Source organism: Copadichromis virginalis, linkage group LG7 (genome assembly GCF_057382275.1).
Source record: "Copadichromis virginalis isolate Kocher_CV1m ecotype Utaka linkage group LG7, C_Virginalis_male_GT1.1, whole genome shotgun sequence".
In the NCBI taxonomy this organism is placed as follows: domain Eukaryota; kingdom Metazoa; phylum Chordata; class Actinopteri; order Cichliformes; family Cichlidae; genus Copadichromis; species Copadichromis virginalis.
Window position 1 is genome coordinate 45,560,591 of NC_140624.1, and position 105,239 is coordinate 45,665,829.

Sequence of the window (105,239 nt, forward strand, 5' to 3'; positions counted from 1 at the left end):
TAAGGTCTGGTGAAGTCTCCTCTTTCACCTACTGGCAATGGCAGCCATCATCCACGTCGTGATGAAAAGGAGAGAGTGCAAGGGTAATTAAATACCAGCGGGGGCCGCGGGGCAAACCTAATAACTCTCTGTAACAAGCCAATAAGAGACTTATTGCTTAAGGGCTTGCACAACCCAAAGCACGTTAATAGTGAAGATGATCACTTACCGCACATAAACATTCAGATGGGTTGTTGTTCCTGAGAGAAAATTGACCTTGTCGAAGATATCTGCAGCAGCGAAGGGACAAAGTACAAAAGGCCTTTTATGCTTCTGTTTATTTGCCACAGTGCTCACGTTGACTCGAGTCAAGCTCCTCATGTTAACTCAAAAATGCTTTTCTGTGCTCAGAAGAATTCATTCTTATTGCAGCAGGTCGCCATCTGCTGGCATTAGAATGCTTTTACAGCCATGTTCTGTTTTTTTTTTTTGTATCCTGCATATAGCATATAACACTCATTGTATTTGTGCATTTGGAGCAATGCACTGATGTTTAAAGAAAAAGTGCAATTATTGTCAGTACTGTTAGTGTTATTTCTCACTGAATTGGGTGGGGAGCATTTTAATATGGCACTGTCAATATAAAAAGTCCATTCCTTAAATTTTATGCCAAACCAATTCACAACCGGCCTTGTTTATTGCTCTCATACCCATCCCTAGTGCCCATTAGTCCTTTCCCCCGTCACCTAATATGCACAAACACAACCAAAAAGCAAGGAAACAAAAGAAAAAACATTCTTTTGTTTTCAGTTTTGATATTGCAGGTACTAGACATTTCAAATGTCAAGTAGGACATAGATTTATTCTAATTTTGTATTTTTCCATATTTTCAGGTTTTGTACATAGTTTAATTTCAGTATTGGCCAGAGTCAATTTTGCCATTTCACTTTATTAATTCATTTGTAATATTCTTCAATTCAGTTCAATTCAATTCAATTTTATATAACAGCAATCACCGGAAATGTTATTTATATTGTAAGGTAAAGAGCCTACACCGAGTATATCAGATGGACAGCTTAGGTTGAGCAGTTTGGAGAGAAAGTCATGAGGCAAGGTTAAGATGGTCTGGTCTTGTTTTATGTCAGCTAATTAAGACGCATTTTTACTCTTTTTAGTTTAGGTTGACTTCACTGTAATAACTTTGGAAGTTAACCCCTTTTGTTTGTTTGTTTTTTAAGCATTATTCCGCACGACAGAACGGTAACAAAATGTCCCTCCAATGTTCAGGCTGCAGTGTTTTAGTATTGAAAAAAATACAACATTTGGCATAAAGAGCCAGAAAGTCATATAAACGTCATGACGAATGGAAGAGAGGAAATTTACAATATGTTCAGCTTCCAGGGGTGACATGAAGCTGTATATCTTTCACGAGCAAAATAACAGCTGTGAGGATTTGGGACTCACAGAGTTAAAAACATGGAGGGAGCGGAGAGCGTCTGCCACAGCTGCCGTCACGTTCCTACGGCAACGCGCTGAAGCTTCCTCCCGGAGGATCATGGGAAGCAATTCTGGCTACTGAAGCGGAGGGAGTTTCGAAATATTTCGTGATTATATACGGTATAAATTCCAAATAGGTAAGTTATAATAAAATTCTCAGCATCGCTTAGTCTGAAGATAACCAGTGAATATAGCCAATGTACTTCAAATACTCAGGTTAGGCTTCTTAGGGACTTTGTCTCTGCGCACTAAACAGAACCAGCTAGGCTGCTAACGCTATTCTTTTCATGTTAATCATACCGTTACCTACAGTAATGTTTCTTCCCCGTCTTTGTTGTTGTTGCTGTTGGTTTTAAGCAAAGTTAATTTTAGCTCACAATATAATGAATACATTTGCAGTGAGCACGTTATTTATCGTATCGTATCTCAGGGAGATTTACGACTACGTCTGGAAAAATACACTGTCTGTGTTGCCGTTACAGTTTCCTGAATGCACAGTCACAAGGAAGCACTGATGCTGTCTTTCAAACATGGAGCTGAAGTTGGAAGTTGTTCTGTCATCCAGCATCAAACGGAAGAAACCATGGCCGCGCTTCTGCTGGCTCGGGCAGGTGAGGGGAATTCATTTTTACGAAAATACATTTCTATAGACATACAAAATATGATTACAAGCAGGTGTCATGGCTCTTCAGGAGAAGGAATCTGTGTTTCTGTTGGATGACAAGAGGATCAGTGAAATTAACATGGTGTCTGGTCGTACCAAGAAGAGAACTCCTAAACTCCATCCTTTGCTCAACAATGTTGTGACAATGGCTTCATCGCAAAACGGTGAGCTTAGTATGTCAACTCGAAGCAAAGTAATGTATTTAGCTCTGAATATTGGCTAAGAAATTTATCTTGTTCTTGGTTTTTGTTCCAGGTATGTGGCTTTGTGGTCTTTTGGTCTCTGGAGAAGTGTTTCTGTGGAACCGGGATAAAGATTTGCTGAAGACTGCTGCAGGAGTCCCAGAAATAGTTCAGATAATTACTTCTTTTCAGGGTATGTGTGTATTTTATAAAGACACCTAGAGGCAAAATAGTTTGATTTGTGTAGTATTTGAAAGTTTTCAATAAATTGAATAAATCAGTTGTGGGACCTTTATATGCATCACTTTAAATATCTTGTCTATACTGAACAAAGTATTGTTTTAACTTTGGCATATTTCCTTTTAATTTATCATTGCACTGCATGAATATCTTAGTTTTACTTATCCTAACTGTTCTAATTCAATTCAATTCAATTTTATTTATATGGCGCCAAATCACAACAAAAGTCGCCTATGAGCGAGCACTTTGGCGACAGTGGGAAGGAAAAACTCCCTTTTAACAGGAAGAAACCTCCGGCAGAACCAGGCTCAGGGAGGGGCGGCCATCTGCTGCGACCGGTTGGGGTGAGAGAAGGAAGACAGGATAAAAGACATGCTGTGGAAGAGAGACAGAGGTTAATAACAGATATGATTCAATGCAGAGAGGTCTGTTAATACATAGTGAGTGAGAAAGGTGACTGGAAAGGAAAAACTCAATGCATCATGGGAATCCCCCGGCAGCCTACGTCAATTGCAGCATAACTAAGGGAGGATTCAGGGTCACCTGGTCCAGCCCTAACTATCTGTTTTAGCAAAAAGGAAAGTTTTAAGCCTAATCTTAAAAGTAGAGCTAGTGCCTGTCTCCCGAATCCAAACTGGAAGCTGGTTCCACAGAAGAGGGGCCTGAAAACTGAAGGCTCTCCCTCCCATTCTACTTTTAAATACTCTAGGAACAACAAGTAGGCCTGCAGAGCGAGAGCGAAGTGCTCTAATAGGGTGATATGGTACTACAAGGTCATTAAGATAAGATGGGGCCTGATTATTTAAGACCTTGTATGTGAGGAGCAGGATTTTGAATTCAATTCTGGATTTAACAGGAAGCCAATGAAGGGAAGCCAAAACAGGAGAGATATGCTCTCTCTGTCCCTGTCAGTACTCTTGCTGCAGCATTTTGGATTAGCTGAAGGCTTTTCAGTGAGTTTTTTGGACATCCTGATAATAATGAATTACAGTAGTCCAGCCTGGAAGTAATAAATGCATGAACTAGTTTTTCAGCGTCACTCTGAGACAGGATATTTCTAACTTTAATGTTTAATGTAAACAGAATTGGTCCTAGCACTGAACCCTGTGGAACTCCATAATTAACCTCAGTGTGTGAAGAGGACTCTCCATTTACATGCACAAATTGGAGTCTATTAGATAGATATGATACAAACCACTGCAGTGCAGTACCTGTAATACCTACAGCATGTTCTAATCGCTCTAATAGGATATTATGGTCAACAGTATCGAATGCTGCACTAAGGTCTAGCAGGACAAGCACAGAGATGAGTCCACTGTCAGAGGCCATAAGAAGATCATTTGTAACCTTCACTAAAGCTGTTTCTGTTCTAGGCACCTAACTTATTTTAATTAATTATTCTATTTGTATAGATTATACACACACACACACACACACACACACACACACACACACACACACACACACACACACACACACACACACACACACACACTCACACACACACACACACACATATGTAGTGAACATCTGTAACAAAATTATCCGATCCGATATTTTCACAGGGAATTCCTCAAGGCTGTCCCTCCAGGTTTCCTGTGATGGGACACGTGTGCTATTGGTGGCCATAACTGGGCAAGTTTTCCTGTGGGAATGTATAGACGTGAAGGATTTGACAGGATTGCGAGATGGTCCAGTCAAAGGACACTGGGCTCTGATAAAGTCCCTAGAAGACACCATCCTGCCTTCTTCCCAAGACAAAGAAGCATCCCAGCACACAATTTTTGTCAAGACCGAGGTCTGGTTTCTAAACAGAATCCATATTTGTGCCATATTTAAATCAACAAAAGCATTTTAAAGACCTTCTCATCATTTCTTATTGTCTAGAGATCTTATATGTTTTTTTGTCATCCAAACTACCTCAGGTTATGGGTGATAGCTGCTTATCTGCCTTTGTTTTCACATCTGGGAAGAAGCTTGTTATCACTTGCCTTAAGATTAAATGGAAAGAAGGTCACATGAAATCAGGGTGAGTGAACACATTGCTGTAACAGTAAGACTCTCCTTGAGTAAATATAATTCGAAACATTTACATAGTAAATTTAAATAGTAAACATATAGAACTAAAAGGACTATTTTTTTCTTTTTAGTTTTGTGGGATACAGGATACAGTGGGCCACTAAGACATATCCCATGTCTCGTCTCACTCCACCATGCCAACCAGTCAAGTCCAGAGGGGCTTTGGTGCCAGCCTTCTCACCAGACGGCCGACTGTTAGCCATTGTTCTGAACCAGAGGAAACCTAAGGTGAGCATGTAGCTTCTTTCTTTTTTCACATCTACATTTTTTAGGTCCATTGATCAGTAGAAACATAAATCAAAACGTGTGTTGCCTGTTGGAATTTAGGCTACACAGGTCCTCTTTGTGAGCATGCAGAATTTTGTCTCGATATCAAGTGGCCTCGGAGGATGTGGAAGTAAGAAAATGGAGATCCCCTCCAAATACATAAGGTCAGTGTGTACAAGTAAAAATGATTTGCACTGTGCGACAGTCATCCAGTTAAATTTGCGAGAAAACTTCTATTTAACAGTCACTGCTAGATTGTACAGTATTTACAAGAAATAAACAGCATTGCATGATCCTTTCCCAGCATCCCAGGAAGAGAAATCAACTATATATATACAAATGTGTCAAAATTGCCAAGAAGTGCAATCACGACTGCCACTACTACTAAATGGTGTGATGTATCACACAAGGCTCTCTGTGGTTGAAAGTATTTTGGGATCTCTGTTGGAATGATTCTTATCTCATCCCTGAGTCTGCTCCCATGTGAGGTTTTCTCATGTTAAAATAGCATTATTTGTCATCTCTAAGTGTTTATGAAACGGGAGTTTATTTATAACATTATGTAGCCTTCACCATAATATGTAAAGTCACTTGTTAGGGATGATTTGGTCCTATATATGTAAAAATTAGCTGAAACTAATTGCATTTCTTCTCTTTCAGGTCCTATTGGGTGGGCAGTGTCAGCTGGTCCCCTGGAGGCCTTTTCTTCGCATGTGTTTTGAAGCGAGGCTCTCTTCTTATGCTGGCTCGCCTTGGGGGTCTGCTCACTTTAACAAGCTCTGGTTGCAATGTCGACTTTGGACCCGCACACTTCCTACCCCTGCACCCTCTCGTCACTTACCGGTATACTTTATTTAAAGGCTGTCGTGCTTGTCACTTACTACTCCATTTGAAAAGTTGTTGATTGGTTTGAGCATATGTTCCCTTTCTTTATTTTGTTCTAATTTCTGTGCTGATCTTATGTTTCTCTATGAAGTCCACCCATGTCTACAAGGAATGGGGAAGCCTCTTTGTCCAGCTCCAGTTTGTCTGTGCGGGACGTGATGAGACAGCGGTATTCTGTGACCTGGCATCCACGACTGTTGTATCTCATTGTGTCTGATGGTTACATGGCCACAGTGATGAGGGTGTTAGACAGGCCTTCTCCTGCCCTGTTACTAAAAACACTTCTGAAGGACACAAGAAAAGATCTTGAGAAGACCAGCCGAATGCTGGATGAATCACAGGTAATTAGCCCAGGACTTTTAGAAAATCATTAGTACTCTAAGCATTACAATTTACGTATATTTGTTATTTCTAGAGTCATGTAAAGGCATGGTTGGACTCGGTATCCTGCTTGAATCTGGACCTCAGCCTGGATGTATTTAGTCCCACTAGTACATGTCGACCCAAGACCACAGGCTCTTTCATTTCAGCAGCCACAAATGGATCCACTTTGCCTCAATTTCTGCTGGACCAGCAGACACTGGGTGGCACAAAGGAGCTTCTTGAAAACATACAAGTCAGTCACATATTATTAGAGAGAAATTTCTTGTTTTAGTCTGGGTAACACTGATTTATAATGTGTCCTGACTGTTTTAATCTGCTGTTTGTGTGTGTGGCTTCCTAGGCCGTCTTTGAAGATGACTCTGATCTAGATGGACTTCCTGCCGGTTCTCATGTGGAGGATGGTGGTCGTTTGGAGTTTGCATCAATGTTTGACACGATCCATGCCCTAGAGACACACGCTGACACCTCATTTGTTACTGGCCAAGATTATGAAACTGATTCTGTTGAACTGGAGAGGGAGACTCTTCTTCACCGTAAACTTGGGAAGATCCAGAGTAGATTGTTGACTGCGTGGGCCTTTGGCATCTCTCTTGGAAATGCAGTGGAACACAGAGCTCCTCTGCTGAGGCACACCCTGCACTTTTTGGTTCGATTTGCTGCTTTACTCCATTTGGTACCCAACTCTGTCATCCATACAGGAAGAATGAATACCTCGCCATTTACTTGGCTCTCACAGCTCATCAAGACCCTTATTTCTTTCCTTTCCTGGGATACTGTTCACTCAAATGGGCCCAACTGCTTAGGGCTGATGGTGGAGTTTACGAAACAGATAATATGCCTTATTCTAAACCCTCATCCTGACTCCAAACACATGAGCCAATGCCTGGTATCATCTGAAAGTCTATCCAGAGTCATGCTTATATTGCAGCTTATCTCTGATTCTCTTGACCACACTTACTGCTTGCAGCAAGAATCTGACTGGCCCTCTATTGAGAAGCAATCTGCTTCACATCCACCACAGCTCTCCTCTTCAGATATATATCATGTGCCTCAGTTACAGGATGAGAAAGAGGAGAAATCAATATTTGTACCTCAAGCTCAACCTGCTCCTCAGCGACCGTCCAGCAGGTTGGAACAGACTTTTTCTCTACATAAGTAGTTATAAGCAAAGCTTAGCTTTAGCCACTAAATTTCATGTCGTCCACTGAATATAAGGCTTTATCAAAGTCTTACAGAATTTGATTTTGTTGTTTTTTGTTTGGGGCAGATTGTTGGGAGTGTGGCAGCTGGTGTACAGGGTCACCCAGCAGTATAAAGAAGAACTAAAAAGATTTAAAGGCTATGATGGCTGGGATGAGGAAGATCAGCATTTGTCTGTCATCATGTCCCAGATTCAGACAGCACTGCAGGGTATTGGAGAAAGACTAGAAGAGGGCCCCGCACTGCTGAGTTATCCAGGTATGGAGCAGGATGGATAACTACAGTATTTTTTCAAACGTAACTCTGATGCCAGATACAGAAAGTGAAAAACCCAAAAGTTGTTTTTTTTTGTTTTTTTACCAAATATTACCAAATATAACAGTTACGCTTTATGTATTAAAAGACAAAATAAGCACACAGAAATAGTGCATCTTGTGTGGGTGTTGTTTAACTAAAAGTTTGTCCTTTGTTGCACTAGGTGAACATCTTTTCCTGTGTGGCTTATACCCGGAAAGTGCCGATGTGTGGCGGTTACAGATTTGTCAAGAGAGTGACAAAAGTAAGAACAAGTATATTTCAGGTTTTACATTAGGGCACCAGACTGCATAGTCGCAGTCAGTTTAAAATAGTCATTATATGCCTCTCTTGTTAGGTTGTGATCGTAGTGTCTTTCAGCAGACACGGCTTTGTCTGGCTCTCCTGTATAGTCTGCTATCACAGTACCAACTAAAAGAAGCCCAGCAGCTGGGGGACCACATGTCTCAGCTGATACTGTACAGGGCTCGACAGGAGAAGGACAGCGTGACCTCCAAAACCTCATCTTTGAGTAAGTTTCGAGAATCAAGATGTTAAGTAATTAAAGCCATTGTTGGAAACTTTCTAATAAATCCTTTGCAGTTAGGCTTGTTTGTTTTTAACAGGGATAGTGTTCATTATTTAACAATGGAAATGTGATATTTGGAGGCAAAAGATCAGTTCACTACATTAGATGCAAGCAATTACAACAGATGGTTTTAAACAACAGATGACCCAGAAGAGACATTATTTGATAAACAGACCAAAGGAAATTGAGGAAAAACAAGGCAGGAACTATATGTGATAGCAGGTCTTATTACATTTAACAAAGTTTTAGGGCAGTAGTGTACTTTTTTGTTCTTGATGTGATCTATCACACAGTTACTGCAGATTATTCTGCTGCATGCAGTACATCATTTTATATTACCTCACGCTTTAAAGCATGCAGGGTGCACATAAAAAGAGTCATTAGCATGAAATACTTTGATTCGACATTCACATACATCTCTCTGTCTACAAGACCAGGCTTTAAAAGCTGCTTTAAAGCAGAGTTTACTGTCTGCTTTTATGTCTCATAGATAGGCAGTAGGTTACAGTCTCTCAGAATAACTTTAAAAAGCACAATTTGACCACAGTGGAAATCAAATGTGTTTATATGAGTTCTATATGAAAACCAGCTGCCAGCTGGAGAAGTAGAAGGGTGGCAAGACAGGAAAATTGAACACATTTTCAGACTGTTTCTCTATAAAGACATTGATAGTGTTACTGTACACATGAAGTGTCATGAAAACTTTATTTTCATACAATTCTGAGGGGAGTATTAATGTCAGATAATAGTGGGAAAACTGACTTCATCTGACTATCTGACATATAGTTTAGACAAACCATAATTCTAATTTACTGGTTATATGCAGAAATCAAGTAACCAAATCACTGTAAATAGAAGATGTTATTTATTATCTCTGCCTTTACACCCTTCAGTAGATTCTCTTCCTTGCCCATGGCTCCCGATGGACCTTCACAATGACGCTGCCTTTGCGGTGGTTCAGACACTGGGGAGATTCATGGCCTCTTACTTCACCAACCAGCCGCTCTTCGTCCTGCCCGCTCACAATGTCGTAGTTCTGCCTCCACTACATCTACCTCATGGTGTGTTGACAACTTACTCATCAGTTAAAAATTTATTAGGATTTATTCATAGCATGTATTGTTGTATCATGTAATATGTCTTTCCTCAGCCCCTAGTGTTGAGCGTGTGGTGTCGTTGTGCCAAGAGGAGGTGGCTCGTGCAGTTCGACAGCAGCATCTTTCGGAAGTATGGACAGTGGACTATGCTCAGGACCTGCTCCTGATAGGGGGTCTACTTCCTGAGTCTGTTTGGTTAGCTTATCATCTGGGGGACTGGAAAACAGCAGTGTCTCTGAGCCTGGCGTACACCAGTTACTGCACCAACCATTTTGACTTCACTCGGTCAGTTTGAAAACGTATAACAAACAGGCTGATGTTTTTAGAATATCGTATATTAAACTGCATAAACAGAAGAGGGTGGATGGATGGACTTCAATATTTGTGAATTTTTTTTCCCCTGTGACATGTTTTATGACAGGCTCAGGAGGAGAGAGCTCCACCTGCCAGCAGTTTTAGAACCAGAAAGCATTTTTCAGGCGGAGTTGGAGTCTTTTCTGGGCAACAAGACTGCCTCCCAAGATTGCATTGATAAAGATGCTGACAAGAGCTTATCAGGTTAGTGAGACCTGACTTCTGTGAGGTGATCCCAGTGCACATGAAACCTTTTAACCTTGCTGTCTGTGCTATTGTTTTGTCTTTGCGTGGTTGTCTTTTAAGATCCTTTGGAAGGAGAAGACTGGGACTTGTTACAGATCTCCATACAGGAGATTCTGAAAGCTTCAGTCATTGCAGGACTGAATGTTTTATCTTCACCCTTGTCTACCTTGCTGGACAAAGCCAAAGACCTGTGTTCTTCCCTACCTACCTTGGTGCCCAGTGGACTGTATCTTCCCTCCCCACCTCTGTACTGTCCACAGCCTTCTCCCAACACACAGGTGCATTAATAGAAGATCAGTGTTTACATATGGTACATTCACAGGATAATTGTCTGCTAAATGTTGTGCGTGTGTCTCATGATTAGGATCAAATAGGGACAGAGGGGCAGTTTGCAGAAATCACATGTCGACACAAAGTCTCTATGGATCTTCAAAGATTAGTGTTGCTCCTAAGATCTGGCCGGTGTTGCCGTTCTGCTGCTCAGTGGTACATCAGCTCTCTGCGCCGTGCCAGACACCTGCTACACAAGGTATTTCTTCGCTTAAGGAAGGGCTTAAAAAAGAAGTGGGATATTCTAGTTTGAATGAATGATTTAGATTAATTAAAAAAACAACAACTAAATTTCTTGTTTACAATTTTGTATTACGAGTGTGTTCTAAAAGACACATGAAAATGCTTTTTGTCTCACTGCCTACCCTTTTCTTTTTTTAATAGATCTTCATTGGTCCGCTATGCATATGGACAAAATAATGTGGTCGATCATGTCCTGTGGAATAGGTGGTGGTAAACATTTTTCTGTCTTTAATCAGATCAAGAAGAAGTATTCTCATCGATCCGCTGCTGAGGAGGAAAAGGCTTTCCCGGATGGATTGATGAAGTTCATCACTCGTAGTGGTTTTTTCAGAAGGGGGCCGAATAATGATGGTCACCTGGACTCTGACATCATTCAGACTATTAGTAAGATGCTGCTTACTGTAAATTGTGGATATAATTGGTGATGATCTAGTTTCAGGTTACTTGTATTAACCATATTTCTGCTATGAAGTTGTTTTCAGGGAGCTGTGTGCTCTATGCTGGATGCTTCATGTCAGAGACCAGCTCTCAATATGTTGCAGGAGGTATCAGGCTGCCAGAGAGCATGTTACAGATGAAAAGGTACACTTTTTTTGAGTGTGAATGTGCAATTTATTCTCTATTCTTTAGCCACTGATGCCTTCTAAATGCTCTGGTATATTTATGCTCCTCAGTTTTCTGGAGATTCTGAAGTGAATTCTGCCTGTGTTGATGCTCTCCTTTGGGCCTGTCGACTTCTGCCTTTCTCACGCTTCCTTAGTGCTGATGAAATTCTTCAAGACATACTGCTCAGCCTCATGTCTGAACTACCTCCTGTGTCTCTGGTGACAATCCCTTGTCTAATTATACATGGTATCTTATGATGAAAGACACTCTAGTGACTACATTTTTCATTCTTTGGTTTGTCTTCTTTTTTCTTAGGTTGCAGACACACTTGTAAAAGCCTTCCCAGAGGAGAAAGAGTCTGTCAGAGTCCCTTTGAGAGAAAAGTATAACTCGCTGTTGGAGAGGCTGAGGCAGTGCAATGTGCTTGGTACAGACCCCACTTTTTGTTTGCAAGTTGCTTTGAAGTGCTGTGCAACACTTAAAGAAATTAATAGCTTTTGGCTTTAATCCTTCTTTTAGCATTTTAAATGCATAGAAGGCAGTGAAAGCCTTCATCTTATATTTTAAAAGGCCAGATGTGATGCCTATATAATAATTTATTATGGTCTTTAAAACAAGTCATAATAGTAGTGTTTGAGCTTTGATTTCTGTTGAAAACACGTGATAACTGGATGCTGATTCTCTGTGTAATATCTGATTCCTAGATGGGAAAAAAGAAGAAGGCAACGAGCTCATGGTGATTCTCATTCAAGACAAACACAGGCAAAGGAGGAAACATCTGGCACGACTAGAAAGGCACTTGGCTCCCCCTGTGCTCAATCTGTGGGAGAAAGAGGATGAAGAGGAGGATGATCAGGAACATGGGATGGCCATGTTAGGGCAGCTGTCATTGGGTACAAGTCTGAGTACCAGCACCATAACTGACTGTGGTTTCCCATCAATGCGAATTGATGGAGACACAACAGATGATACATCTGGGGCAGTCTCTCCTGAACAGTATTCTAGAGCTATGACCGGGTAGGCAGTGTGAAATACTATCACTGTCATTATTCTGTGGTGTTGTGTGTCTTATTTGTATCTTATTTTGCGTTATGTGATTGTTTCAGAGTCAAAAGAAAGGAGAAAGAAAGAGAAAATGAAAAGAAGACTGCTGTTAAGATTGAAAGCGTAATTCAAGAGGAGAGTAACCAAGGCAGTGCCAAGAAAATAAGGGAGCCCTCCCCACCAGTGGTTGGGACCTGGGAGTTTGAGCTGGAGGATGAGGAGTACTTGAGTTTCCTGGAGCTCTTCCTCAGCTACGTGCTAGAGAAGGATAGTACCGATGGTGGGGACTCGAGCAGTGAACTACCTTTGTTTAAGGGCTACTGCTCTGAGCTGAGGAAGAAGGAGTTGCATTCTCTCACCTTTGACGTGCTCACCACCATACATCGTCGTCAAAGAGATGGGCTCAATCCAGCAAGAAAACACCCAGGCCATGATCCACCTGTATTCAGAGCTGGTTATTGCTACAGACCTGTAAAACATGGCACAACACCTGAACTGCAAACTTCCTCTGTCTGGAATGAAACCCCCATAACCAGGTCTAACCCTTCTGCCAGTTCTCATCCTGGACTGAGAATAGGGCGGCAAAAAGGTTTGTTTGGCCTCCGACAGCAAAGCAGTGTGCCTTTAGACCAAAGAGTGATGGGAGGGCTGTCTGGTAGTGAAAGTAGGCCTATTCAAAATGCTTCAACCACTGCACAGCCATCAGATAACATATTTAGTCCTTCAGTGTCTGTGGAAGCTGTAACTGAATTGCAGCAGGGCTTGGATACTCAATTGGAATCTAAGTTTCCAGAACTGGGCAGGCTGCTGGAGTGGATGGTTCGCTGGGCTGACAAAAGGGCGCTAATGGGGCATCATGGTAGAGTAAAGAAAGATAAAGCAGGAAAAGTTGGACGAACAGCAGATGAAGGTGTAGTGATTCGTGTCAAAGCCTCAGCACCTGCCATCCTTACTTCCCTCAGTTTGCTGGAGCGCAGGTACACCGCTCAACTTGGGATGGACTGCTTTAGCGCCCACTTCCGAGTCCCAGAAATGGAATGGACAGTAGCCCCTGTGCTGCAGTCTGAGGTGGAAAGTAAGCTAGAAAGAGAGAGCAGTGTTGACACAGGCTACCCCGGATCAGCTAACACTCCTGTCACTGGTCTAGATCACAATCTACAGCAAGGAGAACTATCCATGTGAGTGCCCAATATTTTATTTACAGTCATAAATTTCTATATTAAACAAACTGGACTGACACACATTCAGAGGATGTCTTTATCGAGCCAGTCTGTACTTGCCAGTCAGTTTATTTTGGATTATAGGTGGCCAAATGAAATCTACTCTTTTATAGATAAGTCTTGATCAGTTTATAAAACTGGGTTGTGTTTAGTTAGTGCCTCCTGTCCTACTTTTTCCTACATGTTGCTGTTCTGTTGGTCCTCTGTGCCATTTAGCTGCCTCTCCAATGAGTCGTTCTTATTTTCTTCCTTGCAGTGGTTCTCATATAGATGAACCAGAAGAGCTGAAGAGTCACCAGAGTCCTCTCCCTGCTGTCCAGAATCAGCTGACTTTTGATGCGCCACACAGACCGTCAAGTCCAATACAGCCATCTCTCGATGACTTAGATGTTACACCTGAAAAAGACTGTATGACGCTATGTTATACTGCAACATGAAGGCTGCCATAACACAGTTTTTTGTTAGTTTGTTTTTTAAAGAGAAAATACTAATGGATTTATATTATATTTCTAGGCAAACACAGTGACAGTGAGGGCTTGGATGTGTTGTCTTCTGGTTCCAGTGGAAAAAGCTGCACACCCAACATGGTTAGTATCCTCTGTTAACATTCCCAGTATTCATCTCTATCATCGTGACTGTCAAAGACAATATGATTGTTGTTTTTTTCGTTTTCAGAGTTTAAAGCTTGCAGACCTAGACTGCTCAGAAAAAACTGACAATATATCCAGTTCCACCTCTGTGTAAGTTATTATACCTATATATAATGGTGACACTGTTTTCTCAGAGGAGAACATTTAATTTGTTCAGTAATGCATGTTTCTCAGACATTTCTAAAATTTAAAAAAAATCTCTGCAAATCTAAGCATGCAAAATTATTGGTGAAATTTCCTGTACAGTCATGCTGGAAGCGTACAAGAACCTCCACACCCAGAGCCTCCTGCACCTTCCATTATACAGTCTGAGGCTACAGTCCAGGCAGAAACTTCTGATTCAGCTGGCATGCCACCCCCCAAACCATCTGTAGCTCCTTCAAACTTTCATCCACAAAGCTCCACAGCTAGTGGAGCCACTGCATATTCTCCAAACTCCAATCAGCCATCAACCACCCACATTCCACCAATGAGAGAACGTCTGGGTGAAGACTTATTCAGGCTGGTTCAGGTAAAAATGGGACCAACCAAAAGGGAAGGATTGGATTCAAAAGATTAACGCTGAACTGAGCGTATTTGTCCTTTCATTGCAGCATATCAACTACATGAGTCTGAGAGAGGTTTTGGGAGTTACATTTGCCAACCTACAACTTGCCCAGCAGAGTGCTTCTTTGACCCACCCAGACATGAACTCCTCAGACCCTAATGTGCCATCATCTTCCACTACCAGGTTCGTTCCTGAGCCAAGCACCTTACCCAATCAAGCTACCGTCTCTGTGCCACATCCAGTACAGACATATTCAGGATCCAAGAATACCCAGTTCATTCACACCCATACATGCCGACCTCCAGACCAGCCTGCCAATCAACAGACACAGACAAAAGCTCTGCTGTCTAGTACAACCAGTGTAAATTTTCAGGTAAGATAAGATAAGATAAACCAATATATTTATTTATCCTAAAAACAGAGAAATTCCTTAATTTTAGAAAAATGTTAACAGATTGCTTTTCTGTGTGAATAATGCTTGCAACACAGTGAAACCAAGTTTGAAATAAGTCCTTGTTTCTTCAGGAAATGCAGCCACTGTCCGTCCAGGCGAACTCGGCAGACGTTCAGCTGTTTGAGAGCAGGAAGTTAATCCCCTCCTCCGAGGGCCTTCTCACCACTACAGACACTGTTCACAGCACTCCTGTGTTGCAGCCTTGTAATGGTAGCAGCCAAAATGACTCTGTTCCACAGGTTTTGGGCCTGAAGTTACCCCAGCAGAATGCCCCGCAGTGTTATCCGGCCCAAAACCCCCAAGCATTGCACACTTTAAATCCTGCAACCTCAAAATTTGATCAGAAAAAGTTTAAGCACAGTGACCAAACCACCTTAAAGAAAGCAGACAGGTCTTCAGTTCCAAAAAGACAGCTGAATTTTAATCCTCCACACAATCCTACTCCCAGAAACTCTCAAAATCAGATTTGGCCATCGGAGCAGTCCAGAGGTCAAGAGTTCTCCCTACTCCTTCCCGCTTTTCCAGCTCACACACCTGCAGCACTGCAGGGCCTTCGCCTTCTGCACGTACAGTCTGTTTCTCAAAGCAACATCACCTTCCCCAGATTGCCTTCTTCTCCCAGACATCCTCCTTTGATTGCAGCTCCAATTAGAGAAGCACCTGCGATCAAGCTTCTGCATATTAAATCTGAACCAAAAATGGTAAGCAGTGCTTCCCAAACGTCCTGATTTTCACATTTGGTACCGCTGTATCTTGTGTTATAGCTTATTGATGGATGCCTGTCCCACAGGAGTTACCCTTGGCCACTGCTTCAACCCATGTAACTCGTCTCTTTTCCATGGAGGATTTGACTAACTTAGTGAAGAGAAACCCGAATGCTGAAGAGGCTCGGCTGCAGATACTTAGAGTAGACCCATCTGCTGAAACAACTAGAAGAGACCCCACTTCTTCCACCTCTATCTCCAACAACAGGCAAACACATAATAGTTCTATATTAAGTGGTTTCCCCCCTTTTTGGTCACTATTTTACTTATATATCATTTTGTGTCATTTCTAGGCTGAAGAGGAGAGAGGGGAAGGCGAGAAAAACTGAGGTCACATTCAGACCAAATGACTCCATCATTCCTACACATGAGGTAGAATGATATTAATTCCAAAAAGTTTTTTGTGCTTAATAGATATTAAGTTACAACACACTCATCATATGTTTGCTTCATTATTATGTTTTTACGTATGTTTATATATTTAGCCAGCTGAACTTCCTGTGAGTGAAGAGCCTGCAGCTGCCAAAGAGATTATCCCCGAACAGGATATTCCCATTCTTCCTGGTTGGTCTTAAATGCACAACACTTGATATTTACAGCGACATTGCATGCTTACTGTATGTTAGTAGGTTTTGGCACTGTTGAGTTTCCAGTTTCAGAGTATTAAAGCACCACTGTAGATGCCAGGAGCCACAAAATGTATGCTTTCTTTTTGAAATCGCGGAGAAGTAATACTGTTTTAAAAATCTCTTCTGAACTAGCAATAATTATTCAGACTCTTTAAAACTTTCCTCAGAAATAAGAACAAGGAGATAAGGACATTCTTGATGAGACAATATCATATATTATGTCCCATTTGCAGTTCTATTGATCTGCTTCTTGTTAACTCCTAGAATCTTTTGACTCTTCACTGACTGGTCAGAGATTATTGGACAGAGTTATGTCCACTTCAGCTGAGCTCCATGCCTTTGCTTCCGCATGTAAACGGCCCCCAGAGTGCCATGATGCTTCCACCAACACAGATCCAGGTGAGTTAAAGTTAAAGTGTTGATGCAATGGTTTTACATGGTTGTAAAGTTACTACACAGCTTACATTTATTTGTAGTTGAATGAAATTTCTTTAACAGCCTGACTGTTTTTATTCATAAGAAATAATTAGCATAAACAGTTAAAGAAAAACTTGAATTATAGCTAAAAATCTTAGCATTTATTCTTCTTCTTTCAGGTTATACTCCCAAGCTTGTGGATAAAGCTGTATCTGTCCAGGCTGGCAGCCCTAAATGTAAGTCTCTTTGAATTTGCAGGGTCAGTGATAACAGTCTGATTATTTATTTATTATATGATACAACTGAGAATATCTGTGGGTGTGTATGTTTGTGTTCTCCACCTAGCACAAAATTCTGGGGATTTCCGGGTGTGCAGTGAAGTCACTATTCAGAACACCAAGGAGCCAAGACAGGAGGAAGAGAAAGTTATGGTAAGATCCTTGGAATACATGCTGGATTCACCAAATAAAGGAGCATTACAATTTTTAGCTACAGTAAATTGTGCTTTTGGATTGTACAGCTATATTTGAATACAACAGTATATTGTTTAACCTGCTGTTTTATGTCAAAATAGCTGCTGTGAAAAAAGGGTCTGTTATTACCTGGATGCACTGAATATATTTAGCATAGATGCTCTTTTAACGCCTGTAAATAAAAGTATGCAGGTCTTTTCATGCAGTAACTATAATGTATTAAGTTCATATGATTTATGCACACTTTTACCCCTTTTATTATATTTCATCAGGAGGTTGCTTAAAGTATCTTTTTTGTTTGTTTGTTTGTTTTTTCAGGATGTGGGCAGCCGCCAGTTCATAAGTGTCTTAGATATAGAGGAAAGGAGGCACCGTCAGGATCTTCCATTCATCCACCCTTCTTCACCTACATCTGCTCAGCTTCATGTTCTTGCAACCTCTGTTATCAGGGGTGATGATGTCGGTGCCGTTCCGCAACCGTCATTCACAATTCCAGAGAATCTCCTGAAACCCACGACTCAACCAGGTCTTTATAAGTTTTATAGAGTTCCGTCTACTGAAAATTGTTGTGCCGCTGTTAAAGCACACCACTGCTATTCTTCCAAATATCTTTGTATACTTTAGATATTCCCGAGGAGTCCCCTTCAGTCAGCCACATTGAACCCAGCAGGGTTTCCGAGAGAAACACTCCACTAAACAGTGAGACGGTTGATTTGTCTGACTCTGAGATCCTTCAGGCTATAAAGACCCAGAGCTCTGAACCACCCAGTGTCTCCTCTTCAACTCCTATAGTCAGGTTCTCCTCTTGCCTCTCAGAGCTGGATTCCAAGTTGGCTGCTCTACAGAACATTGCAGATCATTTGGAGAAGGACTTCTCAAACTCCGGGATGGTAGAAAATGTTTTGTACTTATACTACTTGTATTTTTAATGTCACCAAAGTTTACAAATTGAATTCTACAGCTGACATGCTTATGTTATAGGTAATTTCTTGGTTATTCTGTTGTGTCTTCATGTAGCTGGTTAACACTATTGAAAAGCTCAAGCCAGAGAAGGTCCCTTATGTGAGGACGACCACAGCAGTAAAGAAAACTGTCAGACTCAATGTCCCTAAGAAAGGTGCTTCCTAAAATGTATTCATCTGTAGTGAAATCATCTGCATTTTTAGTTCATCTCAAAAAATTTGTTACAGTATATAATGAAAGCGTTATTTTTGTAATATATTTCAAATATAAGATATTACATTGTGCGTCACTGTTTTTGTTCAAATGCTGATATCAGTTATATATTGTCTAACAGCATGGGCACCTGATGTGGACATTTTACCTGAACTGAGTGAATCCCAAGAAGATGATGAAAATCAAGAAGAGGAGTTTGTGTTTGATTCCAGTCCTGAAAGAACAGCTTCTTTTCATTATTCCACTTCTCCGCACTGTCACAGAGCTGGTCTGTCCCACCTAAACAGCCCACCAAGTAATCGCGCAATTAATTTAAAAAAACATCACTAATGACAACAAATATATTTAACAGCAGGCTGATTTATAATAACACTTACTAGCTGTCACTCTTGTTGTTTGTTTCTATGTTTCTGTCTCACCAAAATGAGCTGAACTTGGGTATAATAATGTTTATTTTTCTCTAATAGAGGACTACTGTACCATTTGACCTGATTGTGAATCTGTCTTTATAGATGGAGGACATACTGTACTAGCATACGTGGTTATTTAAGTCATAATTCTTGTATGTTTTATCTACAGGAATGGAAGCTCAGTTAAATGAAACATTCAGGATATCTCACGTGTAAGTTGAAGTTGGTATACTGATCTTATAACTTATCATTTCTGCTGTTGATTTGCTCGCCTTTTTTCCCATTTCTCTTGAATATTAAAATATTCTGCCCTCTACCTGTCAATGTCTAGATCAGCAGATGAGAATCTGGGTCAGACTGAGCTATCCGATACAGCAGAAATCTTAGACGAGTTGATAAGAGAAGGCTATTTATCTCAGACTGACTTGGATTTGTCCACCTCACAGACTCCACACCGTAGCAGGTATAGTGACTACTAAAAATGAGTGCTGCTCAAATGGTGACTTAAACAAGTGTGATTTTTCTCTGAGCTGTTAAATATGTCCCACAGCAGGCAGGACCAACTGCAGAGTAGCTCCATGTCGCAGAATCATGCAGAGGATGAGAGAAGAGAGCTGAGGATGTGGATGAGAAGAAGACACAGGGAAAGACTGGCTGCTTATCAAAAACACAGAGAGACCCTGAGAGAGAGGGAGCACAAACCTTTCTCTTCTTCAGCAGCAGTGGTGAGATTCAGTCGCCTTTTCATTAGGGTTTCTATCACATGCTGTGTATTTGAAATATCCCATTCACTTTGTTACTTTTTTGTTCTCTTCAGTATTCAGCAACCAAAAATAGAACGACCAGTTCGAGAAGCAGAGAGAAGAAAGAAAAGTATGTATTTTATTTACTTAATCGTTGTCTTAAAGAAATGCGTCTGCCTGTGCAAAACTATTTCTCTTGATTTATTAGGGCCCTGCTTCTTGAGCAGTACAACAAGAGGACCCATGAAGCTTTTTCTTTGGTCAGTGACTTTCTTGCCTCTCCTGCATCCACATTAAGCTCGTCAAGGCCTGAAGGACCTCAGGTGGCCTCCGCCACACACTCTTCCTTTGCTCCTCCCTCAGGCAGCACTCACAGGTATCGTCTGTGACAGTAATTCGACCGGGAACCAGACTCATTAAAGAATAATAAGAATGTTGAACACATTCCTTGTAAACTTTTTTTTAAAGATTATATACAGTGACGAGGAAAACTATGTGAACCCATGGACTTTATTTTCTGAAGGTCCAAGGCCCAAGTAGAATAAGGCTGCTTCTGTTATGATGCCATGAATTTATCATCATACGAGTGCATTAATAGTTCATCTATAGAAGTGCACCAAGGTTGTTCTCTCATTTGCTTCTGTGTCTTTGTGCCAGGATGTTGAGGTCAGGGCTGTCGACTACCTCTGTCGTATATTCAGAGACACTTTGTTGAAAACAAACTCTTGTGTTTCAGCTATAAGCAGTCACCAGCATTAAAGCTGAAATGCATTTGTCATCCTCATCCAGAAATAATAGTTGGTGTAATTATCGGTGAGAGCTGCTATTCTAGTTGTTTTGACATTTATTAAGAGATGAGCGCACAGTTACCTTTTGTGGCCTTTTTTCTAGTTACAGAATGAATTCAGAACTTTTGCAGAGTATCCAAGACGTGTACCTACAGAGACGGTGTATTAAAAAATAAACAAAAAAAGAATTGAGGCTTTATACAGTAATGGAGTTGATTTCTCTGTCCTAGAGTTTACAGTGATATCAATAATAAAAGAAGTCTGAAACCCCAGTCAGGACAAACCCCAGCCAGCCTTCGCCAACAGTTTGCTGAAGTGCAGGTACGGCCTTCTGACGATTACCACAGGAGACTGGGACTACACCGACCAGGTACTGTAATGAAATATATTGGTATTAAAGTAAATGGATGCTTAAACTGTAAAAAAGAAAAATGTTTAGGTTGTGCGATTAATTTTTATTTATTTGTTTATTTATTTGTTTCAGCGACCTTTTTGCCAAAGGACCGCTTGTCTCAAGTGACTAAACGTGGTATGCTCAAGAGCCCAAGTAAACTTCCTGCAGCGAGCCACAGTAAGGAACAGCATGATTGGTACCAGAGAAAGACGGAAGTGAACAGAAGTTCTTCAGAAGGAACTGCAGTAAGAACAGGGATCCTGAGGGAGCAGACAAGGCCGAAAGAGCGAGAAGAGATGGAGCAATCAGGGTTTGATAGGCTGCAGGAGGAGTTGCAGTCTAACATAGTAAGAACCTCACTTTTTGCCACCTATTTTCCAGATGCTGTAGATGGAAAATCAACTCTGAGTCACTCTTATGATCACTCAGTGCTTGAATTAAAAACTGTAATTGCTAATTAGTTTAAGCAAACCAAACAGCAATTTTAATGTTTCTGTGTACAGTGGGGCAAAAAAGTATTTAGTCAGCCACCGATTGTGCAAGTTCCCCACCTAAAATGATGACAGAGGTCAGTAATTTGCACCAGAGGTACACTTCAACTGTGAGAGACAGAATGTGAAAAAAAAATCCATGAATCCACATGGTAGGATTTGTAAAGAATTTATTCGTAAATCAGGGTGGAAAATAAGTATTTGGTCAAAAACAAAAATACAACTCAATACTTTGTAACATAACCTTTGTTGGCAATAACAGAGGTCAAACGTTTACTATAGGTCTTTACCAGGTTTGCACACACAGTAGCTGGTATTTTGGCCCATTCCTCCATGCAGATCTTCTCGAGAGCAGTGATGTTTTGGGGCTGTCGCCGAGCAACACGGACTTTCAACTCCCGCCACAGATTTTCTATGGGGTTGAGGTCTGGAGACTGGCTAGGCCACTCCAGGACTTTCAAATGCTTCTTACGGAGCCACTCCTTTGTTGCCTGGGCGGTGTGTTTTGGATCATTGTCATGTTGGAAGACCCAGCCTCGTTTCATCTTCAAAGTTCTCACTGATGGAAGGAGGTTTTGGCTCAAAATCTCACGATACATGGCCCCATTCATTCTGTCCTTAACACGGATCAGTCGTCCTGTCCCCTTGGCAGAAAAACAGCCCCATAGCATGATGTTTCCACCCCCATGCTTCACAGTAGGTATGGTGTTCTTGGGATGCAACTCAGTATTCTTCTTCCTCCAAACACGACGAGTTGAGTTTATACCAAAAAGTTCTACTTTGGTTTCATCTGACCACATGACATTCTCCCAATCCTCTGCTGTATCATCCATGTGCTCTCTGGCAAACTTCAGACGGGCCTGGACATGCACTGGCTTCAGCAGCGGAACACGTCTGGCACTGCGGGATTTGATTCCCTGCCGTTGTAGTGTGTTACTGATGGTGACCTTTGTTACTTTGGTCCCAGCTCTCTGCAGGTCATTCACCAGGTCCCCCCGTGTGGTTCTGGGATCTTTGCTCACCGTTCTCATGATCATTTTGACCCCACGGGATGAGATCTTGCGTGGAGCCCCAGATCGAGGGAGATTATCAGTGGTCTTGTATGTCTTCCATTTTCTGATGATTGCTCCCACAGTTGATTTTTTCACACCAAGCTGCTTGCCTATTGTAGATTCACTCTTCCCAGTCTGGTGCAGGTCTACAATACTTTTCCTGGTGTCCTTCGAAAGCTCTTTGGTCTTGGCCATGGCGGAGTTTGGAGTCTGACTGTTTGAGGCTGTGGACAGGTGTCTTTTATACAGATGATGAGTTCAAACAGGTGCCATTCATACAGGTAACGAGTGGGGGACAGAAAAGCTTCTTACAGAAGACGTTACAGGTCTGTGAGAGCCAGAGATTTTCCTTGTTTGAGGTGACCAAATACTTATTTTCCACCCTGATTTACGAATAAATTCTTTACAAATCCTACCATGTGAATTCATGGATTTTTTTTTCACATTCTGTCTCTCACAGTTGAAGTGTACCTCTGGTGCAAATTACTGACCTCTGTCATCATTTTAAGTGGGGGAACGTGCACAATTGGTGGCTGACTAAATACTTTTTTGCCCCACTGTAACTAAAGGGAAAACAGATGATGTGGTTTTGTGTTAAAATGTATTTTTAATTGAATATTTTCTCAGGCTTTGGCAGGGCTTTTGGATGAGCATGGTGATGCTTCCAGATCAGAGATGGACTGGCTGGATAATCTCTCTGAGAGTGGAAGCAGCAACCTGAGCAAAATAGACTGGGAAGCTATTGAGAGGATGGCGGCTGGAGAGGAAGTCTGAGTGTCTCCAGGAAAGCAAAAATGGTCCACGTAGATACTTAAATAGCTTAAAATATTGCTGGAAAAATGAAATGTGCTGTATTTGTATGTACCTATTACATATACTGTAAATCCAAAGTGTTTTAAACTGATGAAAATAATAAATAAATAATAATAATAAAACAATAAATTACATATGATGTAATCAGTTTTGTAGCGTAATAGGCTTGTCATTTTTGTGTATGTGTAAAACTTTCTACATTTGTACTTTTTTGTACATACTTCACTTCCTTAATAATAAATATTTTGAGGCAGTTCTTCTCTCCTTTGCTCAACTTCCATTTCTAATGTTATGTTCATGTCTGCGATCCTCTGTAATTCAACCATTTTGAAGGGTTTTTGAACGGCCTGTTTAAGCTGAAGCATCTCAGTCTGATTTGATTCCAGACATTTTTTGTTTGAGGTGGACTTGCTATGTGTTTCGGATCACTGTCCAGCATAACCCAAGTGAGCATGAGCTTCAGGCTATGAATAATGGCCAGACATTCTCCTTCATGTCTCCTAATTACAGCTTCGTCCAGGCCCTGAAGCAGCTTTTTATGAATGGTGTGGGTTTTTTTTTTATTTCAGATGTAACAGGACTTAAATCTTCAAAAAGTTCAGCTTTTGTCTCATTAGTCCACAGAATATTTTCCCAAAAGTGTTGGGCATTATCAACATAGGTTTTTAAAAAATTTTTTAAAGCAAATGTGAGATGAGCCTTTAACAAGCGGTGACTTTCTTCTCCTAAAGCTTATTTTACAATGGATCCACAAAAATGCACCCTAAATAAATCCAGTGTTTGCAATGAATTCGAACATTAGAAGAATTGTGAGCTCCTCTGTTTCATCGATGCTTTGTTCTGAGATAAATATTATTACTTTATATGTTATTGGCTTGGACAACTTATTGGTTTATCAAAACAAGGTCATACCGAAGCACACCAGCAGCGGCGCTGCGAGCCGCACAGCAGACGTACAACGAGAACGTCCGGAGGTCAAAGGTAACGTTCGTATTTGAAAACATGGATTCCAAAAGAGGAGATGAAGGTAGGAACTTTTTGCCTTTGTCTATCTGTAAGCCGGACACTATGTTAATTTTAAACATGAATGACCACTTACAATAAGCTCTGTCCTGAGTTCTTAGTGAAATTAATTTAGTAACACAACATGTGAAGAAATGGACAACGTTGCTCTTTTTGTTAGCTTATTTGTTAGCTTAACTAATGTTTTCTATAATGTGAGATCTGTTTCCCATAGCATAATTTGAAACGCCGAGTTGTTGTCAACGTTCACACATTTATTTACCCCCATTTTATCCCTTTTGATCTTATCCTTATTACCCTTTAAAAGGGGAAAAACGAACAGCTACTGCTAGTTGTAAATCTTTTTGTGTAAGCTGGAATGAGGACAGCATACGTATTTTCATATTGTATTGCATTTGAAGTGGATTAAACACACTTATCGGAAGCCTACATATAAATCCCGGAATGAATTCCATGCCAATATGGAAATTGGTTGTTGTGTCGGTATCAGTATTTCTTGTACATGATTATTTGCTTGCTAGCTTTCACAGCCCCATAGTCCGTAGTTTATGTAGAGTTATGTCCCAATTTACATAAAATAATTGTACCTTAACCAGTCTTTAATAATGGGACAGATTTTAAGGGATATTGGCATATGAACTGACATTGTTTACATGTCTTACATCATGATAAATGAAAAGGGAAAGGATGGGGTTATTGATTGAAATACTGTACATTACTGGAACATTCAGAGTAGACATAGGAGGATACCTCTGTTCATCCGTGTGTACGCTGCTAGTGTGGAGTATTAAACAAAGCATAAACAATAGAGTTAGAGATGCTCTCTCAACATATATGTCTTTCATAGCCATATAATGGTTGATGCACTATATGGATAAAACCACTGGGTTACCTGGACATTACACCTACAGGAACAGTGGCTCAGGAGTTAGTTGTGGAGTCTACTAATTGGGAGGTCTGTGTAACCCCAGTATTTTTCCTGGTCTGCCTAATCTCACTGAAACAAGTGATGTTGAAGCTGTTCTTTGCTCTACAGAGGAAAACAGAAACCCTCCCAAATTGAATTACTTTTCATTTTTAAGCATTCTGAAGCGATCTGAAAAGGAAATTGTCACTATGGAGTCTAACACTGTAAACAAGGCACTGACCTCTTTTACAGCAACAGGCAAGACGAGTGACGATGGAGACATTGCATCTGTCATGGGATTCTCTGGGTTTGGTATGTGTAGTCCAGCACACTTGTCAGAAAATATAAACGTAAAAAAAGTATTCTCTGATAAAGTGACAATTTGAGTTGTTGCAGTCATACATCGAGTTTTATTTTTATCTTCCAGGTAAGAAAGCCCGCACATTTGATCTTGATGCCATTTTTGAGCAGACCCGGCGAACAGCCATCGAGAGGAGTCAGCGTGTGATAGGTAAGTGTTTCATCACTGGCAATGTGATAACCCTGCTTAGGAGTCATGATGAGTTTAATTGCATTTGGAATCATTGCGTCCTTAGAGGAGCGGCAGAAGGAGATAGAAATGGAGGAGGAGGGGGAGAGCTCCAAGTCAGTCAAACCGTCAGTCCAGAGTCAGAGAGGAAAAGCTGCTTCTTCCAGGTAGGGAGGCATTTATGAGGTTTTATCCTTAACTGACTGTTACATCTGTTCTGGCTTCCAATTTGTCTACTTAAGTGTACAATATGTTTTGCTTTGTCTGACAAAGCTCATTTATTTATTTTTTATCATTTTTAGAGTCCAGAAGAGCGACAGCAGCAGTGACAGTGGCTCAGATTCTGATTCAGACTCAGAGCTTATCGGGCCACCGGTGCCTCCTCAGCATGCAGCTCAGCAGGGCGATGATGATGATGATGAGCACGTAGGGCCACCTCTTCCACCAGGTTACACAGGCAGCACGGCTCACAGTGATGATGACGATGATGAAGAAGGAGAGGCACAAGATGACGACGATGATGTATGTCTGAATTATACAATCTCTTAGTAGGCTGTGAATTACAGCATACTACATATATCTGATTACACTTAGTCTGTCTAAAGTGTTGACTTTCTTCTTGCTCATTAAGAAAACAAGATTTTCTCAGTAAATGTTGGGCCATGGTGGTATGTTAGTAGTCTATAAGTGTTATACAGCGCTTTGCAGATCCATGTTGTAGCTGTGTACTGTGAGTTACCCTTCTTTGTGCATGCGCTCTGCATTATTTAGCTTGCCATGAATTATCCAAGAGTTAAAAACTATGAAGATGTTGATTTTTTTTTAAGCTGCTCTTCCTCTTTGGTGTGAACTCTGCTCTTGTTTCTCTTCCTGTACAAGATAACTTTTCAGCCAATCAGCTCTCTCCTTATACGTGGCACAATTGCCACTAGGCTATGAGCTGCTGAATTTTTGGATTTCCGCGTTGGTTACATTCCCTTAACCTCGTCTCTGTGTCGCTAAAAGAACTATTTTATTATCATTGCAGGATAATAAAAGTAAATAAAAATAAACAATGAATAGCTATTTGAACGGTGAAATAGCATGCACAGTTACAGGACCCAGATACTGAAGAATGGAATGGACTGGCTTTTTCCACAGTGCTTTTACATTGATACTGACCACTCAAAGCTCTTTTCACTATGAGCCAATTTATAGTGTGATTTTCCTACTGTGACAGATCACAATCTCGACATATAAAACCAACATTGTGTTCTGTGTTTGAGGTTTTTAAAAAAAATCCAACCACAAGATGGCAGCAGGAGAAAAGATTAACATTGTTAGTTTTGCACTGTACACGATAAAAGGTGAACTTTTTGCCTATTTTCTTAGTTGTGCTTTTTTCATTTGTTTTCTTTACATTACCAAAAGGACAGTGACACCTAAAATATCTGAATTTTTAATTAGAAGGATTTTTAGAATGTGTGTATTGCTTTTTACAGGAAAGTACTATCTACACAATATGTCAGATTCCAACCATTCACAAATATGACTTCTGTCGTTAAATGTCTTAGACTCACAACCTGTTAATGTAAAAATATCATACATATTGCTGCACTTTGATCAATTGACATAATATAGACTTGTGTTGTTTTGCCTTTTCCTCACGTTCATGTCAACTTTCTGTCCCAGAATCCAGTGAAAAAAATTCCAGACACTCATGAGATCACGCTGCAGCATGGCACTAAAACGGTAAGGCTTTCGCCTCTAACACCCAGCCGGTAATTAGAGCTGGTGACAACTCTATTCTCAGTTGACATTGAATAAAATTCTATTTTTATCACAAGCTTGTAAACAGTACAACTTTTGCTTATATTACGCACACACACACAAACATCTGGTTTCGGAGGCCTCTCATTGGATTTTCAGTTAACATTTATCTCACTGATTTTAGCCAAAAGAGCAGCTGTGAGGCTGTTACTTTTCTGCTTTTGTTTAGTCTGGTATCCAGATCTAGCACTTTTTCAGTTTTTAAACAGTTTAGTTCTAAATTATTGAAGAATAAACTTAAAATATTTGGGTTGTATTTATTTCTGTGCCTTTTAACAAAGCCAACATGACTGTATTGTTAAAGATTTCTAGTGTTATAACTAGTAATCAGCAGCGGCTTGCTTTCTGAGTTGTACAGGCTCATAAGTTGTCTCTTGGTTTTCAAACTGCTTCCTCAGGTGTCGGCTCTTGGCTTGGACCCCTCTGGAGCCCGCCTGGTGTCTGGTGGATATGATTATGATGTTCGATTCTGGGATTTTGCTGGGATGGACCAGGCTCTGCAGGCCTTCAGATCTCTGCAGCCTTGCGAGTGGTACTGAGAACAGCAACACACCTCCTTGACATGTGTTCAATAATTAATTTCATGTAAACATCCACTACACTGACTGCATTTCCATGTGCCAGAGTGTATACACTTTCACAAACACACACACACACACATCACCAAACCTCATGCTAACTCTGCGACATCCTCTGTTTTCATGCAAAATGAGCCTTTTGAGAACAGATGGTTAAGATATGTGTCTGTTTGTGTGTTTGCATGTGTGTTTACTCCGTGTTTAACTAAAGCCATCATCAAAGATCAAATTCTTTTTTGCTTTTGGGAAGCAGTGGGCCCATATTTTCTACTCCAACTTCCAACTTTTGTGATGCCGAAGTATTCTGAGATTTCAGCATTTATCTCGGAGAGTAAAATCACACCTAATCATAGTAAAATCTTATTAAAAAAATATGGTACAAGTTGTAATACTCTAGAATGTTGCAGGTATTCGTGTTTTCATTTCTATAGCAACTGCGGTCTACCCAGGATTCACTGCTAATTCCAGACATGCAGCGGACGATCTGTTCGTCTGCGCTGTGGGTTGACCCTGCCAGTGCATAATGGTAGCAATGTGTAGTTGGTTTTGTTTTTGTATGTGGGGATAACGATGTGTGTGCTGTGTGAGAAGCCAGCGGCACTCAGGAAGAGAGGAACACATGCTTTCGGGATGGACCAGGCTCTGCAGGCCTTCAGATCTCTGCAGCCTTGCGAGTGGTACTGAGAACAGCAACACACCTCCTTGACACGTGTTCAATAATTAATTTCATGTAAACATCCACTACACTGACTGCATTTCCATGTGCCAGAGTGTATACACTTTCACAAACACACACACACACACACATCACCAAACCTCATGCTAACTCTGCGACATCCTCTGTTTTCATGCAAAATGAGCCTTTTGAGAACAGATGGTTAAGATATGTGTCTGTTTGTGTGTTTGCATGTGTGTTTACTCCGTGTTTAACTAAAGCCATCATCAAAGATCAAATTCTTTTTTGCTTTTGGGAAGCAGTGGGCTGAGCTGGAGCAGGTTTCCCCTTATTAACGCTACATTTAACTTGATTACAGTGTGATCTAGGAGTCTGTTTGGTTTACTAACAAGCCGGGCTTCATATAGAAAGTTGTTGAAGCTTCCTCGGCCTGGGAACTGGATGAATCTGAGGGCTCATGTTTCATTTGCTCTGACAGAAAGCAGCTGATCTCACATTCAAACAGATTTCCACCTGGTCTTGCCCTTGCTCGACCAATCAGAAGCGGTTATCTAAAACGGGGTGGGTTATTTTTAGTGAATACTGTAGTATGTTTACATTTTTCCAGTGCTGATTGCTACCTCTCGCTTCGCTTTGCTCTAACTGTTTGTAGGGTTTGCCCTTTGATAATGCTCCAAGCAGAACTGAGAGGTTCCAGACTAATAAGCATTTGCACATTAACCTCGCAATGTCAGCACCCTGCCCCTATTTTTAAAACATCAGTTTTTATCAGTGGATAATTTTCTCTGTGAAAGCTTTGTTTTTTTATGCTTTAAAAACACTTTATTAGAAATATTCTGCTGTTGTTATAGTTGGGTGTCTTTGTTTATTGTTGTAGGCCAGTCATACAAATAATCAGGTACATCAGATGTTGAGATGTTTTGGTCGTATAGTTGCAATTATCTGGTGTTTATTTGTGCCTGAAAAAGTGAAGAATTAAAAGCTTATATAACAATGTTTTAGTGAAGCAGTCTTTGTTGTGCTGTTTTTGTGTCTCCTCAGCCATCAGATCAAGGCCCTGCAGTACAGCATCACCGGTGATGTCATGTTGGTGGTTTCGGGCAATGCACAGGCCAAGGTGTTGGACCGTGATGGCTTCAGTGTCATGGAGTGTGTGAAAGGAGACCAGTACATTGTGGATATGGCTAACACAAAGGTATGCCAAACTGCTGACTGTCAGTTTCTACAATAAAATCTAACGAAACAATAACAATGCGCTCTAAGAGGATCAGACGAGTGGCAATGAAGCCAAGAACACACAAGTTTACTAGAAATGTCAGTAATAATCGCTCACTGCAGTCAAACGCCACACGTTATGCCAAAAAGTAACTCCATTGTTACAGTTTCCACATCTGCTTTAATCTGAGTCATGAAAAATTTGTTCTTCAGAAAATATAAATAAAAAGAAAGTGCTGCGTGGCTCTGTAAATGACATAAAACAGGTGCTCATCAGTACGGCAAAACAACTCAACAAGTGCAAGTCTAACCAAGAGATTTCCTGAGGCACTCTCTTGGTTAGAATTATAAAAATATTTAATAGACATGATAAAATTATAAAATAGTTGGAGCAAGCGACCTACATGTATCCACTAAAAAGTCTTCATCACACCCCGATAATGAAGAAAAACAACTCCCTGTCTGTTGTTTTATCGCATTTTGTAAGCATGCAGAATCACTGTGTCAGTCTGGTTATTATTATAGATGTTTACGATACATTTTGCTATCATTTCACTGCCCCCTTGATTTTCTCTTTGAAGCCAGATTGTAATACTGCAGATGTGACTGATCATCTAACAGCCCATATTTTCTACTCCAACTTCCAACTTTTGTGATGCCGAAGTATTCTGAGATTTCAGCATTTATCTCGGAGAGTAAAATCACACCTAATCATAGTAAAATCTTATTAAAAAAATATGGTACAAGTTGTAATACTCTAGAATGTTGCAGGTATTCGTGTTTTCATTTCTATAGTAACTGCGGTCTACCCAGGATTCACTGCTAATTCCAAACATGCAGCGGACGATCTGTTCTTCTGCGCTGTGGGTTGACCCTGCCAGTGCATAATGGTAGCAATGTGTAGTTGGTTTTGTTTTTGTATGTGGGGATAACGATGTGTGTGCTGTGTGAGAAGCCAGCGGCACTCAGGAAGAGAGGAACACATGCTTTCGGGACTGTCGCGGTTCATTTCTTGCATATACCTGAATCTACAAAGAAGGATCCTAATTGAGTGTCCATGTTTGGATTTTATTGTGTTTAAGAAAGGCCATATTGGTAGTCAATGAGCATCTGTGCCTGCTGCACTGCATTTAGACATGGTTTATACCACCCATATGAATTACTTGAAGTGAAGGCCCATTGATCGCAAATAGTGTTTTCCTTGATGTCCTACATTCTTGTCCTGCACGGTCACATCTGGTGCTGATGGGGGAGTTTGGTTCAGTGAAAATGCGTTTTGGACGGGTGACGGTGTCCCAGTCAATTAGCTGTGTCTTATGTGATAATTAAGTCCTTGCTTTTATTCTGTCTCTGTTGACAAAAACGAATTTCCTTCCTAACTAACCCCACTGTGTGCAGAGATTTGTCACACGCAGGCCTGCACTGTATGTACATTCAGTATGATCACATGGTATTGCTTCTGTCTCCCTGAATATGTATTGCTGTCAGTGATACTTCTCTGAATAAATACTATAGACAAGACAAATTTCCATCAGCAGGTGAAAATAATTTTCGTACTAGTTCCAATTTTTGCACAAACTATTCTTCTTATTCTTTCAGTATTCCCAAATGTAAACGCTAACACAGACACTTTTCTGGCCTAAGGAAATTGTGATAATAAAAAACTGGGCTTGCCCATCCGTTCTTGTCTGTTTGTCATTATAATTCTTTGCGCTTACTTTTGTTATCGATATCTGCTGTTTTTTAGTCTTTCGCAAGTTGTTGTTGTGAACCTGAGAAGCATAATGCAGTTACTGGAGAAGAGTAATTTTCCATTGCTTTCTGATGATTACACCAGAATTAGGAAAAAATGTTTCATTAAATTAAAAGAATTGCATTTTTCTTTTCTAATTTAAGGAGAAACCTTAAAGTCCTAAGAGATGCGTTCATTTACTTGGCAACTGGATTGTGCGTAATTATTCAGCTCCCTGAGTCGATACTTTGTAGAACCACCTTTTGCTGCAATTACAGCTGCCAGTCTTTTAGGGTTTGTCTCTACCAGCTTTGCACATAGAGACTGAAATCCTTGCCCATTCTTCTTTGCAAAACAGCTCCAGCTCAGTCAGATTAGATGGACAGCGTTTGTGAACAGCAGTTTTCAGATCTTGCCACAGAAATTCGATTGGATTTAGATCTGGACTTTGACTGGCCCGTTGAAAACATGGATATGTTTTGTTTTAAACCATTCCATTGTTGCCCTGGCTTTATGTTTAGGGTCGTTGTCCTGCTGGAAGGTGAACCTCCGCCCCAGTCTCAAGTCTTTTGCAGATTCCAAGAGGTTTTCTTCCAAGATTGCCCTGTATTTGGCTCCATCCATCTTCCCATCAACTCTGACCAGCTTCCCTGTCCCTGCTGAAGAGAAGCACCCCCAGAGCATGATGCTGCCACCACCATATTTGACAGTGGGGATGGTGTGTTCAGAGCAGCTGTTTGTACTGACATTAGATTACACACGTGCACTCTATTTAGTCATTAGCACTCGTCAGGCAATGTCTATGGGCAACTGACTGCACTCAGACCAAAGGGGGCTGAATAATTACACACACCCCACTTTGCAGTTATTTATTTGTAAAAAATGTTTGGAATCATGTATGATTTTCGTTCCACTTCTCACGTGTACACCGCTTTGTATTGGTCTTTCACGTGGAATTCCAATAAAATTGATTCCTGTTTGTGGCTGTAATGTGACAAAATGTGGGAAAGTTCAAGGGGGCCGAATACTTCTGCAAGCCACTGTAGATGAGTTTGAGATTATTGTCCTAACTCTCAATGCCAGTGGTAAGTTCTTCTCCAGTTACCTGCTTGAAAATATTACCTTACCCATACTTGAGTAACCACAGACCCTACGCCTTGCAGGTGAGAGCTTCTTGCATGACACTAAGGTATCCCATTAAACCCTGTGAAAAAGCAGATTTTTTTTCCTTTACATGAAAAGTTGTCTTTTACTTCTGGGATGACATTTGCGCTAATTTAAAAAAAAAAAAGACATTGTTTTCAGTGATGCATTATGCTTTGAACACTTGGAGAAGGATGAATCTGATTTTTTTAAAGGAAGCTAGTGCCTTTTTCACACTCATGCAAAGCTGTTTTGAAGGTTGCTGTTTTTGCACAGAGGAGGGAATTAGTGAGGGGCTTCACGGACCATTTGTACTTTCCTGATCATATAGCGAGTGCATATTTTACCATAAAATTTAACAGCTTAGCAATTTGTAGTTCTTTTTAGTCATAAAACAGCAGGTCATATGCAATTATTCTTAATCAGTTATTAATATGGTGTGTTGTTAAAGTATTTGACAGTGAACAGACAGGCCCTCTTCCTGATCCACACATACCAATGCCATTTGGTCAGCTTCTGCTCATGCAAGGCTCTGCTTCTTGAGCATCCTGTCAAATAGCAGTATGTCTTGTCTGAAGTCCCTTCGCAGCACACTGAAGTGTTCCACTCTGACCTGGCAGCCAGAGAGGCCTCTCTCTGGGTTATACTGCTTTGGAGTTATTTGTTATGAGTAATTCTCCACATGACTCTCCAGCAGAGGAAATGTGTAGAAGTTACAAAGAGCAAAGAGCTCACTGTTCCAGGGCCTCTGAGTTCACTAGCACAGTTGTAAAGTGAGACTTATGTCGAGGAAATCCGAACGTTAATGTAAAGTCAATGTATTACAGTGTAACCTAATTAAGGATATGGATAAAGGACTCACATTTGTAATGCACAGTGCTGGAAAATTCACCATCGGATTAATTATCTGGTGACCTTTTGTGTTGCAAGTTTTGCCAAAATGGAAAAACAACAGCTGTCTTTACTCTTTATTTGTACGCACGATTACGAAATATGTCTTAATCTCCTTTCAAGTTTCTAACAGCACATGCTAGCTACTATTTCTGTGGCTTGCCCTTGAATATAAAGTGTTTAAAAACTGCTGTGAAGAAAAGGAAACTCAATATCTGCTGTGCACTGGATCCAAAATAAATAAAGCCACTGGAAGCCAGCCACAGGATATTGGGTCATTTTAGTGCTTGTTAAAAGTGTGCATTTGTTTATTTTCACTTTATGCTCTTTTTTTTCTCAGGGCCACACAGCTATGCTTAATTGTGGGTGCTGGCATCCCAAGATTAAAGAAGAGTTCATGACCTGCTCCAATGATGGGTAAGTTTTAACCAAGCATTGTAAGCTTTGAGTTAAAGGCAGAAGCCTCCACGCCCCCGTTGTCTTTCTCGCGCTGTTACATTGCACATGTTGTGCATCCAGTTGTTAAGCTTCACAGTGAGCCGTCTTGATTTTCAGGGAGGAGAAAACAGAAATGGCTTTTAGATGGGCCTAATCTCTTTGTGACTCACCAAGCATGTGTATTTTGTATAGTGAGTTTTGATCTTGGCTGATTTTATCTCTTTAAATGAAAACAAGCCTCTGGTCTTTCTAAACAATAACTGGTTACTTTCCTGTACACTTCATTTACAGGCATAACAAGGAGTCTCTGTTTTACAAACCAGCGTGTGCCATTTATAGTAATAATCATTGAGAAAGTCCCCCAGGACATTGAAGAGTATGCAGTCAGTGAGAAATACCCTTTCTCATCTTCAGAGCACTGCTGATAGCACAGTGACACCCATCATACATAGGCCACACTTCTTTGATACAAAATTAATGTCCAGCATTATATTTAGTAATTCTTACTGTCGGATTTTCAAAGTAATGCTCTCACCGAACAGACTTTTCTTCGCTCTCATCCCCTCCGTCACCAGCAGGGAGTCCTCTAATCCAGACTATGCCTCTGAAGATTGTAGCATGGCCTCATAGCTGTGTGTTTGCACATGGCATATTTATACTGGATGTTGTCCAAATGGAGCCCTTTATTTGTATGCAGTGATTTAGACCAGATCAACCGCTGTCATACACAGATATTTATATTGTTTGCTTCAGACCGCAGAGTTTTAACAGTCAGCGACATCCTTAAATCAGCACTAAACCTGTAGAAGCTGTAATTCTTTGTCCTGTGTATAGGTGTGCGGGAACATTTGTAAGGCAAAGAGTATGACTAAGCTACAGCACATTGATGAGTCTAAGAGAGTGTGACAGACAGCAGTAGAGACACCTAGGGCTATCATCATTAAGGAGAAACAAGGGCCCGACTTTGCGGGCAGCCCGCAGCCCAGTGTTTACCAGTGTTACTGCTCCCCCAGATGTGGAGGTTGGTTTAATTAGCTCTCATTGAGGCTCTGGAAATCCTCCCCTGGCACGTTAGCATTGGGTGTTTCTCCTGGCCAGCTAACAGGAGAGCAGCAGAGAGGAGCGCACAGGGAGCCATTCATAGGCAGAGGGGCTGCATGCGGGAGAGGTTCACAGCAGCAGACCCAGTCGGTGTGGCAAGCTGAGTCTCAGAGATGTGGCAAAGACAGAAAAGGGGGGGGGGGGGGGGGGGTGGCTATGTTGATTTACAGGTGGAGGAGGTTGTTCCTGGTTACATTTTCCCACCTTATTGTGTTGGTAATGTGCTTTGCAACTTGGTGCAGAATTTCACTTTATTGGTGGACACACTGTCCCTGAACCTACAATGTTTTCAATCAAAAATTCCTTTTTGTTGCTTTGGAGCAAACTGCATGTTACTACAAGTCCTAAACAGATAACTTTAAGCACACAAGGTTTGCAGAAGAATGCTTAAAATTGCGATATGTGTGATAAGTTGCTTAAACTACAGTTGCCACAATAAGGTAAATATTAATAATATATATTTGTGGGGGTTTTTGCTTGACTCAGGCTATAATAATTTGGAAGGTTGTCCCTTCATATTAGTTCCTTTCGTTTGCTCACTTTTAATTTATGTGGGTTTACTCAGTGATTTACAACATCACAGATGGTTTGTCGAGGATCTAACTGTCTATGGATCTTTCTACATTAATGAGACTGTTCTGTTGCCATGAAGGTGTGAAACACACAGTACCATCACTGAAACCTTATAGACAACTATGCTTTTCATCATGGATTATTAATGCTTCAGTTATTAAGGACAGTCTTCCTCCTTTTCTTTGTCTCACCATCCACTCCATTCACTTTAGTGAATAAGTATGGATTCTGCACAGGGGCCAGGCGGTAGTCAGTGGACGTCTTGAGAATGGGCCAGCAGTTGGCCAGTAGTATGAGAGGCTGTCAGCTGCTGTCTGTCTGCTTCAATATTAGACCAACATCCAGGCTTTTCCAGGTCTTTCTGCCTAGTTAGAGGCTCTTTGTTGTGTTTACTTGAATAGGTTATTAAGCATGATCACTGGACCGCCCAGCTTCTTAATTAAAGATCCCCCAGTAGTGTGGAATCTCATTCATTAAGGGCTACCTCCCAGCGCCTTGAATGATTTCATTAACCCATACTTTTTTTTCCCCTCCTGGGAGGAAGTGGATGAGAGGGAAGTACTGATAATATAGCAGCAGGGTGTTCTCAGAAACTGTGGCTTGAATAGGGCTTCAGTAGAACTGTGCGAATCGAGTCAGTCAGTGAAAAGTGTTGCGCTGTGTGTGTCAACATTTCACATTCTTCTGTCATTCTGTTTGAGAGCGTGCAGTTGTAAAATGAAACAGTGTTTTCCAACAGTATTCATGTTTGATCCTAAGGAACAAACCGCACAAGTATGAAGCAACTTTAACTGCGTCTGAGTCTTTGGTGAATATTTGAAAGACACAGATTTTATTTCCAAGAAAGTGAAAGCAATACTTGCTGGGTTAACTCTCAGTGGAAGTATTTCTTTGGCAGGGCTGATCTTGAAGTAGTAAAAAAGTTAAAATATAGCTCTGACTTGGTGTATATTAGGAGCTTTTTTAAAAACTTCTAATGCACCAAATCTTTAACACTTAACTAACCACATGGCATAAAACAGTTTACCAAGTATAACACTGGAAAGATTTGTGTTGTTGTTTTGAAGGATAGGACATTGGTGATTCTTGGCTTTACGTACGTAGTTTTATAGTGCCTAGGAGAAGGTTAAAAATCGATGCGACTGAAATTTCAGCCAGTGGAGCACAGAGGACAGGACAAATGGCGACGTTCTAATTGGGCCCACATGTTACTTCTGTCGAGTCTTGAAGCACACTTGAGCATGTGTACACACAAATACACACAATTTGAGGAATGTTTCCAGGAGGTTTGAATGCCAGGGATTCCCTTCGCGCTGGCCTGCTGTCAGGGCTGCAGCTGGACTTGGATGTGTAGCTGTATACAAGGAGACCCAGAGGACAACATGGCAGGGCCTTTTACTGCTGACAAATTGTTTGTCTTTGTCATGTGCTCAAACTAAACATTTGATTTGAAATGTGTCATACTAGAGAGCATCGACAAACACAAAGTCACATAAAGCAGATTTGTGATTTAACGCATGGATAAATTGTGGTAGTAATTCATCTTGTTTTGCGAGAATGGTACTTTTGTGTAAGGCCGTACTTCTGTCTCTCCCTCTCTCTGCTTTTGTCTGCTGTGAGCGCTAATTGATCATCTCTAGCACTCGGATCTTGACGAATTAGCAAGTCAGTTGCTTATCAGTGCCCTTGGTAATAGTTTACTTTCAATTTTAAAGGAAAGGAGAGTTAAATGGATGACATATGAGGAATGACTCCTCAAAGTGTGGGTGAGCATGTTGGGGCAATTCACTGAACTGGATGGGTTCATCCACAGTCCAGCACATCTCCAACTCTTTCCCACCTTTTTTTTTTTTTGCCTGTCCCGTTTGGATCTTTAGCCTTCAGAATTGTTGTCTGAAGGCCAAGAAAGATGCCAAGTGGATTTACTTTACCAAGTGGATCATCATGGCCTTTCTATATTGGTCCATTTGATTGACCTTTATTATAATTATGTATTTATTTTATTTTCGCTTTTTAAAGACGGGACAGACATGACTGGGGGATAGGACAGGGAGAAAGAATGAAAGAAAGAGAGGGAGGGAAAGAAAAATAGAGGGGAGAAGAGATGGTGAGAAAGGGGGGAAGAAAAAAAAGAAAAACAAACAAAACACCTGGATCACCTGTATGGAGATAAAAAAAAAAAAACCAGAAGAGAAAACACTAGCTAACAATAGATACTTTTTTAGTTTCACCTGTTGAGAATGAAAAAAGTAAACAAGCAGAAGAAAACGAGAGCAATACAATAAACAACATCATGATGATATATGGGAATATAACAGTAAATACTAAATATTAAACATTATTGTGCAGCACGTAAGATCGACAGCACACAGTGTGCTTTGTGGTAGGAGCCAAAAAGGGTGTCGTTTGTGTGTGTGAGCACCCGTGTGTACACCTGTGAGCATGAACGCGCTTGTTTTTAAAAGGTTCCTTCATGTAATGATCTGCTAGCTAACTCTTTCCCACCTTACATTGCAAGTGTTCCATATTCTGCCCACGAATGCACATACCATAGCTTTAAGGAGTGCATTAATCCTTTTTGTTCAATTTATAGCCATGGCTGAATTTTTGACTGACAGTAGCCTCTAGTTTTTTACTGTGAGAGCTGTGAAATACAGTGTTTGTTTCTTTTGTCAGCGAACTGGGTCGCAACTTATCACACCTTTGCTTGATTAAATCTGAAAACCTGCCTTGACTCAAGCTCAAGAGATATTTTTCTAGGCATTTTGCCTTTTGTAGTGTATGGTCTCACCCGCCTTGCTACTGAGCAGAAACAATGTTGTGAAAATGTTGTGAAGTTTTGTGAATGAGTCTGTCACTGTACCCACAGCCCATCTGTGCCACAATGGCCACAATCTTCCTCCTTTTGATTCATTGCTTGGGTACAATTGTGTGCATGCCTCCTAAATCCCTCTGTTATCTTCTTTAGCTGTGATGGAAGATTGAGCATCTTCCCTCCTAATCCTCCTTTCTCATAACAGAGCCCCAGTTAGTCAGTCAACCAGGAAACAGGCAATTCAGTCTATCACTGGAATTCGACCAATAAACAACCTTAAACAAGACGAACGCTCTTCTTTTCCGTCTCTCTTCTTCATCCCGTAATCTGGAAAGGTGATCCTAGCAGCCGTCACCCCCACTGGGCCTATAACCTGATGTACAGATAAAACCCGAGGCCTAGGGAGCTGTCACTCCTCAGTTGATGTGTCAACGACTGTGCTACCTCGTAAAGTGCACATGCATGACTGAGGTTGAATGGGTCTCATTTTATTGCATTCACCCCTCTGCCTGTGAAGTGTTTGTGCAAGAAAAGGGGGCTGCTGATTGAAGGGAAAACAGGCCTTTGAGAAATGGGAAATGACAATGTTATTACCTGCTAATGTTTTTTGTTCATGCTGTGTATCATTTTTTAATATATACCTGTTATCCCCTTCCCCCAACCATCCATTTTGGGTTATTTAGACCAAAATACTGAATTTTGCTCTACAAGGGCCCAATATCCACTTACAAGGACATTATACTGCTACTGTTCTATCAAAATTTTAAACGGATATACTCATATGTGGCTCTTATTTTTCTTAAAAACAAAAATAAGGTAAAAAAAAAATCTGGTAATTTTTTGTTTTTACATTCATTGGGCCCCAATATGCCCAAATATCAAAGAGAAATTAAAAATGCATGCAGTGGAAGAGTTCGGGTCTTAGGAGGTTAAAACTAAAATGAACCCCTTTAGATAGCCCTCAGTTTCCCACAAGCATCTTACTCCCGACAAGTGACTGTGTGCAGTCTTTCCCCATCACTTACGCTCTGCTCAGCACTGGTGGGCTCCAGCCTCTCTGCTCTATCCCTCTGACAGCCAGCAATGCCATGTTTTGGAAAGAGTTTCTTATGATAAATACCATTCCAGGTTTTGTGTGGTACATGAAAGGTCATGTTGTCTTTGTTGGCTTGACACTCGCCCACAGTCTCCTGTAAACAGAATTGAGATGTCTGTGTGAGGCAGCAGGTGGACCAATATGTCACTGAGTTTGTGGCTATCGCTCTTTATCCCTCACTCACACACATACACATGGAAATCTGCTGTGTAAACAGCTTACTGTACAGTGCAGAAGCCTCCAGTTTGCATTGGAAAATATGATTTTATACATGTGGCCTTTGCACTTTTTTCCCAGCAGGATTTTTTCTTTTCTGTGATTTAACAGCTTTCATGTTATGTGGATTTAAACACAACTATGCATCAGAGTTTTATTTGACCCTTGCAGGTTTTCACTCAAACCATATGTCTTCAGCTGGCATTTGTATCACATTGTTAGACTTATCCAAACACAGTTGAGTGTGTGTGTCTGTGATTTTGTAGCCGGCCACAGTGGAATCCTTCCCTGGCTGTTAGTAGCAGCCCTGCCTGTATGTTTATACTCCCCTGCTGACCCCGTGACCCAGAGGTCAAGATACCCACTAAAGCAGGCAGTGGGTTCACAGACACATTTGGATGAACCGTGTCTGTCACGAATGTTGGTGGGAGCATGTGAGGTGCTGGCATGTCGATGTGTACTAACACCCTTCCAATAAATAAATGTGGGAGGTGAAGTCTGTCTCATCACTGGTGGGCACCTGAGTTAGTGCTGTTATCATTTTTTTGCCATCTTTGCTTTATCAGTCTGAGATGATGCAGAGCTAGATTAAGGAGAAAGGCAGATAAAAGCATCATTTAAACTCTATATTTATTTGCAATGTACAAAAATGTAAGTATTAAAACTGCATTTTTGTTGCATTTTTTTTAGATGAATGCTCATTCTGAATTTTAAGCTAGCAACATTTGTCATTATGCAGTTTTAGTGGATAAATCAATCAATAAATAGGTTTATCCTCTGTATGACAGCATATGTAGCTTCAAAGCATGAATAGATCGTACAGCATTAATGGTGCCTTCGCAGAAAGTTTCAAGCTCATTTTTGGTTTCGATCCAGGAAAGAACTGTAAAGTGTTACACAGACTGACCTGTATCCATGAGGGCTTATTGTTTTACTCTCATTTTATGATGTTTTGGAATGAAATCTCTCATTTGTATTTTACGACGGGTCTGCATTCAAACCCCCACTCTCAGTGCTCCAGGTTGTGTAATGTGTTCAGCAGATGTAGGAAAGAGAATCAGGACTTCATGGACGCTTCAGACGTACCTGTCAGACTGATCTACTGTTTTGCTCTTCGCAAAACTTCTCACCCTGCGTCACAGAGCTGCCTGACCTAAAGTTTCACGAAATGACGGGGGACACCGTATCGCCACAGTTCTGATTTATTATGGTGGATGCAGGTGTTAAAGAACAAATATGTTGTGAGAGACGGACGTTTTTTGAGTGATTCATGACAACCGGGTTAGGATAAATGAAATGATCTGTCTGTTCACAGCACTGTGCGCACATGGGACCTCAATTCAGAGAAGAAGCACAAGTCTGTGTTCAAGCCTCGCTCCTTCCAGGGTAAGAAGGTCATCCCCACATGCTGCACCTACAGCCGCGACGGGAAGCTCATCGCAGCGGGCTGCCAAGATGGCACCATCCAGATCTGGGACAGAAACCTCAGTGTGAGTTTTAAAACACAAACGCATGCCAGCCGCCGGCAATGTGCAGTGGATTGTAAACATTGGATGTCTGTTTTCTTACGGGCTCAAGTACAGAGTCATGAGACTCAGGTCACAGGCCAGAGAGGTCAGAGGTCGGCAAATCGCTAAGCCCAAAGAATTTAAAATGCTTTTGTCTAAACTGGAAGTAGCCCAGTCTGAAGTATTGATGTGATCAAATATTTGATCTGATGTTGATACTGGGGGAAAGCCAGCACATGTTATGACCCCCCTAGAGCCTCTCCCCTAGCATGGCTTGAAAGAGCTACTTATGTAACAGAATTAACTGATGGTTAATGATTGAGGTGAGTTACATGAAAGTTGCTGGGAGGCCCAATCACAATTTCCCCCTGCACATTTTCCATTTAATTAGGTAATTAGGAAATTAAGTGATCAAAGTGTACATTCCTTTCCTCAAGATTCACATCGTTGAGGTAATAGTTGATCTTGGCTTCTGGCAAGCAGTGCACTCACTTATTTGGCTCTTTTCATTTGAGTTATTTGACAAATCAACACTGTTGATAAAAATGACTTCCATTCAGGGTTGAGAAAGCATGACGTCCATCAGATCTTTTGGGTGACTCGAAAGTTTTTTTCACTGATTCTTACTCCGTAACACATTCTTCAATGTCTTCTTACTAATTTGCTTCATCTTTTCTCCTTCATGACTGTCGCAGTGATGTGATGTCATTGCCTGGGCTCCAAATGCTGCTGTTTCCTGTTTATTGGCGACAAGGCATATCTGACAGTTTATTGTTCTTCTCATTAGTCACACAAAACATTTACCCCCATGAATGGATGGGAAGATGAGAAAGGGAAAAAGAGTTTAGTGGACCTACAGCAATCAATTTAGCAGGCATCATTGCATTCTGGGAGATTATAGGCTGATATTTTGTCATCAGAGAGTCCTTAAACGCTGAAAACGTAGATTTTAGGATTGAACATAAAATTGAATAAGGATTATTCATTATGCTTCTATTAAACATATACACTGCTTAATAGAAGCCAGTTTAAGGACAGTTTTTGACTATTTGTCAGTATAAGTCTAATTTTAACTATCTGAAGAATAATAAGTTATTTTTCAGTACATTTGTTCTCTAATTCTTTTTGTTCCACTTCATATCCTTTCATCTGTTCAGCTCTATCTGTGGTCAGGGGTGAATGCTTTTGTTATTTTGTGTGAGAACAGAAATAGTAATAGTAAGCTGTAGTGAGTGAGTTGGAACAGACTCATTGGGCATAAAAGCTTATCCAGATTAGGGAAATGGGAAGTAGTCGTCATGTTAATTAATCCAACAACCGGCTTCATAATCAAATACAGTGTAGTTTGTATGATTTTTTTTTTTTTTGTGTGGCTCTAACGGCTTTCCTATTGTAAGTCTTTGCTTCTATGAACCCCACTTTATATAGACTCCCTTCTCTGCTCCAGTCACCCATCATCCCACCCCTGTGCTGCTCACAGCAGCATGCTTTTTGCAATTGGGTTAAAGCTCTCAAAATTTATTACCCCTCCTTCTCCAAGCTAAATATTTACCCTGCGTCCCATAGCAGCTTACAATAGTCATGGCTGTTTCCTGACCACTGGAGCCTGTCCTCTCTGAATGGCTCAAGAATTTAGTTGGTGCCCTCTGCCCTAATCAGCAACCTGTGCTGCTGACTCGAATTTAGCCACAAGCCTAAAAAGGAGTTGACCTCCCGATGCTTTTATTGCTGCTCCCTCCCCCCGCTTTTAAATGAGGCCTATCTGCTGTTGTATTGCCACTATTACTCATGGCAAGAATATGCAGGCAGATCAATCATGATCAATCTCATACATGACCTTGATCTATGGCTCAGTCTGAAGAGAAGCTATTGAGAGTGACACATCGCGCTCTTGAACCCTGACATGAGTTGATTGATCCTGCGATGGGAGTCAAGTAGGTCTCGTTCGGTGCACTGCCACAGAGGGTGATTGCATGTTCATTCCCTGACCAAAGGGGTCGGTGCCAGGATTGCAAGACTGCATTTAAATGGTTGCCAGGTAATGTGCACTTTGTGATACTGGGTGCATTGATGGTCCAGGTTTTTTGCTCCAAAACATTACCACAGAGACCTGAGGAATGTTATGGCGTCATAGGTGAACTTACATGCTTCCAGACTTCAAAGTGGGACCCCAAAAGAGGTGGTTTTGAAAAACTACACAGTGCAGAGTATTACGGTTAGGTGGTGAATCAGATATGCAAGCAAAAAGAAAAAAAATCTGCCACACTTTCAAGCTTTTGAATAAGAGCAATCAGTAAGTGTTAAGCTGGTCCTGCTGTGTCTTACTTTGATCTTATATTACTCTTGATATAAAAGTAATTAAGAGTCCAGACTCAATTTCATTCCATTAATCACTCTTATAACACTGCTTTTTCTGTCTAGAAGTGGATTTCGGTTTGGTAAGTGTAGGAGTTGAACATAGCTGAAATTAGTTTTCCACTTGATCTGAAATAGAGATATTAATTGAAAAGAAAGATATTCAGAGGTAGTTCATTATTGACTTCATTATTACATGTGTGAGAACATTGACTTACTTAATGATTAGTAAGTCAAGGTTTTTGTCTTGCCAGAGACATCAAATATACCGATGAGATCCTCAAACTAGGAAAAGACCTTTAAAAATTCATAGCATAGATCAGGTTTTTGTTTGGGAAGTTAAACAAGCAGCATTAATCTTGACAACAGATTTTGAGGTTGTTTTAGTCATAGTTTGTTTTTTTATTAAAATGCCATTTAGTTTTATTCATAATTTAAGCATCTGAATTGTTTCATTTTATTAGACTAAATGTCATAAGATTACAGTAGACTAAATCTAAAGTTGATTCAGTTGACCAAAATATAGAGTGTAAACTTTTTTTTTTTTACCTGTGAGACCTGCTTCGTGTGAAATGTGTCCCTATGTCCACCCGTCTCTTCCTCCAAAGCGTTAACATTTTGCTGAGTTTTCATTAGAAACAAGGAGTACAGTAAATAGTTGTACCGTTTCCTGGGGACAGATTAAATGTGCTCATCTAACCTTACCATAGAAGGACATCACTTCTGATTGGATCACTTCCAAATGCGTCCCACCTTTCTACACAATTTAATTAGTTTCGATTGGATCTCGTCTCTCCAGCATGCCTCTCGTTTTTGCTCGTTGATGAAAGTGTTAACACCTTTCATCAGCTTTTTTTTAACTTGTGCATTAGCTTTTGTTTAGTTATCGTCTTGCTTTCACCAGGAAAAAAAATTGTCATTAATAAAACTGTGATGAAAAGTATTGGTCAACGAAATTAGCACTGATTACAAGGGAAGCTATTAAAATGCCACTGAATAGCTTACTGCCATGAACCTCTCAGTGCAGGGTCCTCTAGAAGTTTGATTAACGCACCTTCAGAACATAGTATTTTCACTGTAAAGTAGTAAATCCAGTGGGTGCTCAAAGATAAATTAGGAAAGGCGATCAGAACCTCTTAAAGTCAACTCATGTTTCTAAATGATCTAGGATTTGACAACACGTGAGAGCATCTAAAAATGAATAAATCCACCAAGCACTCTAGAGGCATCATAATCATAAACATTTATGACATCTTAGTCATATCTTAGTCCCGTCATTTTGACTTGCTCATTGTTTTTCTCATTGCCACACACTTTGATTCTCTGTCTGACTATGCTGTATATGGGACTTCTCATAGGCGGTGTATCGACGATTAGACATGTCTGAAAAGTGAAACCACTGTGGTAGCGCCTTAAACCTGCATTCTTTCTAATACCCAGCAGGAGGCAACTCTTCTAACTGAAAAAAAGAAATCCCCATTATAGAGAAGCCTATAGCTTATTTTGTTCTCTGAATTTATGACCCTAGTGTCACTCGCTTTTAGATTACTGTCAGATCCACCCGTTGCTCATCACGTAAGTTTTCAAAACATCAAGACTATCTCTGTCTTATACATACAGTCTAGGTCCACTAAAAGATGTTAGAGAAGTGGAAAGCAATGCCAACGCTTTCATTGTTGTGTCCTTTTTTGACCTTGAAGGGACTTGGAAGAAAAGAGAAGCATGTGCAAAATATTCCTGCCATCTATAGCCTTTTGTAACTGAGACATAGAGGAATACAGTTACTTTACCATAGCGAACATTTGGATTATCTAGAACCTCTTCGCCACCACCACTTGTTGATTTCCATGAAAGATCAGAGCAGCTGTTAGGACTGTGGTTTGGCCACTCGATCCTCAGGGAGTAACAGAGGTCAGAATGAGATGTGAAACTAACTGAACACTGTTCATCAAGTCTTTCAGGTGTGCTGTTGTAAAAGTATGAAAGGAGCTGAGATAAAGAGCCCTGCAGTATTTATGTAATGCTCTGATAGCGTGATTTGGAACAGTTGGCGCTGCGGTAGATTGTTATCATAGTCTGCTCAGGATGAAACCCAATGCTGTGTTCCTTCAGCTATGTATCAGCTCGTGCTGCCGAATGTGTGCGCGCATACGTGCATGCATATATGGAAGACTTTCATAATTTACTGGATGCTGTTTATAAAAATACGCACATTAGCTTTCTGAAAAAAATCTTAATCATTTAGCTTCGTGCCTGCTGGCTGGAGAAGAGGCTATAGCTTACAGAGGATGTCACAAGGCACGAGTGAAGTTTCAAACAGTGTACGAGAATCTGGTTTCACAGGCCGGCTGTGTAGATTAGCACAGGAAGCAAACGCAATGGCATCTGCTAATGCCAGCCAACATCAGGACAGTAAATAAATACTCAAGCTTTCACAACAGCAGTATATGATCTAGAAATAGCTGACGGGGGTGTATGTTTGCAGTATGCATCTAGAACAACCACAAACTACGTATTAAAGGTGCTGCTTTCCCCCAGTTTCTGTATAAACTATTTATGAAAAAAAAAAACCTCTGTCTTATATTTACACCCATTTAGCATCTTTTTCTCAGTTTTTTCCTTTTCATTTTTTGATAATTTACTCCAGATTCAGGCAAGGGTTTTCCTATCTGCTGTCTGGTTGTTTGTTTGGATGACAAAAGGAAGTGCTGAAACGTATTTTCAGTTCAAAGAAAACACACAGACAAAAGTATAATGTAACAAAAGGACATGAAAGGGGTCAAAACACAGCATGTGCTTACAGCAGATGGTGTTCATCTTAGAAAGAAAGATGTCAGATGAAAAGATGAAAGAAAAACCACATCGCGGAGTGATTCATCACAGGTTGAACAAGTACTCATAACTTTTCTTATTAGTCGAGCTGACGAAAACTGCGGCTGTGCATTTTGAGGTCACGGAACAGGTTGATTCAGATGGGAAAAAAGCACATCTGTGCAGTTCTTTCGTGGAGTTATGTAAAGAAGATTTCATCACCTTCCCCTCGCTGAATATTTATGTTGTAATATTTACATGTTTGATGCCATTTGTTCTCACCCTGAGACTGCACCGCTTATGCACATTTTCCTGCAAACCCCTAAAAGGAGCCTCAGTTCATATCTGCTCCGCTGGCTAATTTCATGGTGTGCAACTGAGCAACATGCTAAGACAAGATAATTACAAGAAAACGGTTCATGAGCAAAAGCCTCCTGTTCACAGTGTCCTGACTCCACCCAGTTGGTGGTTACCATCCATAGAATGGGTGCAGAGTTACATGAATGCATGTTTGGATACGCCCCTATTGCCCATTTGCAAAGCTCAGTAGTCACAATGGTCATTGCAAGTGATTGCAGGATTAAAATGGGGTCTTCCAAGGGCTACGCATATTATATGTTATGTTTTATCTGCTACTTATTAGCACTGAAATAGCTTGCATAAGATTAAAAAAAATCCAGTTTCTGTATTAAATTGACCTCTTGGCTTCGCACTTTCCACCAAGTCAATTTTGGTGCAGTAAAAAATGAATAGGCAGATATTTGTAAGATAATTGTGGAGAAAAATGGAAATAAGTCAGAGGCAATCTATGAGTAAAATGATGATGGGGAGCAGAAAATTATTCCAGGAGAGACTACAGAGACTAAATGGCCGAGGCCTGAAGAAGTGTAATCCACGTTATCTACAGTCCAAGGTAACAGTGTTATCTGTCTCGTGCAAGTTAATAACTTCCCTCCACTTACTTTGGAAGTGAAGTATGGCCTCGTTTCCTTCTGTTATCGCCAGGGCACATCACTCATTCACCTCACGCTCCACTCTCTCCTGCAGTTTTTGCCAGCTTTTCTCTATATTTCTGCCTTATCTGTCTTCCACACTGTGTGCTTCAAATTCCTTATCCGTCTCTTTTTTTTGGTCTAAAGCCTGCGTTTCTGCAATTCTCTTTCCACTGATTTATTTGCATTCCGTTTGGGATTAATGAAAGTGGAGCTATATAAACCAAGGTTATGTTTGTTTGAGTGTTAGCAAGCCTACTTCCCAGACTGTTGCTTCATCAGCGCCTATTAATGATCGATCTTTGAAATCTGACTGTTCTCAGGTAAAAGGCGCTGGGAAGTAAACGGGAGGAAGCAGAGAGAAGGGATGGTTACTAGGGGCAAGCATTCTGGATATCCCCATGAGCTCTTGGATTGCCTAGTTGATTGATTTGGAAAATTATTAGATGAATCAGCAATGGGGAAAAAACATCTCTAGACGAAAATCTACAATTCTGTTAATCTCTTGCTCTTTTTGCACTCAGGAAGTGCAAGAAATGGTACAGGCGTGTTGGGAACCACTATTTATACAGGGTAGACGTTTGAATTGGCTGGGAATCGTCAGGAATAATCGTTTAAATCTTATTATCTGTCTTTACCCTGCAGACTACAAAGATAAGTCCATTCACTCTGTCTTTTCTCACCTCTATACCATGACCTTGAATGAAATGCCATTTAGCCTTCTTAGCTTTCACTGATACATGCTAGTCATCACAGCCAAGATGAGTAGGATCACGTTCTCATTCTGTATATAGCAACATCCCAAGGAAATGTTCACAAGGGCAGAACTTTACTCACAATTTAGTGAAAACGCTGCCTCAAGGTTGTAATTTGCGATGTGCAATTTACCCCTATGTTTTCATTGCAGCTGCTTTTGCCCTGTAGCCTGTTGGGATGCAACTGTACCAGCTCTGTTTTAGAATTGCACATACCCATTTAGCAAAATAACAGTTATTTTCAAAAGTCAACTAATATGCTGATTCAGTAAAAACAAAAATCAAACCCAAAAAAAGTATTCAGTTTACATTCACACGGGACAAAAGAAATCTTCACATTTGAGCATAAAGTACAGTTTCTAAATTCCTGCCAAATAAAAATGATTGACATTTTTCTGTCTTAAACTGGAAAATTATATGACAGGAGGCAGAGGCTATCCCTGTTGCCTCACAGCAAGAAGGTCCTGGGTTTGACTCCAGTCTGAAGTGGACTTTCCCGTGTGGATCTCTTTATGTCTCTGTGGGTTTTCTCCCACAGTCCAAAGACATACATGGGATTAGGTTAATTGATGAGTCTAAACTGACCGCAGGTGTGAACATGGGTGTGATTGGTTGCCTGTCTGTGTGTGACAGATTGACAACCTGTCCAGGGTGTACCCGGCTTCTTACCCAATGGAAAATTATGACTGAATAACAGTTATTATGCTAGTCAGCACTGAGGTATTTAATGATAATGGGTAAAATCGAGGGTAATTACGCTTAAGTTAGAACTATGATAATAAACTTTTTCATTTTAAATGCTTAGTCTTATGCCAACCAGTTACTGGAATCAGCTGTGCATATGTAGACCTTGTTTTCCATTAGCTTGAAACTATAACTGTGTGTCATGAGCATTTCATGGAAGTGTGTAATCACTGGCGGTGGCAGAGATGAAGCAGGCTGATCATCCCAGTCTCTTACTGACTAGGATGAGGTGGAGTTGAGGCGGGATGCACAAAGGGCAGAATGACATAAGCGCAATGGCATTTAAAGCACATGTAACAGAGTCTGATTGGCTCGCAGAAGGCAGGCAAGAAAATGATTGGGCCAAAGTGATGACTGCAGAGCTGAGATTGATATAAACAGTTGATTAGCCCGAGCACCCAGGAATACTGGAACCAAACTGAACATAGATCTCTCTTACTGAACATAAGCTTCTTAAAATGATAAGGATTTAAAAAAAAATATTATGGCAAAGCATCAACGTGTAAGTAGAAATTAAGGGCTCAGAAACAGAACCTTGTGAAAATCCATATATTAGTGGCACCAGTTCAGTTCAGTTTCAGTTTTATTTGTCATATGCAAGTTAGCACAGGGTCAACATTGGAATGAAATGTGTTTGACGAGCAGCAGTCACTCAGCAGCACCAGAGCCCATTAATATTTCACAATTTCTGTGCCAAATTATTTCCTCAAATAATAATAATTAAAAATTGAACAGAACATATATTATTAAATTAATACTTAATAGCCACACTTTGAAGAGTATGAAAAATAATCTTGTCCACTCCACTAGCTGCTACTGTCATCTATGCTTGTTGCACATGTTGTCGAGAAGTGGAATTGTTGATATTGTGCATTGCTAGTTGTTGTTACTGGGTGCCGATTGTGGCAAACCACTCATTCAAAGATGGCTAATATACCAAAGAGTGACCCCTGGCAGTGATAGTGTGTCTTTCGCCTGTTGCAGGCTACTAAACTGTGTGCAGTAAGAGTATTAGAATACCATTTCAGGTAGGAAAAAATCAAAATACCATCTGTCAGGCAGGGACTTAAAAACTTGCCAAGATAAATGTCTGTGGTCTTGCTGAAAAGAGTGGAGAGTGTGGTGTCTTGTTGGTATTTCATAGGCTCTAAGAGGGCTTTATAGTTAAATATATAATTTGGTGCTCATAGTGCAAATGGGAACCGTGTGTTGTTTGGAAAACACAGGGAATGAAAAGGTCTTTTTGTTACTACAGCAAGACTAAAATGTCTTGCTACTGAAGCAGAGCAGTGGCAGTTCCATGCAGTGGTTTATCAAGAGGTTGTAATAACTCTTTTTAACACTGATGATTAATATTGACCGAAAAAACGTTGTGTTTATGGAAAAACTACTTATCAAGACTTATCGCATTTTTTTTCTAGCTGTCGCTTTGTCTGTGATGTTTATGTGATAAATATTAACATGTTTAACATTTTTGTCCAGTTCTTTCTATTTGTGTCACTTGCAAAACAAACAGAAGCGAACTGGGATCTTTAGATAGGATCTGTATCATGCAGTTGTAATATACATCATTATGAAACCATAAACCTGCACCATGGCTTGTAGAAAGTGATGTCGCTAATGCGTCGCTTTCTCTTTTTCCGTCTTTCTAGGTTCATACAAAGTTCCACTGTCGGCAAGCCCACACCCCAGGATCGGACACCTCGTGCCTCAGCTTTTCTTATGATGGCACGATGCTTGCTTCACGTGGAGGTAAAAAAAACAGAACATTAAATAAAGTTTTTAAAAAAGCCTTACCCTTATCTGCCAAGCTTAACAGCCACAATTTGAAGTTCTGGTCATCAGTACCCAAGCTAAGAGGGTCTGTTTTAAGGTCAAAGATCACTGTTGGGAAGCAGTGGCTTTTCAGTCTGAGTATACAAATAAGCATGGATCATTAACAGCAACACCCTGCAGACTTAGCTTGGTATGTAATCTGGAGAAGAGATGTCTAGCACAAAGGTAAACTGGAATAACTCTGCATAGGAGACCTCCGCTTCACATTATTCTGTAATGTAAATGAAAAATAACTCATACAGCCTTGTTCTATGTTAAGGAGGATGCGCTGCACTATAGTAAAGTAAATAACCTTCAGGAAAGTTTTGTCTGTGGTGACTCACAATTTACAGTTTGCCTTTTGTCCCCAACTGTTATTTTTTCCCCCCCCTAGGCGATGACACTCTCAAGATGTGGGATATACGCAACTTCAGGAAGCCAGTGAATGGAGTTAGTGGTCTGACCAACTACTTTTCCATGTGAGAGTCTTAACTGTCATCTTAATTATAATCTGCCTGTTTGTTGCTGTAAGTGCTTACATATGCATTATTACCCAATAATGCATGTCTGTAACTTTCCCTGTTAGGACCGACTGCTGTTTTAGCCCAGATGACAAGCTTCTGGTGACGGGGACGTCGGTGAAGAAAGATGAAGGAAATGGGAAGCTTGTTTTCTTTGACCGCATTTCGTTTCAGAGGGTCTACGAAATAGATGTCACCAACGCAGTAAGTTCTGCCTCAAATCCCCAACAACCACAGCAACAAGATGTTTTATAGCTCGTTGATGTGATATGTTAGTTACAAACAAAACGGTGACCTTGAACACATAACGAGCAGTGGAAAAGATGATGAATACACAATGACACATAATGAAATCAATATGACAGTCATTCCTTCTCAACATAAGTGGTTTGCGCTCAAGCAAAACTGAAGCATCTAAAATGTTTTGAAAACACAACAGCAGTAGTCTAAGGACTCATTTAAAGATCTGTTTAGCCCAATGCATTCCACTGCTTTTTTACGATTTCAGCTTGAAATGTGCGTTGCAGAATTTGAGCTAAACTCAATAAACAACTCTACAAAACTGCCTTAAATTATCATTTGAGCTAAAGAATGACTTTCTGCAGATAAAGAAATGTGGGTTTGGTTTTTTCTTTTTCTCTATCTAATAAGTAGCACAGTTGTCTGGCAGTGACTAGACATTTTCCTCTGTAAATCACTGTGTGTGAGCAGAATTCAACTGTGAACAAAGTATAATATAGCATCATTGAGGTAAGAAAAAAAATCAGAGCTCTATGAGCTGAGTTTTGAAGGAGAATAAAGGCAAGTTAAAGGTAAAAGTGGGGCAATGTGACCTTTCCTTACTGCAATATTCCCACAAACCTATTGGCAGGACAGCTATTGACACTTTTATGCGCACTGCCTTTGAGTTATATTTGAAATTTAATTATCTAAAAACACAATCCACACGTCCCATTCCCACATACAGAGTACTCTGTCAGACACATGAGCATGCTCTGTACTTTTACACTAATCCCGCTTTCTCAGAAATCCATTTGGTGTGGGCAACCAGCCATAGGTGCTGAAATGATTTGCAGAGGTGCTTTCGACAGTAGAAAGCACTTTTTTTTGCTGCTTCCTGCTCCTCCGCCTCTTTCTCTCAATCTTCAAACCCTTTTCAGAGATTTAATGGTGTCTATCTATAGACATAACATTGAGTCCTGACTGAAACTAATGCTTTCTAACTCAGTTTCCTCGGCTGAGGCATGCTCCTTCCACATAGGCCATTGAATGAACAAGAAGGAGAGGGGAAAGAGAAAAGACTGTGTGTGTGTGTGTGTGTGTGTGTGTGTGTGTGTGTGTGTGTGTGTGTGTGTGTGTGTGTGTGTGTGTGTGTGTCCTCCAACCCTGCCAGCCAGCTGCTGTTATCTTGCAAAACTTGGCACAGCATTCACACTAAGTGCACACCCCACTGCTCAGCTGCACTAACTGACGGGAGTGGAAAAATGGTCCGTTTTTTAATTAAACCTGAAATTAAACATTATTCATTCCTGTTTTATAATTGCAATTTAGCTGTCTTAAATAAAATGACTGAGTTTAAATCTAAGCTTTCAGGTGTCCATACACTTGGTAACTTTTGTCATATTGCCCATGTTGTCGACACAAAATGAATTCTCTGATTTCTCTGTTGGTTACAATGTTGCCAAAAAAGAACAGCTTGTTTTAACATCGTGGTACCCCCTCACTGTCAACTGATTGACACACCAATACCATGAAGTGTATGTACCAAGATACCTACCAAGTTTTTCGTTATTGTTTATGAAATTCAAAGCCACATTTCTTCTCTGCGTGAGTGGTCTTGCTTTTTTAAAAGTCTTCTGCTCTCTAAATAGCTAGGGCTTTTGATTGGTGACAGTTAGAAGACGACACTCCACAAACCTGACAGGACTAAACACTGACGCGTACACTTGACCTCTGAGTGTAATGATAATGCTGTCATTCAGAAACGGTGGCATTATTAATCTGCAAACACCATAATCCACATATTTTATGTGTAGTTCTCAGTCATTTAGACAAAGCAGTTAAAGTTGTCTTTTATTTAAGTATTTGAAAAGCCTCACAAACACTTACACACTTGTGGTTATAACATTTGCTCTCACTTTAACTATAGGTAGCATTAAAACAAAAGACCTCAGATTCTTTGGGTCAAAGAGTCTGTGCAGAACTTAACAGCCTCCTCCTCCTTTGCATCACTCTGTGGACGTTTGTCTTCTCTTTCCCTTTACTGAAGAGGGTAAACATTTGGAAGTGATTTTTCCATTGGCCTTTCACTTGCTCCACCATCTGCCATTCGAAGAACCTCTGGAAGTGTCAGCTCAGTTTCACTTAAAGGATGGCAAAATACCTCTTCCTGTCTTTTGACACTGTGAGCCGTACAGAAATCCAGTAGATTTCCCACAAAATCCAGCCTAATGCGGCAGAAAAAAAGATTTTAGATTAAGGAATGATGCAAGCTGCAAGTCGTCTTGGCAGTGCTTTTATTTGTGTTAATTGTACTAAATTCCCAAAATTTACAACCCCATTTGCAAAATAGTTTGGACACACTGTGAAATGTAAATGAAAACAGAATGCAATGATACAATCCACCAAAGCCCTATTTTTAAACCAGATAATGGCAACATATCAAATAGTTGCCTAATTTTATTACACTTTTTATTTTTATACCAGCTGCATGTTTCAAAAAAGTCTTAAATAAAGCAAAATAAGAATGAAAGTTGTTTAATGCTAGAACAGCAAAACAGCATTCAGTTAAAAGGGGCTCTGTTTTTACAAGTAAAGAATTTTTCTGTGGGATGGTTTGAGTAGATTTCAATGGATGTCACATTAGAAACATGGCATGGCTTTTTAACAGAAGTCACGGCACGGGCTCGTGGGTGCTTATCATTGAAAAAAGTCTGTCACTGTCTCCACAAATGTGAGTTAAATTTCTACCACACAGACAAAAACCTTAAATGAACAAAAACCAGCAATCCTGTTGTCTTCTTTGGGTCTGACTACTTTGACTGATGTGTTTTCCCTCCAAAAGGAACTTAATCCTGATATGGATTCTGTCTCAATCTGATTTATTTGCTTTTATATGTCCTAAAACCTCTCAGTTTGTTGGCCCACAGGGACACAGAAATAAAGTAAGAAACAAAGAAATGTTTGTGTTTAAGAATCAGAACTTCTTCTAAAACATGATTTAAAAGCGTGGTTGGTTGCAGGAGGAATGATTTATAGACTGTCTAGCTTAGACCATTTTTTTCCTGTGTTGAGTTGATAAACTTCTTCACCCCACCCGCTGACCAACAACACAGCAGTTCAAGTATAAATCGGTCACCCACACCTGCTCGTATCAGTACGTTAATTCGATTTTCTAAAGTAATTTTGATGTGTGAATTTAGTTTTGTGCAGCAGATCAGTTATCTCCAGCATGCACTCGGTGAACCTGATGAATGTGCTATTTACTATGTTTACATCAGCCGTCAGCTCTCGGATGGCTCCAGAATTTAAGTGCAGTCTTTATAAAGTGGCGTACCAAGCAGGCGAGTGAAAGGAAGGGCCACCAATCATTTCTAACTAAACAGTCTACATAACCTCAGACCTGGATTCTGGGGTGCGCTCAGGAGCAGAGGCTGTTTCAGGCTTGTTTGGTAAATATTTCAGACACGCTTAAGCTTATCTTAGTCCATCAGATGGGTCAGAAACCAGGTGAGATCCTGTTTACTAAAAAAGCATCAAGCTTTGGCTGCATTTCAAATGGAGGCTGAACCCTGCAGCACTTATGCACTTTCTGTAAATCTGTGTGTGTGTGCATACTTCTGTGTGCCGATTGTCATTTTATCTATATATGCACATTTGATCCCAACTACATATGTGCACCATAAATCACAAATTTAATTCACGTTATTCACGCGGTATTGGCCATATATTATTGATACTCCACAAGCAGAATCACAATGGCAAAGTGCAGACCTCAAGGCCAGTAGTCCACTTTCCAATGATACCTGAGATTGTAAACACAATGATGATGATTGGTTGTGCTTCCATCCATCTATTTCCTGCAACTTAGCTGGACGCAACAGTCTAATGCTGCCATTCTACTAGTAAAAGCAGTGCTTGGTCACTGTGGCACAGCCAAAATTATTGTATCTGTGTGCTGTCTGTGACAACTTCGTGAAAATCGCAAATATGTCTGCTGCAACTCTGTCGTCTACATTCACATTAAACTGAAATCTACACTGGCTATTTGCATTCAAAGTCCAGCCAGAACCTCAGAGAGTACAATTGTAAATTCAGAAACTCCTCAATAAATGGTAATGTACTTGCAGTTTAATTGCAGAATGACATAGGCACCCGGTAACGTTTTTATATAGGAATATGACCAGAATACAACCAGTTGATTTTAGTCCCTTATTGGAAAGAGACTCATCACAGAGTTGTTGAGCTCATCAACGCAGACTACCCAAGGCTGCAATGTTCTGGCACTCTGTGTTTACAAGTTATGCAGATCTTCACCAGTTTGTCTGAAAGTGAGTACCGTCAGTCCAAGTTGGACTGCATTTGCTTGGAGACAGGTTGCCTCCTATCAGGTGCCCTGTGCATTCACCTTGCAGTCCAAAGTGGTCACCCAAAGACTGAAGATGCTGCAACATCAAACTCTGGGCAAACACAGATTTTTTTTGCCCTCTAGTCTAAAGAAGGTTGCTGTCTTATCTCTGCTTTAGTGTGAGTGAGCCATAAGCATAGATAATATAGACCTCAGTCTCCCTAGGCAACGTGGCTGGGGAGACTCTAGCAACTTAATGGTGACATTGAGGTGTTTCCAAGCTAGCAGAAAGATGAAATCTCTTCAGCATACCCAGAACATTCACAGATGCCCAAACCAATCTCTCCTGGCTTTATTCAGTGTGGAGTATTGGCTGCTCTGCCTTACACCTCTTCTAAATGACTGAGCTCCTAAAAGATAATGTGAGGAATGGTCTAGCATATTTGGGTAAAGATTGGAAAAAATTAGAGATTTTGGTAGAAACTTTAAATTTTGTTGCAAAGTCTAATATAGCAAGAATTAGACATTAAATGGTGCTTTGAATTCTGCTTGATCAGTGCTTCATTTCTGGAAATCGAGCACCTTTTAAAGTAAGATGCATAAATGCATCTCCAAACCTCCAGCGCTGAATAACTGTACAGTGTTTAAAGTGCAGATACCAACATTTAATTTTCTTCTTTCCTTTAGCTACAAAAACAAAACCTCTGAAGTGAGCTGTTCTTCTTTTACAGCTCACTGAAAGTCAGCGGTTCTCTTTACCATACCTTTAAAGGGGACTTTTGACACTTACCTGTGTCCTGTGTTTTCTCTTACCAAGCGTACCTTGGAAGTCAGCACAGAGTTCCAGTCAGGTAGTTTGTGCTATTTGTAGACTTCTTGGAGCGTAGCCCTCTTACTGTGTAGCGGAGTTGCTTAAACTAGCATTCTTCTCTCTTTTTTCCTTCTGCTGCGTTCATTTAACCATTATAACTCAGTCTTTCAGAAGCAGTGCACATTTGGATCCACTCACCAGCAGCCAAACAAGAACTACAACTGACTGTTATGTCTCATTAGTGCCTTATTTCATAATCGGCATATATATTGGCCAAGTGGCTGTTGTTATGTTTATCCATAGTCAGTCTTCGTTATTTTAATCTGATGGAACGTAGAAGCATGTTACTGAAGAACTGACTGATTAAAGTTTCCTCTCTCATAATGTGATGTAATTTTGTGGACTTGAAGTGTAAACAGGGGTTCCTGGAGTATAAACATGCTTCTCTGAATATCTGGAAAGCAGTCTGGACTGGACTGAGCTGTGCTTGGCTGTGGGTTTTTCGGTGGGTGCAGCTGGGATTGGCTCCGCTGACCTAGGTCGTTTTAGGCTGCTCAGGTTTTTATGTTAGATTTGCTCCACTGTTAACACAGTTATTTTCAGAGGTATCAAAAAGCAAATTTTGCTTGGTTGTTGTTGTTTTTTTAACTTGACTAGGTAGCTGTTCTGGCCTCTTTGTCACTCATCCTGTTGCATTGGCTTTTCTGAGTGCGTGCTTTGACAGGACCTGTGAAGTGAATGTCTGCATTTCTCTGCATGACTGTCTTTTGTTGCTTTAGCAACTTTGATAGGCCAATTAATTACACATTTAAACTGAAACAAATCCACAGTTTGTGAAATTATAATTCATGCACGCTGGTATGTGTTGGGACACACATCTATCCCAGACCAAATAGTTTCAGTGCTGGATGAGTGTGTGTGAGACTAGGTGAATGAGCCAGTGTATGTATTGCACATGCATTTGTATTGGAATTATTAACTCAAATCATGCATGTCCCATTGTAAGAAAAGAGTATGCGAGGCGTGTGTTCGGCACGTTCTGTTTCTAGCATTTTTCTAGATCCTCCAATTAATTACAGCTGGCTCATCTGGTTGAGCAGATTAACCCTCGTCTGTCTCATGAGTGACACACCACTGAGCTACTGGCTTGATGGTGCAAATATGTATGAGGCGTGAGTAAAACGAAGCCTGGTTGTGTGATTTTAATTTACCGAAAGCATAGATAGTCTTAATTGTGTGTTTGGAAAATGGGTCAGCGTAAAGCAATTTTATTCTTTCATGCTGTGAAAGAATATCTTGGTTTATAGAACACTTGTAGACTCTTTATAGTTTTCATATCAAAGAGCTAGGCGTGTTTTCCTCTATGTACATTTATGTACAAGTCCTCCCCTGTCTGTTCTTTTGTGTGCATGTACGTGCTTGTGTATGGATGATCACATGTGTGCTATTGAGACGCCTTCCTCTGGTATCCTGGTGGGAAGCTGAACAGCTGGGCGTTAAGCAGCTTTCACTCTCACAGAATCCCAGGACATCCCAGTCATAGTCCTACCTACCCCCATCCAACGCTTCTGTCCCAGACCCCATCAGATTGCCTTCTCTGTTCCATATAAAGACGTACTAAATGTCTGTACAACTACAGGACATACAGACCACAAGCTTATCCACAGATAAAGTGTGTGTTAACAATAGCCCAGAATTAACCACTGAAGGCTGTGATGATCTAATAACGTGTGCAAAGAAAGCAGAGACAACTGCAGGGGGTTTCGAGTTCTCTGCTGTAACTTGCATATCACAGAATGAACAGAGTCTTCGTCATTATGACTACATTTCTTACTCTGCCCCTGTTTTGTCTGTATTTTTCTTTCTCTCTCTCAGACACACACACACAACCAAACCTCTGGATAAATGTGGTCACATTTGCGTATTGGCACTGGGCCATCTGTCACACACAGACTGAGGGATCCAGGCCTCATCCCAACAACCAAATATAGTCAACTAGAGCAGCAGAGCATGCTGGGACTGATCCCCTCTGCATCACAACCAACCTGGGTCGCACACACTCACAATACTCAGGACAATAAAATAGGATTGTTACCTTTGTTGGCTGAGGAGCAAAAATGTGCCTGTAAATCTGGCACCTAAACTGATGCAGACCTCTGTTTGAAAGTATAACCTCCTCACACATACAGCCTTGGGTAACTGTAGAAAAGTGCTTAAGTGACTTATTTTGTTTTTGTCTCTTTTTGCTTGTATTTCAGAGTGTTGTCCGCTGCCTGTGGCACCCCAAACTTAACCAGATAATGGTGGGAACTGGAAATGGGCTGGTTAAGGTGTATTATGACCCCGTTAAAAGTCACAGGTATGTTCGGTTTAGACCTTTTACAGATAAATCTCTCACTTTTGCCTTATCTGAAGTATGTTGTGAAATTCTCAGATGAGACTTATTTAAATAACAAGTAATTCTGATATTTCTAACCATAAATCTGGAGCGCACAAGATCATAAACGTATTCTATGAAATATTTTTAAATAGCACCATGTATAACTCTTTCCAGGGGGGCTAAGCTGTGCGTAGTGAAGAGTAAGCGCAAAGAGAAACATGCGGAGGCTCTTACACAAGACTACATCATCACACGTAAGTTTCTCCACACACAAGTGTAGAAAACAGATTTTCCAAATAATAATGTGTGTGTTATTAATTTTCACCATCCATCCATGTGCTTCTGCTTGTCCAATTCTGGGTCATAGTTGGGCTGGAGTCTATCCCATCCAGGGTGCACCTTGGATGGGCTTGTCCACTCACCTTTTTAATGCAAATCATAAATGTTCATCGGCCACTTTATTAAGTACTGGGTGGGTACTGAGTTGAATTCTTCGTGACATATATTCAACAAGGTGTTGGAAGCATTTCTCAGAGATGTTGGTCCATATTGGCATGGCAGCATCACACAGTGGCTGCAGATTTATCGGCTGCACGTGGACGATGTGAATCTCCCGTTGCATCACATTCTAAAGGTGCTCTGTTGAATTGAGATATGAAGACTGTGGAGGCCATTTGAGTGCAGTGAACTCACATGTTCAAGAAACAATCTGAGCTGATTTGAGGTTTGTGACACACCGTGTTATCTGGCTGGAAGCAGCCAGCAGATGATGGGTACACTGTGGTCATAAAAGGATCGACATAGTCAGCAAAAATACTGAGGTAGGGTGTTGCATTTAAACGATGCACAATCGTGACTAAGGGACCTAAACTTTTCCAAGGTAATATCCCCCTTACCATTGTACCACCACCAGCCTGAGCCTTTGATACCTGGCAGGATGGATCCATGCTTTCTTGTTGGTTAAATCAAATTCTAAGTCGGCTATCTGAATTTAAGAGCATAAATTAAGACTCATCAGACCAGCAACATTTCTCCAATACTCTGTTGTCTAATTGTGATGAGCCTTTGTGCATTGTGGCCTCGGTTTCCTAGCTGGCAGAGCTCACACTGTGGTCTTGTACTGCTTCAAGGCTCGATTGTGTGTTCAGGGATGCTCTTCTGTATACCTTGGTTGTAAGAAGTGCTTATTGGGGTTATTGTTTCCTTCCTATCAGCTTGAAGTAGTCTGATCAGTCTCTTCCACCTCTGACATCAACAAAGCATTTTCACCCAGAGAACTGGAGCTCACTCAATTTTTTTTTCTTTTTTTCAGACCATTATCTGTAAACCCTAGAAATCGTAGTGTGAAAAAATATAGTAGATCAGTAGTTTCTGAAATACTCAGCTGATTGGATATTTGCATTAATGAGCAGTTGAGGAGATGTAAGTAGCGAAGTGGCCAGTGAGTTTATACCGCTTTTATCATGTCACCCTCAAGTCACAGACGATCTGCTAATCTGCTTCATACAGTAAGGTAGTGGGATTTAAACAGGACAAAAGAAGTATCACCAAAACAATGCCAACCATCTTCGAAATGTGACGTGACAAGCAGAGCATGTTTCTTTTCAGACAGAGAGAACTAAAATGCCAGTCCTGGTTTACATCCGCTCTGGCTTCTCTTTCTGTCTCCCTCTCAGACACACACGCATACACAAATATTCAGACACGCTTTATCTCATGACGGGTGGAGGCTTTGTGAGGAATTAGTGAGTGTTCAGGGTGTTCATTAGCAGATGGAGTTGGGTGTGGAGTATTGAATATAAAGCCGGAGGGGCACTGTGCCACGCGATGGCCATGTGGTCTTCGGTTATGCAGGATCACGCTAGGGACAACCTCCTCTCCCACCCCCGCTGGCGTGATCTGCTGCTGGTCTAACCACACACACAAACACTACCTGTCATGCTGTCATATCACCAACACACGAGGTTGTCATCTGTTGGGTGCGTGCCTCTCACTCCTGTGGCCCCAGACTGAAGTCATAGACCTAGAGGACTGTGACAGCTGCCGACTCGGCGTCGCTGATTGGCTTCTAGGACCCCATTCAAATGCCATTTATTGTTTGGGCTACCTTTTCAAATGCATCATGTGATTTCATTGCCATGCCAACAGGGTGTGAAGTAGACAGGCATTTGACTGCCAAAAGTGGTGAGTGACGCACTTGATGCCCTGGCATTGGAAAATTAGAAGGCACAGGAAGCAAGTGATGGCCCATTGAGAAAAGCGAGGGAATCTGTTAACAGTAACCTTTTTGCTTAATGTAGCATGGCGCAGAAGAATTAACACTGATGGGACGCCCGAATGGAAAATCACTTTATCTAACTCTTTACTAGAGTGTCACCTTGTAACCCCTGAGGATAAGAGCAGCATACACACTTTCTAACACAAACTGGCTTGTTCACACACACACACAGACACACACACACACACACACACCACACACTTTTCAGGGCACCAGTTCACTCATGCACTCATGAGTTTAAGTACTGGAGGCCCTTGTTGTGATGGTGTGCACAAAGGTGTGAAAAGCAGTAGAGTGATTGTCTGAATTGAAACTTGTATTGAATATGCTGGTGTGCATTACAGCAGAAGAAGAACACAATAGGTGGGACGCTGCTGGGGGTCACCTGGGGCCTTGTTTATGAAATATAAGTGGTCAAAATTCTTGAGGGTCGTCCTTGTAGATAATGTTCAATTTCAGAAGGAAGCGCACCAAACCAAATAAAATAAACAATTATAACCTGAGTACTTTTTGGAATAGGAGGTTGTTTTGTTGCACAATGCAGTCATCTAGCTCATTGCTTGAGATTTGTGAAGCCTCTATATGGACTTGTACATGACTAATGATGTCAGACATTTGTATTTAGCTCAAAAATCAAGCGTGTAAGTCAGTAAAGTTGAACATGTGGTCACCATCTGTGCACCTGGTGTCCTTCTAAGTCTATTTGTTCACCATAAATCCCCACAAATCTATCCAAAAATGTATTTAAATGCAGCTAGTGACATATTTGCACACTGTGTTCTCCATATCTGTGAAGATATTTGACAAACTCTGGTGATTGTTTTATCAGTTAATATAGGCGACATGAAAAACCTGTATATTCAACATTATTTTTGAGGAACGTGATGCATCCTGGCTCAGAGAACAGCTGATATGCTGGTTTGGCGATAAAGTAGATTTTAGATCTAAGGAAATAATTTGTGTACAAGTGCCTGTTTTTGCATGTACGCTGTGTATCTAATGCCAACAGTGCAGTAGGTGAAATCATGAAATGTGTTCATTTTCTTTCTGTTTCTATTTCTGTCTGTACTTTTTAAGGACAATTTCCTCGGTGCCTTGACTACTTATTTGTGTGGCAGTGTTGTGTTGGTCTTAGTTACCTAAGCAACTGATTGTCCTTGTTTACTCTGTGCGTCTCCAGCTCATGCCTTACCCATGTTCAGAGAGGCCCGACAGCGCAGTACACGCAAACAGCTGGAGAAGGACAGACTTGATCCAAAGAAATCCCACAAACCCGAGCCTCCGGTGTCTGGACCAGGTAACATGCTCTTTTCTTCTTCTTTTTTTCTTTTTTGTTGTTGTTGTTGCCTGTTTTTAAAATTAGTAATGCAAAAACCAAAAAGTTAAGTGAACAAGAAGAAAACGAAAGGACCAAAGGTGATATGAAAAGTGATGTTAAACAAGATTAGATTAATCAGGTTTGGCTGCAATTCAGCGGCTGTTTTTGTTTTGGATGTGAGTCATGTTCATAACTGGACACCTACAAGATTTGGTGCAAGGCAGATGTGCAAACCCGTAATTGTTGGTATTGTTGCTTGGTATTATGCAATCCAGCTGATGTCGAGCTGTAACAGTCTCTCAGAGATTTACTCTTGCCTCATATTTTTTAAAGACGCCTTTTAACACACTTCTACAAAATACTACACCTAAAAATAATAATAGGTACCGTTGTGAGCTGTGTTTCAATATGGCAAAGGGCCAGACAGTGTTTCCTGTATCACAGTATCCAGCTGGCTCACCGTCTCTTCACTACCACTGTTTTTTCACTTAATCCCTCAGCACAATGTCTTTGCAACAATATAATGGTTCCACAGTGGGGATTTTTTTTTTAGGTTCAAAAGACATGTTTAAGCCATTTGGAAGTTTAGGCCAATCACAACAGGTCTACCTTAAGCTGCACATGAGGCCAATCAAATGTTTTGGATTCAAGGAAATAATTGTTTTTCAATATATACCAAATAGTGTATGAGTCGTTTAACTCTTATAGAGGCTTATAAATAGTAAACACAAACTTTGCTTAAAGATAACAAATAGAAAGAAAAAAAATTTAAAAATTTAAAAAAATATATATATATGCGTGTGTGTGTGTGTGTGTGTGTGTGTGTGTGTGTGTAAAATAAATGAAACAAATAAAAGTGTCAATGAGGTTGAGAAAAAGACACAAGTCTAAACTGAACAGTCTGCGAATGAAAAAAGAAGATCCACTTCATGAAAAGGTGGGATGTTTGATAGCAGGTCCTGGGTTTTTAGATTACAGACGAACTTTATATTGTTTGTTTTTTGTGAAAAATGACTTTGGATGACTGCAAGGTAACGTTTGGTGGTTGGCCGGATGCTTACAAGCAATGGAAAGAGGTGCCTCTCAATCCCCAAACAAAACTATGGCCCAGCTTCAGCAGGAAATCCCTACATGTTTTAAGTATGCGTGCATGTGTGTGTATCATATCCTTGATCCTTTAAGTTGTCCTCTCTGGAAAGCAGGAAGTTTCCCCCCCCAAAAGTTCCATTAAGTGCAGCCAAATCCAGCCAACTGCATACGGATGCTGCAGCAAAGAGCCGAGCTTGTATGCGCTGCTTTGTGGAGGGACTAAAAATTAAATATGTGACAACCCGATAATTGAAGAAAGCGTAATGTTCCCATTATGTTTTAAAGTAGTAAGAGAGTCACATCTATATTTTTAAACAGCCATCTGGAACATCCTCTCTCTTAAAGCCTCATGTCACAAACTAGATTTTCTTAAACCTGAAAACAAAGCTAAGTGGAGGTTTGGAAGTCTGCTTTCCTCCCAGATCACATGAATTTAAGTATCGAGAAAGGTTACGCGTTTTTTCCCACTGATGCCAAAAAATTAATTACCTAACCCACAAATTTCATCACTTTCCAACATCTCATTTTGTACTATAGATTAATATGTAGTACATCAATATGAGTAAATAAATCTCACACGTCTGGGATTTTCCTGTGACGCCGTGTGAAGTCGCCAAAGTTTCAAAAATGTAAAATCCCGGTTTTCAGAACTTCAGCTCATTAGCTAGTTAAGAGGTCTAATATCCACTGGTGAGAAAAGGACACTCATCATAGCCTTACATCTGCTGTTTGCCCATTATGATGATCAGCTCATGTTCCTGTCTATTAAGGTGGGGTTAAGTGAATGAGGCCCCAGTAACACGGGCCTAGAGACCGCTCCGCAACCATCCGGGAACGATTGGCAGCAACCTCTTTGTGAACGCTTTGGTTGAGGTGGATTGCTGTGTTTGCACGGACATGCTGATTTACTGCCAACTATTCAAAGTAACACTTTACTGATGTTTAGGATTCGCTGAACTCTTAGAAGATGCACAGTTTCAGTAATTTACATGTAGTTTTGTATGTTCATGAGTCTCAGCTGGATCTAATCCACTAAATGTGTGCACTGACAGGCCGAGGAGGCAGAGTCGCAGCTCACGGTGGCACGTTGTCGTCATTCATTGTGAAGAACATCGCATTAGATAAAACGGACGACAGTAACCCGCGAGAGGCCATCCTGCGTCATGCCAAGGAAGCATCAGAGAACCCTTATTGGATTGCTCCAGCATACACAGAGTAAGAGAAAAATGCATGAATAATTCACACACTGTGTCCATGTGATGGTTCCCGTCCTGCTCACCCACCCACCCTCTCTCATTATCAGACAGTGTAAGATGAGTGTGTCTGCTTTTTAGTACTGCGAGGTGTCACATAGGTAGGTTTCTTCTTACCGGTGTGACACATAAATGTTTAAAAAGCTGTACTGTTTCACGCACTCGAAACTGCAGAGCAGAGAGCAACAGACAGTTTTAGATCACTATCAGGATCCGACAGCTATGTAAGCGTGGAACAAATCTGAGCCAAATCAAACAGTCTGTCTTTCAGACTGCAGGCAAACAAGCTCGAGTTAAATTTAGTATCCTTGTGATACACAGTGTAGTAGGTAAATCAGATGAAGTACGTTAGCCTGGCTGCTCACACAGTGGGCTACTTTTCACCGTTACAGCTCTCTGGGGGTTTAAACATTCAGTTAATGCTTAGAGGTGTTGCAAGCAGCTATAGATTTTTTGTTGCAATTATGCATGTTTATTTGAAAGGTGCAAAAACAAGCACTCAGAGTGAAGAGCTTTTGCATTAAAATACACAACAACAAAGAAAAAAATGACTCAATAGTATGCACACACCATAGCTCAGTGTAACTTAAAGCACATTGTTTAAAACAAAATGGGAATAATCAGAAATCTGACAGCATTTAATGGAATTATGTCTCATAAATCTGATGTTTGTTTTAGGAGAAAATCTACCTGGTCCCAACATCACCAGACATTCGTGTGTATTTTTTAAATCTGATGATCACCTTCAAATAAACTTTTATTTTCATTCTTGTCAGAGTGTTCTTTGGTCTAAGAATTTTAGATTATTCTCTGAGGTAAACTGCAAAAACCCTCCAACTGTGTGTATTTATCTTCACACACCTGCGTAGTTTGGATGCTACTTAATAAAGCTGCCGTGTTGGCCGTGATAAACTTGTCTTAGGGTAGCACAACGACATGCCAGTGCCTTTTTTTATGGCGGTCTGCGAAGATAGTTGTACATTTTGTGCATGAATGTTTCAGTTTTTTGGACATTTTTTGCACGACTTTACCTTCATTTCTTAGAACACCGAAGAAATTTTACTAAAAAGTCACAAAGGCTGACGTTCCAGGTACTCAACGAGCCAAAGTCGTCACAGGAGGGTTTTTTTGTTTTTTTTATTTTTTATTTTTAACTCACGTGCGCTGACACGATCAGTTAGTCATTTATCATAATCATAAACTTGCAGAGACTCTGGCCAACAGATCACAGGAGTGACAGCTGCTAAATAGACTCATTCAAGTCATTCAAAACATTTCAGGTTAGTTTAATGTTTTGGTGTTGAAAAATTTTTAATCTGGAAAGTTTCAGTTTACGGCCTAAATTTCAGTAAGCCATGTTTATTCTATATAGAATAAAACTTTACTCCAGTGCACTAGAAATGTAACTTTCTCCATTACTTCTCATTTGCTCTGCTGATTTTCTTTGTTCGTACGTTTCATTGTTTTGCTCTGAAGACTTTTAAAGAAGCAGGTAAATCATTCCTCTTTGTTAATCCCTTTAGGACCCAGCCAGAGCCCGTGTTTGCAGAGGAATCAGAGGATGAGGAGCCCGACCAGGAGCCAGAATGGAAGAAACGCAAAATCTGAGAGACTTCAGTGTCAGTTCATTTTATACAGGACAGCTGACACGGTGGGCAATTAGTCGCAAGACAGAATTATTGTTGAGTACTCAGCAAAGGAGCATCAATTATGTTCCTAAATTGTACAGTATTTGTCCCCCTGACAACGCTGTGAAGCCTTTATGTGTATATATGTGCACTCTTCTGTGTTAAGGGGAAACCCATAAATCAGAAAGGATTTTATCATAAATATCATTTTCTTTAGGCTTATGGTCCTCTCACTGCAATTCATAAACTTCATAAACAGTGGAAAAACTTGGCTTTTTACGTCTGTTTAGATTGTATGTACTTTATTTTCATCGCTCCCATTGTCCTCTCACCCCACATCTCCAGCGTTTGCTAATGCCTCGTAAATCGGCTCCAGATTTTGCGGTCTAGAGCTGTTTGTCATTACGAAGAACAGTTTGCCACTTTGTACAAAGTAAATTACTAACAAGTACAAAAAAAAATCCATCCAAATTTACTTTGAGACGTTTTAAAGGCTTTAATGTTTCTACAGATGTACTTTTTTGGTGGGTTGCGACAAAACTTTATCAAATCATCTGTTTATTTTAATTAAATTTTTTTTTTACACCCACCTAACGCTTTAATAAAAGACTTGCATCCAAATGTCAAATTGTATATTTTATCCAAAGTGAAATGGTTTTAAGAGCTGATTAAAGGGAGATCTTTGCCAGATACCTTTTCTGTGCGGCTGTGGATGTAAAATACACAGCACACAGTCTTATGCTTTAAAATCAAAAAAACCCCAAACATGTTTTGCCTTGTTTCTTACAAATAACATAATTGCAAGTACAGCAATGTTTATTATGTAAACCATCGTTATGTTGAAAAGGTAAATTTCAGCAGTATCCAACCACATGTTAAACGCAGTATATGGAAGTTTACTCGGTATGCATCCCACGTACACATTTCATTTCCAGCGCTGAGCTGAGTCTTTCTCAAACAGCTGTTCTCAAGCTGAATGATGAACTTCCACAGTCGGATTCCTTAATTTCATTGTTTTTCACAGAGGTCCTGTTTCCCTGTGCATTCATACCTTTTTCTTTTCTTTAGCAATCCTTTGATTGACCTGGGTAGTGTCTAAAATCCTTCAACTGACAGAGAAAAACCACAACATACAGAGTTAATGAAAGCCACGTTTGTGTTCTGTGTACTGTGCATCTCTCTGGAATGCATCGCCTGCCTACAACGCACTGGCTCTCAAATGTATCTAGTTTGTAACAAGATTAGCCTGCATAATGACAAACAGGAGCCCCGCAATACGTGACCTGTCCACGGTGTGCCCCGCCTCGCAACCTATGGCAGCTGGGACAGACTTAAGCCCCGACCTCTAAGACCCTGAATTGGATAATAAAATGAATGAGTGAATGTCAAAAACTGTAAACTAATACTACACCTTTTTTTAAAATCCAGATCTGGCTTTTGGTTCATCTTTTTACCAAGTGGCTTAGAAAGGGCTATATATGTAGAGCAATGTGTCCTAACTAAAATTATAAGAAGACAAATAAAATGTCTCTGTGTCCTGGCAAGCATCCTGTGGCCATGAAATGAAACTGAAGAACCAGAAGAAGAAACATGGATGGACTGAAACAGTGAGTGATGTATTTAAAAGCATCTAGAGAGGATACTGGCTTCGTGGGAAGAGGCTGACGTCAAGCTCTTCAGTAGCAGAGTCCTCAGTCAGCAGCGGGAGGTGGGGAGTGATTGCAGTTTGATTCAAGTGGGACGGTTGATCAGTCCGTCACTGTGTGAAAAAGCGTCTGGCACGCGAAAAGGAGAAACTCTGTGTAGGCCTAAAGGTAGAACCTTTTATAGGCCTATAAAAGACTAAGCTCACTCTCAAATTCAAACATTTTTTTTTAAATTACAGTACCATTAGTGAATATCTGGGGGGATGAATCTCTATTTATATTCCTGGTCAATGCAAATATTTCACAGATCTCGTTTTCATTTGAGCATCTTTCTGCTCAAGCAATGAGACTGAAGACAACCTCTTTTCTGCACTTAGAGGTAAAGAGGTGACCTTCAGGTTTGTTAAACAGCAACTAACCAGTTGTCCATTTAGGTTCACAGTAACCAGGCCGAACAAAGGGATTAGAAGGTGCCATCAGGTATACATTGCGTGCACTCCTTGCGTCTGTGTCATGACTCACTATCTGTACCTCTGCCACCTTCTCATCGCCATTTACATATCTTCTCTGCACAGTGGAAACAGACTCGAGGAGCTTGATATACAGTCGGTGGCACTTTTCTGCTGGCTTTTGTTTACTGTACGACTCCCGGGCTCCCGTTCAAGAATTCAGAGCAGAAGGGGGATGCCACACTGCGGAGGCCATCTCTCAAACCATCCTCGCATTTCTCCCCATTTAACCCAAATTTTTCACCCTCAATTTTGCTTGATGCCTGTGTAAACATTACCCTGCAAATTAGAACCATCTGGCACCGGTGGATCATTGTCGTACATGGCACAATACCAGGAGACATTTTCATTTAATAGAAACAAGTTTAATTCTGTAAAAAGTTATAAAATGAATATTGTACAAAAATAAAGTTTGCCCAGAGCTTTGGTTCTGTAACACACAACAAGTGAGACGACATGACAGTTTGTTTTTTCTTTTCCACAGAGGTGATAGCGGAGTGATAACAAATGTAGTCCTTTTCTTCTAAAATTAACACTGAGGATTCCTTCGCATCTTTACACTTTTGCATCAAAACCGGGGTACTAATCACCGATGAGACGAGTGCTGCAGTTCACACTCTTTAATGTATGGTGTGGAAGAGTAGCGAGGTGCTCTGGAGGCTTCTGGGAAGCCTCCACATTCCCATCTGGGAAGGCTTATGCACGAATCAGTTGTTAAAGGGGAAGATGATCCAACTGATGAGGTATGCTGTGATAAAAGCTAGACTTTTTTTCCCTGTCTGTGTAGTATTTGGCCTAAATTCAGCTTGATGCATTGGATTTGTTCTGTGTGGGGGGATTACACAGTAAAGCTGGCCTGCTTGCTGATGGGTGGGCACAGATACCTTGGTCCCTAATCCGTGTTAACATCAAGACCTACTCGAGGGCTCTCTTTGTTCCACTTAAAACTACCCCCTTAACAGGGCACACAAACGCGCTTTTTAAAGAGTCTCCTTTCCTTAATGTATATTTCTTCCTAAACTTTGGGGACAGGTGGCTGGACGGGTACACCGAAAAGCCCACTGAGCCTACCAATCATTTACTCAGTAATTCCAAAACATACTCCTTTGTTGAGTCCTTTGAGATATTCATATCAGTTGTGTGATGACATCCACTACAGCAGCTAGATCTTCCTTAAACTGCCTTTGCCGGTGGGGATATTTGGTTAAGACTCATGTTAGAGGATCACTTTCAAATCCCCTTTGAGGATAAAAAAAAATAAAAGACCTGTCTGTCACAGCTCAGACAGAAACACGGCCAGCCCCGTGAACTTTAAGCCTACTGGGATGGTTATCGCTGCAAAGCCTTTTGCTCAGATTTGGTGCGAGGCCAGGGCGAGGTTTCAGGTAACGCGTGCTGACAGGCAGAAATAGCAGCTTCTGTACTGTGTGACTCAAAGGATGGATCGTCAAAGGCACCTGCAGATCCTCGCGAGACCACACCGCTCTCGTGTCGACTGCAGATTGAAATTAAAAGTCATTATGGCTTATGGCTGGAGTGACGCCGAGTCTGTCCTGGATTGTTGATTTTAAAAAAACAACACACACACACTTTATAAACAAACAGCAGCAAAGAATTATTTGCTTCCGCGTAAACATAGTGTTCTTAAAGGATGCTTTGAATGGGAGGCTGTACCCGGGTGACGTTTTCTCCCTGTCTTAGTGTGGTCACATTAGCGATAACGAGGTGAACTACTCAAAATGCAACAACAGATCAGCTCTATTTAAAAAAAAGAAATCTTCTATTGGTCCCCTCCTCTGCTTCTCTATCTTTCCTTAACGGCTAACAATGATCATTTGGATCTGCTTGAGAAAGCCTGGAATCTAAGTGACATAAATAAGCTTTGGGATCGTGGGAGTGTTTTAACAGGTCTGAGTCAGCTTGCATGGTTTTACTTGAGAAAATGCTCTACTTTGGCATTATCCAGGACAAACAAAGCTTTAAATAAATAAAAAAAAGACACTTTTTTTAATAAAATGGATTGAAATAAATAACAATAAGTTAATTCCATCTTAATAAATATACCTCTGACACACGTATATACTATATGTATGCATATAGGTTGGGTTTTATGTAGATGTGTTGCACAAAAAAAGAAGAAAAAAAGTCTTTGCTTAACTCCGATGGGGTTCCTTGGCTCTGAATGTAAATGCCAACATCCAGGCTGGAAGTGTTTCGATTGCAACTGAAGCTCGTCAAATCTCTGGATTCATCTACAGTCTAAAGAGCCAGCTGTGGAAAAAACAAAACAACTGATGTTTCTTCTACTCTCACCCTTTTTAGATAGCACAGTTGGCAAATCTGAAAGTGTAACAGTATTTAATCTTCTGCAAACTGGTGCACACCTGATACATTTTGTTTTGCACGTGTTTGAACAGTCGAGTATGGGATAAACGCACAGTTTCCTTTCAAGCGGCTGTTCCAGTGTCTTTCAGGCGGTCTCAGTACGCCTACCTGCTCCTCCTCTGATGACTACTGACAAAAACAACAACAACAAAAAGGAGACAAACACTCCCAATTTGACCTTGTGTACACATGTCCCTCTCCAGCGTGAGCTTGTAAAGGATATCCTTAGTCTGCTACGTGCCGCTCATGTGACTTCTTTAAACACACCCACACTTCCGGGCAGAATGCTTCTTCAGCGTGTGATACACCACATTGTCGTCCAGAAAAGACAGGTCGTCGTCAAACGCGATCGGCCGGCAGCAGGTGCGAGAGGGTGTATCCTTGTCCAGCTTTTTGTTGTGCGTGAGGTTGTTCAGGATCTTGTCGTAGTTGGTCTCTGCCTCAATACAGGGGCCGCTACAGTACCGGAAGATCAGCTCCTCTTTAGTCTGGTAGCCCAGCCCCAAATCCGTCACATTGAGGTGGACTTCCTTTAGCAAGCACCCCCGCGTCTGCACAGATATACTCTCTTTCTCCTTCCCTTTCTCACCTCGTCCTCTTTTGCCATTTCTACTCCCCCCTCGGCCCCTATTACGCCTCCTGTCACCGTGTCCTCTCCCCTCCTCTCTCGCGCCTCCTGTGTTTGCTGCTCCTCTCTTTCTCTGCTCCTTCTTTCCCCTGGAACCGCCGCTGGTTTCCGAAGATCTCCGCAGTCTGCCAATGGTAGCCTCAATAAAATCCATTACGTCATCAAACTGATCTGGATAGGGACCTCCAATGTCATCTGGAAGAAACAGAAGGGAGAGATCTGCTTATAAAGCTGCTTTTATAAAGCTCATATCCAGGCTCCCGCTGACACTAAACAGTTTTCTGACATGTCAGCTCTACGATCATCAACTATATTGTAATTAATAATTTACTGTTTTGAAAGACTGCATGAGCAGATAAGATAAAATTTGATAGATCGTTGTGGGAATAGGAACACATCAACCACAGTGATAGTACATGACATTTAAAACATTGCACAACTAACAAAAAGACACACACACACAGACATGCGCACATTTACTGTAAGTAAGACATTATCTTACTTACAATCTCATCATTTTAGAATGAGACAGTCCAATCCAAACTTTGCCTGCTGGCACCTCCAAAAAGGTGCCTGCCAAGAAACTGTTCAGGCATTAGTCCTAAATAGTAATAGACATATGAAAATAGTATCTCTATTGTCATCTAACTATGTGCAGGAAGCACAATATTCGAATTTTCAGATGTGAAAAAATAACACTATCCGAATGTAGACTGTTTTTTTAGACAATGCACAGAAATACTGGCATATGTGCTGCTCAGACGCTCAAGAAGAAGTCTTGAGTGGAGGAATGCAGAGCAGTCCAGTCCAGAGCAGCTCAGACGTAGGTTTACAGGTGCCCTGTTTTAACCTCTTCCATGATGGCTGCTGTGTGATGAGTTGGAAGCTGAAGGTCAGAGGTTGTTGTCAATTTCATTTTCAGTTCTTTTTCAGTCAGAGATGGGAGGAAAAAAATATAGGCATGCAAGGGCAGACTTGACCTCGGATAAATAATGCGGTTACCCCGCTGCCATACAACCCTGAGTCGTTAAAGGTTAACTCTACAGCTTAAGTTAATCCAGCAGGCTTTCACACAGGAACCGACTGTATTGATACAGTAGGCACAGGCCAATTACACCACCTAGAGAGATGCATTTAAATCTCGGACGGATGTAATTTTAGAACGCCTAGACTTCAAAGGCCGAATAAGAGGAAATCATATGCTTTGACTCATTCAGATGAGGCAGATTGCAGTCTGCTCAAAACTGAAAACATGCACCAGCACAGCTCTCTGCCATCTGCTGCGAGGAGTGATGAGGACTGACTGAAAGGCTTGGATGCTGCACTGTTACATGTTGATTCTATTACAGAGTAACGTCTCTCCTGGTTGAGTGCCTGCAGCTCCAGAAACAGTGAAGTGTGCATAAAGATAATGAAGACATATTGCTCTCAAATGAAGAGCTCAAGTCAGCGTGGGTGTGTCACCAAGAGGTCAGGCCGGCGGCGTGTGATGTCTGGCAGGTAGTGTGGTGTGTAACAGCCTTTAAACTGCAGTATCTCCTATCGCTCCTCTTTTACCTATTTGTCTGGCAGAGCGCAGGCCATCTGATCTGCCTGAGCTTCAGAGCCTGTTGAGCCACAAATCTAATATATCAGGTGAGCTAGGGCCAATCTGTTTAGACACACCTACCCTTTGATTTAGACAAACCCCAGCATCTCAGATGACAGGCAGGGTGGCTACAGTTTACACCTGCTAATCGACTAGACTAGCAGCAACAAATGGGGGGATTCGCTGTGCAAACCTTGCCGGAGTTTTACAGAGTTAACAGTTAAGAAGTTTGCTTTTTAAAAATCACTGAACACAACAATAAGATCAGATCTAACCGCTGATTTTCTGGTGTCTGCAGCTTCTAGAACTTAAATGAAAAAGAAACAAGCTTTTTATCTTTACAAACCAAAAAGACCCATTCCCTCTTTGGATCTCGATTGTTGCTTACAGTATCTGAGCATAGTTAATGTACTTGGGTTGCACAGCAGATCAGTGATGTAACCCCGGCCCAAACAAAATATGAGGTGGCAGGACAAACTCTTGTCCAAATGTTCCATTCCTTATCTAGTTCTTGGCCGTGTTTCACGTCTGCGTGAAGATGTTACAGTGTCACGTTGATCCAAACAAAATAAATTCCTGCCCACTGTCGCTGTTAAAATGAGCATAAACACAGAACTCTCAGTCGGTGCTTCAAACTTTCCGGTGTTGTCTGTCGAAAATCCTCATGGCCTGGCCCCTGTTCTCTAAACCACACCATAATTTCTGAGCTTTGGCAGATGGGTAAAGGTTACGGGTCTCTAAACCGCAGAGAGGCAGAGGTGAATATAAACAAAGGGAGAAGGGGGTAGTGTTGAGAATGACCCCATGTTTGGGACTGGAGCTGTTCACACTCTTATTCTTCCTGCTGGATTGTTTTGACATCCGTATGATGCAACCCAAAGTGCCAATAAAACGCAAATTAAGATCTTCCGTCTGATAACTTGCCTGTCTGACAGCCTTATCAATATGGGACTCTCCACTGTGGGCTCAGCATATTGCCTCGCTTATCACTGCGTGTGCTGTTTCCCAAGTGTAATTAGTCAAGGAAGACCAACATTACATATGCATCAAATCAACAGGGTAATATGCCTGGATTATATAATGGTTAATTGCATATTATTACATTGACATTGCTTTGGACAAACAGTACATCTCTTATGTGACACCCATACAGCCTAATTACAAATTCAAGACAGACTACACATCTTACAAAAACATACTTACACTGATTCTCCTTTGAGATCTCCTGCAGTCGGTGGTCTTCACGCTCAAACGATGGCGCTTCGTCCTCCAAAGAAGGCAAGGGCACAGAATCACTATAGCTGCTGGGGAAATAAGTCCTCTTGGCTGGCTGAGTGTTTTGGTAGAGAGGCCTTGTAGCAACAGAGCTCAGGAGCAACAAACACATGGCCAAAACATCCCATAACTTCATCTTAGACTCAGTTCCTATGAAGAAAGCTGCAAACAAAACAAAACAAGATAATATTTTATTTTAAATCAAAACAAACTGATGGGTATAAAAATGGGCAGAGTGAGCCTCCTCTAGTTTGTAATGAAGTCAGCAAAGTGTCTGAAACACTACTGTTGTGGCCAGACCTACCCTGACTCATTCTTTATTAATAACTGTGTCATCATGTCAAGCAGCTTTGATCCTCAGTTTTTTTTTCTGTGCATGTGCCGTGAACGTGAATATCAGAGTGAAGCTGCCAGAAAATGTTGATTCACATTTTTTAAAACAAAATAAATGAGCATATTGTGCCGTAAAGGAGCAAGAATCCACAAAAGACCACAAATGAAAGCTAAAAATAACAATGCAGGAATGCGCAAATCTGTGCGTAAAAGTACTGTTTTAAATGCGTGATTAAATAGAAAGCTACTGATGGCAGACTGGTTGTATTTATTCACGCTGCGTTAAAATCAGCCAAGCTCTTACTACTTGTGAGAGACTGGGAGGGTGCGCCTCACAGGAAAAAAAAATGCGCTGCTTAAAGCACGCATCGAAGCATTTTGGCAACGATTGCCTAAATAGTAGTGTGAGTTGGCCAGATGGCGAACCCCAAAGCTTACGTGACTCTGTCTAATGGCATGTTGAGTCTGCAGCAAAACTAAACAGTTATGCATAGATAAATACTGGCTCAGACATACAATACAAAAGTTCTACTGTCTTTATACGTGTGAAAGTCCCGTCGTTCACAGTCACTATTTGTTTTTTATCTAAATGCGCACAGACAATCCGAAACTATAGGCAGTATTTGGTGTGACACTCTGAAATGAGAAAATAAAAAACAGACTTACTTACCTTAAATATGGCCCATGCAGACCTGAAACTAGCTCGGCTTTTAGTGGTAAAAATCCAAACAGAAAACGCCACTCATTTGATGTTCCCAGCTGATTCCGCTGCGTGAATCATTTCAACAACCCCAGCACGAAAATTTCCTTCAAGCGAGTTCAATTTCAGTTTGTGTCCAAGCGGGAGAAAAAAGGCTGCAGTAACGCACCAGCTATGTTTTTCATATTCGGACTCAGCACACCGACCATCCACGCGCCTTTTCACACTTCAGAGTCCAAAGGTAGGTGCTGAACAGAGCGGACCAAGTGCCACTGCGCCTTGGGGGTACAGTTGCTGCCGCTGATTAATTGGATGCTACGTTTCCACGTTGGAAATCCGAGAGAGGGCCACCATCTCCAACTGAAAGGAGTCCAATGAAGACATCAGTGTCTCCAGCACACGAGCACGGCGCTAAAAAGTGCGCAATATGTTTGCCAGAGTGCCCGATCGTGTAGTCCGACTTTTGATATAACAGTCAAGAACCTCTCATATCCAGAAACTGCGTTAAAATGTCACAATCGCCAACATTTTATACAAATCTCGTCAATGTAAACAAGAAGCCCGGCGATATTTATTCTCCATATTCTCCAGGTCAGCTGGTGTCTATGAACCTCGAAGGGTGTCCACACGCATTTTCTTCATATTGGACTGAGGCACGACAGATGTTTGCGCATAACAACGCGCCGGGCGCAGAGAGCAGTTTGGAGAGATTTATAGTTAAGTGCGCTCTGACGTTTGGGGGCAGTTGGTGTCCGCCCCTCTTTTATAGATCCCTGCAAGAGCAAACAGTGGTCCACATATCTCTCCAAACCACCCCTGGAGCCGTGTTTGGAGGAGCGCGGTTTTCAGATGTCTTGGGGATTATGTCACACATCCTGATGTCCCCGGGTTAGATTTCAGTAAGCGGAATGCGATTTAGAGATGTTCTGTTGCGATCCATGTTTCTAACCTGATCTCCTCACTCTGTGCGCCTCGGCGTCAAGTTCCGTCTCACGGCTACAGCACGTCTCAAATGTGAGGTTACTATCTCACTTGTTATTTACTAGAACGAAATTGTAAATACCAGCAGACACTTAGCTCATGCACATATTCGCAATTTCTCGAACTTCAAAACTTGTTACACAGAAATTACATTCACAGGTTAACAAATTGGAGCATTTTGTCATTCAATACGCGGTTTTATATCCAGGTGAGCTCAGGCCAACACCACGCAGACCACAAAGAAAGGACGCTGCACTATTTAAGATATGGCACCCGAGAAAGCCTTTCCATCTCCTCTCATGATTTACAAGCTTCACTTGCCTTTTATCTAACGCAAAACTGAATTCCACCAGTAACCCAGCCCTTCAAGAATTAAAGTAATTTTGTGTTCGTGCGCCAGGAGAGACCCGCTCCAAATGCAGCTAGACACACTTCCAAGAAGCGCTCTGGTTTTAATTTAACACGTGAAATGCTGCTAATGGCTGTTCAACAAAGGGAAGAAAATCTAGCGCTGTCACTTCGAATCCACGCTGACCTGTCTGCTTCTCAGAGGTATTAAGGCTCATATTTGTTTGCTCCTGGTCTGAAACTTCTTGTTGATACATGCTTTCATTCAAGCATTTCTGTGCGCCCTGCCCAATTCTAAAGTGTCTGTATGGTACTGAGCCAAGTCTTCATTGTATGGATTCCTCTCTGTCATGTTCTCGCATGGTTTCATTGTATTAAATGACAGCCGTGAACGGTTCATTTGTCATCATACAATCTTCTCAATTCACATGTTATTTTTGTTTACAGTTTTATAGTGAGTCATATTGGAGCTCTTAATTATTTTATACAAGGGCAAGTCTCTCACGTGTGGTTCTTTAATGTTTTAATGTTACGATCTCTTCAAAAATGGCGTTGTTCTGCGTAAAGGAACACATGGGCCACAAATGAAGAAATTCCAAACATAGTTTAAGACTCCATATTTAAGCTTTATATGCTGGCTGATGCTTATGTTCACATTTGACAATGTAACACAATCACACAAATCTGCTCATCTGTGAAATAAAACTGAATAACATTTTTTTAAGGTCAATGGAAAAATCAGACTGTCAAAAAAATGCCACTGTGATGTTTTCCTGCCTAATTGTTCACACTGATCAAAACAGGAACAAGCAGGTGTAGAAAATGAATGAGAGACAGTCGGTGCTTATGTAAACAGGCTCAAATGTACGGATGTAATGTGAACTTGCTTTGAGCAGATTACAATAAAAGACTGAGTCACCTAAAAGCGGAGCCACTTGCTAGACATGCACGTTCAGTTTAGGGAAGGAAGTTGGGGGAAAAAAACAATTACACTACATATTATCTCATATTTGTTATAAAAGCAATTACTGAATAACATATGATTATTAGATTAATTACATGTTTTGATCTTTTTTTTTATTTATCTACCACACCCTTACAAATGGCTACTACACTGCCTACAACTACTACAACTACTACTACATGCATGTACAGGGTCCACTTGTACCTTAAAAATTGAGTTGGTCATCCATCCATCCATCCATCCATCCATCCATCCATCCTCTTAACCACTTATCCAATTAAGGGTTGGAGTGGGGGATGCTGGAGCCTATCCCAGCTGTCACAGGTAGTTGGTGTACAGCCTCGACAGGTTGCCAGTCTATCGCAGGGCTAGCACATTAGAGGCGATACACACAGAGTCACCAGTTATCCTAACATGCATGTCTTTGGATTGTGGGAGCAAGCCGAAGTACCCGGAGATACCCCATTCAAGCACAGGGAGAACATGCAAACTCCACACAGTGGGTGGCTGCATGGCCGGCGTCATGGTGCATGGTTAGCACTTGCCCCTCACAGCAGGAAGGTCACAGGCAGCAGAGAATCTTTCTTTGTGAAGTTCGCATTGCATGGAAAAATTATTCAACTGCATTTTTTTTTAGTTGAAACTGACAGAGCAGATTATTCAACCTCTGTGTATAATTTTTATGAGCAATTATTAAGTCCATATTTAATCATTAGATTCGGTCAGTTACGTATGCCTAAAAGGGTTAGAGAGAGAGAGATAGGTCAGGACGACAAAGTCTACTGTCCACAAGCAAAAATATAATATAATAAGATATAATAAGATATAATACCCATCTGTTTGATTACTGGTCAAACAGAACAAGAAATGGTGCAGATGTCATCACATGTAACGGGAAACTGAGATGGAGATTTTATACTGTACACCAAATGATTTATCAACATTGTGTCAGCTAGAAAATATATTTCAACAACATTAAAAATGCTCACTTAGGACATTAAAACCACCAGCTTACAGTCATCATTAAATTAAGTACATTCTCATTTCTAATGTTTCTATATCAGTAGGAAGTACGACACATGCCGTGTAACATCATGTCATTATTTATTTAACAGCAATCAAGCCAAAATGCACAAGCACTGTGTGAAAAATTAAGTAGACCTTTACTACTTCCATAGGAGTGAGGAGGGCAAGTGTCAAGTGTCATCCATGTGCTGCTAATCAAATGCAATTGATTAACTGATCATCAGCAAGTGTGAGCACCTCTATAAAAACAAAAGTTTAGGAACTTTATAAAAATTGTGTGAATTCTGGAACAAGACTGATGAGCCCACAGTGGAGATGTTTGGACATAATGTACAGTGTCACATTTGGCAAAAACCAAACACAGCATATCAGCACAAACACCTCAAATTAACTGTCAAGCACAATAGTGGACGGGTGATGATGTGGGCTTGTTTTGCAGCCACAGGACCGGGGACCCTTGGAGTCCTCAAAACAGCAATGAACTCCTTGGTATATGGCTGAAACTGGGTCATAAAACAGGACAATGATCCAAAGCACAGCAACAATACTATAATAGTCTAAAATAGAAAAGAGTCAAGGTGACACAATGGCCCAGATAAAGTTCAGACCTCAAGCCGACTGAAATGCTGCAGGACCTTTGTGGCAGAGAGCTTTGCATAAACAAATACCTGCAAACCTCAATGATCTGAAGCAATCCCGTGAAGTAGAATAGGCCAAAATTGCTCCACACTGATGTGAGTGACTGATAAAGTCATACAGAAAACAATTAGTGACCCTGATTGGGGTGTTTTTGACACACTTTCTGCATTTTTGAGAACTTTTTGTGAAATGCCATGTGTTGTTGTTCAAGTCGGGTTCAGTTGACCTAAATTTAAGATTTCCTGATATGTAAGATCCTAAAACTGACAGAGGCCACACCTTCTCTTTACCACGACTGTATTAATGCAAAGATACTCTTCAACATGAGCGCCCTGATGTGTCCGGCACTGTGACGTATGTTGTGCTTCCTGCCACACACTTGGTGTATGCAGATCTCTTAGGAGATACTTTTACACGTCACTGCGTGTGACATCGCAGGCTAGTGTAGGACACGGCCTACTCAGAGATATGACAGACAGAGACTGTATTGTTTATTGATATTGTCACTCATGTCACCAAAGGAGTCCTCTGTGACCCTCCTCTGCCTCACACAGACAGAGCTGTGAAGATAATGGTCACTGAAAATAGACCCATCTTAGAGAGTTCCTTTATGTGAGAGTGCTGCACTGTCTGTTGGGTGTCAAAAATCCCCCGAGCTGAATGCCTCAGTGACTATAATAAATATTAATTTGTTAGGAGACGAAACGTGAGTAAGCTCAACGAATCACCACCACATGGGGTGTGAGGAAGAGCGTCGTCACTCACACAGAAAAGCCTCTTTCATTATTTGTGACACCCACAGAATGGGCGCATTAATGTTTGATGTCACGTCTCCGCACCGCACTCGACGGGACCTCAGATGGAAAATACCCACGAGTCCCCACAGAGTTTATAAGAGCATCTAACAAAGCTCACATAAACAAAACCACATCACGGCGTCTGCTTCAGTTTAGCGACAAACTGTAAAATAATAATAATAATAATATGAAACAAATGTCACATGTGGCTAATCGGCTTTTATTTCTGTCTTTCGGGATCCTGTCTTCTCGTCATCTATATCCACCGATGACTTATTAGATTTAAATGGCTGAAATTATTGAAAGAAAAAAAAAGGAAGTGTCAAACAACTCGCAACCTGTTCATAGTGCTGTTCATGTTTTCTGCCTCTTGACTTTATGAGCCATCGTTGCGTGCCTCATGCAGCCAAAATGGGATACCTGTGGCTCTGTTTCCAACTAAACTTCTAAATAATTAAAACGCATAGTGCACTGGGACAAAACATTTAAACACATTTTACTCAGTTAACAGTCTTATTTAAGGATTTGCTTTAGGCAGAAAGTTAGTGTTTTGTTTGATCCACCCTAATATATTCACGATGAGGTCAGTATTTGACCTTTGTCAATGTAAGGCTTCGTTTGAGAAATGAATGGGATCTTTTCCTTAGACTATTTAGTACCAAGAGAGCATAATTAGATTTGCCATGGTTCATAACTTCAAAATAAGAGTTATGGGAATAAAATATGACAATATCAGTGCTCTGGTGTTTTCCAGAAAAAGCAGCAGGAACTCTTTTTTGGGGGTTGGAGCAAAAACAGATCAAAATCATTGAATGCTCAACTCTTTTTCAGAGGAATGTAACAGGTACACAAGGTGCACTGTAATGAACAGGTATTGTCATGATCCTGGAGTTTTGTGCATGTAGCAGATTCCTGAGGTTCTCTTCAGGTTTCCTTTGTTTCGTTTGGTGTTTTGCTTGGTTTTCTTATTTTCAGGTGCTCTGTTTGATTTAGTCAGTTTGAGGTCTTTTAGTTCTAGTTACTGTTTATAGTTTTAGAATTCAGTAATTATTCATGTCATGCTTTACTTTGATATTTATGTGTCTCTGGTGTTTAGTTTTTCTTCCTACCCTGTTTGATTGTTCTTATTGTCTACACTAGTGTCTTGTTACCCTCTGGTGCCTGATTCCCTGATTGCCCTGATGTGTATAAAAAGTTCTGTCTTCATTGTAGCCTCTGTCAGATTGTCCGCTGGTCTGCAGTCCTCTTACCTGTCTGCTGGTTTTTGGAAAACTAATATTTGGATTCCCCTTTGCTTGTTGCTGTTTTTGGACTGGAGCTATCATCTTTAAAATAAAGCGCTCCTGTTTTCACTTTGAGCCCTGAGTCTGCATTTAGGTTTTTTAACCTCACAATCTATGGCAGGTATACTGTACGTACAGTGTTGTGAAAAACGGTTTGCTCCCTTCCTGATTTCTTAGTCGTTTGCATATTTGTCACCCTTAGTTAAGGTCAGAGTTCATGATTCAACAACAAGTGGTAAGTGGACTGCGCTTTTCTACCTTGCTTAAGCACTCAAAGCACTCTATACTACAAGCCTCATTCACACAGGCACTTTTTTCTATGCCTAAGTGCTTAATATCTAACACACCGATGAACGGATCAAGTCGGAGTTCAGTATATTGACCATGAATACTTTAGCATGCAGACCGGAGCAGCCAGGGATCACATCACCAGCCTTCCGATTAGTAGAAATTAGTTTCACAGCACTGTAAATGGTTAGGTGGTGGAAAAATATAAATTACAACAAAGTGTTTGGATGCATGCGTAGTTGCTTTTATTGAGACTGTGGATAAAGTAAATCATGGAGGATTATTAAGCACAACTTAGCAAGAAGACAGATACAATATCTTCTCTACAGACCTGTGACAAGTCCTCAGTGCATACCTCCATTACCTAATGCCCATTAAACACCAGGGCAGCTCTTCCTCTGTGCAAAAATCTGCTCTTTAGCACATCTTAATATTTTTCTTTAAGGGCTATTTTTGCAGCTCTGCCTAGAAGAACAGCATTCACGAGTCACTTCTTTTCACTTCTGCAGATTAAAAGAAGGATTAAGTGTCCAAACTGCATACTAGCCTAGAAAACTCTTCATGGGTGTCTCGTAGTTTGAAATATTATGTCAAACTGTTGATAAACTCTAATGATAAAGATCTCCCTTAAATTAATGTGAATAATAAAAAAATGAGAAGAAGGGTGTTTAACACTGATCATCACAAGCATGAAGTTAAAACAAATAATGTTAAAATAACGCCTGACTCACTGTGTTTTAGACAAATTTATGTTTTCAGTGCATGTTTGACAGATGAAATTTATTATTGGGTTCATGAGAACACTTTGCCAGGATGAACATCAGTATTTGGCAGCTACCCCAGAGACTGAATTACAGCTTTTTCCCCCCTTTTTTTTATTGATGCACAGCAAACAGGGAAATATACCCTGAAACAAACAGACAGGCTGCAGAGTAGGTGACCAAAATGACCAACTTTAGCTTGCGTTTGAATTCCGTGTTTGTGCAGAAAAATCTGATTTGTAACAGAACTTTCTGCAATTCATTACTGCAAGAGTACAAATGTCTTATGTTCCCTTTTACTGTCGCCGCCCTTTGCACATTAGCTCAGACTGGATATCGTTGTACTTCGGGCTCTTGTGTTGATCTGTATTCCGAATGTAGTGTGCAGAAGTGCCAGTTATCTGCCAGAGTAAGCTTATCTGTCAGCGGGCACAGAGGCCCGGTCACCCTTGGCACAGAGACAGAGAGACAGGGAGCAGGTAGTCAGGGCAGATATGGAGGGATTCGCATGGCTTTTAGCTTATCCATTAGGACATGCTACAATTCCGATATGGCCCCCCGCCAAATACCCAGCCATTGTGGCACTCAGCGCAGTATTTCCATCTGTTTCACTCATTGCTCAAACATTGTACGAGTATTTGTTGGCATCGTTCACAGATAGATTGTATGCATGCAAAAATATGTGCTAGCATGAGTGTGTGTGTGTATGTGAGTGCGTGTGTGTAAATGAGATCACTTGGTACTATCAAAGTGCAAGCAGGCCTATGACACGGTTATAAATAGAAGGGAGGAAGTAAGGAAGGTTAAATCTCTCAGACACAGTTACTAAACGAGGAGCCATTTAAAAACCCGCATGTCCTGTTAGACCTTTTTTAATTTATTTTTATAGCTAAATATTCAGCTAAATAGTCTGGCCACGGCCACACAAGAATCCAGTAAGAGGGAATTTATTGAGCCATGACATAAACAATTAAGTCTAGGTCCTTAGAGTGCAGCAGAGAGCAGTGAAAGTTGTTGATGTGTAAGCATTTACAACACTGCATCCCACAAATCTTTAACCACCTACTCTATTTTTTTCTGCGAGTCAAGGCTGGACAGATGGGGTACATAGATGCACTTCTTGGCTAGGACCCAAACCAATGAAACTCGCCAGGAGCATCTGCATTCAGCTGTCTTTGCTACAAATGCAGAAAGGAGAAAGAACTGTGTGTATTATGTATTGTACGATCTGCCATATGTGCAAACATATGGGGCAGCAAGGATGTCTCAGTTAGGCTGATAGAGTTTCTCAGCTCTTTCATTTCTGCCCTCGATCATCCTCCTTTCTTGCTGTAATCCTGACTGCTGATATTTACCTGGCATGACTTTGACCCCTGACTTTCGGCAGCTGTCGGTGGCGCCCCTCTTCGAAGAGGGGGCATGTGGAATACTAGCAGTCCTCCCCAAGGTGGCACGGTGTCAGACTCTATGCTGGCTTTACGGTTTTTAGTATTCAAAGAGCGTCCGCCGGAACCTCCTCAGACTACATTACTAAATAAACAGGGCAGGCTAAGTGTTGATCATAACCACTGAGCAAACATAAAGCTCCCCGGGGAAGGGACACTATTACATTGCTTGTTGTCCATTTGTTTAATGTGTCTGTATCAGTTTACAGATTCGAACTGAGCTATTTTGTTTATAACCTCAGGCCTCCGTGTCCGCTCCTTTGGCCGCTGTGCTAAAAGTGTGCTGCATGCAACTTGTTCTTGACTTACACGAGACCCACAGACGTATCTCAATGAAACAAGGTCACACTAATTGGAGGAGGAAGTGTTGAAGATGTCTTTGGGAAGTGGCAGCAGGGTTAGAGAATGATACCAGAGAGAGTCAGATCCTGTATCTGCTCTGGTTCCCTGTTCTAATCCAGCCTGGTATGTGTTGAGATCAGAACAGGTCCCTTTCACCGCAGCCATCCGGCGGCTGTGCAGTGGGAGTTGCTACGTCTGCAGTTCCCTTACTGCTGTGCACTAAGTAACAGACAACAGTCTGGTAGACACTTGAACTAACAATCAAGTTTGCTAAAAGAAACTGAGGACTAAGAGACCCAACAGAAACATTCCCACAGTCCATTTCAAGGTACTAAACCCCAGGAAACATGGCACTAGACAGCTGTGTGTTCCCCTTGATGTATTTATATGTCAGCCGCTTACATAAATACTCTGTGTCACACATTCACACTCATACATACAGGCCTGTGTAACTGCACACATTCACAGTGAACACACACCGACACACAGGCATACAGTGAGGCACAGACACTAACACACACACGTATCATGCTCCCTGTCAGTAAAACCTCAAGGATATTATGTCTCTCTAGGCAGACGAGACAGTTGATCACAGCAGCACAACCACATGATCACTTTGATGTAAATCACGCAGCACCGTCAGCTTGAAAACTGCTCAAAACTAAAGCACAAGAGAGAAATCTTGTCCACCATCAGCAGCCATAACATTAAAATCAGGGATGATGGTTAGGACACAGATGACGTGAATAACTGCAAAACCTTACATCCTGGAATTCATTCTGTGGCTGCTACATTGGCACTTTCAAACAAATTTTTTCCTGATGTTACTGCACTTCCCCAGCAGGATAATGCACCACACCACACAGCAAAAACTACTAAGTAACACCTCAGTAACACCTCAGGGAACACATTGGAGAGCCCATTGCACTGACCTAGCATCCAAACTCCCCAGATCCCAAACCAATCAAGAACCTGCAGGATGTGCCCGAACAAGCTAGCCACATAGGTCCCACACCACAACTCAGAAACCATCACAAAGACCCATATCTATGCCTCAGCAGGCCACAGCTGTCAGTAAGGCACAAAGGAGAACTATACAATATTATTATGCATGTAGTTCTATTGATTGTTATTGTCATTTTTAACATGTATGCTTCATGTATGCTACTTAGCACAGTTAAAATGCATGGAAGGATTTCTCTGAGTGAAAATGCCTTGTTGATGCCAGAGTTTGAAGGGAAATGGTTAGATTGCTTAGATATGATACGAAGGCAACGGTAACTTGAAGCAGGTGAGTTACAACCGCAGAAGACCACACCAGGTGCCACTCCTGTCAGCTAAGAACAGAAATCTGAAGCTGTAGTTCACCCAGGCTCACCATTATTGGACAACAGAAGACTGGAAACATGTTACCTGTTTCTGCTGAAAAATTCAGATAGCAGGTTTCGGAACTTGGTGTACGCAACATGAAAGAGTGTGGGGGATATTTTCTTGAGACACTTTGGGTCACTTAGTAGCAACTAAATGCCACAGCCTACCTGAGTATTGTGGCTGACCATGTCCATACCTTTATGACCGTGCACGTACCCATCTTCTGAAAGCTGCTTCCAGCACCATGTTGAATCTATGCCATGAAGAATTGAGCCAGCTCTGAAGGAGACTCATCTTTTATCACTCTTTTTTTAAACACACTGCTCACGATGCTTTAAAATGAGCCAACACTCTGCTTTATGACAAGGCAAGTAATGAAAAGAGTTTGAAGTTTTCTCTCATCCTTAGATGACTCACTGCCGTGTATGATCCACCCCATTCTTGGCCTTGAAGTTAAACACTTTAGTGATTACCAAATAAGCCTGACCTTCATATTCTCATTCCAATTTTTATAATTATGCATGATCATCCCAATATGGTAATGGCAAGGTTTAACTAATGGAGCGAAGTAGCCAGTGAGTGTATTTAAAATCAACTTACTAAAAGGGGAAAAAAGCAGAAAAAATATTTTAACATATAAAAACATATGCACAGTAACAAAGCCATAACACGATCAAGCAGATCAGTCAGTGGGCCACCCTGCTGATGTTCTAACTGCTTCTGATTCTGAAAAGAATCATCCATAGTTAAATGTTGCCTTTTTTTGTACATTTAACTGCATATTCTGCAAATACATGCAGACTCCTTCTGCATTTACAGGTTTACCACTTCTCAACTATGTAATACACTTTGTCAGCAAATGATTCTGAGTGACTTCCCATTATATGCATCAATTTGTAAATAACTTTTTTTTTAAAATCACAAATTGTCCCATAACACAATCGGGTCATTTCAATACTGAAAGTCGAAAACTACACCCACACACTGCAAACCTTCACTTAACGAGGCTCTCACACTGCAAATGTTAGAAGTTCAGATTTTAACTGGACCACCCATGTGAACACGTATAAACTCCTGGTGCTGCCAGGCAGTCGAAATCCATTAAGGACACATGCTGGCAAAAAGGAGGTGAACCTTTCCAGACCTAAAAAATATGACTCAGGATCATGCTAAACAGGATGTGGCATTTCCCGGTCCTTTGTATTCTGCTACTATTACATTACATTACCACTTTAACACCTAACAGACGCAACGATAAGGAGAATTAGCAAACGCTGTTACTCACTGTTGTTATTCTTGTGATGATATGAAAGATGAGCGAAATGTGGCAGCAACCTTGAACTTTGCTTCATAACAAGTGGCTTCCAGTAACAAACTAAATGGAGCATACGGAGAGACAAGTGAATATAATGCCATGATAATCTAATCAGATCACTTGGGTGTAGAGATTATGGGAAAGAAGACTTGCAGTGTCAATGTCCTTCCAAGGTTAAATAAATTAGTAATAGCTATGGGCTGCCTGTATGGATCTTTGGATCCTGGACTGAATCAGATGTAAAGTACTACTAAATATCAGAATCAGAATACGTTATTGATCCCTAGGAGAAATTATGTTAGTTGCAGTGCTCGAGTTCAAACAGTAACAAAACAGACAATACAAGAAGTAACAAGTAGCACAATATATACAATATATACATACATGTAAGTCACTTACTAATAAATATCTGAAAAAGAAAGAAGAGCATGTGCAAAAAGGGTGTAGCTATTGCAGTATACAGTGTGTTAGGTGGATGAGTTGTACAGGGAGATGGCCACAGGCAGGAATGATTTCATGTGTTGTTCAGTGGTGCTTTTTGGTAACTCACTCACTGAACGTGCTCCTGTGGCTAGCCAGCATGTCATGAAGTGGGTGGGAGGAATTATCCAACATTGTCTTTATCTTGGACAACATTCGCCTCTCCGTCACCACCCTAAGAGAGTTCAACTCCATCCCCACAACATTGCTGGCCTTGCGGATTAGTTTATTGAGTCTGTTAGCATCAGCAACCCTATGAATTAAAGAGTATGTTGTAACCAACTGGAAAACACTGATCGACAGAGTTTGGCTCAAAGATCTGGAGTGATAATGCATAGTAACAAGAATAGGAATCAGAATATGACAGTCGGGTTTATTTGGTATTATTTACGAAGGTTTCGAGCTTCAAGGCCAAGAATGGGTTGGATCATACAAGACAGTGAGTAATCTAAGGATGAGAGAAAAGTTCAAACTCTTTTCATTAGTAGCTTCAAGTCTACCCGATAGCTGGAGTAGCGGCAGGCTTATCCTTGAGTTCACAGGTCATGCTTCAGGTGTCACATGCTGAATGGCTCTGGGCACAGGTTTGCCTATCATCCAGCTTTCAAAAAGTCAAGTTCGTAAAACACAGCATGGACTCATTTCGAATCATCGTGAACAGTCTGTTGGTAAGTGTGATAAAAAGATCGAAGGTTTGTGGGACACATGACAACTTGTGAACTTTATCATGACTGAAACAAGATAATCTGGCATCGTATCGCACATCGCTCCCATTCCAAGACACTTTATCAGCTTAAGCCCAAATCTGAAAGCGCTACAGCTGTCTCTTTGACCTGTGACAGGTGATCTCACTGCAGGTTAGGATGCTGCGCCGGCTCGTGTTACTAACAATTGGCATGCGCGGGTTTGTGCGTGGAATCACGAGCAACGCCGCTGACACGCTGAAACAGCTGAGAACACTATCGATGAACGACAGCCTCTTTAATGGATGATAGACAGATAAACGTATACAGAGAGAGCCAGGAGGGTGATAGATAGACACACACTACATGCATCTCAAGGCACAAGTAAGATGTTTGAGTAAAAGAAAAAGCTTGCTAGTTGGATCTTTTGTGGTGGATTGTCGTTGAAGCAAAGGATCACTTATCCAGTTCTTGCTGGGGATCAACACACTCATGAATTCCTTTAGAAATGTTTTTCTGTTGTTTAAAAAAAAATTTCACCAAAGGCATAAGAGTGCAAAGGGCAAAGCTTTGAAAAGAGATGACTATCATCTTTCCAATACATTTCTACCGAGAACAGAAGAACTTCGGTACCTGTCGCATGTGCATAACAGAGAGGTGTCAAAACTGAAACGTGATCGGAACGTCTGACAAAGGGGAGGCTGCTATGAGGGATCAGTTCAGAGAGAGACAAGCCAGGGTCTCCACAGCAGATGGGCGCTTTATCGTGACCGCCGCAGGGGGGAAAGAGCCCGAGAAGGGAGAAACGAGACCACAAAAAAGGCTGGAGACATGGCTGGACCGTGACACATGTCCCACTGTGGAGGGGGGATTTTATTCACCTGGCCTTTGGTGTGTCATCGTGTTACCAGTCCTGTCATGAGCCTCCACCCTGTCCGCCTGCGCTGCATTGTTCTGTGCTGCACGTGGACAAGTGAATAAAAGAGGAAAGATAATGAAAAAGAGAGGAGGGTAGGCAGTGGGAGTGAGACACATTTTGGCCCATTGTTAGTGCTGTATTTTTTTTTTAACACGACTAAAGTGAGGGATAATTCTGATCAAAGGCGTGTATATGATTGCTCTGGTAGGTTTTGAGGAGAGTGAATACAGTGGAGCGGGGGTGGGGGTGTGCGGCTGAGGTACCGTGGAGGAGTTAAAAAAAATCATAGTGTAGAAACATTAATGTCATACTTCATCATGTAGCTCTTGAAAAGGCATGCCTGAGGAGAGCTCACTGTGTACCGCACCTGGGGTATGTTTTTAATATCATCCAATGTCTGTCACCATCTGTTTCGCTCAAACTAGGTACGCAGTGTCTCCTGCTTGTATCTGGGACATCAAGACATCTTGTAGCCTTTGTTATAAGTTTTGATGTGCTTTCACACAATCATAAAAAAGGAGAGAGAGAATAAGTCAGTGATGATCTTAGGAGAAGAGAGTGCCTTATTCGTAACACACCCCAGATGTGCTTAATCCCAGAATAAGCAATAGGTAAAGCCAGTTTTGCTGTGCTGAATCCTTTTTGACACTGACGTAAAGACGAACCTTCGCTTGCACTGTTGAGAATCGTCATCCTTGGAATTAAAAAGATCAGACGGCAAAGGTGAAACACGAGTCAGCCGAGCAGATCCGCGCTGCAAACATAAAACAGAGGAAAACCATAATACGCAGAATTTACACAGCACTGCATGTGCTTCAACTTTGAGTCTGACCTTGTTTTGACTGAGATATTTATAATATAAACAAACTCTGTTACAAACATATTACAAGTAATGAGTAAGAACACAGTCCCAGAGAGCTCCATGTCAAATAGCTTTGTAATAGAGCTGTTTTTCTAGGAAGGACCCAAAACACGGACACACACGCACACAGACGCACGCACGCACACACTCACAAACACACACATACACAGGTACTGTACTTGACTGTTTGTGCACAATAAATACACCTAGAGGTTCTTTACGGGGAAACAGAGAGTGAGCTCTGTGCCAGCCTCCTGGAGGTGCTGTGAGATCAAGAACAGCCTACCTCCAGGTGGTAAAGCTAAGCTTTCAGGGGTGAGAGGTCACCAACACTGGAGTGGTCACACACGTGTTGGAACACTATTTACAGCTGCAGAGGCCCACCTCAGACCACCTACAAGTGCTCTTTCACTATAATACTGTAGGTACCGAGGAGGCTATGTACCTCATGGTCCACCAGGTGGTAGTAAAGGTCCGCGCGGAGCATCTTTTTTTATCTGACATCCTAAAACGAATGACTTCCATCAGCCATCAGCCACATGACAGTGTAGCTGTGGTATCTCTGAACTCTGATCCTTGACTATATAAGCAAAAAGCCAGTCAGGACTGCACAGACACTGATTTCCCTGCAAAATGAAACCACAGCGTAGCTGGATGTAACTATAAATGCGTAAATGGGAATGCACGTGTATGCATAACTACGACTTTAATTTTAAACAGGGTCCGTAACCTTTGGGCTCTTGTTCAAGGTCGCTGAGAAGTCCAGGTCAGAGTCAGAGTGTGGCTAACAGTATTGGAATGCCTGCTGGTTGTCTTGAGCAATGAGGCACACTTACTAAATTTATTATTCAAATAGTTAAAATAGAACTAAACTACGCAACATGAGAGCATCATCTCCTGTTCCAGTGCCGTGAATAACCTTCGATCCTTGATCTGTAACCACTGATCATACTCAATTACACTCCTTCAGGTCCTCAAATTCCAGGTTTGATGAAAAGATATGCAATGAATTACATATTAGCTACAGCTAAATGTAGCGCAGATGACACAGAAATTATTTATATGACAAAAAAAAGTACAGTGTGTATTTTAACTGATCCTTTTATCACTTTTTATTTTTTGTTCAATAAAACATATAGCATATAGTAAAGAATGAATCTGTAAACGACAGCTGTTGACATTTTTTAAAAATGAATGAAAAAGCATATTTAAATAATCAACATACATGATTTAAATATAAACACACACGTGACAAGAGACAGAACGTGTAGAAGATATATGCAGAAAGAGCTTTCAGTGGTCAGCTGATAACATGATATCTAAAAAATACATAGCTCATTTTCCTGTCTGTTAGTTGGACATGCTAACCTGTTAACAAGCTCCTATATTCACCCATACAGTTTGTAGATCATTTTGCTAAAATAGGTAAAATCTCCACTCTTTCAGGGCACTAATAGGCTAAAGGCATATTACAAAAGGTCATTCATGTATTCACAGATTCTCTGTAGTTATTCTGCTGCTCATTCACCTGTAAAAACCACACCAATCATTATTTCAACAGCCTTTTTATTTTGGAACAAAAGCATTTGACGATATGACTTACAGGACGTTACCAAATTCATGAAGCTATATTTGTGAGTTTATTTATCAATATCAGTTTAATGTAAACAGACTGATGTAGTAATAGACAGTAAAATGTTGGTGCGTGTGTAATATATGAGCGTTTATGTTTCTCTACATGGGTAAAAGTACTCCATGTCGCCCTCTGGTGGTAGCAACCAACTATGAAAAGAATGGATGTTGGATCTTAACTAAATGATAAAAAGTTTTATTACTTTGTATTACTTTCTTTAGTTTGGTAAAATTTACAGTTTTAATCCCGTAAGAAAATAAATCACTATCATAGAGAGGGATATTAGTAATTCGTTTGTTAATAACACTTTGTTTGTGTTTGCTAATGTTTCGACAGGAAAATGGTTTTCTACAAAGTTGTTTCATGTACAGAGTAACACACACACACACACACACACACACACACACACACACACACACACACACACACACACACACACACACACACACACACACACACACACACACATGACTTTGCCGGTTTCAGCTGAAACAATTTCAGTGTTTCAAACCATTTTCCAGGATTTTTCCTTCACCATTTATGAGGTTTCAAGAAGAAGATAAACGACAGATATGAATGTTTGAAAAAGTTATAGATGAAAAGATGAAAAATACTCAAAGGATAAATTCAATTGGTTTATTGTTTTATGAATAAGTTGAAAAAGAAAAAGTTAAACAAGTAAATAATGAAACAAGGTAAAATGAAGTAAGAACAAAACGTTAACAAGTAAATAATGAAACAAGGTAAAATGAAGTAAGAACAAAACGTCAACAAGTAAATAATGAAACAAGGTAAAATGAAGTAAGAACAAAACGTTAACAAGTAAATAATGAAACAAGGTAAAATGAAGTAAGAACAAAACGTTAACAAGTAAATAATGAAACAAGGTAAAATGAAGCAAGCACAAAAAGTTAAGTAAATAATGAAACAAGGTAAAATGAAGTAAGAACAAAACGTTAACAAGTAAATAATGAAACAAGGTAAAATGAAGCAAGCACAAAAAGTTAAGTAAATAATGAAACAAGGTAAAATGAAGTAAGCACAAAAAGTTAAGTAAATAATGAAACAAGGTAGAGGAGAGAAAACCCCAACAATCCCCTCTGAGCACGCACTAGGCGACAGTGGGGAGGAAAAACTGCCTTTAAACGGGCAGAAACCTCCGGCAGAACCAGGCTCAGGAGGGGACAGTCAACTGCCGGGACTGGTTGGGGAGGTGAACAGAGGTGGAGCAAGACGAGGCTACACCTGCTGAGGAAGCAGTAGAGTTCCTCCTCCAGGGCCAGCGGAAGCGTTTGTTCTTCTTTTTCATGCAGTTTTCTACAAGAGCTTTTTTTTCCAGGATGAGGGTTCTCAACTCATCGATGGTTTCTTTGTTTTGTTTCTCAAGCTTCTTGCACGTTTTCTCCACCTCTTCCAACGTTGCTCGTTTTTCTTCAAGCTTTTCCCTGAGCTCTTTGGATGTTTCCTCCTGCATTATCTTGTCCTTGTGCATGTCTGCGTTTCTTTGTTGTACTTCTTTGTACATGTCTTGTAGCTCCTCATTTCTTTTGTGGATATCTTGGAGCGTACGCTGCAGGTCGTCATGTATGTTGTCTTGTTCTTGCTTTTGCGCCTGCATTTCAGTGTGTTTGCGCTTCAAGTTGTTGTATTCCAACAATATCCCCTTAGTGAGCTCGGAGTTGTTTCTTGCCATTTGCTCCATCCTTTTCTGCATGTGCGAGCATTGTTTGTCCAGTTTTTCTTTTTCCCCTTCTAGTTGCTTTTTCTCTTGAAGAATGTCTTTGTTTTGGCGCAGAGTATCATCCACCTTCTCTTTCAGCATTCTGTATTTTTCCTCCGTGACTTTGAGTTTGTGCTCCATGTCTCTTTGCTTTTTCTCCTGTTCTTCCTTCTGTTGGAGGATTTCTTTATTTTTTTTCACAGCTTCATCGAAGTTTGTTTGGAGCAGCCGATTCATTTGGTCCATATATTGGAGATCCCATTCTGTCTTCTCAACAGTAGCTTTGCTGTCTTTAAGCTGGTTGGACATCTCCTTTAGTTCCACGCTCTTTTGCTTGTTTTCCTTAATTAGGAAGACAATCTGCTCTCGGGCTTGTCCAAACTTGATTCCCCAACCCTCATTAATAATATTTATGTCGGGCTGGCGTTTTTGTCTTTCTTCCAGGTTCTTATTTTGCGCTTCCATCTGTCTACACTTCTCCTCCAGTTGAAGTTTCTCTTCTTCAATCTGTTGAATTTTATTCTGGAGATGGTAGTTTTCCTTCTTACTGTCATGTAATGCCCTTTGGACGGCTAAGAGGTCATTTGGGGAAATTGGCCGGCCACGACACGAAGGAGAAGCCGCGTAATCTTTTTGCCTTGGTTGGTGTTTTGTTGGATACATGTTGAAGGTTGTACACGACAACTCTGAAAAGGTTTCCAAAAGTTTCTGTGGTGAACGTGTGAAGGCTGCAAACACAAATGCTGCGAAGACACGAACTAAAAAACTGCTGTGTGTCACCCCTGTTTAAGGACAAACTTCAAAGGATCAAAGTGTAGTGACATCATAACTCCGTGAGCCAATGAGATTGTCATGTGACATTTTGGAATGGGGATATTTTTTTTTAAACCGTTTTCAAATTTAACTTAATATTTGACTGTTTCTTAACTGACCTGTTTAGCTGATTAAGAAATGAATTGAAACGAGCATCACTAACGTTATATAACAGACAACAGAAAAAAACAGGGTTTTTTTCTAAGTAATAGAGGTATAATACATTTTTAAAAAAATTTTTTTAAATTATCCTACTTTTTATAAGAGGGAACATTATTTAAAGAATATGTATTTAATTGGAAAACTCTCTATTCGTCTAAAGGCTATAACAAGAAAGGTGAGCTTCCTGCTCAAAAATGAAATGACCAAAATAAATGGAGCATTTCTCTGCAATTACAAAGTCTGTGTAAACAATCTTGGTTTCAAAATAAGGCTAATGCTGGTGAGATGTCATCACAGGTGTAAATATTACTGCAGATGTTACTATGTCAAAGTTTCACAACTGTCTTATGTTTATTTATGTAGGCAAGACCTACTTTTCACTTTTTTGCTTTGCTATATGTTCTTGAGTGTATTAGTTTGCCAGCAGCACGAACATGTACTAGTGTCAATAATAATCGTACGGTGGATTAGAAAACCTGCTCACAAGTTGAATAAACACCCAGAATTGATTCATCATTTTCATTCAAAACCAATATTTGAGTCAAAATGAGAAAGTTGTTTGTGCTGTCTGATGAAGAAGAAGCAAAATAAAGTGCAGTTTTGATGTAGATGATGTTGTATACAAACTAGAAGAGGAAGATAGTAGGATCTCTGTATCATGCTTTGTCACTTTGTACCATGTAATTCTTTCTATTTCCACCAGGGGGTGTTTTCAGAAGTGGTAGGTGGTAAAAGAAGAGGTCAGCAGGAAGATGGCGAAGAGCGACCAAAGACCAAGAAAAAGAGGCAGTCAGGCAAAGATGAAGAGTATTATATCCCTTACAGACCTAAAGACTTTGACTCTGAGAGAGGGTGAGGCATTAAACTGTTGCATCTGTTTCTTTAAAAAATGTGAATGGCTTTGTGTTTTATGCTGTTTTGTCCTGTGTTATGCGTCGACAGGTTGAGTCTCGGTGGAGAGGGCAGTGCTTTTGAACAGCAGGCCTCTTCAGCTGTCCTTGATCTCATGGGAGATGAAGGCGATCGCCTTAACCAGCAGAAGAAAATGATGAAATGGTACAAATTTCCCTATGTTTGACTCAGTATCCACCAAATGGTCATTTCAAACTATAATTTAAAGTCTTTTTTCCCCCTTCTTTTTTTAGGGACCGTAAGAGGAAGCGTTTTGTGAGAGAAACGGGAAAAGAAGACCAGAAGAAGAAGATCAAAACAGACAGCGGTCAGGTTATCAGTAACAAGAAGAACAGGAAGAACTTGTATCCTTCCAACAAAAAGCTTCTCTGTGTGCTGCTCTCAATGACCCTCTTCTCTACTCCTATGACAATATTAAGCTGTACTGTGAAGATGTTGTATCACTTGACAACATGTCAGTTATGAGGAGTGAAGGAAAAAATACAAGATTGATGATACAGGATCTGGATCAGATGGAGAAACAGGCGGAGGAGGCAGGAAGCCAGCAAGAGGTAGGAAGGCATCAAAATGAATAGCACAAACATGTTAAATATAGACCATCAGCCACCATGTTTTAACTCAACTCTAAAGGTAAATACTTCAAGTCCCTCTTCCAGCCTTGCGAGCTATAACCTCCAACCTCTTTGTTGTGTCGTGCCTCTCCCAGGTCGTGGCCGTGGCCGACGAGGTCCAAACGTACAGAGCTCCGGTGACCACAAAGCACGCTCGGAGCTGAAAACAAAGGATCAGATCATGAAGCAGCGCAAGAAAAAGCAGAAGCACCAGTTCCTGCAGGGCGGGGGGATGAGTAAGCTCCGCTCCAAGAACAAAAAGTGGCTCGGAGAAGTTAAAAAGTCAGGTTTTGGAAGGGGTGGCCATAAGAAAGGCAAGCTGAGGAAGAAACTGTGAGGAGGACAGAGGGTTGATGGTGTGGAGGACATCACGAGGAACTGGGTGATAAGCGTCAGAATCATCTGAGATCATCACCAAAGATTTTCCTGGTGCTTCGTGTGACTGTAGATTAAGGAGAAAATGATTTGTGCATCTTTACACTGCAGAAATGCACGTCACTTCTTCCTTGATGGCCTGCTGAACTCTGCGTTTGCCACAGAGTTATGTTTAATTATGATCCACTAACCTGGATTTACTACTTGTAAGCATGTTGGCAGTCTAATAAAAGTGTTTTGGAGTACTGAAATATGTCTTATCAAAATGGTAAAATACAGATATTAAATATTGTGTGCTTAATTTGCAGTTAGTTTCAAAAATCGTCTCGCCCATCTTTACTTAAAATAAGAGGTGCTCTATAAAAATGACATTAAATTCTGTAAACGTGCTCTATTTGCAATTATTTATCATTACTGTTGTCCAAGTGGTCTCATTTCAAAGTTGAAAGCGAGCATCGGAACGGGCAAGAAAGGCGACTTTTAATTGACTTTGAATGTGTTGTGGTTACTGATATCAGATGGGCTGGGTTGAGAAACTGGCTTAGAATTCCTCTTGCCTTCAGCATGGCCACGCCCCTCTGACTTCTGCAATCAACAAGGCATTTTTACCCAGGGAAATGTTTATTTCGCTTTTCAGTTTGGACTGTTCTCTGTAAATTCCTGAGAAAATTTGAGAAGATCAGGAGTGTCTGAAAAACGTAAAACAGCCCATCTGTCACCAACAGCAATGCTGCCTTCAAAGTCACTTAAATCACCCTTTTTTTTTCTGGCATGTGATTGGCTGATTAGATATTTGCATTCACAAGCAGCTGAATAGGTTAGTGCAGGGGTCAGCAACCTGCGGCTCTTTAGTCCTTTTAGTGCGGCTCTGCGTGGTTTGGGAAAATAAATTATTTTTTTAAGTAATTAGCTGAAGTGTATTTTATTTATGTTAGTTCTTTTTTAACTTGTAGTTCTAAATTGGAAGATTACTGTGATATTGAAATATAAATATAAAATTATATTCTATTAGTTTTTGAACGCTCAAAATAAGCGTCACACTTGCGGAAGCCGATATACCCGCCGAAACGCCGTGCATTTATCGAGACTTTCAACCCCAGGTAGGCTAATTATCAATCTTCGGATCCACATTATGTCAGCAGCTCCACCGTGAACTATGTTAAAAACAAACACCGCTCACGCCTCACAGATGACAGCTTACAGTCCTGGTAAAGATGAAAGTGACTTCATACAGCTCCGATTTGCAGACGCTGTGCGCAGAGATTCAGGAGCAGAAGTCCCATTGTAAACATATCACGGCAGACCCAACGATGTTTCCATGAACACGCTTTACAGCTTCTCTTTATTGACCACTTTTCACACACGGTTGCTGTATGCATACAGCCGGTGTTAAAGCTCACAGCCCGACACATACCAACACAACAGCATAGAGAGCACAGACGTTAAGGCGCCGAGGCGTGATCGCGGGTGCCGCTCAGGTGCGTCCGCCTCCCCTGCAGCGGCGCTGCAGACCACGCCCCGCCACACACATTAACCAGGTAAAATACATATTGTCAGGGTTCCTGGGTCGGTGACCCAGTGTTTTCAGTTTTGTTCATGTTCATATATATATATAGCATATAGTAAAGAATGAATCTGTAAACGACAGCTGTTGACATTTTTTAAAAATGAATGAAAAAGCATATTTAAATAATCAACATACATGATTTAAATATAAACACACACGTGACAAGAGACAGAACGTGTAGAAGATATATGCAGAAAGAGCTTTCAGTGGTCAGCTGATAACATGATATCTAAAAAATACATAGCTCATTTTCCTGTCTGTTAGTTGGACATGCTAACCTGTTAACAAGCTCCTATATTCACCCATACAGTTTGTAGATCATTTTGCTAAAATAGGTAAAATCTCCACTCTTTCAGGGCACTAATAGGCTAAAGGCATATTACAAAAGGTCATTCATGTATTCACAGATTCTCTGTAGTTATTCTGCTGCTCATTCACCTGTAAAAACCACACCAATCATTATTTCAACAGCCTTTTTATTTTGGAACAAAAGCATTTGACGATATGACTTACAGGACGTTACCAAATTCATGAAGCTATATTTGTGAGTTTATTTATCAATATCAGTTTAATGTAAACAGACTGATGTAGTAATAGACAGTAAAATGTTGGTGCGTGTGTAATATATGAGCGTTTATGTTTCTCTACATGGGTAAAAGTACTCCATGTCGCCCTCTGGTGGTAGCAACCAACTATGAAAAGAATGGATGTTGGATCTTAACTAAATGATAAAAAGTTTTATTACTTTGTATTACTTTCTTTAGTTTGGTAAAATTTACAGTTTTAATCCCGTAAGAAAATAAATCACTATCATAGAGAGGGATATTAGTAATTCGTTTGTTAATAACACTTTGTTTGTGTTTGCTAATGTTTCGACAGGAAAATGGTTTTCTACAAAGTTGTTTCATGTACAGAGTAACACACACACACACACACACACACGTATGACTTTGCCAGTTTCAGCTGAAACAATTTCAGTGTTTCAAACCATGTTCCAGGATTTTTCCTTCACCATTTATGAGGTTTCAAGAAGAAGATAAACGACAGATATGAATGTTTGAAAAAGTTATAGATGAAAAGATGAAAAATACTCAAAGGATAAATTCAATTGGTTTATTGTTTTATGAATAAGTTGAAAAAGAAAAAGTTAAACAAGTAAATAATGAAACAAGGTAAAATGAAGTAAGAACAAAACGTCAACAAGTAAATAATGAAACAAGGTAAAATGAAGTAAGAACAAAACGTCAACAAGTAAATAATGAAACAAGGTAAAATGAAGTAAGAACAAAACATTAACAAGTAAATAATGAAACAAGGTAAAATGAAGTAAGAACAAAACGTTAACAAGTAAATAATGAAACAAGGTAAAATGAAGCAAGCACAAAAAGTTAAGTAAATAATGAAACAAGGTAAAATGAAGTAAGCACAAAAAGTTAAGTAAATAATGAAACAAGGTAGAGGAGAGAAAACCCCAACAATCCCCTCTGAGCACGCACTAGGCGACAGTGGGGAGGAAAAACTGCCTTTAAACGGGCAGAAACCTCCGGCAGAACCAGGCTCAGGAGGGGACAGTCAACTGCCGGGACTGGTTGGGGAGGTGAACAGAGGTGGAGCAAGACGAGGCTACACCTGCTGAGGAAGCAGTAGAGTTCCTCCTCCAGGGCCAGCGGAAGCGTTTGTTCTTCTTTTTCATGCAGTTTTCTACAAGAGCTTTTTTTTCCAGGATGAGGGTTCTCAACTCATCGATGGTTTCTTTGTTTTGCTTCTCAAGCTTCTTGCACGTTTTCTCCACCTCTTCCAACGTTGCTTGTTTTTCTTCAAGCTTTTCCCTGAGCTCTTTGGATGTTTCCTCCTGCATTATCTTGTCCTTGTGCATGTCTGCGTTTCTTTGTTGTACTTCTTTGTACATGTCTTGTAGCTCCTCATTTCTTTTGTGGATATCTTGGAGCGTACGCTGCAGGTCGTCATGTATGTTGTCTTGTTCTTGCTTTTGCGCCTGCATTTCAGTGTGTTTGCGCTTCAAGTTGTTGTATTCCAACAATATCCCCTTAGTGAGCTCGGAGTTGTTTCTCGCCATTTGCTCCATCCTTTTCTGCATGTGCGAGCATTGTTTGTCCAGTTTTTCTTTTTCCCCTTCTAGTTGCTTTTTCTCGTGAAGAAGGTCTTTATTTTGGCGCAGAGTATCATCCACCTTCTCTTTCAGCGTTCTGTATTTTTCCTCCGTGACTTTGAGTTTGTGCTCCATGTCTCTTTGCTTTTTCTCCTGTTCTTCCTTCTGTTGGAGGATTTCTTTATTTTTTTTCACAGCTTCATCGAAGTTTGTTTGGAGCAGCCGATTCATTTGGTCCATATATTGGAGATCCCATTCTGTCTTCTCAACAGTAGCTTTGCTGTCTTTAAGCTGGTTGGACATCTCCTTTAGTTCCACGCTCTTTTGCTTGTTTTCCTTAATTAGGAAGACAATCTGCTCTCGGGCTTGTCCAAACTTGATTCCCCAACCTTCATTAATAATATTTATGTCGGGCTGGCGTTTTTGTCTTTCTTCCAGGTTCTTATTTTGCGCTTCCATCTGTCTACACTTCTCCTCCAGTTGAAGTTTCTCTTCTTCAATCTGTTGAATTTTATTCTGGAGATGGTAGTTTTCCTTCTTACTGTCATGTAATGCCCTTTGGACGGCTAAGAGGTCATTTGGGGAAATTGGCCGGCCACGACAGGAAGGAGAAGCGTCGTAATCTTTTTGCCTTGGTTGGTGTCTTGTTGGATACATGTTGAAGGTTGTACACGACAACTCTGAAAAGGTTTCCAAAAGTTTCTGTGGTGAACGTGTGAAGGCTGCAAACACAAATGCTGCGAAGACACGAACTAAAAAACTGCTGTGTGTCACCCCTGTTTAAGGACAAACTTCAAAGGATCGTGTAGTGACATCATAACTCCGTGAGCCAATGAGATTGTCATGTGACATTTTGGAATGGGGATATTTTTTTTTAAACCGTTTTCAAATTTAACTTAATATTTGACTGTTTCTTAACTGACCTGTTTAGCTGATTAAGAAATGAATTGAAACGAGCATCACTAACGTTATATAACAGACAATAGAAAAAAAACAGTTTTTTTTCTAAGTAATAGAGGTATAATACATTTTTTAAAATTTTTTTTTAAATTATCCTACTTTTTATAAGAGGGAACTGTAACTCCGAAATGACAACACAGGCACGGCTTCTTCAAGACGGGCGCTTCGCTGCATTTATTGAACGCCGTGAAAACTACAAACATAAAACACAAAGACTTTAAGCGCTTCAGTCTATCAAAATTAACACTTGTGCTTTAACAACGAAAATTACCTCGTGGCTGCCTGCCACTTCGGAGGTCCTAGAAGAATAGCTTTACAGTCTTGTGCATTCTAAATTAAAACATAAATAATTAGAACACCATACATTACAAATTTTTACAATATCACAATACAGTTATGGCAAATGACAAATACCTTGTACCGCTGGTAGACTAACCAGGCCTTTGCAGATAGCTCGCTGAACTCCTTAGCGTGATTATTAAACGTGGGCTCACAGCCTATACTATCACGCCCAAACCTCGCGATAATAGCGGTGTAACAAAACTTGTTCTTTCTGACAAGATAAACACACCCTTACAATATTGGCCACAGAAACGTACAAGCAAGAACATTTTAACTGCTGGAACCATCTATTAAACTTCTTTATACATAAGCCATTTCTGTGACACTTACACTCCCACCAAAATCACTCATTGTTTGCAATGTGATTTTCTAATGAGTGTCAACATTAGAGTCTGTTTCACTTTGCATGTCAGTCTCCAGTAAAGTCACTAACTTGTGAACAGGTCTTTCCAGATATATCAGCCTTGTCCGTGGTTTCCCCCCGTCAAAGGTAGTTTCACTGGTCTTGAGCTTCACCTTTCGAACCTTGCCATCTGAGCTCTCTATAGCCTCTACTATTAGAGCAAGTTTCCACTTACATCTTGGAGCATTATCATCCTGCAGTATCACAATGTCATTTACTCGCAGGTTTCGTGAGACGTTCTGCCACTTCTGTCGCCACTGGAGATTTAACAGATACTCTCGCCTCCACCTTTGCCAAAACTCATTTGCCAGAAATTGTACTCTTCTCCATCTTTTGTTCAAGTACAAATCCTCTCTGCAAAACTCTCCTGGAGGTGGAAGAATAACCGAAGATTTCATTGTTAATATGTGATTGGGAGTTAGTGGCTCTGGTCCCAAGGGATCATTGAGATACTCAACACTTAAAGGTCTGCTGTTAATGATGGCCATTGTCTCGTAAAGCAGTGTTCTTAGACTAGCTGTATCGAGTCTGTTTGAGAACTTGTCCAGCATCGCTGTCAGTACACTTCGTACTGTCCGAATTTGACGTTCCCAGACGCCCCCCATGTGGCTAGCTGCCGGAACGTTCACCACAAATTCACAACCCATAGCTCTTTGTGGTTCTTGATCCATATCCTTCATTAACTCCAAAAGTTCTCTTTTGGCGCCCATAAAGTTTGTCCCTTGGTCGCATCTTAATTGCCGGACAGGACCTCTTATGGCTATCAGAACTCGAAGAGCGTTCATGAAGGCATCTGTCGATAAGTCATCTAGTGTTTCAATGTGCACAGCTCGTGAACATAAACACGTGAACAGTAGTCCATACCTTTTGACTTCCTTTCTTCCTTCCTTTACCATGAATGGCCCGAAACAGTCGACGCCACAATACGTGAAAGGAGGTGCTGTTTCTGTTCTCACTTCTGGCAAATCTGACATCTGTTGGACATTTGTAGCCTTTCTGTATCTTCTGCACTTAACACAATGGTAAATGTGTGAAGAAACAACACTCCCACATCCTAAAATCCATATCCCATTTGCCCGCAATTCATTTATTGTCATCCCTCTTCCCTGGTGATGTACACCTTCATGGTAGTGTTTGACGAGGAGGGCTGACACATGGGACTCCTTGGGGAGAATTGCAGGATGTTTTACATCATAGTGTAAAGTTGATTGAGATAATCTTCCTCCTACCCTGAGAACATCCGACTTGTCCAAAAAGGCATTCAACTGCCTTAGTCTGCTGCGCTTGTGCAGAGAATTTTCTCCTTGAGATCTGATCTTCTGTATTTCCTCAGTAAAGATGTCTCTTTGCACTAGCTTGATGATGAATAATTCTGTGTCTTTTCTTTCTTCAAGATCTGTCACTTTGTTCGTTCTTCGTTGAACACCCTTGTACTCTTTGATGAATCGCCTGAGCCTGGCAATGGCCTTGATAGCTCTCGACCAACTGGAGAACTTCTTTAAACGCTCTAGCACTGGGTTTGCTTCCTTCGAATGTACAGTGTGCGTATAGCCTTTACGGACTTCAGGATCCATTTCTTCAACCTCTCCCACCATTTCCTCTTTGACTGGAAGCTCTTGTTTCCAAAGAAAATCGGGACCTTTCAACCAGTTTGAATCTTTCAGCTGAGTAGCATTTAAACCTCTTGAGGCCTGATCAGCTGGATTTTCCTCTGAGCTGACGTGCTGCCATTTCCCAGGACTTGTGCTTTGTCTTATTCGTTGAATTCGATTGGCGACAAATGTGTGAAATCTTTTAGCATCATTATTTATGTATGCTAATACGACTTGTGAATCTGTCCAATAATATTCCTGTAGATTTTGGATGTCTAGTTCTCGTTTGATCACATCTGCAATGCGAACTGAAGTCACGGCCGATGACAGTTCGAGCCTTGGGATGGTTGTTTGCTTAATGGGCGTTACTCTTGCCTTGCCCATGACGAGTGCACAACTGACCTGTCCTTCTCTACCTTTTGCTCTGAGATATGAACATGCGCCATAACCACTGAGGCTCGCATCCGAGAAACTGTGCAATTCGTACTGCACAATGTCCGCATCTTGCGAGTAGCTTCGTGGGATCTTCAGAGCTGCCAACTTGGGCAGGTCTCGCAACCATGCTTCCCATTGTGGTAGAATGTGATCTGGGAGATCCTCGTCCCAATTAACTTTGTCCTTGCACAACGTTTGGAGTATCTGCTTTCCAATTAATATGAATGGGGCAACGAACCCAAGGGGGTCAAAGACTGAAGCAACAATCAAGAGCACCCCTCTCCTTGTCAATGGGTTGTCTTTAACTTGGACTCTGAATTGGAATTCATCTGCCTCTATGCACCATTGCACTCCAAGTGCACGTTCAATGTGGAGTTCTCCAAGAGCCATGTCCTGGTCTTTGGCTTTAGCTTGTTCCTCTTGGGGAATAGCTGCAAGCACTTCTTTGTCGTTTGACACAAACTTATGCAGATGTAGGTTGCCTGTTTTACAAAGTGCCCTTGACTCGTTTACCAACTGTATGGCTTCGACTGTTGATGTCACACTAGCGAGTCCGTCATCGACGTAAAAACCTCTTTGGATGAACTCAATAGTCTTTTCGCTGAATCTGTTTCTACCTTGAGAAGCAATATGTTTGAGTCCGAAATTGCAGCATCCGGGAGATGAAGCTGCTCCAAAAAGATGCACTCTCATCCTGTACACTGAAGGCTCAGAGTTTAAATCGCCTTTGTCCCACCAAAGAAACCTCAAATAGTCTTGATGCTCCTTGATGACGTGGAATTGGTGGAACATCCTCTCCACGTCACACATGATGGCGATGGGGCCCTTTCTGAATCGACATAACACTCCAATCAGTGCGTTGGTAAGATCTGGTCCAGTCAGAAGGTGATCGTTAAGAGATGTCCCCTGGAAACGGGTCGAACAATCAAAAACCACACGCATCTTCTCAGGTTTGTGGGGGTGGTATACTCCATGGTGTGGTATATACCATGCTGCCTCCTTATCCAGTTCTTGCTCTGGGACCTTCTCTGCGTCTCCACGGGTTATGATGTCGTCCATGAACTTGACGTAATCCTCATAGTATTTCTCATCTCTTCTGAGCCGACGTTCCAACGACGACAGTCTATGCTCAGCACATTGTTTGTTGTTTGGAAGATTCGGGTCGTCGGTTTTGAGTGGCAATGGGAGTTCATAGTGACCGTTTTCCTTTTGCCTAATGCCTTTAGTCACCTTTGACATGAACAAAATGTCTTCCTGAGAGACTGGAT

The 105,239-nt window shown here is 40.9% G+C and overlaps 5 protein-coding genes across 10 annotated transcripts in view; 3 read left to right on the forward strand and 2 right to left on the reverse strand.

Annotated features, from left to right (window-relative positions):
• The first annotated feature begins 1,490 nt into the window (after positions 1-1,490).
• On the forward strand, positions 1,491-23,457 carry cplane1 (ciliogenesis and planar polarity effector 1). Of its 6 annotated transcripts, none has more exons than XM_085463709.1 (51): positions 1,491-1,613; positions 1,959-2,087; positions 2,169-2,304; positions 2,396-2,515; positions 4,128-4,360; positions 4,488-4,591; positions 4,713-4,869; positions 4,969-5,072; positions 5,569-5,751; positions 5,885-6,134; positions 6,209-6,409; positions 6,518-7,305; positions 7,445-7,635; positions 7,856-7,936; positions 8,030-8,203; positions 9,154-9,321; positions 9,411-9,642; positions 9,779-9,915; positions 10,018-10,235; positions 10,322-10,486; positions 10,767-10,914; positions 11,003-11,112; positions 11,205-11,354; positions 11,452-11,563; positions 11,841-12,153; positions 12,243-13,358; positions 13,657-13,808; positions 13,914-13,987; positions 14,076-14,140; positions 14,297-14,561; positions 14,644-14,970; positions 15,123-15,752; positions 15,842-16,023; positions 16,109-16,187; positions 16,301-16,379; positions 16,709-16,843; positions 17,041-17,097; positions 17,207-17,292; positions 17,653-17,860; positions 17,959-18,033; positions 18,127-18,224; positions 18,352-18,451; positions 18,632-18,805; positions 19,090-19,132; positions 19,252-19,383; positions 19,471-19,645; positions 19,738-19,793; positions 19,872-20,039; positions 20,682-20,821; positions 20,936-21,192; positions 23,016-23,457. In XM_085463709.1, the coding sequence occupies exons 2-51, from the start codon at positions 2,007-2,009 to the stop codon at positions 23,160-23,162; spliced, it is 9,576 nt and encodes a 3,191-aa protein (XP_085319835.1). In that variant the 5' UTR covers positions 1,491-1,613; positions 1,959-2,006; the 3' UTR covers positions 23,163-23,457. The 6 variants fall into 6 exon arrangements, with proteins under 6 accessions (XP_085319835.1, XP_085319836.1, XP_085319830.1 ...); XM_085463710.1 differs by having other exon boundaries at positions 18,151-18,224; XM_085463704.1 differs by having other exon boundaries at positions 17,959-18,224.
• Positions 23,458-24,166: 709 nt separating this feature from the next.
• wdr70 (WD repeat domain 70) lies at positions 24,167-67,461 on the forward strand. Its single transcript, XM_085463712.1, has 18 exons — positions 24,167-24,228; positions 25,384-25,443; positions 25,559-25,642; positions 25,728-25,827; positions 25,963-26,182; positions 27,332-27,391; positions 27,868-28,001; positions 29,765-29,918; positions 34,045-34,121; positions 41,259-41,433; positions 50,761-50,860; positions 51,318-51,402; positions 51,510-51,648; positions 59,081-59,181; positions 59,377-59,456; positions 62,661-62,777; positions 64,940-65,102; positions 66,664-67,461. The coding sequence occupies exons 1-18, from the start codon at positions 24,204-24,206 to the stop codon at positions 66,746-66,748; spliced, it is 1,959 nt and encodes a 652-aa protein (XP_085319838.1). The 5' UTR covers positions 24,167-24,203; the 3' UTR covers positions 66,749-67,461.
• A 1,122-nt stretch (positions 67,462-68,583) lies between these two features.
• On the reverse strand, positions 68,584-76,550 carry gdnfa (glial cell derived neurotrophic factor a). Its single transcript, XM_085463711.1, has 3 exons — positions 75,803-76,550; positions 74,728-74,961; positions 68,584-72,131 (listed from the first exon to the last, which is right to left on the reverse strand). The coding sequence occupies exons 2-3, from the start codon at positions 74,933-74,935 to the stop codon at positions 71,566-71,568; spliced, it is 774 nt and encodes a 257-aa protein (XP_085319837.1). The 5' UTR covers positions 74,936-74,961; positions 75,803-76,550; the 3' UTR covers positions 68,584-71,565.
• Positions 76,551-94,773: 18,223 nt separating this feature from the next.
• Positions 94,774-96,524, forward strand: LOC146705853 (ATP-dependent RNA helicase DDX54-like). Its single transcript, XM_085461019.1, has 5 exons — positions 94,774-94,839; positions 95,368-95,516; positions 95,607-95,720; positions 95,810-96,030; positions 96,283-96,524. The coding sequence occupies exons 1-5, from the start codon at positions 94,789-94,791 to the stop codon at positions 96,522-96,524; spliced, it is 777 nt and encodes a 258-aa protein (XP_085317145.1). The 5' UTR covers positions 94,774-94,788.
• Positions 96,525-103,037: 6,513 nt separating this feature from the next.
• LOC146705854 (uncharacterized) overlaps positions 103,038-105,239 on the reverse strand; it is a 5,109-nt gene continuing 2,907 nt past the window's right edge. The window contains exons 1-2 of the mRNA XM_085461020.1: positions 103,190-105,239; positions 103,038-103,107 (exon numbers count right to left, since the gene is read on the reverse strand). The exon at positions 103,190-105,239 is cut by the window's right edge and continues 2,907 nt beyond it. Of these exons, the coding sequence (XP_085317146.1) occupies positions 103,038-103,107; positions 103,190-105,239 (2,120 nt within the window). The remainder of the gene's footprint in view (positions 103,108-103,189) is intronic.

Bases quoted from the DNA above. Each gene is read 5' to 3' on its own strand.
- gdnfa (XM_085463711.1), bottom strand. From the start codon at position 74,935: ATGAAGTTATGGGATGTTTTGGCCATGTGTTTGTTGCTCCTGAGCTCT. The intron at 72,132-74,727 runs GTAAGTATGTTT...TGTTTCTTCCAG, and splicing joins GATCTCAAAGGAGAATCAGT to ATGACATTGGAGGTCCCTAT.
- cplane1 (XM_085463704.1), top strand. From the start codon at position 2,007: ATGGAGCTGAAGTTGGAAGTTGTTCTGTCATCCAGCATCAAACGGAAG. The intron at 2,088-2,168 runs GTGAGGGGAATT...ATGGCTCTTCAG, and splicing joins GCTTCTGCTGGCTCGGGCAG to GAGAAGGAATCTGTGTTTCT. The intron at 17,098-17,206 runs GTAAGTCTCTTT...TTCTCCACCTAG, and splicing joins CCAGGCTGGCAGCCCTAAAT to CACAAAATTCTGGGGATTTC.
- LOC146705853 (XM_085461019.1), top strand. From the start codon at position 94,789: ATGTATTTAATTGGAAAACTCTCTATTCGTCTAAAGGCTATAACAAGA. The intron at 95,517-95,606 runs GTGAGGCATTAA...ATGCGTCGACAG, and splicing joins GACTTTGACTCTGAGAGAGG to GTTGAGTCTCGGTGGAGAGG. The intron at 96,031-96,282 runs GTCAGTTATGAG...TGCCTCTCCCAG, and splicing joins GTTGTATCACTTGACAACAT to GTCGTGGCCGTGGCCGACGA.
- wdr70 (XM_085463712.1), top strand. From the start codon at position 24,204: ATGGATTCCAAAAGAGGAGATGAAG. The intron at 29,919-34,044 runs GTATGCCAAACT...TTTTTTTCTCAG, and splicing joins TGGATATGGCTAACACAAAG to GGCCACACAGCTATGCTTAA. The intron at 59,182-59,376 runs GTATGTTCGGTT...AACTCTTTCCAG, and splicing joins GACCCCGTTAAAAGTCACAG to GGGGGCTAAGCTGTGCGTAG.